Here is a 144,179-nt window from a genome sequence, read left to right as displayed (position 1 = left end):
TTTGTTCATCTGAGCTGCTGAGACACCGGGGCAGTCACACTGATCAGAGACATTTTAGATGCTCTGACTGTGGTGTTAATTGTATCTGTTGGGTTTCAGTATCCACAGTATTGATTGGATGGTTACTTGAACAAATATAAAGAGCCATTCTTCATGCCCAGTGGGCACTGCGGGGGTTGGGCTGCATCATTGACTCACAAGATAACATTTTAGTTTCAAGTTTTATAACTTTACTTTGGTAATTTGTTTTTTGTTTCACTGCCCAGTCAATGTTCTTGTTTGTTTTAAAGGAGCAGAAAGAGACGCTGACTGACATCAGGTGGTGACAGGTGGTGTATAAATGGAACATTTCACTCTGTGAACAAATCCACACCAAATAGAGATTTAGTCCACCCTAAGACTGGATTATTAATGGAGGTTCGAGCCCACACCAAACTGAAAGGTGAAGAAAAATACGCCACCATTTATAAAGGGGGAGATCAGGAATCAAAACCTCCATTCTGTTTACAGACCAGTCGTGAGAGGAGAAATCAGGGCTGTTTAAATTAATTCCCCTCCTTTCTGTAACAAGAAACACTTACAGACATGGAGTGGAGTGGGGTCAGGAGGTATCTACCTGTAATGTTTCACTCTGTGAATAAATCTATACCAAGTACAGATTGGCTCCAATTTCTTCCTTCACCATAAAGCTCTCAGGATTATAACATGGGAACACAGAATGCCTGCCGGATGGTGAAGGTTGGAAAATAACATTTCAGACAGAATCTTACAATCCCAGTAGTTTTTGTGAGAAATAACTGAAGCAAGTGGAAATTGTCAGGGTCTGATTACCCGCTGCTGTTCTCGGAGTCTGAGCCATATGACCAGTGGAAGAATGAAGTGGAGATGTGGACACGGGTTACGTCCCCACCAAGGAGGAAACAAGGTCTGGCCTCGGCATTCTCACTTCCTAACAAAAGGAAAATCAGAAGCAAAGTATTCTGGGAGCTGGGCTCCCATTGGTTGGATCCTGATTGAAGTTTGGATTTTCCATGAGGGTTTTGTTGATGAGGTTTACAAGAAAGATGATCTATTGGATGTCTATGATGCACAGTTGGACTTGGACAGATTGTGAAGGAGGGTGAAAGCATCTTTTGCAGATCCAGATATCACAACAAAAGACAGAATTGGAACACCATTAATAGGTGAATGAACCCCAGGAATGACTGGGGAACAATTAACAGGAGTTTCCGGTCCGACTGAAAATATCATTATGAGATGAACTGCCCAAAGTGGAAAACCAGGGTCATCAACGTGACACATGGCAGAGTGAATTCTGAGGCTGGTGATGATGATCAATCTGAAGGAATTGTCTTCATCACAAGGAGCTTTGGTCCAGTATTTTATTTGGCGAATGGAAAGTCCCCAAGCCAAGCAGTTTCTTCCGGTCCTGCTGTGTTGAGTGCGGATAGGCCTCCACTGAGTATGCGGATTGGACCATCTTGTATGATGTGTGCATAGGGGGCTGGTACTAATGCCCCGTCTGTGGAGGTTGGTCAAGCAGGGGCCCTGGCCGGTTCTGAACCTGTTAAGTGTGGACACTCTTTCCTGGGAAGGTTGAAAGCAGGCAGCTGTTGGGTTGGGTTTGAGACCAGGTACTTGTTTGCAAATCCAATGATTCCCATTCATTTGCCCAGGTGGAATTTGCGTTGACATCCTGTGTGGGAGGATTTTTCCAGATTGGCCTTCTTGATGGGAGACATACTTTGGGTGGGCTGAATACACAGTAACATACATAGAAAATAGAAGCAGGAGTTGGCCATTCAGCCCTTCGAGCCTGCTCAACCATTCATTACGATCATGGCTGATTATCAAGTTCAATAAGGGTAAGACGTCTGGTGGTGGCGAACGCACATCAGGTGGCTCTCCACCCAAACAAATCCAACAGAGGCAATTTATCGGGAATTCCGGTTTAAAAAGCCGGAGAACTGAACACCCTACCCCCCTCCCCACACACACGCGGGGGGGACGAATGGAGAATGGTGCTGAAAAGGGAGCTAAAAGCCATGATGGAGGCGTTCAGGACGGAGTTCCACACAATGATGAAGGAGGTGATGTCGGAGGCGACAAACACAATGCAGCGAACCATCGAAGGCCTGGGAAGGAAGGTGGAGGCCCAGGGGAAAACAATCCTGGAGTTGGAGAAAGCTCCCTCGGACCAGAGCGACAGGATTGGAGCTCTGGAAACTGAGGTGAGAAGGTTGGTGACAGCCCAAGGGAGCGTAAGAGGGAAAGTGGAGGACCAGGAAAACAGGTCCAGACGGCAAAAGGTCAGAATAGTGGGTCTGCCAGAGAGGATAGAGGGTGGGTTAGGTGAGGTTACGGGGATAGGTTGGAGGTGTGGGCTTAAGTGGGGTGCTCTTTCCAAGGGCCGGTGCAGACTCGATGGGCCAAATGGCCTCCTTCTGCACTATAAATTCTATGATTTTATGAATAACCTGAGCCTTCCCTCCATATCCATTGATCCCTTTACCCCAAGAGCTGTCTAATTCCTTTTGAAATTACACAACGTTTTGGCCTCAACTATTTTCTGTGATAGTGAATTGCAAAGATTCCCCACTCTCTGGGTGAGGAAATTTCCCCTCACCTCAGCCCTAAAAGGTTTACTCCTTATCCTCCAATTATGACCCCCAGTTCTGGACTCCCTCACCATCGAGAACATTCTTTCTGAATCTATCCTGTCTAATTCTGTTAGAATTTTGTAGGTCAGGCTGGTTTCTATTGATGTGGTCCGATCAGTATGGTCGGAGAGGCTGTTACGATCCGATCAGTATGGTCGGAGAGGCTGTTACGATCCGGTCAGTATGGTCGGAGAGGCTGTTACGATCCGATCAGTATGGTCGGAGAGGCTGTTACGATCCGATCAGTATGGTCGGAGAGGCTGTTACGATCCGATCAGTATGGTCGGAGAGGCTGTTACGATCCGATCAGTATGGTCGGAGAGGCTGTTATGATCCGATCAGTATGGTCGGAGAGGCTGTTACAATCCAGTCAGTATGGTCGGAGAGGCTGTTCCCAGCTTTTCTCGGTGGCACCACGTGTTTCCAGGATTTTACACAGATTTTTCCATTTTGCAGAGCTATGAACCGGGGCCTCCTCGACCGATTTCTTTAATTCCACCGCCAAGCTTTGGTGATGTTTCTCCAATCCGGCCACCACAATGCGGTCGCCGTTGCCGATGGCTGACGATATAGTCGGCAGGGGAGAGGGAGAGCCCGCCCTTGCCACCTTGTTACTTGCCTAGCCCTGCAACACCTCAGAATCTGAAGAGTAATCGCACCTTTCTTGTTTTTTCCCCTCCCTGGGCATTTTCAGTGGGTTTGTATCTTCACCAATCAGGTTGTTGGGTTTGGAAGTTCCCGTAAGTGTCTGTTGTACCTGAAAATCTATATTTAGAACTTGAGTGTCCCCCTCTCCTAAATACGTCACTGAAGTCCCCCAGACTCACATTTCTGTCCTCGGCCTGCTGCAATGTTCCGGAGAAGCCCAACACAAGCTGGACCAACAGCCCCTCATCTTCCCATGAGGCACTTTACAGCCTTCTGGACTCAACATTGAGTTCAACAACTTCACACCCTGAACTCTCTCCTCCATTTTGATTTGTTTTTTTGCCGAGTGCCAGTCTGCATCTTGTTTTCATGTTTTTTGCTTCCAGGCAGAGTTGTCCTTTATTCTGCCATTAACACTTACTCTGGACCAATGCTTTGTTTCTTTACTACAACCATTACCTCTCCCTTTGCCTTTTGTTCCAGGATATTTTTGACATTTAATCTCACCCACACTCTAACCAATCCCTGACTGATGGATCTGTGTGACTATTCGGAATCCTGGATATCCGTTATCCCTTCTCAGTTCCCAAATAACAGAGGTCAAGTCTGTGCTTTTTGGCAAAGTCCACTTGGACTTTATTTGTCAGCTTGTGCCACTGGTAAACATGTTTTCAATACAAAATTTAGAAAGTTTTCAACTAGCCCTGTAGCAAGCTAGTCAGATTGATTGTCTTTAGCAAATACAGTAGTGAGTTTTCATTCAATTACAGATCGTAGTAATTCTTCAAATCATAATACACAGGATGAAATAACTAAGTAATTTAAGCAAAATAAAGACGGTGATTGGTAAAAGCAAGCAGCAAAGGAAATAGGTTTCAGAAATATAGATGGGGTGATCCCAGGATGCGTTTTTCCATCCCGGCAAGTGATTTTTAAGGATATTGTTATCTTAATGTCTCACCTTCTTTTTACTTCTGATTGGCTTTAACTAATTTATAATTACTCAATTCGGCCAAAATGTCTGTCCCTCAATTTAAGAGATATTGTATTTAAATGTACTGGTGCAAATTTTCCATTCCATCGCTTGCCAAGTTTCCAAATTATCCACACCTGCATCTAACATTAATTGAAAAACACAGTTTTCATTAAGACATTATCACCCTAGACTGGCTGTTACCACAGAAACTGGACTACTCGTTCTTAGGATAGCAGCACCAGTTCTTACGATACAATGGGGCCTTTTAGCTAGTTGACATCACTGACCTTGCAGATGTGAAACCTAAGAAATTAAAGTGTATGATCTGGATTAACCCTTAGTGGATTCCCAGCTATTGTTGCACTCAAGTAATGCTGAAATGATATGAAATGAAAATCGCTTATTGTCACTGGTAGGCTTCAAATGAAGTTACTGTGAAAAGCCCCTAGTCGCCACATTCCGGCGCCTGTTCGGGGAGGCTGTTATGGGAATTGAACCGTGCTGCTGGCCTGCCTTGGTCTGCTTTAAAAGCCAGCTATTTAGCCCTGTGCTAAACCAGCCCCTAATATGCTTAATATGATTATAGTTAATTATTCCTAATGAGTTCTCATTTAACCTTTTTACCTCTATCATCTTCCCTTACTCTCATGGTTATAGCTGACTAGAAAAGTCACTGACTTTCCCTTTTGTTCTACCTGACCCTCCCCCTTTCTCACCAGCATCAAATCCATCACATTTCTCCCTCTCTTTAGTTCTGAGGTAGAGTTACATTGGACGTGAAACATTAACTCTGTTTCTCTCTCACAGATGCTGCCAGACCTGCTGCGTTTTTCCAGTTCTTTCTGTATTTATTTTAGACCTGTCTGTAGGGGGGACAAAGACTATTTCCAATCCAGTAATAAATTAAATGTCTTTCTTCAGCTTTTGTGGATCATTTCAGTGGATATGTTCTCTCCCAGGCTCAAAGAGTATCAGCCCAGTGGAAGCAAACCCAGTGAAATGGGCCAGTCCAGCAGAAAGAAACCCTCCAACTTCACTCACTGTCAGAATGAACATGGTTCAGTCCTGGATGTGATAAACAGCAGCAATAACAGCAGAATCCAAACCCTGTCATCACTTGTGAATTCCCTGGTGTTTCAACAGATAGGATGACCGAGTGAATCCCTTCCCACACACAGAGCAGGTGAATGGCCTCTCCCCAGTGTGAACTCGTTGGTGTCTCAGCAGCTGTGATGAAACACAAAATCCCTTCCCACACTCTGAGCAGGTGAACGGCTTCTCCCCGAAGTGAACTCGCTGGTGTGCCCGCAGGTTGGACGAATTTCCAAATTCCTTCCCACACTGAGAGCAGGTGAACGGCTTCTCCCCAGTGTGAATTCGTTGGTGTTTCCGCAGGCTGGAAAACTGAGTGAATCCCTTCCCACACTGAGGGCATGTGGATGGCTTCTCCCCAGTGTGAATTTGCTGATGTGACTTCAGGTTGGATAACTGAACAAATCCCTTTCCACACATAGAGCAGGTGAACGGCCTCTCCCCAGTGTGAATGCGTCGATGAGCTTCGAGCCTTGATGGGAAACTATATCCCTTCCCACAATCCCCACATTTCCACGGTTTCTCCATATTTTGGGTCTCCTCGTGTCTCTCGGGTTGGACTGTTGAAGCCTCGTCCACACACAGAACACGTGTAGGGTCTCCCCGCTGTGAGTGGTGTGATGTTTTTTCAGACTGTTTAACTGGTTAAAGTTCTTTCCACAGTCCGTTCTCTGGAACACTCTCACTCGGGTGTGTGTGTCTCGGTATTTTCCAGTCACACTGATGTTTAAAATCTTTGAAGCTGACAGATCGGGCAAACATTTCTCCTTCTAGATTCAAAGGCCGATGATATTCAGGTCCCAAGGAATCGAGTGACAGTGACAGATCCCAGATGTGACATTTGCGACTTCTGTCTATAATTCCTCCACTTCTAATCTCCTGAAAAGGAATCGTCACTGTCAGTACAGGATAGAAATTCATAAACAGACAATTCTAGTTTCTCTGGAACATTCTTTCCCCTCTCATTCTCCAAAAGCTGTAATTCTCCATCCCACACACTCTCCCTCCATTCTCACTCTGCTGTATCTAATATTCACCCTCCCAATTCTCCTGAAGGTGCTGATTCAGGCAGATTGACAGATCCCTGCTCACTGCTTCCTGTCCTGGACACAGAGATCATAACAAACAGGAGCTGCAGTCGGCCATTCGGCCCATCGAGCCTGCTCAACCATTCAATGAGCTCATTGACCGATCTACCTCAGCACCATTTTCCACACTATCCCCCATATCCCTCGATATCTTCAATACCGAGAAACCTATCAATCTCTGTCCTGAAAATACTTGATGACTGAGGCTCCACAGCCCTCTGGGTAGAGAATTGGGGCAGCACGGTAGCACAGTGGTTAGTACTGCTGCCTCACAATGCCAGGGTCCCGGGTTCAATTCCAGCCTTGGGTCAATGACTGTGTGGAGTTTGTACGTTCTCCCCGTGTCTGCGTGGGTTTCCTCCGGGTGCTCTGGGTTCTCCTAGATGTACGGGGTGAGTGAATTGGCTGTGCTAAATTGCCCCTTCGTGTCCAGATTAGATTATGGGGTTGCAGGGATAGGGTGGAATATGGATCCGTGCAGGCTCGATGGGCCGAATGGCCTCCTACTGCACTGTAGGGATTCTAAGAATTCCAAAGCAGCACCACATCATCGAGTGAAAAAATCCCTCCTCATCTCAGCTTTCTCTCCATTTTCCTGCCGGTTCCCCACAATCCTCTATCATCTCGTCAATCGGAAATCGGTCGTGAAGCGGGCGCGGGAATAGCTGCTTTTCCGCAGGTTCTGGTGCCACTCGCCGAGAATCCGTCATTTATCCCGATTGCCCAGCACTCATCTACCTCATCTTGATTTAATATTTGTTGCCATGTCGGGCAGCACGGTAGCATTGTGGATAGCACAATTGCTTCACAGCTCCAGGGTCCCAGGTTTGATTCCGGGTTGGGTCACTGTCTGTGCGGAGTCTGCACATCATCCCTGTGTGTGCGTGGGTTTCCTCCGGGTGCTCCGGTTTCCTCCCACAGTCCAAAGATGTGCAGGTTAGGTGGATTGGCCATGATAAATTGCCCTTATTGTCCAAAATTGCCCTTAGTGTTGGGTGGGGTTACTGGGTTATGGGGATAGGGTGGAGGTGTTGACCTTGGGTAGGGTGCTCTTTCCAAGAGCCGGTGCAGACCCGATGGGCCGAATGGCCTCCTTCTGCACTGTAAATTCTATGATGTCCCTCGAGCGCTTCGGATTAGGTTTGGTAAGATTATGCTGAAAAACATCAAGAAATCCGTTGATAAAAGAGTGCAGGCGGATTCAGCGGGGCTGGAGACGCCTTTTCAACATGGCGGCCTGACCCTCAGGAGGTCTCTCGACCCCGCGCTCTCCGGGACTCTCTCGGAGGCGGTGAAGATTATGACTGACGACATTCTCCGTGTTCTTGACCAGAGGCTGGGTGTGCTGACTCAATATCTGTGAGCTCGTGAGGCCGAGCTGTAAAACACCATGAAGAGGCTCGATGATCCTGAGGAGAGAATCCTGAATGTTGAGCAAGATGCCTCCTCAGCGGAGGCAAGAATTCAATCCTTGGAAAACCGGCCGAGTGACGTGGGGGACTCCTGGAGAACAGAGGGTCAGAGAAAGGACATCCGAGTCGTTGGCCTGTCAGAAGGTGTGGAGGGTGAGGCTCCCATTGGGTTCTTCGAGGACCAGCTGCCATGTTTCCTCAAGCTGGATGTGAAGCCTGGGCGTTTCAAATTAGAAAGGGCACATCATGGACTTCCAGTAGCAGCCATGGAGTGAGTGGGCGCACACAGGGCGGCTCAGCCACGGAGTGAGTGGGCGCACACAGGGCGGCTCAGCCACGGAGTGAGTGGGCGCACACAGGGCGGCTCAGCCACGGAGTGAGTGGGCGCACACAGGGCGGCTCAGCCACGGAGTGAGTGGGCGCACACAGGGCGGCTCAGCCATGGAGTGAGTGGGCGCACACAGGGTGGCTCAGCCACGGAGTGAGTGGGCGCACACAGGGCGGCTCAGCCACGGAGTGAGTGGGCGCACACAGGGCGGCTCAGCCACGGAGCGAGTGGGCGCACACAGGGCGGCTCAGCCACGGAGTGAGTGGGCGCACACAGGGCGGCTCAGCCACGGAATGAGTGGGCGCACACAGGGCGGCTCAGCCACGGAGCGAGTGGGCGCACACAGGGCGGCTCAGCCACGGAATGAGTGGGCGCACACAGGGCGGCTCAGCCACGGAGCGAGTGGGCGCACACAGGGCGGCTCAGCCATGGAGTGAGCGGGCGCACACAGGGCGGCTCAGCCAGGGAGTGAGTGGGCACACACAGGGCGGCTCAGCCATGGAGTGAGCGGGCGCACACAGGGCGGCTCAGCCACGGAGTGAGTGGGCGCACACAGGGCGGCTCAGCCATGGAGTGAGCGGGCGCACACAGGGCGGCTCAGCCACGGAGTGAGTGGGCGCACACAGGGCGGCTCAGCCATGGAGTGAGCGGGCGCACACAGGGCGGCTCAGCCATGGAGTGAGCGGGCGCACACAGGGCGGCTCAGCCAGGGAGTGAGTGGGCGCACACAGGGCGGCTCAGCCACGGAGTGAGTGGGCGCACACAGGGCGGCTCAGCCACGGAGTGAGTGGGCGCACACAGGGCGGCTCAGCCACGGAGTGAGTGGGCGCACACAGGGCGGCTCAGCCAGGGAGTGAGTGGGCGCACACAGGGCGGCTCAGCCACGGAGTGAGTGGGCGCTCACAGGGCGGCTCAGCCACGGAGTGAGCGGGCGCACACAGGGCGGCTCAGCCACGGAGTGAGTGGGCGCACACAGGGCGGCTCAGCCACGGAGTGAGTGGGCGCACACAGGGCGGCTCAGCCACGGAGTGAGTGGGCGCACACAGGGCGGCTCAGCCACGGAGTGAGTGGGCGCACACAGGGCGGCTCAGCCACGGAGTGAGTGGGCGCACACAGGGCAGCTCAGCCACGGAGCGAGTGGGCGCACACAGGGCGGCTCAGCCACGGAGCGAGTGGGCGCACACAGGGCGGCTCAGCCACGGAGCGAGTGGGCGCACACAGGGCGGCTCAGCCACGGAGCGAGTGGGCGCACACAGGGCGGCTCAGCCACGGAGCGAGTGGGCGCACACAGGGCGGCTCAGCCACGGAGCGAGTGGGCGCACACAGGGCGGCTCAGCCACGGAGAGAGTGGGCGCACACAGGGCGGCTCAGCCACGGAGCGAGTGGGCGCACACAGGGCGGCTCAGCCACGGAGAGAGTGGGCGCACACAGGGCGGCTCAGCCATGGAGTGAGTGGGCGCACACAGGGCGGCTCAGCCACGGAGTGAGTGGGCGCACACAGGGCGGCTCAGCCACGGAGCGAGTGGGCGCACACAGGGCGGCTCAGCCAAGGAGTGAGTGGGCGCACACAGGGCGGCTCAGCCACGGAGCGAGTGGGCGCACACAGGGCGGCTCAGCCACGGAGTGAGTGGGCGCACACAGGGCGGCTCAGCCACGGAGTGAGTGGGCGCACACAGGGCGGCTCAGCCACGGAGTGAGTGGGCGCACACAGGGCGGCTCAGCCATGGAGCGAGTGGGCGCACACAGGGCGGCTCAGCCATGGAGTGAGTGGGCGCACACAGGGCGGCTCAGCCACGGAGTGAGTGGGCGCACACAGGGCGGCTCAGCCAGGGAGTGAGTGGGCGCACACAGGGCAGCTCAGCCACGGAGCGAGTGGGCGCACACAGGGCGGCTCAGCCATGGAGTGAGTGGGCGCACACAGGGCGGCTCAGCCATGGAGTGAGTGGGCGCACACAGGGCGGCTCAGCCACGGAGTGAGTGGGCGCACACAGGGCGGCTCAGCCACGGAGTGAGTGGGCGCACACAGGGCGGCTCAGCCATGGAGTGAGTGGGCGCACACAGGGCGGCTCAGCCATGGAGTGAGTGGGCGCACACAGGGCGGCTCAGCCACGGAGTGAGTGGGCGCACACAGGGCGGCTCAGCCACGGAGCGAGTGGGCGCACACAGGGCGGCTCAGCCATGGAGTGAGTGGGCGCACACAGGGCGGCTCAGCCATGGAGTGAGTGGGCGCACACAGGGTGGCTCAGCCACGGAGCGAGTGGGCGCACACAGGGCGGCTCAGCCACGGAGTGAGTGGGCGCACACAGGGCGGCTCAGCCACGGAGTGAGTGGGCGCACACAGGGCGGCTCAGCCACGGAGTGAGTGGGCGCACACAGGGCGGCTCAGCCACGGAGCGAGTGGGCGCACACAGGGCGGCTCAGCCACGGAGTGAGTGGGCGCACACAGGGCGGCTCAGCCACGGAGCGAGTGGGCGCACACAGGGCGGCTCAGCCATGGAGTGAGTGGGCGCACACAGGGCGGCTCAGCCATGGAGTGAGTGGGCGCACACAGGGTGGCTCAGCCACGGAGCGAGTGGGCGCACACAGGGCGGCTCAGCCACGGAGTGAGTGGGCGCACACAGGGCGGCTCAGCCACGGAGTGAGTGGGCGCACACAGGGCGGCTCAGCCACGGAGTGAGTGGGCGCACACAGGGCGGCTCAGCCACGGAGCGAGTGGGCGCACACAGGGCGGCTCAGCCACGGAGTGAGTGGGCGCACACAGGGCGGCTCAGCCACGGAGTGAGTGGGCGCACACAGGGCGGCTCAGCCAGGGAGTGAGTGGGCGCACACAGGGCGGCTCAGCCACGGAGTGAGTGGGCGCACACAGGGCGGCTCAGCCAGGGAGTGAGTGGGCGCACACAGGGCGGCTCAGCCACGGAGTGAGTGGGCGCACACAGGGCGGCTCAGCCACGGAGTGAGTGGGCGCACACAGGGCGGCTCAGCCAGGGAGTGAGTGGGCGCACACAGGGCGGCTCAGCCAGGGAGTGAGTGGGCGCACACAGGGCGGCTCAGCCACGGAGTGAGTGGGCGCACACAGGGCGGCTCAGCCACGGAGTGAGTGGGCGCACACAGGGCGGCTCAGCCACGGAGTGAGTGGGCGCACACAGGGCGGCTCAGCCACGGAGCGAGTGGGCGCACACAGGGCGGCTCAGCCACCGAGCGAGTGGGCGCACACAGGGCGGCTCAGCCACGGAGTGAGTGGGCGCACACAGGGCGGCTCAGCCACGGAGTGAGTGGGCGCACACAGCGTGGCTCAGCCACGGAGTGAGTGGGCGCACACAGGGTGGCTCAGCCACGGAGCCAGTGGGCGCACACAGGGCGGCTCAGCCACGGAGTGAGTAGGTGCACACAGGGCGGCTCAGCCACGGAGCGAGTGGGCGCACACAGGGCGGCTCAGCCACGGAGTGAGTGGGCGCACACAGGGCGGCTCAGCCACGGAGTGAGTGGGCGCACACAGGGCGGCTCAGCCACGGAGCGAGTGGGCGCACACAGGGCGGCTCAGCCACGGAGCGAGTGGGCGCACACAGGGCGGCTCAGCCACGGAGCGAGTGGGCGCACACAGGGCGGCTCAGCCACCGAGTGAGTGGGCGCACACAGGGCGGCTCAGCCACGGAGCGAGTGGGCGCACACAGGGCGGCTCAGCCACGGAGTGAGTGGGCGCACACAGGGCGGCTCAGCCAGGGAGTGAGTGGGCGCACACAGGGCGGCTCAGCCACGGAGTGAGTGGGCGCACACAGGGCGGCTCAGCCACGGAGTGAGTGGGCGCACACAGGGCGGCTCAGCCACGGAGCGAGTGGGCGCACACAGGGCGGCTCAGCCACGGAGCGAGTGGGCGCACACAGGGCGGCTCAGCCACGGAGTGAGTGGGCGCACACAGGGCGGCTCAGCCACGGAGTGAGTGGGCGCACACAGGGCGGCTCAGCCAGCGAGTGAGTGGGCGCACACAGGGCGGCTGAGCCACGGAGTGAGTGGGCGCACACAGGGCGGCTCAGCCACGGAGTTCTGTCTGCGAAAGTTGGGTTTTGTCAATGTTTGCCGATGGGGGGGGTTGAAAAGTTGTAAGAGGAGCAATTGCTCCCCCCCCCTACTTTTGTTGTGTTTTGTGTATTTTTTCTGGTTGTGTTGGTATTTTCGGTCTTTACTGTAGTCCGGTGCTTGTTATACGTGGCCACGTTTCTAAGAAAGGTCAATGCAGGTTGTATAGAGGCTGAGCTTGGGGCCTTCGGGTGGCAGTCGCCACATTAGCAGCTAATGCCAGTGAACGGAAGTGTAGTAAGGTGGGGGGGGGGGTAGACGGCGACGTGGGTGGTATGGAGGATGGGTTTGGTCATGGGCAGGGTGGGGGTCCATCTTGGGTGGGCCCGTTTCAGAGTGGGGATGGTGGGGTGGAGCCTAATGGTGATGTTGGCGGACACTAGAGTGGGGTGCAGGCGTAAGCCTCTGGTGAGAACCGTGACATGGAATGTCCGTGGACTATATGGGCGGGTCAAGAGGTCCTGTATGTTTGCACACCTGAAGAGTTTGGGAGCGGAGGTGATTTTCTTGCAGAAGATGCATCTCAGGGTGAAAGGTCAGATGAGACTGAGGAGGGGACGGATGGGTCAAGTGTTTCACTTGATTGGAAGTCAAGGGGGTGGCCATTTTGTTGAGCAAGAGAACAGGGTTTACGGGGGCCAGAGAGGTGTTGGACCTGGGAGGAGGTTTGTGATAGTGAGTGGGGCGTGAGGGGACGGCAGTGGTGTTGGTAAATGTATATGCGCCCAATTGGGATGATATTGGTTTTGTAAAGAGGTTACTGGGAGCGATTCCAGACCTGGACTCTCACCAGCTGATCATGGGAGTCGATTTTAATTGTGTAATGGAGGCGAGATTGTGGAGGTCAAGCCCTAAGTCGATGGAAAGGTCGAGAATAATGAAAGAGTTGGGGGGGGTTCATGGAAAGGATCGGGATGGTGCATCCATGAATTTGTGAACCCGGGAGAGAATACTCTTTCTTCTTGCATGTGTATAGGGTGTATTCCAGGATTGATTTTTTTGTCGTGAGCCGGGTGGTGCCGGAATCTACAGTGCAGAAGTAGGCCATTCGGCCCATTGAATCTGCACCGGCCCTTGGAAAGAGCACCATACCTAAGCCCACACTTCCAACGTTCACAACTTCCCCGTAACCCCACCTAACCTTTATTGGACACTGAGGACAATTTAGCATGGCCAATCCACCTAACCTGCACATCTTTGGACTGTGGGGGGAAACCGGAGCACCCGGAGGAAACCCACGCAGACACGGGGAGAATGTCCAGACTCCGCACAGACAGTGACCCAAGCCGGGAATCAAACCTGGGATCCTGGTGCTGTGAAGCAACAGTGCTAACCACTGTTCTACCGTGCCGCCCATGTCACATATCCCCAGCCTCCTCTGCTCCCAGGAAACTCCTAACGAGGCTCTCTTCAACGCTGAAACGCCCAGGCAACATGCGTATGAATTTCCTCTGCATCCTCTCCTGTACCATATAATCTACCATATAACTACACGAGACTGTCTCTGTGCTATATTAATTCACTGTCTCCTTAAATGTCAGCCATCTCCTGGAGAAACCTGCCCTTTAATTGCGAACATCAGGAAATGGACCATCCTTTTAGCCAGACAAGTTAATGTGTCAAGCTGAGGGAGCAAAGGATGTCAATGTCTTTAAGAGAGAGAGAGAGACCTGGGCCAAGCTTTCCAGAGTCTGCACCCACCCTGGATTCACTTCCTTCCCCTTCAGTTGCTGCAAGTGACCAATTGAAGGTCAGAATGAGAAAATAAATGGAAAGGAGGAGAAAAGAAAGTATTTTACTTCCTCACCTGAGGAAGGAGCAGCGCTCCGAAAGCTAGTGATATCGAAACAAACCTGTTGGACTTTAACCTGGTGTTGTAAGACTTCTTACTGTGCTTACTCACAGATGTTGGAGACAGGAGGAACTTTCCGTCTGTGTGAGGCCCCAGGTTTCCTCATCCTACAGCTTCCGTGTTCAGACAACGGGGGAGCTGATTGGTTGGTGGAAGAGAGTCCTTCCGGTTCACCAACTCTTCCTATTGGTCAACAGCCTTCCTGCCCACGCATTGAAATCCGCGGTGACGTCTCAGGGTTCGTTCCAGTGCGCAGGTCCGGCGCGCGGACACAGCAGTTCCGTCACACTCATTGTTCCCCCTCCTCCAGACAAGGTTTCCAGGCAACCGGCTGACAGCTCCTGCCAGAGCGAGAAGCATCTCGTTGATTTCCCCACCCTCCGTGCCGGGACCGCGCATGTCCGATGGAGAGGAGTGGCTGCGCATGTGCGAGTGAAAGCCCACCCCATGACCTTCCTGTAAGGTGTTGACCAATGGAAAGAGGAGGAGGACCGGAAGGACTCTGGTCCTCCATCCAATCAGCGCGGGCTTTGTGTGAATGAAGGTTGAGCTTCACACAGACTGAAACGTCCTCCTATCCCCAACACCTGTGAGTAAAACACTTTCTTTTCTCCCCCTTTCCATTTATTTTCTCATTCTCACCTTCAATTGGTCACTTGCAGCAACTGAAGGGAAGGAAGTGAATCCAGGGAGGGTGCAGACTCTGCAAAGGTTGGTCCAGGTCTCTCTCTTAAAGACATTGAGAAGTCTCACAACACCAGGTGAAAGTCCAACAGGTTTGCTTCGAATCACTAACTTTCGGAGCACTGCTCCTTCCATTCACCTGAGGAATGAGCTGTGCTCCAAAAGTTAGTGATTCAAAACAAACCTGTTGGACTTTAACCTGGTGTTGCAAGGCATCTTACTGTGCTCATCCCAGTCCAACGCCGGCATCTCCACATCATGGCTTAAAGACATTGACACAATTTGCTCCCTCAGCTTGACACATTTATTTGTCTGGCTAAAAGGATGGTCTCTTTCCTAATGTTCACAATTAAAGGGCTGCTTTCCCCAGGAGATGGCTGACATTTAAGGGGACAGTAAATTAATATTAGGCAGTGGGTGGCATGGTTAATCTCTGCTGCTTCACGGCACCGAGGACCTGACTTCGATCCAGGCCCCGGGTCACTGTCAGTGTTGAGTTTGCACATTATCCCTGTGTCTGCGTGGATCTCACCCCCACAACCCAAAGATGTGCAGGGTAGGTGGATTGGCCACACCAAATTGCCTTTTAATTGGGAAAAAATAATTGGGTATTCTAAATTTACTTTTAAAAAGAAAAAAATTAAAATCAGGCAGAGATATGTCTGTTTTTATATGGTACATATTTAATATAATATTTATGGTTCTGTAATTCAGTACATTTATTATTGTTTCTAGATGTGTAATAATGTATGTTGTTACGTTATATATTTCTAGTGTTCTCTTCCCTCAGAGGGTTATTAGTCTCTGGATTTCTCTTCCACAGGGACCAGTGGGGTCTGAGGGTCATTGAATATATTCAAGGATGAGTTAGCTAGATTTCTAATTGACAAGGGAGTCGAGGGTGATGGGCAACAAGTCGGAAAATGGAGAGAAAGCTGAGATGAGGAGGAATTTCTTCACTCGAGGATGTGGCGAAGATCTGGAATTCTCTACCCCAGAGGACTGTGGAACCTCAGTCATCAAGTATTTTCAGACTGAGATTGACAGGTTTCTCGATATTGAACACATCGATGGGGGATAGTGTGGGAAAATGGTGCTGAGGTAGATCAGCCAATTAGCTCATTTAATGGTTGAGCAGGTTCTATGGACTGAATGGCTGAATGCAGCTTCTATTTGTTATGATCTGTGTTCTGACAGGAAGTGATGATCATGGATCTGTCAATCAGCCTGAATCAGCACCTTCAGGAGATTTGGGAGGGTGAATATTAGATACAGAAGAGTGAGAATGGAGGGAGAGTGTGTGGAATGGAGGGAGAGTGTGTGGGATGGAGATTTACAGCATTTGGGGAAAGAAAGAACGTTCCAGAGAAACTAGAATTGTCTGTTCTGAATTTCTATCCTGTACTGACAGCGATATTTTTTGTAAATTGTTTTTACAGGATATTAGGAGAGGAGGAGTCACAGACAAAAATTGCAAGCGTCAAGTCTCGATCTGACAGTCACTCGATTCCTTTGGACCTGAATACCATCGGTCTTTGAATCTAGAAGGAGAAATGTTTGCCCGTTCTGGGATACGGAGCCCCATCTGCACTAGAGGCTCATCGGCACATTCACACTGGGGAGAGGCCATTCTCGTGCTCTCAGTGCGGGAAGACATTGACTCAGTTATGCCACCTGCGGGCACACCAGCGATTTCACACTGGGGAGAGGCCATTCACGTGCTCCCAGTGTGGGAAGGGATTCAGTGAAACCTCCACCATGCACAGACATCAGGCAGTTCACACTGGGGAGAAGACGTTCACCTGCTCTCAGTGTGGGAAGGGATTCACTCAGCTATTCCCGCTGAAGACACACCAGCGAGTTCACACTGGGGAGAAGCCATTCACCTGCTCTCGGTGTGGGAAGGGATTCAGTGTTTTATCCAGCCTTCAGAGACATCAGCGGTTTCACACTGGGGAGAGGCCATTCACGTGCTCCCAGTGTGGGAAGGGATTCATTCAATTATCCAACCTGCAGACACACCAGCAAGTTCACACTGGGGAGAGGCTGTTCACCTGTTCTCAATGTGGGAAGGGATTTTGTGTTTCATCACATCTGCTGAGACACCAACAAGCTCACAATTGATTGCTGGGGTTGGATTCTGCTGTTCTTGTTTCTGCTTCAATTACCTCGAGGACTGCATTTTGTTCATTCTGACAGTTGGTCAGTGTGGATTGTTGGAGGGTTTCTTTCTTCTGGACACTCCAGTTTCACAACTTTGCCTCCAGTGGGTTGATGATATTCAAGACTTGTTGTGAATACCTGGCTTTAAATTGCACAATAAAAGAATCACAGAGTGAAAGGGCTTTTGGAAGTTAAAAGATATATAGTTCCCATTTCTGTTTGGAATCTCCTAAATTATGCCATGTTGCCATGAAGGTGGGCTGTGATGGTTTTGTGGCTCTTTTGTTTAATGTATCTGGGTGCTTCTCACAGAAGAAAACTAGCAGGGTATGAGGGGCAAGTTGTCTGAGGTGGACAGGGAAACTGATGGGAGATAGGGAATAGATAATAGTTAAGGAATTATTACATATTACAAGGGCCAGTTAGCTCAGTTGGATGGATGGCTGGTTTGTGATGCGGAGCAACTCCAACAACATGGATTCAACTCCCATATCGGCAGAGGTTATCCATGAACCTTGCCCCTCATCTGAGGTGTGGTGACCCTCAGGGTAAATCACCACCAGTCAGCTCTCTCTCTCAAAGGGGAGAGCAGCCTATAGCCTTCTGGGCCATTGGTGACATTTATTTTTTTAAATAAATTTAGAGCACCCAATTTGTTTTTTCAAATTAAGGGGCAATTTGGCGTGGCCAATTGACCTCTGCATATCTTTTTGGGTTGTGGGAGTGAGACCCAGGCAGACACTGGGAGAATGTTCAAAGGTGACTTTCATTTCACATGAATGCAACAAATATAGATTCTGTTTTTTTAATAATATTTTATTGAGGTCTTTGAAAATTTTTATAACAGTAACATAAACAATGACATCTACATGGTAAAATAAACATTCCCCCCCCCCCCCAGCCCAATCTTCACACGCCCCAACCATACAACAACAATCCCCCCCCTTGGAATACTGCATCTGCTGACATTTTAATTTTCCCCGAGCAAGTCGACGAACGGCTGCCACCTTGGGATGAACCCTAACATTGACCCTCTTAAGGCAAACTTTATTTTCTCGAGACTGAGGAACCCAGCCATGTCACTAACCCAGGTCTCTACACTCAGGGGCTTCGAGTCCCTCCACATTAACAAGATCCGTCTCCGGGCTACCAGGGAGGCAAAGGCCAGGACGTCGTCCTCTTTCGCCCCTGAACTCCCGGAACTTCCGACACTCCAAAGATCGCTACCTGTGGACTCGGCACCATCCGTGTTTTTAGTACCGTGGACATTGCCTTAGCAAAATCCTGCCAAAACCCTCTAAGCTTCGGGCATGCCCAAAACATGTGGACATGATTTGCTGAGCTTCCCGCGCACCTCGCACACCTATCCTCTACCCCAAAGAACTACTCATCCTAGCCGCTGTCATGTGTGCCGGGTGGACTACCTTAAATTGTATCAGGCTAAGCCTGGCGCATGGTGAGGAGGTATTAACCCTGCTTAGGGCCTCTATCTCTCCTCCTAGCTCGCCCTCACACTTGCCCTTAAGCTCCTCCACCTGAGTTTCCTCCGCCTTCGAAAGCTCTTGGTAAATATCCTATAACTTTCCCTCTCCCACCCAGGTACTGGAGACTACTCTAACCTGTATCCCCTGTGGCGGCAGCAGCGGAAAGACCGGCACCTGTTTTCTCAGGAAGTCTCGCACCTGCAAATACCTAAAACCATTCCCTGCTGGCAATTTAAATTTATCCCCCAAAGCTTTCAAGCTGGGGAAGCTCCCATCTATAAATAGATCCCCCATCCTTCTAATTCCTGCTCTCTGCCAACTCCGGAACCCACCATCCAGCCTACCCGGTACAAGCCTGTGGTTATTATAAATTGGGGTCCAAATCGATGCTTCCTCCCCTTTCTTATATCTCCACCATTGCCCCCAGATCCTCAGAGCCACCACTACCACCGGACCTGTGGAGTATCGGGCCAGCGAGAACGACAGAGGTGCCGTTGTCAGTGCTCCCAAACTGTTGTCTTTGCATGACGCCGCCTCCATCCACTCCCATGCCGACCACTCCCCACTTCCTAATCATGGCTATATTAGTCACCCAGTAGTAATTGCAGAAGTTCGGCAGCACAAACCCACCCTCCCCCCGACTGCGCTCCAGCAACACTTTCTTCACTCACGGGTTTTACTCGCCCACACAAAGCCCAAAATAATCTTATTCACCCGCTTGAAAAAGGCCTTAGGGATGTAGATGGGGAGGTTGTGGGAATTCCACAAGAATTACTGTCAAAGAAGGAGCCAGAGAGGGTTACGCTTCTACAGACTGATCACCCACATGAAGTTGTAAAAGTCAATGTCTTAAAGTTGTTCAGTAAACTTTTCTTATTTAATAAACTTTAAAAATTTACTATCCAGAGGATTCTCAATTTGTCTTAATTGGTTAAAGTCTTGTCTGAACCAAAGTGAATTTATTAAATGGTAAATTGGGGGTGTCTGAAGTCAATTAAGTTCCAGAATACAAGATCAGATAACCTGGGCGGGATTCTCCCCTACCCGGCGGGGCGGGGGGTTCCGGCGTAATGGAGTGGCGGGAACCACTCCGGTGTCGGGCCGCCCCAAAGGTGTGGAATTCACCGCACCTTTGGGGCCAAGCCCTCACCTTGAGGGGCTAGGCCCGCGCCGGAGTGGTTTCCGCTCCGCTGGCTGGCGGGAAAGGCCTTTGGCGCCACGCCAGCCGGCGCAAAAAGTCTTCACCGGGCAACGCATGCGCGGGAGTGTCAGCGGCCGCTCACGGCATCCCCACGCATGCGCAGGGGAGGGGGCCTCTTCCGCCTCCATCATAGTAAATACCATGGCGAAGGTGGAAGAAAAAGGGTGCCCCCACGGCACAGGCCCGCCTGCGGATCGGTGGGCCCCGATCGCGGGCCAGGCCACCGTGGGAGCATCCCCCGGGGCCAGATCGCCCCGCGCCCCCCCCTCCAGGATCTCGGAGCCTGCCTGCGCCGCCTTGTCCCGCCGTTCAAAAGGAGGTTGAATCCACGCTGGCAGGCGAGGGTTGACAGCGGCGGGACTTGGGCCCATCGCGGGCCGGAGAATCGCCGGGGGTGGGCCTGCCGACCAGCGCGATTCCCGCTGACCGGCGCGGCGCGATTCCCGCCCCCGCCAAATCTCTGGTGGCGGAGAATTCGGGACATGGCGGAGGCGGGATTCACGCCAGCCCCTGGCGATTCTCCGACCCGGTGGGGGGTCGGAGAATCGCGCCCCAGAAATCTTCAATTTAAAAACTTGCATTTCTATAGCACCTTTCACAACCACAAGGTGTCCCAAAGTGTTTTACAGCCAATGAAGTACTTTTGAAGTGTAGTCACTGTTGTAATGTTGGAAAAGCAGCAGCCAATTTACACACAGCAAGATCCCACACACAGCAATGTGATAATGAGCAGATGATCTGTTTTTAGTGATGTTGACTGGGATAATTATTGACCGGGACACCGGGGATAACTCCCCTGCTCTTCTTCAAAATAGTGGCTGTGGCAACTTTTACATCCACCTGAGAGGGGCAGACAGGGCCTCAGTTTAACATCTTATTTGAAAGAAAGCTGTTCTGACAGTGCAGACTCCCTCAGTGCTGGGATGAGAAATGTTGGATGTAACAATACAAAGTTAGAAAGGGAAAGTTACCCTTTAAAACCCCCACCCTTTCTCTCCAGTGCCTAAATCTAATAATAAAAACCCCAGTATAAATAACCTGGATTTGACTGACAAATGTTGAAGTCTGGGTTTAGAGCCACAAGTTTTGACTTCCCTTTTGAGCCTCGGGCACCTTTCTGTCTCTATTGCTCGTGTCAATGACAGCCAGACGACGGAGCTGAGGGCTAAATATGGCTGAGAATAACGGGGCCTGTGTCCCCAGTTCGGAAACTGCCATTGGCGTCACACTAATAGAGGGACAGGAAGGTGCTGGAGGACTGACTGGGAAATGGGCCTCCAACCAATTGTTATATCGGTCACTCAGAGCTGAAGAGAAACCCGTCTCTTTAAATACATATACAGGGAAGAGGCTGCAATGAAACCTGTCCCTTTTAACCTGCACAAAAGCAGGAGGCTCAGATTCACAGGCTGCAGGAGTCCATTCAGCCCATCGTGCCCCTGCTAGCTCATTCAAAGGATTCTCTGATTCATCCAACTGCTCTGCTCTTTCCCCACAGCCCTGCAAATTCTTCCCTTTCAAGTATTTACTCTTTGGAAAGATAGTATTGAATCTGCTTTCAGGCAGATCAGAACAACTCACTGTGTCAAAAAGTAAAATAAAATCTCATCTCCCCCTCTGGCTCCTTTGCCAATTACCTCAGAGGGACTCACTTTCTGTTAAAGAGCCTGTCAACCCCTCTCACCCACTTTCCCTAAAGTACATCAATCTAATCATGAAAAGTTCAGAAAAATCAAATATTTTTACTGATAAAAGTTTATTAATGAAGCAGAACATGGTGAAAAAACAGAAAATGATTTGAGGATCAAAGACACCCAGTGTAAAGGGATGTTCACAATGTTCTGGATACAAATAGTTTCTCTTTAACTCATCTGTAGCCTGTTCCCTGCCCTCTTTTAAAAATAAATCTTTTTATTGGCATTTTCAGTATTGTATACATTGCCTTTCGTTGTCATTTATTGTACAGTCACAAAGGTTTCTTCTTAGGTTTCTCTATTTGCAGTCTGTCGCCGTCTGGCTCAGCATCCTAAACCCCCCCCCCCCCCACCCACCCACCACCCCTCTCCCAGACCCCGCTTCCCCTCAGCTCCCCTCTCCCTGACCCCGCCTCCCCCCAGCTCCCCTCTCCCTGACCCCCCCCCAGCTCCCCTCTCCCTGACTCCCCCCAGCTCCCCTCTCTCTGACCACCCCCTCCCTCCCCCCTCCAGCTCCCCTCTCCCTGACCACCCCCTCCCTCCCAGGTCCCCTCCCCCTCCCCCAGCTCCCCTCTCCCTGACCCCACTCCCTCCAGCTCCCTCTCCCTGACCACCCCCTCCCTCCCAGCTCCCCTCCCCAGCTCCCCTCTCCCTGACCCCCTCTTCCCCTCTCCCTGACCCCCCTCCCTCCCAGCTCCTCTCTACTGACCCCCCTCCCTCCCAGCTCCTCTCTACTGACCCCCCTCCCCCCAGCTCCCCTCTCCCTGACCCCCCTCCCCCCAGCTCCCCTCTCCCCCCCACGTCTTCACTGCTGCCCCCCATTCTTTCTTGCTGGGTTTTGCTCCCTCACCTTGCACCCCAGCCCACCATGGCCCTCCCTCGCTTTCCTCTTTTTGTCTTGTCCTGGCTATTTCTTCCTGGCTACTGGCTATTTATCCATTTATGTGTTGGCCACAAACAGGTCTCGGAACAGTCGGGTGAATGGCTCCCATGTTTTGTGGAATTCCTCTTCCGACCCACGGATGGTGAATTTGGTTTTCTCCATTGGGAGAGATTCTGAGAGGTCGGACAGCCAGTCTGCAGCTTTGGGTGATGCTGCTGACCGCCAGCCGAACAGGATTCTCTGGCGGGTGATCAGGGAGGCAAATGCAAGGGCGTCCGCCCTCCTCCCCAGGAATAGACCTGGCTGGTCTGATACCCCAAAAACCGCCACTTTCGGGCATGGCTCCACCCTCATCCCCACCACTTTGGACATTGCCTCGAAGAAGGCTGTCCAGTACCCAACAGGTCTGGGGCAAGACCAGAACATGTGGGTGTGGTTGGCCGGGCCTCCTTGGCACTGTTCACATCTATCCTCCACCTCTGGGAAGAACCTGCTCATTCAGGTTCTGGTCAAGTGGGCTCTATGTACCACTTTTAGCTGCGTTAGGTTGAGCTTCGCGCATGTGGAGGTAGAGTTGACCCTGGGCAGTGCTTCGCTCCAGAATCCCCACCCTATTTCGAACCCCACCACTTTCTCCCAAATTACCCCTTGTCGTGTCCAGTTCAGTGTCGGTCCTCTCTGGCAGTGGTTCGTACATGGAACTACAGTTCCCTCTGCCGAGGATATCTGCATCCAGTAACTCTTCTAATCATGGTTCCCTGCCCTCTTTGTGGAACACCTCCACTCAGTCCACAAGCGTGACCCTGACCTTACGCTTGCTGCCATTAGAATTCACCACTTTGTTCTCAGGCTCACATTTCTGTCCTCGGCCTGCTACAATGTGCCGGAGAAGCCCAACACAAGCAGGACGAACAGCCCCTCATCTTCCCATGAGGCACTTTACAGCCTTCTGGACTCAACATTGAGTTCAACAACTTCACACCCTGAACTCTCTCCTCCATTTTAATTTGATTTTTTACCGAGTGACAGTCTGCACCTTGTTTTCATGTTTTTTTGCTTCCAGACAGAGCTGTCCTTTATTCTGCCATTCCTCTGGACCAATGCTTTGATTCTTTACCGCAACCATTCCCTCTCCGTTTGCCTTTTGTTCCAGGACATTTTTGTCATTTAATCTCACCCACCCTCTAACCAATCCCTGACTTTCCCTTTTGTTCTACCTGACCCTCCCCCTTTCTCACCAGCATTAAACCCATCACATTTCTCCCTCTCTTTAGTTCTGAAGTCGAGTTACACTGGACATGAAACGTTAACTCTGGGTGTGATCTACCAGCTGTACTTTGGGTTCTGGTCAAGTGGGCTCTATGTACCACTTTTAGCTGCGTTAGGTTGAGCCTCGCGCATGTGGAGGTAGAGTTGACCCTGTGCAGTGCTTCGCTCCAGAATCCCCACCCTATTTAAAACCCAGAACAGGAACGCCGTGCGGCCAGTAGATGCTGGGAGAGGCTTCTCCCAGGCTTCCCGACAGGCGATATGCCTCATGAGATCTAACCGGATCTCGCAAGCCGTCACGATCAGGATCTCGCCCACAATGGGCGGGATCGAGCCTCGCACACTTATCTGGGTTTAAAACCCAGGATCTATCGGCTCCCAGCATTGACCGGCGTCACCAGGGAAACCCCAGCCAGGCGCTGTTCAGTACTGGTCCACACAGACATGGGAAGCCCTGAAAATGGAGGTCCTCGGAAACCCCACAGTGGGGGTCCTCACTTGGGAGGGTGTAGGATAACACCAAGTGTGTGGGGAGTGACGTTGCTCGTGGGTCGGGGTATGGGAACCTTCAAGCACAGATCGGGGCATCTTTTCTTTTTTTCTTAAATAAATTTAAAGTATCCAAATCAATTTTGTTTTCCAATTAAGGGGCAATTTAGCGTGGCCAATCCACCTGCCCTGCACATCCTTGGGTTGTGGGGTGAGACTCATGTAGACACGTGGAGAATGTGCAAACTCCACACGGACAGTGACCCAGGACCGGGATCGAACCTGGGACCTCAGCACCGTGAGGCGGCAGTGCTAACCATTGCACCACTTACTCAGGGCCACCCTTTCCAAACGGTGGGCGGATCTGTGCGAAGCCGGTCTGACCGGCGAGTTCAGCTCCCCAGTGATGAAGATAATTCTCAGTGTGGGCCTGACCAGGGAGAAATTCCCCAGGGCCCAAAAAAGCGACTAAATGTGGTTAAATAGCGGCGGAGAACTCGCCGACAGAGTCGGGGAGAAACTCACAACAAACCGGCCAGAAATAACACTTTGAAACTTTTCCATGAGATCGCACCCTCTCCTCTTTCCACAGATGCTGCCAGACCTGCTGCATTTTCCAGTTCTTTCTGTATTTATGTTATATCTGTCTGTAGTGGGGGGGAAATGCTATTTACTGTCGAGGATAAAATAAATGTCCTTCCTCAGCTTTTGTGGATCATTTCAGTGGAAATGTGCTCTCCCAGGCTCAAAGACCATCAGCCCACTGGGAGCAAAGTTGTGAGACCGGCCAGTCCAGCAGAAAGAAACCCTCCGACCCTCCAACTTCACCAAGTGTCAGAATGAACATGGTTCAGTCCTGGATGTGATTAACAGCAGCAATAACAGCAGAATCTAACTCCTCCAATGAATCATAGAATCAGACAGTGACCCAAGCCAGGAATCGAACCGGAGACTCTGGAGCTGTGAAGCAACTGTGCTAACCACTCTGCTACTGTGCTGCCCAGTTCACAATGACTTGTGAACTTGCTGGTGTCTCAGCAGACTGGATAACTGGGTGAATCCCTTCCCACACTGAGGGCAGGTGAATGGCTTCTCCCCAGTGTGAACTCGCTGGTGTGTCTGCAGGCTGGATAACTGAGTGAATCTCTTCCCACACTGGGAGCAGCTGAATGGCCTCTCCCCAGTGTGAACTCGCTGGTGTTGCCGCAGTGTGCAGCTGAGAGAGCAGCTGAATGAGCAGCTGAACGGTCTCTCCTTAGTGTGAATGCGCTGGTGGGACATCAGTTCCAGAGAGCTTTTGAAGCCACTCCCGCAGTCAGAGCATTTAAAGGTTTTGCCACTCTCATTGGTGTGAGTGACATGGTGTGCCTGCAGGTGGGATAACTGAGTGAATCCTTTCCCACACTGAGAGCACGGCCTCTCCCCAGTGTGAAATCTCCTCAGTGTGAATGCGCTGGTGAATCATCAGATCTGCAGCACTTTTGAACCCACTCCCGCAGTCAGAACATTTAAAGTGTCTCTCATTGGTGTGAGTGACATTGTGTCTCAGCAGGCTGGATGACTGAGTTAGTCTCTTCCCACACACGGTGCAGGTGAATGGCTTCTCACCGGTATGAACTCGCTGATGTCTCAGCAGGCTAGATGACTGAGTGAATCCCCTCCCACACACAGAGCAGGTGAACGGCCTCTTCCCGGAGTGAACTCTGTGGTGTGTCAGCAGGTTGGTTAATTGGGAGAATTCCTTCCCACACACACTGCAGGTGAACGGCCTCTCCCCAGAGTGAACACGTCAATGTGTTTCCAGCACCGATGGGTAGCAGAATCCCTTCTCACAGTCCCAACATTTCCACGGTTTCTTCATGATCGATGATAGCAGCACGGTAGCATTGTGGATAGCACAAGTGCACAAGTGCTTCACAGCGCCAGGGTCCCAGGTTCGATTCCGGCTTGGGTCACTGTCTGTGCGGAGTCTGCACATCCTCCCCGTGTGTGTGTGGGTTTCCTCCGGGTGCTCCGGTTTCCTCCCACAGTCCAAAGATGTGCAGGTTAGGTGGATTGGCCATGATAAATTGCCCTTAGTGTCCAAAATTGCCCTTCGTGTTGGGTGGGGTTACTGGGTTATGGGGATAGGGTGGCGGTGTTGACCTTGGGTAGGGTGCTCTTTCTAGGAGCCGGTGCAGACTCGATGGGCCGAATGGCCTCCTTCTGCACTGTAAATTCTATGATGATATCTTCAGGTTCGATGATCAGCTGAGTTATCCACACTGAACGTGAGTACCGTTTCTCCCCACTGTGAATGGTGCGATGGTTTTTCAGGCTGTGTAACTGGTTAAAGCTCTTTCCACAGTCTTGGTAGTTTTGGGTCTTGGTAGATTTGTCTGGTCAGACTGATGTTTAAAGCCTTTTGAAGAAGCCAGAACAGTAAAAACATTTTTCCTTCTAGGTTGAAAGTCCAATGATAATCATGTCCTGATCATAGAGAATTTACAGTGCAGAAGGAGGCCATTTGGCTCATCGAGTCTGCATCGGCCCTTACGAAGAGCACCCTACTGAAGCTCACATATCTACCCTATCCCCGTAACCCCCACAACATTTGTTGGACACTAAGGGCAATTTAGCATGGTCAATCCACCTAACCCGCACATCTTTTGACTGTGGGAGGAAACCGGAGCATCCGGAGGAAACCCACGCAGACAGGGGAGAACGTGCAGACTCCGCACAGATAGTGACCCAGCCGGGAATCAAACCTGGGATCCTGGAGCTGTGGAACAACTGTGCTAACCACTATGCTACGGTGCTGCCCCAAATGAATCAAGTGACTGTCAGATCTTGATCTAAGATTTAATTTGAGATTTCTGTCTGCAAATCCTCAGTTTCTGATGTCCTGTAAAATGAGTTTCCAAACGTCATCACTACAGGATAGAAATAAAGAACAGATCATTCTAGTTTCGGTGGAATATTTTTTTCCTCTGTTGTTCCCCAAAAGCTGTAAATTCCTGCCTCTGAGGTTGGTGGTAGCAGTGATTTTTAAAAAAACATTTGGAGTATCCAATTCATTTTTTTCCAATTAAGGGGCAAATTAGCGTGGCCAATTCACCTACCTGCACATCTTTTTGGGTGTGGGGGTGAGATCTACACACACACGGGGAGAATGTGCAAACTCCAGACGGATAATGATCCTGGTCCTCGGCACCGTGAAGCAGCAGTGCTAACCACTATGCCACCGTGCCGCCCTGATGGTAGCAGAGATGATTAACAATTTCAAAAGGAAATTGAATGGGTACATGAAGGAAATAAACTTCTGGGGAACAGAGATATTGAGGGGAAATGGGATTGATTGTATCGGTCTACAGAATCGGAATGGACAAGTTACTGAATGGACCTGTTCTATGCCGTAATGACTTTGGCAGGATCCTCCATGTCGCCGGCAGTGCACTCACGCCCGTGGATTACCCAATGGCGTGGGGGTGCTCACAATGGCAAACCCCATCGACCGTCGGCCGGGACAGAGCATCCCGCTGCTAGCACCCAGAAAATGGGTGTAGCGGGACAGAGAATGCAGCCTCTATGTCTGGAAATATATAACATAGATACAGTACTATATTACAAGACTAGAAATTGTAATAAATATACTTTATTACAGAATCAAACAAATACATCTAATCTGTACCATAACAACACTAGACATATCTCTGTCTGATATTAATTTACTGTTGCCCTAAATGTCAGCCATCTTCTGGGGAAAGCAGCCCTTTAATTGTGAACATTAGGAAAGAGACCGTCCTTTTAGCCAGACAAATAAATGTGTCAAGCTGAGGGAGCAAAGGGTGTCAATGTCTTTAAGAGAGAGAGAGACCTGGGCCAAGCTTAGCAGAGTCTGCACCCTCCCTGGATTCACTTCCATTCCCTTCAATTGCTGCAAGTGACCAGTTGAAGGTCAGAATGAGAAAAGAAATTGTTTTACTCACAGATGTTGGAGACATGAGGGCATTCCAGTCTGTGTGAAGCTCAATGTTCGTCCACAGAAAGCCCGCGCTCTGATTGGTTGGAGGACCAAAGTCCTTCCGGTTCGTTGACTCTCTCCACTGGTCAACACTTCAGTCGGAAGTCAGAGGGCGGGTTCTTTCTGCACACGCGCAGCTCACCTCTCCTTCGGACATGCGCAGTCCCGGGCCACACGTCCGCTCGGCCGATAGAGCGGTTTCCCGGGCGCGGTGGAATGTGGGAGTTCCGACCGCCATTACTCATCCTGAGCCCAGTCTCCAAACTCCAGGGACTGGGATGGAAAAAGGGGGGGTCGCAGTGACATGTAGGTAGTCGCTGGATTTGATTGAACAAAGAACAAAACAGCACAGGAACAGGCCCTTCGGCCCTCCAAGCCTGTACCGGTCATGATACCAAACTTTGCCAAAACCCACAGCACTTCCTTATGCCATATCCCTCTGAACGTCTTCAGGTGTAAAGATTTAAACATCTAGAACATAGAACATAGAACATTACAGCGCAGTACAGGCCCTTCGGCCCTCGATGTTGCGTCGACCTGTGAAACCACTCTAAAGCCCATCTACACTATTCCCTTATCGTCCATATGTCTATCCAATGACCATTTGAATGCCCTTAGTGTTGGCGAGTCCACTACTGTTGCAGGCAGGGCATTGCACGCCCTTACTACTCTCTGAGTAAAGAACCTACCTCTGACATCTGTCCTATATCTATCTCCCTCAATTTAAAGCTATGTCCCCTCGTGCTAGACATCACCATCCGAGGAAAAAGGCTCTCACGGTACACCCTATCCAATCCTCTGATCATCTTGTATGCCTCAATTAAGTCACCTCTTAACCTTCTTCTCTCTAATGAAAACAGCCTCAAGTCCCTCAGCCTTTCCTCATAAGATCTTCCCTCCATACCAGGCAACATTCTGGTAAATCTCCTCTGCACCCTTTCCAATGCTTCTACATCCTTCCTATAATGCGGCGACCAGAATTGCACACAATACTCCAAATGCGGCCGCACCAGAGTTTTGTACAGCTGCAACATGACCTCATGGCTCCAAAACTCAATCCCTCTACCAATAAAAGCTAACACACCGTACGCCTTCTTAACAACCCTCTCAACCTTGGTGGCAACTTTCAGGGATCTATGTACATGGACACCGAGATCTCTCTGCTCATCCACACTGCCAAGAATCTTACCATTAGCCCAGTACTCTGTCTTCCTGTTATTCCTTCCAAAATGAATCACCTCACACTCTTCTGCATGAAACTCCATTTGCCACCTCTCAGCCCAGCGCTGCAGCTTATCTATGTCCCTCTGTAACTTGTAACATCCTTCCGCACTGTCCATAACTCCACCAATTTAGTGTCATCTGCAAATTTACTCACCCATCCTTCTACGCCCTCCTCCTGGATGACATGTTGGCGAGGACAATAGATGAGGGTGAGACTGAACCTGAGTGTCAGCACCTTCAGGGGAGCAGAATTGGGGAGAAACAGGATGTGGATATTGGAATGAATTAGTGTTACAATGAGAATGTGTGGGGTCAGAGATTTATAGTTTGAGAGGGAGATGAATATTTTATGCCAACTAGAATTGACAGTTTTCTACCCTTTACTTCGAATGATTTAATAGGGTGCATATGCAGACAGGAACCACAAACCAAACTTCAAGTCACAATTTGATGGAGTCATTCAATTCAAGAGGACCTGGATATTATTGGCCTTTGTGGAAGGTGAAATGTTTGTCTGTTGTATCTGTGGTAAAGGCTTCAGCTGTGAGTCTGTGGCTTCAACTAATCATCCAGTTTAGTGATGGACAACTGTAATCCGACTGGAACTGAACAATATCGTTTTTTAAAGTATTTTATTCCACAAACTTTCAAAATTTTTACAGTTTACTACAACCCCACAAACACCCTAACCCACCAAGGCCCAGGTTGTCCCCCTCTCCCCAATCCCCCCTCAGCAATCATCTGTAACCAACTCCGCAAATTACTAATTCAACAAACCCCAACAAGTGTAGAACACCCCCTTTAGAGCAAATTTCACTTTTTCCAGGGTCAAAAACTCCAACAGGTCTCCCCACCATTCCAAGGCACAGGTTGGAGAAGCTAACATCCACCCCAACAAGCCCCACCTGTGAGTGAAGGCCAAAACTCCTGCCCCAGCACCCGCCTTCAGCTCCGACCAGTCCGACACCCTGAATATGGTTTCTAGGGGACCGGGCTCCATGTCCACACGTAGAACCCCCTAAATGGTGCTGAACACCATCCTCCAAAACCTCTCCAGCTTCGTGCAGGACCAAACCATATGCACATGGTCCGCAGGACACCTCCCACATCGCTCACAGACATCCTCCACCTCTTCAAACAGTCAGCTCATCCTAGATTTTGTAAGGTGCGCCATATACACTATCTTCAGCTATAAAGGCCCCAGCATTGCGCATGAAGCCAAGGCATTTACCCTCAGCAACAAGTCATCTGCATATAAGGACACCCTATGCACCATCCCCCCCTCCTCATTATCCCCTTCCACAACCCTGAACTCCTCAGCGCAATGGCCAAGGACACTCTAGTCAATACAAACAGAAGGGGGGACATGAGGTATCCTGCCTCGTACCATAGTGCAATGCACAGTACCCTGAATTCATACTATTCATGCACACACTCGCCATCGGCTCCCTATATAACAGCTGTACCCAAGCCACAAACTTCAGTCCAATCCCAAACTTCTCCAATACCACCATCAAATAACTGCACTCCACCCGATGAAACACCTTCTCCGCATCTAACGCCACCACCACCTTCGTCTCTCTTCCCTCTGCCAGAGAAAGCACCACATTCAACAGCCTCGTCACATTCGAGGACAACTGTCTGTCCTTTAGAAACCCCATCTGATCCTCCCCAACCACCTTCAGAAGACACCCCTCCAATATTAATGCCAATCGCTTAGCCTAAATGTTGACGTCTACATTAAGCAGAGGTATGGACCTGCACAACCCACACTTCACTGGATCCTTGCCCTTCTTAAACAACAATGAGATATAGGCCTACACCATCGTTTGCGGCAAGGCACCACTGTCCATTGCGTCCTTGAATATTTCCACCACCAGCTGCTCCAGCCTATCCTTAAATATTTTCTAAAATTCAACTGGGAACCCAACTGGTCCTGCTGCCTTCCCTGCCTGTATCCTCCCAATCGCCACCTTCACCTCCTCTGCCTTCGTCGGCTCCTCAAACCCTGGGGACTCTAACCCACCCAGAAACTCCCTCATCTGCTCCTCCTCTGGTGCCTCTGACTTATAGAAGTCCCTATAGAACTCCTCAAACACCTTATTAATCTGTTCTGGAGCCACCACCAGCTTCCCCATCCGGTCCCGCACCGGAACCATCTCCCTTGCCGTGGCCTCCCCACGGAGCTGAACTACCAACAAACGCCCTGCCTTCTCCCCATACTAATAGACAGCCCCCTCTCGCTCTTTTCAGATGATGCATCTCTTTCCCTGTGAACAATAGGTCAAACCTCGCCTGCAACTCCGTCCTCTTTGCCAGGAGCCCTGGGTTCCCCGCTTACCTCCCATCCACCTCCAAAAATCTCTTCTATCAGTTGTTGGTGTTCCTCCCTCTCCTTCCTATCCACCTTGGCCTTAAACAGGATCACCTCCCCCCTCACCACCACATTCAGAGCCTCCCAAAGCACTGATGTGAAACCTCCATTGTGCAATTGAACCCCACATACTCCTCAATCACCTTCCCTATCTTGTCACAGAAGCTCCGATCCACCAACAACCTCACATCCATCCTCCACCCCAGCTTCTGGGCTGCCCCCTTCTCCAATACCACATCCATCCAATGTGGAGGGTGATCCAAGATCACAATTGGTGAGTATTCTGCCCTCTTAACTCCGGCCAAAAGTATCTTTCCCACCACAAAAAAGTCAGTCCTTGAAAACACCTTGTGCACCGGGGAGAAAATGAATAATACCTATCCCTCAGGTGTAAAAATCCCAACAGGTCCACACCACCCCCCCGACCCCCATCTCCCTCATGAGTCCTGCCAATGCCTCCGCCCCCCCGCCCCCCACCCCGACTGGGTCAGCGAGCACGGTTGGGACCTGTCCACCTCGGCTCCAGCGCTGTGTTCCAATCCCCCCTATTAACTCATCGGTATCCTGATCCGGGATGGAACCCAGCGCTCTCTTCACAAACCCCGCATCATCCCAATTGGGATAATATACACTTACCAGCTCCCCTCCAATGCACCCATCACTATTAAGAACCTATCCCCTTGGTCCGCCACCACCTTCTCCATTAGAAACCTTACCCTCATGCCCACCAAGACCATCACCCACCGAGCCCTAGTATCAAACCCTGAATGAAACACCCGACTCACCCACCCCTCCCTAAGCCTCATTTGACCCTTCACCTTTAAATGTGTCTCCTCAGCATCACCACATCAGCTTTTAAACTCTTCAAATGCTCAAAATCTCTCGCTCACTGTCTGTGCGGAGTCTGCATGTTCTCCCTGTGTCTGCGTGGGTTTCCTCCGGGAGCTCCGGTTTCCTCCCACAGTCCAAAGATATGCAGGTTAGGTGGATTGGCCATGTTAAATTGCCCTTAGTGACCAAATAAAGCTTAGGAGGGGTTATTGGGTTACAAGGATAGGGTGGAAGTGAGAGCTTAAGTGGGTTGGTGCAGACTCGATTGGCCAAATGGCCTCCTTCTGCACTGTATATTCTATGTACTACCCCCTCAAGTTTCACATCATCATTCGGACCAGGGATCTCTCACCCCCGCCCATTCTATCCACCATCACCAATACCCCAGGCCCTGCCCATCTGGCAGGACCCTGCCCCGCCCCCTCCTTTTGTTATTGTCGATCTACTCCCCACTCCCAGAATCCCCCCATCCACTTCCTGTTGCAAACACCTCACCCAGTATCGATCCCCTCCACCCACCATTCACACCTTCCAGGTCCATTGAAACCTGTTTGCCCAGGCTCCAATGACCGCGGCCCCTCCCCTACCACACTCCTGTTCACTAGCCAACCTACGTTTCCTCGTGTGGTGACCCCTGCCAGAGTCCCCTCATCCCCCCCTCAGTAACCCAGCCCCACGTGCTCAAAACCCACCTCCCTGAAACCAAGAAACAATACAGAACCGCACCTTATGGAAAAAAACACAACACACATAGATAAACTCCCCCACCCCCCATTTAAGAGACATAAACAAAACCCCAATCAAATAGAAAACCCTCAATAAGAGAACACAATCCCCGTCCGCACCAACCAAGACCAAATCCCAACTCTCATCTCAGTCTCAGTCCTTCAGCCTGAACGAATGCTTCCGCCACCTCCACCGCCTCAAAATAAAAGTCTTTGAGTTATGAGTCACTCTCAGCTTTGCTGGGTAGACCACTCCAAATCTTACTCTGCTGCCGTACAATGCCACCTTCACCCGTCCAAAGGCCGCCCGCCTTCTCATCAACTCCTCCATCAGATCTTGGTATCTACCAACACCTTCCCACTTCACATCCGCTAACTAATGGCATTCTGCTCTTTTTTACAGCTCTGATGGGGAATGCCACCCGAGGCTGCACTTAGCATTATTCCTGCACTGAGGATCTCCTCAATGCAGGATGAGATCGGGATGCCATTTTTAAATGGTTCCCGAGCTCTCGACCCCCTGACATGACCCCCGGACCCCCCAATGTCCCAGCTCACCTATAACGGGGTCCTCGGGCCTCTCCACACCACCTCACATGGGCAGTGCACCCCTGGGCTTGATCCCCAGTGCGAGCAAAATGCCAGCCTGACACCTTGGCACTGCCCCTGTGGTACCTTGTCAGTGCCCCTACCAGCCTGACAGTGATATCTGAGCACCCCAGAAGTGCCAGGCTGGCACCTGGGTGGCACTGCCAGGGTGCCTACATGGCATTGCTAGGTTGCCCAGCTCAAACCCTTCTCCTTCACGTGGTAGCTGTGGAAGCAGACTATAACCGTCCCTTGGTGGCTCATTCACTCCAGACTTCGGCCTTAGTGACCGATGTGGCCTGTCCAACTCAGAGCGGAGGGTTCTTCCGTCTCCCCGATCAGCTCTGCAAAAATCTTTGCAAAGTACTCAGTCGGCCTCAGGCATTCCACTCCTCAGGCAGCCCACAATGCTCAAATTCTGCGTCCTTGACCAGTTCTGCAGGTCCCCTACCTTAGCTCTGAGTCTTTTATTGACCTCCGTCACCCTCCACAGCTCCTGGGGAGAGGACATTGAAAAATGTTCCAGGAATGGGATGGAATTCAGCCAGTCCTCCAGCCTGTTGACACACCAGCGAGTTCAAACTGGGGAGCTGCTGTTTACATGTTCTCTGTGTGGATAGTCACTCACTCATCCCACTTCCTGACACACCAGCGACTTCATGTTTGACTGCAGGGGTTGGGCTCTGCTGAGGGGAATATTCCCTCTATCTGAGCCCCTCAGAATTACACACAACTCAATTCAATCTCCTCTCAGCCTCCTCTGTTCCAATGAGAACAACCCCAGCCTCTCCAATCTTTCCTCACAGTTAAAATTCTCCAACCTGGGTAACATCATCATAAATCCCCTCTGCAGCCGCTCTCGTGTGATCACATCCTTCCTGTCATGTGGTGACCAGAACGGTCCGCAGTGCTCCGGCTGTGGTCTAACTGGTGTTTGATGCAGTTGCAGCATAATCTCCCTGTTCTTATATTCTCGGCCCACGGCTACCAAAGGAAACTTTCCCACCTGCCTTACTTTTTTTAAATATAAATGTAGAGTAACCAATTAATTTTTTCCAATTAAGGGGCAATTTATTGTGGCCAATCTATCTACCTTGCGCATCCTTGGGTTGTGGGAGAAAAACCCACGCAAACAAGAGTGAATTTCATTTCATTTTCATTTCATTTCATGTGCAAACTCCACATGGGCAGTGACCCAGAGCCGGGATCAAGCCTGGAACATCGGCGCTGTGAGGCAGCAATGCTAACCACTGTGCCATTGTGCTGCCCCCACCTGCCTTCCTCAGCATTGAAGAGAGAGAGAGAGGCAGCAGAGGGGGAGAGAGAGGCACCAAAGAGAAGAGAGGAGCACTAGAGACTGAGACAGGAGAGAGAGAGAACAGAGAGACAGAGGGCAAGAGAGGCAGCAGAGGGAGAGAGAGGCATCAGCGAGAGGAGCGCCAGAGACTGAGAGAGGCAGGAGAGAGAACGGAGAGGGGAGAGGAGAGAGAGAGAATGGGAGAGACCCTAGTCAGTAACAAAAATAAGAAATGAAATTGAGTTCAGACACCGATATGCATGAACTGACACCACTTTATTCACAGATTAACAGAGTAATCACTGTACTTGAATCAATGTTATTCACTTTTGGAATTGAATGCCTTTAGGGTCAGATTAACTATATCACAATAACCCAGTATCAGATAGGTCTGATTAATACAGAACAGGGTTAAACCCAGTGTCCAATATTACAGGTCTCTGTGGCTGATGGACGCCTGGTTTCACTGTACAGCTGACAAACCCACAGCTTCAGTTAACTTGTCGACCCAGAGTCTGTTTATAAACCCTCATCACAGCATATTACCTGGTTAGCTATTGTATATATCATCATGGTCAGACAGCTCACACAAAGCTCAATCAGAAACTATGGTTCTTCTTTCTCCTGATTCCAGCTCCGACAAGGGGTCACAGCATCTCCAGCCCTCAGCTCTGTTACTGGGCTGTCATTGACATGAGCAACAGAGAGACAGCAAGTTGCCAGAGGCTTAAATGGGAAGTTGAAACTTGTGACTCAAGACCAACTGTGTAAGATCTCTGAAAAGATCAGTAACTTCAAAAGATAAATTCTAAACCCAGTGAACAAACTAAAGAATCATAAGACAAAAACTTTGACTTTTACTGCAACATACAAACTAGAAGCAACAAAAGCTAAACACTATTTTTATAGGGAACGTATCCCTTAAACTATAAATAGAACGTTGCCCTTTCACTTTTATCACAATCAAAAATCACACTCCATGGTGACGTTGCTGAAGTTGTCACTCAATTCTCCTGGAACCAGCCCAATGTGACTCTTCGTTCCTGTGTTTACTTCCATTCTGTTCCTTTGCCTGACTGGCAATCCTTAACCCCAGAAGTGTATTTTGCAGTGATGGTTCTCCTGATGATATTCAGGTCCTCATAAATAATAATAATTTTTATTGTCATAAATAGGCTTACATTAACACTGCAATGAAATTACCATGAAAAGCCCCTAGTCGCTACATTCCGGCCCCTGTTTGGGTACACTGAGGGAGAATTCAGAATGTCCAAATTACCTAACAGCCTTTCGGTTCTTGTGGGAGGAAACCGGAGCACCCGGAGGAAATCCACGCAGACACGAGGAAAACGTGCAGACTCCACACAGTGACCCAAGCCGGGAATCGGCACCCTGGAGCTGTGAAGCAACAGTGCTAAGCACCATACCACCATGCTGCCCATAACCAAGTGACTCTTCCAAATCCTGAAGTCTTTTTTTTCGGTAAATCATCATCTAATATCCTGTAAAACAAATGGAAATTAAGAACAGACAATTCTAGTTCCTATGAAACAGTCTTTCTCTCTCATTCCTCAAAAGCTGTAATTCGCCATCCAACACACTCTCCCTCCATTCTCACTCTGCTGTCTGTAATATTCAACCTCCCAATTCTCTAAAGGTGCTGATTCAGTCTGACTGACAGATCCATGCTCACTGCTTCCCGTCCTGGACAGAGGTCTGAAAATCTTCATGCAGGCTGCAAGACAGAAATATGTCTAGAATACTGAACTCAAAATGTGTGCAACATACAGACTAGATTCACTTCCTTTCTCTTCAGTTGCTGCAAGTCACCAATGTCCTCTCAGAATGAGAAAATGAATGGAAAGATAAAGTAGACTTGGAGCGGCTGCTGCCTCTTGTGGGGCATTCGAGAACGAGAGGTAATAGTCTTCGGATAAGAGGGAGCAAATTCAAAACAGAGTTGAGGAGAAACTGATTCTTCAAAGGGCTGAGAATCTGTGGAATTCACTACCCCAGCGCATGGTGGAGCTGGGACAGTGAGCACATTTAGGGAGGAGTTCGACAGATTTTTAATCGGGTTGAAGGGTTATGGAGAACTCTCAGGACGGTACAGATAAGGCCAGGATGAGATAAGCGATGATCAAATGGCAGAGCAGAGTCGATGGGCCAAATGGCCTAATCTGCTCCTATATCTTATGAAAGGGGGAGACATTGATTTGCTCCCAGATGTTGCCCAGAGGAGGAAGTTTTAGTCTGGAACTCATTGTCCAACCGCCACATTGTGACATCACAAAGATGCTCGTCCTCTAAATCAGCCAATAGGAATAAATCCGTTCCGCATTTGAGTGCACTCGCCCCGCGCGCGGATACGGGAGCCCCGCCCCGGTCCATTTTTCCCCTCCCCTGCGCATCCTCGAGACAAGGGTTCCATGCAACCGGCTGACAGTTCCAGCGAACGATGATTCCCTCTCCCCCAACCCGGGACTGCGCATGTCTCAGGGAGAGGGGACTCTGCGCATGTGCAGAGGGAGCTCACCTCCGCTGAACTTACTGCTGAGTCGTGACCAATGGGAAGATTGGAAGACCGGAAGGACCCTGCTCCTCCGCCAATCAGAGCTCCCCCATTGTCAATGCGGAAGCTGGACATGGAGGTTTCTGCCGAGCAAAGCTGTTGTTCCTCCAACCCTGAGTGAGTTTGAGCTGCACACAGACTAAAACTTCTCCCTGTCTCCAACATATGTGAGGAAAACACTTCATTTTCTCCCCCTTTCCATTTCTTTTCTCATTCTGACCTTCAATTGGTCACTTGCAGCAACTGAAGGGAAAGGAAGTGAATCCATGGAGGGTGCAGACTCTGCAAAGCGTGGCCCAGGTCTCTCTCTCTCTCTCTCTTAAAGACATTGACATCCTTTGCTCCCTCAGCTTGACACATTTATTTGTCTGGCTAAAAGGATGGTCTCTTTCCTAATGTTCATAATTAAAGGGCTGGTTTCTCCAGGAGATGGCTGACATTTAAGGGGACAGTAAACAGGCCAAATCCAACCCAGCCAATTACTTCCCTATTGGAATACTCTCCATCATCAGCAAAGTGATGGAAGGAGTCATCAAAGGTCCTATTAAGTGGCACTTATTCTGCAATAACCTGCTCCTGGACGCTCAGTTTGGGTTCCACCAGGGTCACTCAGCTCCTGACCTCATTACAGCCTTGGTTCAAACTTGGACGAAAGAGCTAAATGCCAGAAGTGAGGTGAGGGTGACTCCCTTTGACATCAATGCAGCATTTGACCGAGTATGGCATCAAGGAGCCCCAGCTAAACTGGAGTCAATGGGAATCAGGGGCTAATTCTCCACTGGTTTGAGTCATACCTGGCACAAAGGAAGATGGTTGTGGTGATTGGGGGTCAATGATCTCCACTCCAGGACATCACTGCAGGAGTTCCTCAGGGCAGTATCCTAGGCCCAACCATCTTCAGCTGCTTCATCAATAATCTCCCTTCCATCATAAGGTGAGAAGTGATGATGTTTGCGGATGACTGCACAATGTTCGGCACCATTCTCAACTCCTCAGATAATGAAGCAGTCCATGTCCAAATTCAGTAAGACCTGGATAATATCCAGACTTGGGCTGATAAGTGGCAAGTTACATTCGCACCACACAAGTGCCAGGCAATGACCATCTCCGACAAGAGAGGATCTAACCAGCACCTCTTGACATTCAGTAGCATTCCCATCACTGAAACCCGCACAACCAACGTCCTGGGGGTTACCATTGATCAGAAACTGAACTGGACTAGCCATATTAATACTGTATCTACCAGGGCAGATCAAGGGCTGGGAATCCTACGGCGAGTAACATGCCTCCTGATGCCCCAAAGCCTGCCCACCAGACATCTACAAGCACAAGTCAGGAGTGTAATGGAATACGCTCCACTTTGCTGGATGAGTGCAGCTCCAACAACACGCAAGAAGCTCGACACTATCCAGGACAAAGCAGCCTGATTGATGCGTCGCCTTCCAAAAACATTCAAACCTTCCGCCGCCGACAAACAATAGCAGCTGTGTATACCATCTACAAGATACACTGCAGTAACTCATAAAGGTTCCTCAGACAGCACCTTCCAAACCCACAACCACTACCATCTAGAAGGACAAGAGCAGCAGATACCTGGGAACCCCACCACCTGGAGGTTCTCCTCCAAGTTACTCACCACCTTGTCTTGGAAATATGTTGTCATTCCTTCACTGTCCCTGAGGCAACATCCTGGAATTCCTTCTGTAACAGCACAGGGGATGTAGGGCAGCATGGTGGAGCAGTGGTTAGCGCTGCTGCCTCACGGCACCGAGGTCCCAGACTCAATCCCGGCTCTGGGTCACTGTCTTGTGGAGTTTGCACATTCTCCCACAACCCAAAGATGTGCAGAGTAGGTGGTTTGGCCACACTAAATTGCCCCTTAATTGTAAAAAATGAATTGGATACTCAAAATTTATAAAAGACAAATGAAAAAAAAAACAGCACAGGGGATGTACCTACACCTCAAGGACTGCAGCAGTTCAAGAAGGCAACTCGACACTACTTCGCAAGGCCAACGAGGGATGGGGAATAAATGAGATGAAATGAAAATTGCTTATTGTCACAAGTAGGCTTCAAATGAAGTTACTGTGAAAAGCCCCAAGTCACCACATTCCGGCGCCTGTTCGGGGAGGCTGTTACGGGATGCTGGCCTAACCAGCATTGTGCACATCCCGCAAATTAATTTTAAAAAATTTAATATCGGACAGAGATATGTCTAGTGTTGTTATATGGTATGTATTATATATATTATTGATGGTTCTGTAATAAAATACATTTATTATTATTTCTAGTTTTGTAATATAGTACTGTACCCACATAATATATTTCCAATCATACAGTCATTGCAGCACTGACGGAATCCATTTGGCAACTCAAGTCAATGCTGACTCTCTGGACAGCAATCCACTCAATCCCATTCCTGCTCGATATCCCTGTTCCCCTGCAAGCTTATTTTCTTCAAGTGACCATCCTATTTTATTTTAGATTATACATCTGGACTTCCACAACCCTTGTGGGCAGTGAGTTCCCTGTCATGACCACTCCAATACTAAATAAAATTATTCCTCAGAATTCCCTATCTCTAATCAGTAAATGTACTTCTATGGAGATTCTCTACTCTTGTACAGGTTTTAGTGAGTTTAGATTTGTTGATCAGCACCTTCAGGAACATTGTGAGGGAAAGTAAGTGAATACAGTCTGTATATTACACACATTTTTCATCCAGTAATATAGACATATACCTGTCTGGCAGCCTGCATGAAGATTTTCAGGTCTCTGTGTCCAGGACAGGAAGCAGTGAGCTTGGAATTGTCAATCAGCCTGAATCAGCACCTTCAGGAGAATTGGGAGGGTGAATATTAGATACAGCAGAGTGAGAATGGGGGGAGAGTGTGTAGGATTGAGATTTAGAGCATTTCAGGGAAAGAGAGAGGAAAAAATGTTCGATAGAAACTGGAATTGTCTGTTCTGAGTTTCTATCCTGTACTGACAATGATTACTATTGTAAAATCTGTTTACAGGAAGTTCGAACGAGAGGAGTTTGAGGCCGATATCTCAAACTAAATATCTCGTCAAGAACTGACTGAGTCACTCAATTCTTGGGAACCGGAGATCATTGGCCTTTGAATCTAGAAGGAAAAATGTTTGTATCATCTGTCTGCTTCAAGAGATTTTAAACATCAGTGTGTCTGGAAAAGCACTGAGAAAGACACACACACCCGTGTGAGACTGTTACAGAGCACTGACTGTGGAAAGAGCTTTAACCAGTGACACAGCCTGAAAAAATACTCCATCATTCACAGCAGGGAGAGACTGTATAGGTGTTCTGTGTGTGGACGAGGCTTCAACTGATCGTCCAACGCGATGAGACGCAAAATAACCCGGACCATGGAGAAACCATGGAAATGTGAGGATTGTGGGATGGGATTCACAGCCCTGTGTGAGCTGGCAAGGCATCAACGCAGTCACACTGGAGAGAGGCCTTGCACCTGCTCTCAGTGTGAAAAGGGATTCAGTGACATTGGCAACCTGCGGAGACACGAACGGGTTCACACTGGAGAGAGGCCATTCACCGGCTCTGACTGTGGGAAGGGATTCACTCAGTTATCCAGCCTGCAGAGACACCAGAGAGTTCACACTGGAGAGAGGCCTTTCACCTGCTCTCAGTGTGAAAAGGGATTCACTGACATTGGCAACCTGCGGAAACATGAACGAATTCACGCTGGGGAGAGGTCTTTCACCTGCTTTCAGTGTGAAAAGGGATTCACTGACATTGTCAACCTGCGGAGACACGAACGAGTTCACACTGGAGAGAGGCCATTCACCTGCTCTGACTGTGGGAAGGGATTCATTCAATTAGCCCACCTGCAGAGACACCGGAGAGTTCACACCGGGGAGAGGCCATTGATCTGCACTGTGCGTGATAAGGGATTCACTCGGTTACCCCACCTGCAGAACCACCAGCGAGTTCACACCGGTGTTATGGGCGAGGTGTTTTCAGAACCCCAAAATGTATCATGGAGTTCAACCAACCTCTTCCTTTAAAGGATTTGTTGCTTTTCCTAGCACACGGCTTTTTCCCTCGGTGTGGGATTACAATTATGGACATGTGGGTTTTTAAACACAAAACACTGTTTATGAGACGCAAAATAACCCGGACCATGGAGAAACCATAGAAATGTGAGGATTGTGGGATGGGATTCACAGCCCTGTGTGAGCTGGCAAGGCATCAACGCAGTCACACTGGAGAGAGGCCTTGCACCTGCTCTCAGTGTGAAAAGGGATTCAGTGACATTGGCAACCTGCGGAGACACGAACGGGTTCACACTGGGGAGAGGCCATTCACCGGCTCTGACTGTGGGAAGGGATTCACTCAGTTATCCAGCCTGCAGAGACACCAGAGAGTTCACACTGGAGAGAGGCCTTTCACCTGCTCTCAGTGTGAAAAGGGATTCACTGACATTGGCAACCTGCGGAGACACAAACGAGTTCACACTGGGGAGAGGTCTTTCACCTGCTTTCAGTGTGAAAAGGGATTCACTGACATTGGCAACCTGCGGAAACATGAACGAATTCACGCTGGGGAGAGGTCTTTCACCTGCTTTCAGTGTGAAAAGGGATTCACTGACATTGTCAACCTGCGGAGACACGAACGAGTTCACACTGGAGAGAGGCCGTTCACCTGCTCTGACTGTGGGAAGGGATTCATTCAGTTAGCCCACCTGCAGAGACACCGGAGAGTTCACACCGGAGAGAGGCCATTGATCTGCACTGTGCGTGATAAGGGATTCACTCGGTTACCCCACCTGCAGAACCACCAGCGAGTTCACACCGGTGTTATGGGCGAGGTGTTTTCAGAACCCCAAAATGTATCATGGAGTTCAACCAACCTCTTCCTTTAAAGGATTTGTTGCTTTTCCTAGCACACGGCTTTTTCCCTCGGTGTGGGATTACAATTATGGACATGTGGGTTTTTAAACACAAAACACTGTTTATTCCATGAACTCAACTTAACATCTTAAATAAACATTGGACCTCTTAACACCCCTTACTTCTAAGATAACTCAGAAAATATTGCAACAGTAAATAATTCCTTAAAATGTTCCTTCAAACTTCCAAGAGACTTAACACCTTTAAACAAAATCACATCAGGTTAAAGGCTTCACTATCATAAGTTTAAATCACCCAAATGATCCAGAGATAGTCTTTCATTGCAGAGATCCAGCTCACTGCAAAACACAGACACACACCCAACTCTTTTCAAAACTGAAACTAAAAACCTGCAAAACTAAACTGCAAAATGGCTGACCTGACCTCAGCCCCACCCACTCTCTGACATCACTGTTTTCTTAAAGGTACATTGCTTAAACATCCATGTCTTAAAAGTACTCTCACATGACACCTCTCCCCAAGAAAAAAAAACCCCATCAACTTCAAGATGGTTTCATTTTTCACTTTTGCACCATCCCACTAAGAAATGTACACAGTAAATATACATTTTCATTTAAAGAAAACAACACACTCAGACAGGTGTAATAATATCGTCCATTTTTCTTTGTTCTTCTTCCTCCAACCGAAAACCTTCTCGATTGACAGTCTCTTTGAACTAAGTCTCTGCACGATCCATCCATTCCTCTACTCCTTGGCATTTCCCTTCAGAATCAGATACTTTAGTTCAATCTGACCACAGAGTCTCTTGCAATTCTCCAATACAGGAACATTGGCGATCACAGCTTTCAGGCAGTCAAATGCCTGTTGAAAGTCCGCTGTCCATTGAAATTTTTTACGTTTCTTCAGCAATTACATCAGTGGAGTATTCGCGCCACAAAACTTTTGCACAGCTGTTCGATCAAATCCACTCATGCTAGGAAATCGCATTATTTCCCTTCGTCTTGAGGGTATCGGAAACTCCGCAAGGAAAATGATTCGGGCTTCTCCAAATTCACTTTCGGCTAGGTTCATCACCAAACCCGCCTCCTGAAGTCGAACGAAGAACTCCATACGATGTTTTAAATGTTCTTTCAATGTCTGGAAGTTGGAAATAAAAGCAGATTGTCCCACTTTCTCAATGCAATCCTTCAAACGTGGGATAGGATAAGAGTCCGTTCTTGTAACTGCATTCATCTTTCGATAGTCCACACACAACTATTGGGTACCTTCTGGTTTGGTACCATCACTATGGCTGCAACCCACTTCAATTATGCCATTCTTCAGCATACTCTCAATCTCTCTGTTAACCTGTGCCAATTTTAAAGGATTAAGTCTATATGGATGCTGTTTGATAGGAACAGCATTTCCCACATCTACATTATGTATAGCCATTTTAGTACTTCCCAATTTATCTCTACAAACTTGCCCATGTGATATCAATAACTCTTTCAGGTCAGTTTGTTTTTCCTCTGGAAGGTAACTTAACAATTCATCCCAATTTTTAAGAACATCCTCATTTTCCAATATAATTTCAGGTATGTCAAATTCACAGTCATCTGGATTTGGTTTGTCACTTTGAGTTAGAATCATTAAAACCTCCTTTTTCTCTCCTTCCCTTTCAAAGTACCTTTTAAGCATATTCACATGACACACTCGGTGAGTCTTCCTTCTATCTGGTGTTTTTACCACATAATTCACCTCACTTAATTTCCTTTCAATCTGATACAGTCCACAAAACCTAGCTTTTAAAGGCTCCCCTACCACTGGTAACAACACTAAAACTTTATCCCCATTGGCAAAACTACGAACTTTGGATTTCTTGTCCGCTACCCGTTTCATCACATTTTGTGCAACTTTCAAATGTTGTCTAGCCAATTCACCTGCTCTATTTAATCGTTCCCTAAAATTTGACACATAACCCAATAGTGTAATTTCCGATTTCTCACCCACCAATTTTTCCTTAATCAATTTAAGTGGTCCTCTTACCTCATGACCAAAAATTAGTTCAAAAGGACTACATTTGGTAGATTCATTAGGTGCATCCCTAATTGCAAACAATACGAATGGGATTCCTTTATCCAAATCCTCAGGATAATCTTGACAATATGCCCTCAACATTGTCTTTAATGTCTGATGCCACCTTTCTAATGCTCCCTGCGATTCTGGATGGTACGCAGTTGATTTAAATTGTTTTATTCCTAAGCTATCCATAACTTCTTTGAATAACTTTGAAGTAAAATTCGTTCCTTGATCCGATTGAATTTCTGTGGGTAGTCCATATCTGGTAAAGAATTGAAGTAACTCCTCCACAATCCTTTTCACTGTAATATTACGTACTGGAATGGCCTCTGGAAACCTATTAGACACATCCATTACAGTCAAAAGATATTGATTCCCACTTTTTGTTTCAGGAAGCGGTCCTACACAATCGATTAGGACCCTTGTAAAAGGTTCCTCAAATGCTGGAATGGGTATTAAGGGCACAGGTTTTATCACTGTTTGAGGTTTCCCTATCACTTGACATGTGTGACATGATTGACAAAATTTAACTACACCTTTATGTAGTCCAGGCCAATAAAAATGTTTCTGGATTTTAGCTTGAGTTTTCCTTATTCCCAAATGACCGCCCACTGGTACCTCATGTGCAACTCGCAACACCTCCTTTCTATACCCTACTGGCAATACCACTTGATGAACTTCTGCCCACTTTGCATCCGCCTGCATATGTACAGGTCTCCATTTTCTCATCAAGACATCATTTTTACGGTAATAACACTCTGATATACCCTCAGATTCCCCTTCCGTATATGCCTCCTGATATATCCGTTTTATTTCTATGTCTTTCTGTTGTAACTCGGCCAATTTTCCTGAACTAAAAATATCCGCCTCATCCTCCACCTGTTCTTGTTTTTTTTCAACCATCTGATCAAAAATCGTTTTGATAATTGCATTTCAACTTCATCTTCACTCCTCTTGTCTTAACCTGTGACTTTGCGACCTTGTTACTACACAATCAGGAAAAATCCCAGGATATTCGTGCTTAAACAGTTCAGTTGTCTGATTTTTCACTGGCTTATCAACCACAGTAGGCATCACCCCCACCTGCGATCCAGCTATATCATTATCCAAGATAAACTATTCCTGGACAAGATAGTTTATCTATTACTCCTACTACCACTTCACCACTCTTCACTGGACTTTCCAACCTTACCTTATATAATGGAACGCTACTCCTCTCACCCTGAATTCCACATATCACCACCTTTTCTGGCAACATTCTTCCCAAACTACATAATTCCTCATCTCTTACCATTAAAGATTGACTAGCCCCTGTATTTCTTAAAATTGTGACTTCTTTACCTGCTCCTCCTGATACACATGAGTAAACTTTACCCACACAAGTAAATTCTTTAAATACATCTGGCACCTTCTTAAAATTACTTCTTGAACAGGCTGTACAATCGTTTGCACCTCTTTCGCTTCCCTTTACCACTCTAACAAACCCCACTGTCTTATCCTGTTTTACCACATCAGCCTTCCCAGTGCTTTTCTTCAACCACCAACACTGTGACTTTACATGGCCTTGTTTAACACAGTGAAAACATTTGAAACTTTTCATTTCTTTTCCACCCTCCTGGATTTCTTTTTTAATCTGAGGTACACTCTCTTTATTGTCTCCCATCAGATCACCTTTACCTTTACCACTTGAGTATTTCTCATGTCCCCAGTTTCTATCCCTCACCGTCTGAAACTGATGTTGGAAACCAGTCTTTGATTTATAAACTAATTCATAATCATCTGCCATTTCCGCTGCTAATCTCGCAGTTTTAACCCTCTGTTCTCCCACATGAGTTCTCACTACATCAGGAATTGAATTTTTAAACTCCTCCAAAAGTATAATTTCTCTGAGAGCTTCATACGTTTGGTCTATTTTCAAAGCCCTTATCCACCTATCAAAATTACTCTGTTTGATCCTTTCAAACTCCATGTATGTTTGACCAAATTCTTTCCTTAAATTTCTAAACCTTTGTCTGTAGGCTTCAGGCACTAGCTCATATGCACTTAAGATGGATTTCTTCACCTCCTCATATGTTCTAGATACCTCCTCTGGTAATGATGCAAACACTTCACTAGCTCTACCCACCACCTTTGTTTGAATCAGTAACACCCACAGGTCCTGTGGCCATTTCATTTGTTTAGCTACCTTCTCTTTTTTTCCCCAATATATTTATTAAAGTTCTTTAACACAATTTTTCTCCCTTACAAACAATAAACCCCCCCCTTCCCCCCGCCCCCCCCGTAACAAAAAAAAACAAGAAATCGCGCAGAGCAAGATATATACATGGCAAAATGATATATTTACACAGCTTTGTACACTGGCCCTCACCCGTACGTGCCAGTTTCCCCAACCCTTCATGTTATCTCTTGCTCATCCACCCTCTCAGGCAGTCCCCCCTTCCCCCCCCCTCCCCGCCTCCCAGGACGTCCCCTCCACGCCCCCCCCCCCCTCCCAAGGTTGCTGCTGCTGCTGACCGACCTTCCTCTAACGTTCCGCGAGATAGTCTAGGAACGGTTGCCACCGCCTGTAGAACCGCTGCGCAGACCCTCTCAAGGCGAACTTAATCCTCTCCAACTTTATGAACGCAGCCATATCATTTATCCAGGCCTCCAGGCTGGGGGCTTCACCTCCTTCCACATTAACAAGATCCTTCGCCGGGCTACTAGGGAGGCAAAGGCCAGAATGCCGGCCTCTTTCGCCTCCTGCACTCCCGGTTCGTCCACTACTCCAAATATTGCTAGCCCCCAGCTTGGCTTGACCCGGACTTTCACCACCTGAGATATTGCTCCCGCCACTCCTCTCCAGAACCCCTCCAGTGCCGGGCATGACCAAAACACATGGACATGGTTCACCGGGCTCCCTGAGCACCTTCCACCTCTGTCCTCTACCCCAAAGAAGCTACTCAACCTCGCCCCCGTCAAGTGCGCTCTGTGGACCACCTTAAATTGTATCAGGCTGAGCCTGGCACACAAGGAGGAGGAATTAACCCTACCTAGGGCATCAGCCCACAGACCTTCCTCGATCTCCTCCCCAGGCTCCTCTTCCCATTTACCCTTCAACTCTTCTACCAGCGCTTCCCCCTCTTCTTTCAACTCCTGGTGTATTTCCGACACCTTGCCCTCCCCGACCCATACACCCGAGATCACCCTATCTTGAACTTCTTGTGCCGTGAGCAATGGGAATTCCCTCCCCTGTCGCCTCACAAAAGCCCTCACCTGCATATATCTAAAGGCATTTCCCGGGGGTAACTCGAACTTCTCCTCAGTGCCCCTAGGCTCGCAAACGTCCTGTCGATGAACAGGTCCCACATTCTTCCAATCCCCGCCCGATGCCAGCTCTGGAACCCCCCGTCCATCTTCCCCGGGACAAACCGGTGGTTACCCCTGATCGGGGACCACACCGATGCTCCCATTGCACCCCGGTACCGTCTCCACTGGCCCCAGATCCTTAGCGTTGCCGCCACCACCGGGCTCGTGGTATACTTTGTCGGTGACAGCGGCAGCGGTGCCGTCACCAACGCCCCCAGGCTCGTTTCTTTACAGGACGCCATCTCCATCCTCTTCCATGCCGCCCCCTCTCCCTCCATAACCCACTTGCGGATCATCACCACATTTGTTGCCCAGTAGTAGCTCCCCAGGTTTGGCAGCGTCAACCCTCCTCGGTCCCTACTGCGTTCCAGGAACCCTCTCCTTACTCTCGGGGTCTTATTCGCCCGCACAAACCCCATAATACTCCTGCCTACTCTCTTAAAAAAGGCCTTAGTGATCACAATGGGAAGGCACTGAAACACAAACAGAAACCTCGGAAGGACCACCATTTTGACCGACTGCACTCTACCCGCCAGCGAGAGCGGTAACATGTCCCATCTTTTGAAATCCTCCTCCATTTGCTCCACCAACCTCATCAGATTCAGTTTATGTAGAGTCCCCCAACTCCTGGCTATCTGGACCCCCAGATACCGAAAGCTCCCCTCCGCCCTCCTCAGCGGTAGGTCCCCTATCCCTCTTTGTTTAGCTACCTTCTCAAATGAAATAAAAAAGGCTTCCACTTCCTTCTTGTCAAACCTTGGCAATGCTTGGACATATTTAAATAGATTCCCACCAAGCCTTCGACTATGATGCTCTTTCTCACTATCTTCATCACTATCATCCAACTGTACGTTTCCCTTTATGTCTGCCAATTTTAACTGATTGTCATGTTTCATGGCCATTTTCTGAAGTTCAAACTCCCTCTCTTTATCTTTTTCCCTGATCTGTATCTCCCTTTCTCTTTGTTCTGCTAGGGCTATTCTTTCTTTTCTCCTTTCTTCTCTCTCCTTTTCATTTTCCTCTCTCTCTCTTTCTCTTTCTTTTTCCTCTCTCTCACTCTCGTATTCCAGCCGCTTTAATTCTTTCTGATGTTCCATTTGTTTAATTTGCAACTGAATTTTTGCCATTTCCAATGAGTCAAACTCTATCTCAGGCAACTTTGAATGCTTAACCACCGCCATAATTACCTCATCTTTTCGCATTTTGTCAGGTAATGTTAACTGCAATGTTCTTGCCAAATCTAACAGCCTGCTTTTCGTTTCTGTCCGTAAAGTACTACGTGTGACATTCTCCACCCCCAAAAACCTCTGAGCCTCTGAAAGAGCCATTGTGCACAACACACTCCCCACTTAAACTAAAATACCACACCGGAAATAGAACAATCCTTCACTGTCTTTAAGTTCACAAAAGCCAATCCAATAGTTAGACTTTTATCCCCCTCGAGCCCCCAATTGTTAAGGGCGAGGCGTTTTCAGAACCCCAAAATGTATGATGGAGTTCAACCAACCTCTCCCTTTAATGGATTTGTTGCTTTTCCTAGCACACGGCTTTTTCCCTGGGTGTGGGATTACAATTATGGACACGTGGGTTTTTAAACACAAAACACTGTTTATTCCATGAACTCAACTTAACATCTTCAATAAACATTGGATCTCTTAACACCCCTTACTTCAAAGATAACTCAGAAAATATTGCAACAGTAAATAATTCCTTAAAATGTTCCTTCAAATTCCAAGAGACTTAACTTCCAAGTGACTTAACACCTTTAAACAAAATCACATCAGGTTAAAGGCTTCACTATCATAAGTTTAAATCACCCAAATGATCCAGAGATAGTCTTTCATTGCAGAGATCCAGCTCACTGCAAAGCACAGACACACACACAGCTCTTTTCAAAACTGAAATTAAAATCCTGCAAAACTAAACTGCAAAATGGCTGACCTGACCTCAGCCCCACCCACTCTCTGACATCACTGTTTTCTTAAAGGTACATTGCTTAAACATCCATGTCTTAAAAGTACTCTCACATGACACCGGGGAGAAGCCGTTCATCTGCACAGTGTGTGATATGGGATTCACTGAATTATCCAGCCTGCTGAAACACAATGTCACTCACACCAAGAGCAGGCTCTTTAAATGCTCTGACTGAAGGAGGGGTTTCAAAAGCTCCCAGCTACTGATGTCCCACCAGCGTGTTCACTCTGAGTAGAGACCTTTCAGCTGCTCTCACTGCACAAACAGGTTTAGAACCTTATCCAACCTGATGAAACACGAGCAAGGCCACACTGGGGAGCGCCCGTTCACCTCTCCGACTGGGAAAAGATTCACTCGGTCATCACTTGCTTCGCCACAATGTCACTCAAACCAATTTTTTTTTTAACAAACAATTTTATTGAGGTATTTTAGGCATATATAAAAATTGACATTGTACAGTACAAACAAAAAAAGAAGTCAAGACACAAATTACACATTAAACCAATTGCAAACCACAGCTCTGTTCATGCACAGACCTGCCTCAATATCCCCCTACTCTACTCTACCCCCCCCCCCCTGCTGACGCTTATTCCTCTGCAAAGAAGTCAATAAATGGCTGCAACATTTGGGCGAACCCTAGTAGCGAACCTCTCAAGGCGAACTTGACTTTCTCTAGGTCAAGAAAGCTCACCATGTCTGATAGCCACACCTCAGCCCTCAGGGGCTTTGAATCCCTCCATGCTAACAGTATTCGTCGCCGGGCTACCAGGAAGCAAAGGCCAGAATATCGGCCTCTCTCTCTTCCTGGACTCCCGGGTCCTCTGAAACCCCAAAGATTACCGCCTCCAGGCTCATTACCACCCCAGTTTTCAATACCCGGGACATAACATCTGCGAATCCCTGCCAATACCCACTGAGTTTAGGGCACGACCAGAACATGTGTACATGGTTAGCTGGCCCTCTGGCGCATCTAGCACACTTGTCCTCCAGCCCGAAGAATCTGCTCATCCGTGCCACCGTCATGTGGGCCTAGTGCACGACCTTAAACTGGATCAGGCTGAGCCTGGCGCATGTTGCGGTCGTGTTTACTGTGCTCAGGGCTTCTGCCCAAATACCGTCCTCCAGCTGCCCCCCAAGCTCCTCCTCCCACTTTCACTTCAGGTCCTCGGTCTGCGTATCCTCAGCTCCCATTAGCTCCTTGTAGATGTCTGAAACTCTACCCTCTTCCACCTCTCCCCTAGAAATTACCCTGTCCTGCCTCCCCTTCGGTGGGAGACGTGGGAAAGACGGCACCAGTCTGCGTACAAAATCCCTCACCTTCAAATATCTAAAGTCGTTCCCTCGCGTCCGCCTAAACTTCTCCTCCAGCGCCCTCATGGTCGGAAAGCTCCCTTCCAGGAACAGATCCCCCATCCTCACAATCCCCGCCCTCCTCCACAGTCGGTACCCCCCCTGTCCATGGTCCCCGGGGCAAATCGGTGGTTACCGCAGATTGGGGTCCACACCGATGCTCTTACCTCCCCTACATGCCTCCTCCACTGGCCCCAGATCCGAAGAGCCGCCACCACTATCGGGCTGGTGGAGTACTGTGCTGGCGAAAGCGGCAGAGGCGCCATGACCAGGGCTGCTAAGCTAGTGCCCCTGCACGAAGCAGCCTCCATCCGCTCCCAAACAAACTCCGCACCCACCATCCATTTCCTTATCATCGCTATGTTGGCTGCCCAGTAATAGTTGCTGAAGTTCGGCAACGCCAGCCCCCCTTCTCTGTTCCTTTCAAGCATCACCCTCTTCACCCGCGGGGACGTCCCTGCCCATACAAATCCCAGAATAATTTTATTCAGCCTCTTAAAGAAGGACCGCGGGATAAAGATCGGGAGACACTGAAAAACAAATGAACCACGGGAGAATCATCCTCACCATCCCCGCCAATGACAGTGGGAGCGCATCCCACCTCCTCCCTCACTCTTTCCACCAATCGGGACAGGTTGAGCCTATGCAACTGCCCCAGTCCCATGCCACCTGAATCCCCAAATATCGGAAACTCTCCCCCAACAGCCTGAACGGCAACCCCTTCAGCCTACTCTCCTGCCCGCTCGCCTGAATTACAAACAATTTGCTCTTTGCCATGTTCAGTTTGTATCCGGAGAACCGGCCAAATTCCCTCAGGGTTGACATAATACCATCGATCCCCACCATTGGGTCCGATGCATATAACAGCAGATCATCCGCGTATAATGAGACGAAGATCCACTCCCCCCCCCCCCCCACCCCTCCCCCCCCGGGACCAGCCCTTTCCAATTGCTAGAAGCTGTCAGTGCAATTGCCAGTGGCTCTATGGCCAGCGCAAACAGCAGTGGGGAGAGAGGGCAGCCCTGTCTTGTCCCATGGTGCAGTCTACAGTAGAACATAGAACATTACAGCGCAGTACAGGCCCTTCGGCCCTCGATGTTGCGCCGACCTGTGAAACCACTCTAAAGCCCATCTACACTATTCCCTTATCGTCCATATGTCTATCCAATGACCATTTGAATGCCCTTAGTGTTGGCGAGTCCACTACTGTTGCAGGCAGGGCATTCCATGCCCTTACTACTCTCTGAGTAAAGAACCTACCTCTGACATCTGTCCTATATCTATCTCCCCTCAATTTAAAGCTATGTCCCCTCGTGCTAGACATCACCATCCGAGGAAAAAGGCTCTCACTGTCCACCCTATCCAATCCTCTGATCATCTTGTATGCCTCAATTAAGTCATCTCTTAACCTTCTTCTCTCTAACGAAAACAGCCTCAAGTCCCTCAGCCTTTCCTCATAAGATCTTTCCTCCATACCAGGCAACATTCTGGTAAATCTCCTCTGCACCCTTTCCAATGCTTCCACATCCTTCCTATAATGCGGCGACCAGAATTGCACGCAATACTCCAAATGTGGCCGCACCAGAATTTTGTACAGCTGCAACATGACCTCATGGCTCCAAAATTCAATCCCTCAACCAATAAAAGCTAACATACCGTACACCTTCTTAACAACCCTCTCAACCTGGGTGGCAACTTTCAGGGATCTGTGTACATGGACACCGAGATCTCTCTGCTCATCCACACTGCCAAGAATCTTACCATTAGCCCAGTACTCTGTCTTCCTGTTATTCCTTCCAAAATGAATCACCTCACACTTTTCTGCATGAAACTCCATTTACCACCTCTCAGCCCAGCGCTGCAGCTTATCTATGTCCCTCTGTAACTTGTAACATCCTTCCGCACTGTCCACAACTCCACCGACTTTAGTGTCATCTGCAAATTTACTCAGCCATCCTTCTACTCCCTCCTCCAGGTCATTTATAAAAATGACAAACAGCAGTGGCCCCAAAACAGATCCTTGTGGTACTCCACTAGTAACTGGACTCCAGTCTGAACATTTCCATCAACTATCACCCTTTGTCTTCTTCCAGCTAGCCAATTTCTGATCCAAACTGCTAAATCACCCTGAATCCCATGCCTCCGTATTTTCTTCAGTAGCCTACCGTGGGGAACCTTATCAAATGCTTTACTGAAATCCAGATACACCACATCAACTGCTTTACCCTCATCCACCTGTTTGGTCACCTTCTCAAAGAACTCAATAAGGTTTGTGAGGCATGACCTACCCTTCACAAAACCGTGTTGACTATCTCTAATCAAATTATTCCTTTCCAGATGATTATACATCCTATCTCTTATAAACCTTTCCAAGATTTATCCCACAACAGAAGTAAGGCTCACTGGTCTATAGTTACCGGGGTTGTCTCTACTCCCCTTCTTGAACAAGAGGACAACATTTGCTATCCTCCAGTCTTCTGGCACTATTCCTGTAGACAAAGTTGACTTAAAGATCAAAGCCAAAGGCTCAGCAATCTCCTCCCTAGCTTCCCAGAGAATCCTAGAATAAATCCCATCTGGCCCAGGGGACTTATCTATTTTCAACTTTCCAGAATTGCGAACACCTCCTCCTTATGAACCTCAAGCCCTTCTAGTCTAGTAGCCTGAATCTCAGTATTCTCCTCGACAACATTGTCTTTTTCCTGTGTGAATACTGATGAAAAATATTCATTTAGCACCTCTCCTATCTCCTCGGACTCCAAGCACAACTTCCCACTACTGTCCTTGACTGGCCCTACTCTTACCCTAGTCATTCGTTTTTTCCTGACATATCTATAGAAAGCTTTCGGGTTATCCTTGATCCTACCTGCCAAAGACTTCTCATGTCCCCTCCTGGCTCTTCTTAGCTCTCTCTTTTGGTCCTTCCTAGCTAACTTGTAACTCTCGAGCGCCCTAACTGAACCTTCATGTCTCATCTTTACATAAGCCTCCTTCTTCCTCTTGACAAGTGCTCCACATTTCCATTGTGCCCATCCCCTGCAGTTTTCCTCTCCATCCGATGCATCCTCAGTCATGCCTCATCGCATCATAATTGCCTTTCCCCCAGATATAACTCTTGCTCTGCGGTATATACCTATCCCTTTCCATCACTAAAGTAAACGTAATCGAATTGTGGCCACTATCACCAAAGTGCTCACCTACCTCCAAATCTAGCGCCTGTCCTGGTTCATTACCCAGTACCAAATCCAATATGGCCTCGCCTCTTGTTGGGCTGTCTACATACTGTGTCAGGGAACCCTGGTGCACACATTGGACAAAAACGAACCCATCTAAAGTACTCGAACTATAGCGTTTCCAGTCAATATTTGGAAAGTTAAAGTCCCCCATAACAACTACCCTGTTGCTTTTGCTCCTATCCAGAATCATCTTTGCAATCCTTTCCTCTACATCTCTGGAACTTTTCAGAGGCCTATAGAAAACCCCTAACAGGGTGACCTCTCCTTTCCTGTTTCTAACCTCAGCCCATACTACCTCAGTAGACGAGTCCTCATCAAACATCCTTTCTGCCACCGTAATACTGTCCTTGACTAACAATGTCCGATGTCTTCCTGTTCATCCTTACACTTGCCTCCGGGGCCTGATACAATAGCCTAACCCAGTCGATGAATCCCGCCCCGAACCCGAACCGTTCTAGTACCTCCCACAGATAATCCCACTCGACCCGGTCAAAAGCCTTTTCAGCATCCATGACGACCACTATCTCTCCCTCCCTTCTCTCTGGGGGCATCATAATCACGTTGAGCAGCCTTCTTATGTTGGCCACCAGCTGCCTCTCCTTTACAAACCCGGTTGGTCCTCCACAATTACATCCGGTACACAGTCCTCAATTCTGGTCGCCAAAATCTTGGCCAGTAACTTGGCATCTACGTTGATCAAAGAGATCAGCCTGTATGACCCACAGGCCTCCGGGTCCTTATCCCGTTTCAGAATGAGCGAGATGGTGGCCTGCGACATCGTCAGGGGTAAACTCCCTCTGTCTCTTGCCTCATTAAAGACCCTGACCAGCACCGGCCCCACTATCCTGGTAAATTATTTGTAAAACTCCACCGGATACCCGTCCGGCCCCAGGGCTTTACCCAACTGCATGACCTTCAGGCCCCCAATACCTCTTCGATCCTGACCAAGGCCCCCAGTCCGTCCACCAACCCCCTCCCCACTCTTGGGAAGGCTAGTCCATCCAGGAATCGCCTCATTCCCCCCCCCCCACCCCCCGGGTGGTTCCGAAGTGTACAGCTTCCTATAAAAGTCCCTAAAGACCTTGTTCAGCCTTGCTGGATTACCCACTCGATTAACAAATTGTTTTCTAAGGGAGACGTCACAATCAAATCCAGTGACGAACGACATGTGCTTTGTGTCAGGGTCGGGGTCACTGCCCCCCTTTTCATCCCAGTCCCAGGAGTTTGGAGACTGGGCTCTGGATGAAAATGGCAGCTATAATTCCCACAATCCCCCGCGCTGGAGAAACCGCTCTACCGGCGCGCGGGCGGCCTGGAACTGCGCATGTCCAAGGGAGATGTGAAATGGCGCATGTGCAGGGAATGGACCTTTTACATTGGCCAAATGATCGGCGCATCTGGAGGTCAAAGTGCTTCCAGGGCCACATGACTTCCGTAGCCCGTTGTTCTTTGGTGGCGGGGAGCCAATAGCAAGCTTTGACCGATCGAAAGGACATTGGCTCTCCAGCCTATCAGAGCGCGGGCTTTGTGTGAATGAAGATTAAGCTTCACACAGTCTGAAACCTCCTCCTATCTCCAACATCTGTGAGTAAAACACTTTATTTTCACCCCCTTTCCATTTCTTTTCTCATTCTGGCCTTCAACTGTGGCCTTGCAGGAACATTCTGCTGTATCTTAAACAACTGAAACAATCCTATCCATTAAACATATTTTTATTTTGAGGGCTAGAACTGACTGGTGGTGATTTAACCTAAGGATCACCACACCTCAGACGAGGGACAAAGTTGAAACGGTGCGGCCTTCATGAATAATCTCAGCCAGCACAGGAATTTAACCACCTCTGTATCACAAACCAACTGTCCAGCCAACTGATCTAAACCAAATATATAGACATATATCAGTCTGGCAGCCTACATGAAGATTTTCAGTCTGTGTCCAGGACTGGAAGCAGTGAGCATGGATCTGTTAGCACCTTCAGGAGAATTGTCTGTTCTGAATTTTTATCCTGCACTGACAGTGATGAATTTTGAAACTCTTTTTACAGGATACTTCAAGGGGAGGATTTACAGGCAGGAAACTAAGACGAAATATCACATCAAAATCTGACTGTCACTCAATTTTTCAGGTCCTGAAAATCATCAGTTTTTCAATATAGAAGGAGAAATATTTGACTGTTCTGACAAAGGGTCATCTGGACTCGAAACATTAGCACTTTTCTCTCCCTACAGATGCTGCCAGACCTGCTGAGATTTTCCAGCATTTTCTCTTTGGTTTTTGACTGTTCTGTGTTCTTCAAAAGATTTTAAACATCAGTGTGACTGGAAAAGCAACAAGACACACACACACCCACCCGAGTGAGAGTGTTCCAGCTTTAACCATTTACACAGCTTGAAAAAAAAATTATCATTTGGAGCCACATTTGTTCGGTGTGAACCTCATTTGATGGTCTAACATGGGGAGACACAAGGACACCTGCACCATGAAGAAACCATGGAAATGTGGAGAATGTGGGAAGAGATTCATATCCCCATCGAAGCTGGAAATTCATCGACGCAGTCACACCGGGGAGAGCCATTCATCTGCTCTGACTGTGGGAAGGCATTCACTCAGTTATCCAGCGTGCTGGCGCACCAGCGAGTTCACACCGTCGAGAGACCATTCAGCTGCTCAGAGTGTGGGAAGGGTTTTGCTCAGTTATCCAAACTGCAGAGGCACCAACAAATTCACACTAGGGAGAGGCCGTTCACCTGCACTGAGTGTGGGAAGGGTTTCAGAGATTCATCCACCTTGTTGGCCCACCAGTGGATTCACACCGGGGAGAGGCCCTTTACCTGTTCTGACTGTGGGAAGGGATTTGCTTATTTATGCAACCTGCTGACACACCAGCAAGTTCACACTGAGGAGAGACCATTCAGCTGCTCTCACTGCACAAAAAGGTTTAGAACGTCATCTAACCTGCTGAAATATCAACAAGCTCACACTGGGGAGAGGCCATTCATCTGCTCTGACTGTGGGCAGGGATTCAGAGATTCGTCTGCACTGCTGACACACCAGCGAGTTCACACTGGAGAGAGACCGTTCACCTGCTCTGAGTGTGCGAAACGATTCCGAGATTCATCCAACCTGATGAGACACCAGCGAGCTCATTCTGGGGAGAGACCGTTCACCTGCTCAGAGTGTGAAAAGGGATTCACTCAATTTTCACACCTGCTGAGACACCAGCGAGTTCACAAGTGACGACAGGGGTTGGATTCTGTTGTTATTGCTGCTGTTAATCACACCCAGGACTGAACCATGTTCATTCTGACACTTGGTGCAGTGGGAGGGTCGGACGGTTTCTTTCTGCTGGACTGGCCAATCTCATGACTTTGCTTCCAGTGGGCTGATGCTCTTCAAACCTGGGAGAGCACATTTCCACTGAAATGATCGGCAAAAGCTGATGATGGGCACTTATTTTATCCTGGTTAGTAAATCGTGTTTTTCCCCCCATTTAGGTAGATGTAAAATGAATACATTTGTCTCTGTTTCATTGAGTCTACAGCACAGGGCCAGGCCAGTCGGCTCAATTGGTGTCTGTCAGTATTTATGTTCCACATGAGCCTCCGCCCATCCCTCTTCATCTCCCCCATCAGCATATCCTTCTATTCCTTTCTCCCTCATGTATGTATCTAGCTTCCCCTTCAATGTACTCATGCTGTTCACCTCAGTCACTCACTGTGGTGGCGGGTTCCACATTCTCACCACTCGCTGGGTAAAGAGGTTTGTCATCAAATCCCTATTGGATTATTGAACCCCTTCATAATCTTAAAGACTTTCCTCAGGTCACCCTTCAGTCTTCTCTTTTCTAGAGAAAAGCAGCCCTGAGGGTGAAATGCTCTCGGTTCTCGTATTATTCTTGTGAATCTTCGTTGTACCTTCTCCAGTGCCTCGATTTCCTTTTACTATATATGGGCTCCACACTTTAGGAAAGATGTGAAGTTCTCAGAGAGGGTGCAGGGGAGATTTACGAGAATGGCACCAGGGAGGAGGGACTTCAGTGAGTTGGAGAGACTGGAGCAGCTGAAATTGTTCTCTTTAGATTTGAGTCATGAGGACAGAGAAGGAGGCCATTCAGTCCATCGATTCCCTGTTGGCTCTGGAGCCAACCAGAGAGTCTCATTGCCCCATTCTATCCCTGTAGCCCTGCGAGTTAATTTCTCTCAAATGTCAATCCAATTTCTGTTTTAAATCCTCCCTTGTCTTCATTTCCAACCCCCTCACAGGCAGCGTCATTACCATTCGTTGCATCAAAATATTCCCCCTCACATCCCCCCCACCTCCCACCTCCCACCATTAATCTCTTCCCTTAAACCTGAAATCTGGCCCTTCTATTCCTTTCTCCCTCATGTATGTATCTAGCTTCCCCTTCAATGTATTCATGCTGTTCACCTCAACCACTCGCTGTGGTATCGAGTTCCACATTCTTACCACTCGCTGGGTAAAGAGGTTTGTCATCAAATCCCTATTGGATTATTGAACCCCTTCATAATTTTAGAGATTTCCATCAGGCCACCCTTCAGTCTTCTCTTTTCTAGAGAAAAGCAGCTCCAGCCTTTCCTGAGGGTGAAATGCTCTCAGTTCTGGTATTAACCTTGTGAATCTTTGTTGCACCTTCTCCAATGCCTCGATTTCCTTTTACTAAATGGAGATCACAAATGTTGACAGTGCTCCCAGTGTAGTCTAACCCTGGGTCTAAACAAGTTGAACATAACCTCCCTGTTTTCAATTCTATCTCTCTAGATTGGAACCCTATATATAACCCGATACCCCCTCGTCCTTGTCCCATCAGCTAACGGGAACAGCTGTTCGTTATCCATCTTACCTAAACCTGTCTTAATCTTGTCAAATTTCCCCTCAACCTCCTTTGCTCCAAGGTGAACAATCCCAGCCTGACATTGACAATGAAGAACAAACAGAATATGTTAATACCTGGGATCGGACGGGGATGTTTAATTTATGTTTGAGAGTTATTGGGATTATATTGTCCTGGATAATAAATGAATTGGAATATTTACCTTAGGTGTGGGTGAATGGAATATATCAATCTGGTATCCATCTATGTTCCAATGAAATTCTGGAATGTGTAGACGGGAGTGAAGAAATTGATCGCTTTCTCCTGGAAATATTTACATCTTGGCCCATGAACATAAGAAATCCACATTTGAAAGCCCGGCCACGACATGAAATATCAGCACCATAACAGGGCAGATAAGAAAGACAGATACTCACTTTGATCTTTTCATCAGAGCATCTGAGAGTTAAGAATATGTGACATGATTTTGGGATACCGGTGTGGGTGTGCAGATGTGATTTGTTACATGTGAAAAATAACAAGCCTAAATTCACGGTGAAATGGACTGAAGACCGGGCCCCAAACACACACAGCTACTGGAGACACAGCAGGAGATGAAATGGTCAATGTGGCCAGGGGATTGAGACACCATTGTGACATCATCAAGACATTGACACACTCCAGAGAGAAACTGACTTTAAAACAATCCGGATAGAATTAAACACACTGGACATGGGCAAAGTGGGAGTGAAATTAAAGCGATAATGGGACAATGAAGGGCTTGGGAGAAATAATACTGAGTAAGAACTGTCCACAAGTTGGCCGGGGGTAAAGAAAAGAGCTAGAGAATCTTTTACATCCATGTTTGATCTGTTGCTTGAAGCATCTGTCCTTATGCACCAGTAACCTAGAACTCACCGCACAAGAAGAATATACGGAGTAGATGTTACCCCAGGCGGAGCCAGAACAGAACTGGAAAATATGGGAGTTAAATTGAGTGAGGGTTTGTGGAGAGAGTTTTGTAAATCCGTAATGGGATGTGGGAGTCGCTGGACCAGAATTTATTGCCCTTGAACTGAGTGGCTGCTCGGACATTTCAGATTTTAACCGGGTCTCCCCGATTTCTAGTCTCTGCCACAAGGGGAACATCCTCTCAGCATTCTCTCTGTCAATTCCACTCAGGATCTCACGTGTTTCAATAAGATCATCTCTCATTCTTCTCAACTGCAATGGATACAGTCCCAACCTGTCAAACCTTTCCTCAGAGGATAACTCCCTCATTCCAGAATCTGGGAGTCAACCTCCTCTGAACTGCTTCTAATGCAATTATCTCATTTCTGAAATAAGGAGACCCAAACTGTACACAGTGCTCTAAATATGGGGTGAGATTCTCCGTCCTGCGGCGCCCCCGCCAGCAGCGGCCAATGGGGTTTCACATTATTGCCAGCTCCACGTCGTCTGGAAATCCCCGGGTGTGAGTGCGCTGCCGGTGCAATGGAGAATTGCCAGTGGAGAATCCAGCCCATGGTCTCACCAAGGCCCTGTACAATTGCAGCAAAAAACCCCAACTTTTATATTCCAGTCCCTTTGCAATAAATAACAATATTCTATTCAGCTTCCTAATCACTTGCTGTACCGGCTGGAAGGGCCCTTTCTTTTCATAACCTTATTTCCCCTTTCTTTTATTTCTGCTGTTACATTTTGTCCATGGATGATTAATGGACATGTCACTTTAAGGCAAGAAGCCTGTGTCTTTAATTCAAGCAGAAGAATCCAGGCGTCTGTGCCGGTTTAAACTGGAGCTGCAGATCTTTAGGCACCAGTGTGAGAATTGGGGTTGGGACTCGGTTTGATTGATTCGCTGGTGGCCAATGAATTGGCCCAAAAGGCTGTGCTCCTAGGTAACAGGCGGTGATTGGATCCCATCCCACTGGGATGTTTTTCAGAGTCCCAAGCTTTCAGCTTGATTCTAGCAGCACAAGAGGCAGAACTGACTAACTCTCTCTCCAGAAGGCAGCTGTGAGTGCTATCTCTCTTCCCAGGTAGCCTGTGGGTGCTGTATTCCTGAAACCATGGAGACCTGAATACAAACCAAAAACTAAAAGGAAAGTTTGAACAGAGGTGAGGTGCCTCTCCAGAAAAATGTGAGTACTGCATTTCTAAACTGCAGAGAACCTGAACAAATTAATCTACAGAGAAGATCACTTCAGGCTGTAAACTGAAGACTTTAATCTGCAAGCTTGCTGTGAAGAAACGTGTGCTAAAAAACATCATCTGAAAAAAAGAATTTCTTTCACTTATGATTTTATCCCTTTCCACCCCTCTGTGTTTGTCTGTCTGTGTGTGTGTATAGAGGCTGGGGGCAGATTAAAGTGGGAATTAGGAATTGGCTTATTGTAAATCAGTTGTGTTTGCTGCATATTTTATTTTAGCTCTTGTTATAAATAAACAGTAATCGTATTTACATTTGCAACCATGGTGACTGATTATTGGGCAGCCAAGGGCCAAAGACATAGGGTATTTTTATAAGAATTATTGGTCAATTCGCTTGTGCTGTGACTCCGGGGCACGTGGGGCTGGAATTGACCGCGCACTAGCCCAGGGTGTCGTAACACGGCAAACTTGTGATTCCTGTACCAGGACACCCAGATCCCTCTGTACCTCAGAGTTCTGCAATCTCTCTCCCATTTAAATAATGTGGACACATTCACATTTGCCCAGGTTATGCTCCATCTATCAATTTGTTCCCACTCACTTAACCTATTTGTTGTCCTTTGCATTCTCCAAGTCCACTTGAAAAATTAATTTCCAATCCCTCTTTGTGTCATCAGCAAATTTAACCGCATCCAACTCATTAATATAGATTGTAAATAGTTGAGGGCCCAGCACTGATCTTGCGATGCTCCACTTGTCACATCTTACCAACCCAAACATGACCCATTTATACCCACTCTCTGCTTCCTGTGAGCTAACCAATCCTCTATCCCTGCTGGTATGTTGCCCTCTAGTCTACACCATGACCTCTTATGTTGTGCAGTGACCTTTGATGTGGCACCTTGGGAAATACCTTCTGGAAATGTAAACAAACCACATCTGCAGGTTCCCCTTTATTGACATCCCATGTTACTCCCTCAAGGAGCCTCAATAAATGAGTCAATCAAAAGTGACTTCCTGAACCCCATTTTGCATGTCAAAAGAAAAATCACATCTCCTCTACCCCTCTGGTTCCTTTGCCAATCACCTTAGAGGGACTCACTTTCTGTTAAAGAGCCTGTCAACACTTCCCGGTGCGGCTATGCAGAGCTAGGTCGCATATTCTGTAGTTCCCGCTTGGAACGGACTTTTGGGCTCTTTTACAGGGCCCCCACGGCATTTGTTTGACATTTCCCGGTGTGGCAAGAAGACTGCAGCATTTCCCTGACAGCGTCCCCCAGGAATGTTGTGTCTTTTGGCTACCAGACCCGGCAGAGACAGTAAAAGATTTGGCTTTGGCTGCAGGTTTAGACAAAAGCCTCTTCCAGCATGCAGACGGGGGAAGGGCAAGCTTAAAGCTGCAATCTGACTTGACTCTATCAAAGGTGAATTCTAGCAGCAGAGGGAACAACTGTGAAAAGATCTACCAAGGCCATTGAAGAAGCAGGGACGAGGCTTCCGGTGGCGGCCATGGAGGAGTAGGTCGCGCATTCGGAAGCTCCCGTCTGGAACTGACTATCAGACCTTTTTCAGGAGTTTCCATAGACTTTTTAAACAGACCAGAAGTGTAACGGCCAAAGGAGCGGCACTGGAGCAACGGGAGAAGCGAGGGAAAGAAAACAAAATGGCGGCGGCCAGGGACAAAGGGGAGCTGCAGGAGTTCATCAAGCGCTGCTTCGAGGAGATCACCCAGAAGGTCCACGAAGCTAAGATCCAGGAGGTACAGAAAAGAGTCAGTCAGAACGAGGACGAGCTCGTGGGCCTGGCGGTGAGAGTGGAGCAGAACGAGGCGCTACACAAGAGGTGGGCGGGAAGACTCGAAGACCTGGAGAACAGGTCGAGGAGAAAGAATCTGCGAATCCTGGGTCTCCCTGAGGGAGTGGAGGGGGCTGATGCCGGGGCATACGTGAGCACGATGCTTGAGGCGATGATGGGCACAAAGGCCCCTTCGAGGCCGCTGGAGTTGGACGGGGCACACCGGGTGCTGGTGAAGAAGCCCCAGGCAAATGAGCCGCCAAGGGCGATGGTGGTGAGGTTCCACCGGTTCACGGACAGAGAGTGGGTCCTGAGATGGGCCAAGAAGGAGCGGAGCAGTAAGTGGGACAATGCAGAGATCCGAATATACCCGGACTGGAGCACAGAGGTTGCAAAGCGGAGAGCGGGTTTCAACCGGGCCAAAGCGGCGTTGTACCGGAAAGAAGTGAAATTCGGAATGCTGCAGCCAGCGCGACTGTGGGTCACATACGAGGGCCAACACTATTACTTCGAAACGCCTGAAGAGGCGTGGACCTTTGTACATGCCGAAAAGTTGGACTCTAATTGAGGGTTTGTGAGGGTAGGGGGGATGTTTGAGGTTTGATGTGTGATGGTTGTTGTATATAGGGGGTCAATCACGCGCAGAAAATGTTACATGGGACTGAAGGCAGACGTGGCCATGCTCCAAGAGACACACCTAAAGGTGGCGGACCAGGTCAGGCTAAGAAAGGGATGGGTAGGACAGGTATTCCACTCGGGACTGGACGCGAAGAATAGAGGGGTGGCAATATTGGTGGGAAAGCGGGTGTCATTTGAGGCCAAGACTATTGTAGCGGACAATGGAGGGCGATATGTAATGGTGAGCGGTAGGCTGCAAGGGATGTGGGTGGTGTTGGTAAACGTATACGCCCCGAACCGGGATGATGCAGGATTCATGAAGCGCATGTTGGGGCGCATTCCGGACCTGGAGATAGGAGGCCTGATAATGGGAGGGGACTTCAATACAGTGTTGGATCCAGCACTAGACCGCTCCAAATCAAGGACTGGAAAGAGGCCGGCGGCGGCCAAGGTACTAAGGGGGTTTATGGATCAGATGGGGGGAGTGGACCCATGGCGGTTTGCAAGGCCGCAGGCCAGGGAATTTTCTTTCTTCTCCCATGTACACAAAGCCTACTCCCGGATAGATTTCTTTGTTCTGGGTAGGGCGCTCATCCCTAGGGTGGAGGGGACGGAATATTCGGCTATAGCCGTTTCGGACCATGCCCCACACTGGGTGGAACTGGAGCTGGGAGAGGAGAGGGACCAACACCCGTTGTGGCGGCTGGATGTGGGACTGCTGGCGGTGGTGTGTGGGAAGGTGAGGGGGTGTATCGAAAGGTACTTGGAGGCCAACGACAACGGGGAGGTGCGGGTGGGGGTGGTATGGGAGGCGTTGAAGGCAGTCATCAGGGGAGAGCTAATTTCCATTAGGGCTCATAGGGAGAAGACAGAGGGTATGGAAAGGGAGAGGTTAGTGGGGGAGATTTTGAGAGTGGACAGGAGATACGCAGAGGCCCCAGAGGAAAGATTACTTGGGGAAAGACGACGGCTCCAGACGGAGTTTGACCTGTTGACCACAGGGAAGGCGGGGGCACAGTGGAGGAAAGCGCAGGGGGCGACCTACGAGTATGGGGAAAAGGCTAGTCGGATGCTGGCACACCAGCTCCGTAAGAGGATGGCAGCGAGGGAAATAGGGGGAGTCAAAGATGGAAGGGGAGCCACGGTTCAGAGTGCGACGAAAATAAACGAGGTATTCAAGGCCTTTTATGAAGAGCTGTACAGATCCCAGCCCCCAGCGGGGGAAGAGGGGATGAGACGATTCCTAGATCAGCTGAGATTCCCGAGGGTGGAGGAGCAAGAGGTGGCTGGTTTGGGGGCACCAATTGGGTTGGAGGAGCTGAGCAAGGGGTTGGGGAGCATGCAGGCGGGGAAGGCCCCGGGACCGGACGGATTCCCGGTGGAGTTCTACAGGAAGTACGCAGACCTGTTGGCCCCGCTACTGGTGAGGACCTTTAATGAGGCAAGAGAGGAGAGGACCCTGCCCCCGACAATGTCGGAAGCGACAATTTCTTTGATCCTAAAGCGGGACAAGGACCCACTGCAATGTGGATCGTACAGGCCGATCTCGCTCCTCAATGTGGATGCAAAGTTGCTGGCAAAAGTGCTGGCCACGAGGATCGAGGACTGTGTCCCGGGGGTAATCCACGAGGACCAGACGGGATTTGTAAAGGGCAGGCAACTAAACACCAATGTGAGGCGGCTCTTAAACGTGACAATGATGCCATCGGAGGAGGGAGAGGCGGAGATAGTGGCAGCTATGGACGCGGAGAAGGCCTTTGACCGAGTAGAGTGGGAGTACCTCTGGGAGGTGCTGCGCAGGTTTGGGTTCGGGGTAGGGTTTATCAATTGGGTTAAGCTCCTTTACAGAGCCCCGATGGCGAGTGTAGTGACGAACCGGCGGAGGTCGGAGTACTTTCGACTGTACCAAGGGACGAGGCAGGGGTGCCCCTTGTCCCCCCTGTTGTTTGCATTGGCGATCGAACCATTGGCCATGTCATTGAGGGAGTCTAATAAATGGAAGGGTGTGGTCCGAGGGGGAGAAGAGCATCGGGTGTCGCTATATGCGGATGACCTGTTGCTGTACGTGGCGGATCCAATGGAGGGGATGGTGGAGGTCATGCAGACTCTAAGGGAGTTTGGGGAGTTTTCGGGCTATAAGCTCAATGTCGGGAAGAGTGAGCTCTTTGTATTACAGGCGGGGGACCAAGAAAGAGGGATAGGGACCTACCGCTGAGGAGGGCGGAGGGGAGCTTTCGGTATCTGGGGCTCCAGATAGCCAGGAGTTGGGGGACCCTACATAAACTGAATCTGACGAGGTTGGTGGAGCAAATGGAGGAGGATTTCAAAAGATGGGACATGTTACCGCTCTCGCTTGCTAGTAGAGTGCAGTCGGTCAAAATGGTGGTCCTTCCGAGGTTTCTGTTTGTGTTTCAGTGCCTTCCCATCGTGATCACTAAGGCCTTTTTTAAGAGAGTAGGCAGGAGTATTATGGGGTTGTGTGGGCGAATAAGACCCCGAGAGTAAGGAGAGGGTTCCTGGAACGCAGTAGGGACCGAGGAGTGTTGGCACTGCCAAACCTGGGAGCTACTACTGGGCAGCAAATGGGGCGTTGGTGACGGCACCGCTGCCGCTCTCGCCGACAAAGTATACCACGAGCCCGGTGGTGGCCACAACGCTAAGGATCTGGGGCCAGTGGAGACGGCACCGGGGTGCAATGGGAGCATCGGTGTGGTCCCCAATCAGGGGTAACCACCGGTTTGTCCCAGGGAAGATGGACGGGGGGTTCCAGAGCTGGCATCGGGCGGGGATTGGAAGAATGGGGGACCTGTTCATCGACGGGACGTTTGCGAGCCTAGGGGCACTGGAGGAGAAGTTTGAGTTACCCCCGGGAAATGCCTTTAGATATATGCAGGTGAGGGCTTTTGTGAGGCGACAGGTGAGGGAATTCCCGTTGCTCCCGGCACAAGAAGTTCAAGATAGGGTGATCTCGGGTGTATGGGTCGGGGAGGGCAAGGTGTCGGAAATACACCAGGAGTTGAAAGAAGAGGGGGAAGCGCTGGTAGAAGAGTTGAAGGGTAAATGGGAGGAGGAGCTGGGGGAGGAGATCGAGGAAGGTCTGTGGGCTGATGCCCTAGGTAGGGTTAATTCCTCCTCCTCGTGTGCCAGGCTCAGCCTGATACAATTTAAGGTGGTCCACAGAGCGCACTTGACGGGGGCGAGGTTGAGTAGGTTCTTTGGGGTAGAGGACAGATGTGGAAGGTGCTCAGGGAGCCCGGCAAACCATGTCCATATGTTTTGGTCGTGCCCGGCACTGGAGGGGTTCTGGAGAGGAGTGGCGGGAGCAATATCTCAGGTGGTGAAAGTCTGGGTCTAGCCAAGCTGGGGGCTAGCAATATTTGGAGTAGTGGACGAACCGGGAGTGCAGGAGGCGAAAGAGGCTGGCATTCTGGCCTTTGCGTCCCTAGTAGCCCGGCGAAGGATCTTGCTAATGTGGAAGGAGGCGAAGCCCCCCAGCCTGGAGAAATGATATGACTGGGTTCATAAAGTTGGAGAGGATTAAGTTCGCCTTGAGAGGGTCTGCGCAGGGGTTTTACAGGCGGTGGCAACCGTTCCTAGACTATCTCGCGGAGCGTGAGAGGAATGTCGGTCAGCAGCAGCAGCAACCTTGGGGTGGACGGGGGGACGTCCTGGGGGGGGGGGGGGGGGGGGGGGGGGGTGGAGAGGGGGTACTGCCTGGGAGGGTGGATGAGCAAGAGATAACATGAAGGGTTGGGGAAACCGGCACGTACTGGTGAGGGCCAGTGTACAAAGCTGCGTAAATATATCATTTTGCCATGTATATATCTTGCTCTGCGCGATTTCTCGTTTTTTTTTGTTACGGGGGTGGGGGGGGTTATTGTTTGTAAGGGAGAAAAATTGTGTTAAAAAACTTTAATAAATATATTTTTTAAGAAGAGCCTGTCAACCTCTCACCCACTTTCCGTGAACTACATCAATCTAATCATGAAAAATCCAACAAAATCAAATATTTTTATTGTTAATTGTTTATTAATGAAACAACATGGTTAAAAAAACCAGAAAATTACTTGAGGATAAATAGCAAGCAGAGTAAAAGGATGTTCACAATGTTCAGAACCCAAGTGGTTTCTCTTTACTCTGTTCCCGTGACTCCCCACGCTGGACACAGGGGCACTGAATACCGGGGGGTCACGTCACTACCAGCCCTGGTCACCTCCTTCTGTGTCCTAATTGGTTGGACGTCCATTTCCCAGTCAGTTCTCCAGCACCTTCCTGTCTCTCTATTAGTGCGACGCCCATGGCAGTTTCCCAACTGGGGTGCAGGCCCCGTTATACTCAACTAAATTCAGCCCTCAGCTCCATCTCCTGGCTGTCACTGACACAAGAACAGTGAGCCAGAAAACTGCCTGAGGCTCAAATGGGAAGTCAAAACTTGTGGATTAGGATCTCTGTACAGATCAATAACTTTAAAAAAATATCAATTCCAAGTCAACAATGTAAAGGATCACACAACAGGAGTTAAGGTTTTATGGCTTTTACTGCAGCAAACAAACTAGAAGCAACATTTTGTTTTTAATTTTTTCAATTAAGGGGCAATTTAGCGTGGCCAATCCACCTATCCTGCACATCTTTGGGTTGTGGTGGTGTGACCTACGCAGACACGGGGAGAATGTGCAAACTCCACACGGACAGTGACCCGGGGCAGGATTGAACTCGGGTCCTCGGCGCCGTGAGGCAGCAGTGCTAACCACTGCACCACTGTGATGCCTTAGAAGCAACGTTAACTAAACACTATTTTTGCCAGAAACCTCCATCTTTATTTATAAAATAGAACTTTGTCCTTTTACACAATCTAAAATTCCACTCCACGGTTATACTTTACTCTGCACCAGAAATCCAAACTTAAGTGTTTCAGAACCAGTCAAAAGTGATGATATAAAGGTAGTGGATACATTGATGATCATCTTCCACAATTCTATAGATTCTGGAATGGTTCCTGCAGATTGAAGGCAGCAAATGTCACCCCACTATTCAGGAAGGGAGGGAGAGAGAAAATGGTGAACTACAGATCTGTTAGCCTGACATCAGTATTGGGAAAATACAAGAATCTATTATAAAGGATGTGATAAATGGACACCTGGATAATAATAATTAACCTGGATTTATGATATGGAGATGCCGGCGTTGGACTGGGGTGGGCACAGTAAGAAGTCTTACAACACCAAGCTAAAGTCTAACAGGTTTGTTTCGAATCACTAGCTTTCGAAGCGCAGCTCCTTCATCAGGTGAAGGAGCTTCTTCCTCCCCTGAGAAATTGTCCTAAAAATACTCCAAGGTCTAGTGAGCAGGAGGAACTGAAAGAAATTAGTATTAGTGAAAATGTAGTATTGGTTGAAAGTTAATAAATCCCCAAAAGCTGATGCTCTACATCCCAGAGTGTTGAAAGAGGCGGCTGGAGAGAGAGTGGATACATTGGTCATCATCTTTCAAAGTTCTATAGATTCTGGAATGGTTCCTGGATTGGAAGGTGGTAAATGTAACCCCACGATTTAAGGAGGGTGAGAGAAAACGGGTAACCACAGACCCATTGGCTAATCTTTTCCTTTCCACATTCCGATAGGAGCTTTTCCAGTCGGTTTTTATGTTTCTCGCCAGTTTGCTCTCATATTCTATTTTCTCTTCATCAGTTCCTTGGTCCTCCTTTGCTGAATTCAAAAACAAGTTCCCAGTCCTCAGGCTTACTACTATTTGGGCCACTTTATGAGCCTCTTCCTTTGATCTAATGGAATCTTTAACTTTTCTTGTTTGCCACGGTTGCATCATTTTTCCTGTCTCAGAATCCGAGAGAAAGAGAAGAGAACGAAATGCAGTCCTGGATGTAATTGAAGCAGAAACAATAACAGCAGAATCCATCACTGTAATCAATTGTGAACTTTTTGGTGTCTCAGCAGGGACGAGGAAACACAGAATCCCTTCCCACACTGAGAGCAGGTGAAAGGCCTCTCCCCTGTGTGAATTCGCTGATGTCTCTGCAGGTTGGATGAATCACTGAATCTCTTCCCACACTGAGAGCAGGTGAATGGTCTCCTCCCAGTGTGAACTCGCTGATGTGTCTGTAGGCTGCTTGACTGAGTGAATCCCTTCCCACACGGACAGCAGGTGAATGGTCTCTCCCCAGTGTGAATTCGCTGGTGTGTCTGAAGGCTGCTTGACTGAGTGAATCCCTTCCCACACTGGGAGCAGGTGAATGGTCCCTCCCCAGTGTGAACTCGCTGGTGTTTCCTCAGATTGGTTAACTGAGTGAATCCCTTCCCACACTGAGAGCAGGTGAACGGCTTCTCCCCAGTGTGAACTCGCTGGTGTTTCCGCAGGCTGGATAAATAAGTGAATCCCTTCCCACACTGAGAGCAGGTGAACGGCCTCTCCCCAGTGTGAATTCGCTGGTGTGACTTCAGGCTGGATAACGCAGTGAATCCCTTCCCACACGGCGAGCAGGTGAACGGCTTCTCCCCGGTGTGAACTCGCTGGTGTTTCCTCAGATTGGATACCTCAGTAAATCCCTTCTCACACTGAGAGCAGGTGAATGGTCTCCTCCCAGTGTGGATCCGCTGGTGTTTCTGCAGGTGGGATAATTGAATGAATCCCTTCCCACACTGAGAGCAGGTGAACGGTCTCTCTCCACTGTGACTGCGTCGGTGAACTTCCAGCATAGATGGGGCTCTGTATCCCTTCCCACAATCCCCACATTTCCACAGTTTCTCCATGTTTTGGGTCTCCTCGTGTCTCTCCAGTCGGACAATCAGTTGAAGCCTCGTCCACACACAGAACACGTGTACGGTCTCTCCCCGCTGTTAATGGTGTGATGTTTTTTCAGGCTGTGTAACTGGTTAAAGCTCTTTCCACAGTCAGTGCTCTGGAACACTCTCACTCAGGTGTGTGTGTCTCGATGCTTTTCCAGTCACACTGATGGTTAAACTTTGTTGAAGCAAACAGGTCTGGCAAACATTTCTCATAGATTTAATGGTCGATGAACCGAGTGACTCTATCAGATCTAGACATGATGTTTGAGATTTCTGTCTGTAAATCCTATCCTTTTAACATCCTGTAAAAAGAGTTTACAAAAGACATCACTGTCAGTACAGGATAGAAATTCAGAACAGGTTATTTTAATTTCTATGGACCATTCTTTCCTCTCTCATTCCCCAAAAGCTGTAAATCTCCATCCCACTCACTCTCCCTCCATTCTCACTCTGCTGTATCTAATATTCAGCATCCCAATTCTCCTGAAGGTGCTGATTCAGTCTGATTGACAGATCCCTGCTCACTGCATCCTGTCCTGGACACAGATCATAACAAATAGGAGCTGCAGTCAGCCATTCAGCCCATTGAGCCTACTCGACCATTCAATGGGATCATTGGCCGATCTACCTCAGCACCATTTTTCCACACTATCCCCCATATCCCTCGATATCTTCAATATCGAGAAACCAATCACTCTCGGTCTAAAAATACTTGATGACTGAGGCTCCACAGTCCTCTGGGGTAGAGAATCCCAAAGCTTCACCACATTGTCTTTGAATTCATTGCCGGGGGCAGCACGGTGGCGGTGATTAGCACTGCTGCCCCTCAGTGCCGAGGACCTGGGTTTGATGCCAGCCCCGGGTCACTGTCCGTGTGGAGTCTGCACATTCTCCCTGTGCCAGCATGGGTCTCATCCCCACAATGTAAAACAATGTGCAGGGTCGGTGAATTGGCCACACTAAATTGCCCCTTAATTGGAAAAAAAAGAATTGGGTACTCTAAATTTATTTATTTTGAAGGACAACTAAGTTTTGTAGTTAGAGGTGTAATTAAAGCATCGTAAAAAACGTAGGCTAATGGAATGTTGTTTGGATGAAGGGGATTCCCTGTGGAGTTAATTAGATTTCAGCTTGGTAAGATGGTATCAGTACTGGGAGGAGCCACAGTTTCAGGCTTTTTGCAGCAAAGCAGTCTTTTAGTTGAGAATTAGTTCAAGATGTGAGCAGAGGTCAAGCATCTCAGTTCAATTGAAAATATATGTCTGGCGCTAGATTAGCAGTTCCTTTCCAAGCAGTTCAGAAGAGTGTCGTTAGAAGGCGAGCTGAAACAAGCTGAAACAGCTTCCCAAGTTTCTTCATGGTTCTAACAGGTTTGAGATCTTGTCTTTAAAGCGGTGACACAAGATCTCTCTTTCTCAAAGAACATCTGTATAAAGCAGGTATTGCTGAGGGCTAACTGTGTTTAACGGTGGATTGAGAGCTGAGATGTGTTTTTGCTGTTTGAGTGGGAATAAAGGTAGCAGTTAAGGGTTACTGTATTCACTGTATTGATTAGCATTGTTTAAGGGCTAATTGTCAGCTGTTTTCTGGTGTGATGTTATATATTTGAATATTGTGTCAATAATAAAGTTTGTTTTCACATAGCATGGCCCTATTTTGTGTGAAATCACTCCTGGAGTGAGGTATCCTTTACTCACAGTCTGACAAAACACAAATAAAATATTGGGGTTTGTGCCCAGTATCCGAGCCACTGTTGGGGTCTAGTCCGGGATCATAACCGTGAGAAGGTGGGTTATGTGGATGTTTAGAGCACTTTGCACCTGAGGAGCAGAGATTTTACCTTCTTTCTAGCCTCACAGCAATGTCAGACTAGAATCGACAACTTTTTTTGTGCCGAGGACGATCCTACACCTGGTGTCCACTTGCACCACAGGGAGCATCGTAATCGCAGACCTTCCCCCGTTTGTCTGGAGTTTTTGCTCGAGGGCTCACCCCCAGGTCGAGAATGTGGAGGTTTGGAGCCTCCCTGAGTTCATTTATTATGCACTTTCGGGAAGAGTTTGAGTTCTTCCTTTTGGTTAACTCGACTCCTTGTATTTCCTTCTCCATTTTGTTGGAGACATTTACGGTTTATGCTCGGGGGCTGATAATTTCTTAAACTGCTAATAAAAGGTGCAGGATGCTGGAGAACCAGCGGCTTCTGGAGGTTTGTTTGGCGATGGTGGAAGAGAATTATATGGAGGGCCCGAGTAAGCTATTGCTGAAGGAGGTTCACGCAGCAAGAGTGGCTTTGAACTCCCTATTTACTCAGCAGGTCAAGAAAAGTTGAAAGTTAGTGAGATCGAAGTTGTACGAGTTTGGGAATAAGCCGAGCAAATACTTGGCCTGTTTGACAAAGGACCTTTGTTCTGCAGCCTAGGGGCAGCACGGTGGCACAAGTGGATAGCACTGTGGCTTCACAGCGCCAGGGTCCCAGGTTTGATTCCCCGCTGGGTCATTGTCTGTGCGGAGTCTGCACGTGTCTGCTTGGGTTTCCTCGGGTGCTCCGATTTACTCCCACAGTCCAAAGATGTGCCGGTTAGGTGGATTAGCCATGAAACATTGCCCTTCGTGACCAAAAAGGTCAGGAGGGGTTATTGAGTTACGGGGATAAGATGGAAGTGAGGGCTTAAGTGGGTCGGTGCAGACTCAATGGGCTGAATGGCCTCCTTCTGCACTGTTTGTTCTATGTCTATGTCAAACCAGCTGTCTAGCCCACTGAGCTAAACCAGCCCAAACCGATCAATGACGGCTTTATGGGGCCAACTTTCCACAGCTGATGGTGACTATTAGGTGGGACCTTGCCCGGTGGTCGGCTCTTCCGATTTCATGGTGAGGGAGGATCCCCTTCATTAAAATGTGTTGCCCAGACTGTTGTACCCTCTGCAGATGCTGCCTATACTACTGTCAACCAGAGTTGTTAGGGAAATTAATCAAATCAGGGCAGGACCTACTCAGTTAATGGTAGGGAGTTGGGGAGACTTACAGAACAAAGAGATCTAGGAGTACAGGTTCATAGCTCCTTGAAGGTGGAGTCGCAGGTGGACAGGGTGGTGAAGAAGGTATTCAGTATGCTCAGTTTTATTGGTTAGAATATTGAATACCGGAGTCGGGATGTCTTATTGAAATTGGACAAGACATTGGTAAGACCGGACATGGAATACTGTGTTCAGTTCTGGTCACCTTATTATAGAAAGAATAATGTTAAACACGAAAGAGTGCAAAGAGATTTACCAGGATGCTGCGAGGACTTGATGTTCTGAGTTATAAGGAGAGGCTGGGACTTTTTCCCTGGAGTGTAGGAGGCTTAGGTGTGATCTTATAGAGGTCTATAAAATAATGAGGAGCATAGATAAAGGAGATAGCCCACATTTTTTCCCCGAGGTAGAGGAGTCTAGAACTAGAGGGCATAGGTTTACGGTGAGAGGAAAGAGATACAAAAGAGACCAAAGGGGAAAATTCTTCACACAGAGGGTGGTGAACTTCTGGAATGCGCTGCCAGAGGCAGTGTAGAGGCGGGTACAAATTTGTCCTTTAAAAAGCAGTTAGATAGTTACATGGGCAGGGTGGGTACAGAGGGATATGGGCCAAATGCTGGCAAGTGGGACTAGCTTAGTGATAGAAACTGGGCGGCATGGACAAGCTGGGCAGAAGGGCCTGGTTCCATGCTGTAAACATCTATAACTCTACCTGGAACAAAATGTTTGTTCAGCTCCAATCACCAAGATAAGGGAGGGTATGGTCTTCCGAAAATCAGGCTTCATCAATTGGCCTCTCGTCTTAGGTTCATAAGGGATTGAGTTAGGATGGAGCCAACATTCATCAGGCTCAATACAGAAGCAGACCAGTCAGTTCTCCCTCGATCCAAAACTGGCATAGGCTGATTATGGAATGCATCTCCATGCAATTTTTAATGTCCGTGATTCATTCTGAGTCTTATGCATTGGGTAAAGGATGGGACTCCTACATTTGACTGACTTGCTCCTCCTGGGCTTTCCATGAGTGAATTCAATTCAACTTAGGCCGGGAGTAGGGCACAGTGATTAGTGCTGCTACCTCAGAGCCAGGGACCCAGGTTCAATTCCAGCCTTGGGTGGCTGTCTGTGTGGAGTTTGCATATTCTCCTCGTGTCTTTGTGTGTTTCCTCCGGGTGCTCCAGTTTCCTCCCACTGTCAAAAGATGTGCAGTGAAAGTGGATTGATCACGCTAATTTGCCCCTTAGTATCAAAGATGTGTAGGTTAGGTGGGTTGACCATGATCAATGCAACGGGTTACGAGGATAGGATGGGGAATGGGTCTCAGTGAAATGCTTTTTCTGAGGCTCAGTGCAGACTTGAAGGGGCGAATGGCCTTCTGCACGGTAGTTCTATGTTATCCGTGTTGTGTTATTCATTTTAATTTGATTATGCTGTTAGTCTGCTTGTAATATTTTGGGGTTTACAAACTGAATTGTTATATATCTTACCCTCTTTCCCCACTCACGACTTTAACCTGTAAACTGGTTCTTCAATTAATCTGGCATTTCATCTCGAGGCTCTGCTCCCTCAAATATCCTGTTCCAAATTAATTCTGCAATGTGTTGCTTGGATGTATGTTGGCAATATCTCTTGTTCCGCTCTGTACCCATTTGCCACGATTTTTTCTGTTACTCTGTTGCATTCATTGTTTAAAAATTATTTAAAACATAAGTTATTAAAAATCTGTCCACTCATCCGTGAATATATTCAATGACCCCACACCCCACTGGTCCCTGTGGAAGAGAAATCCAGAGACGAATAACCCTCCAAGGGAAGAGATGACTGGATTGCACTTTATCGCAGAACCATAAATAATATATCTGATGTGTACCATATAAGACATGCCTCTGTCTGGTATTAATTTACTGTCCCCTTAAATGTCAGCAATCACCTGGAGAAACCAGCCCTTTATTGTGAACATTAGGAAAGAGACCATCCTTTTAGCCAGACAAATAAATGTGTCAAGCTGAGGGAGCAAAGGATGTCAATGTCTTTAAGAGAGAGAGAGACCTGGGCCAAGCTTTGCAGAGTCTGCACCCTCCCTGGAGTCACTTTCTTTCCCTTCACTTGCTGCAAGTGACCAATTGAAGGTGAGAATGAGAAAATAAATGGAAAGGGGGAGAAAAGAAACTGTTTTACTTACAGATGTTGGCGACAAAAACAAGTTTTCAGTCTGTGTGAGGCCCCAGTTTTGCTCATTGTCCAGCTTCCGCATTCAGAAAACGGGAAACTAATTGGATGGTGGAAGAGAGTCCTTCCGGTTCACCAACTCTTCCCATTGGTCAACAACCTTCCTCCGCCTCACTCATTGTTCCCCCTCCTCGAGACAAGGTTTCCAGGCAACCGGCTGCGGCCAGAACAAGAAGTCTCTCGGTGATTCCCCTCTCCCCACCCCGGGACTGAGCTTGTCCGAGGGAGAGCAGAGATTGCGCATGTGCGAGGGAAAGCTCACCCTTGACCTTCCTGCTGAGGCGTTGACCAATGGGAAGGGTTGGATGACCGGAAGGACTCTGGTCCTCCAAGGCAATCCGCGCGGGCTTTGTGTGAATGGAGCTTGGACGTCGCAGACTGAACCTTCCTCCTGTCTCCAACATCTGTGAGTAAAACACTTTCTTTTCTCCCCCTTTCCATTTATTTTCTCATTCTCACCTTCAATTGGTCACTTGCAGCAACTGAAGGGAAAGGAAGTGAATCCAGGGAGAGTGCAGACTCTGCAAAGCTTGGCCCAGGTCTCTCTCTCTTCAAGACATTGACATCCTTTGCTCCCTCAGCTTGACACATTTATTTGTTTTGACCCTCTCCGAATCTCAAATACGACAACTATAAACTACCCATGAGCCCTGCCCCTGACCAGACTGTAATATAACAGGGACTGGTTTAGCTCAGTTGTGTGGACAGCTGGTTTGTGATGCAGAGGGAGGCTTCAATTCTCAACCTTGTATCGTGCCTGAGTTGTGTTGATCCTCAGGTTAAATCACCACCAGTCAGATATACCTCTCAATGGGGAAAGCAGCCTATGGTCACCTGGGACCTTGGCGACTTTACCTTTAATCTAACAATTGAATCTACTCGATACAGAGGGCGGTGGAGGCCGGGACGTTGGGTGTCTTTATGACAGAAGTTGATAAATTCTTGATTTCTCGAGGAATTAAGGGCTATGGAGAAAGAGCGGGTAAATGGAGTTGAAATCAGCCATGATTGAATGGTGGAGTGGACTCGATGGGCCGAATGGCCTTACTTCCACTCCTATGTCTTATGGTCTTATGGATATAATCCTCACCCAATCCAAAGCCTCGAACCATATGCACCAGATAATCGACTCGAGCAAAAGCTTTCTCTGCATCGAAGGAGATCATCATCCCATCCACTGTGTATTTCTGAAAAGTCTGAATCACATTCAGCAACCTTCCAACATTGTTACTGCTAGAAAATCTTCCCCCTTATAAACCCAGTCTGCGCCCCCCCCCCCCCCCCCCACCCCCCGCGCGATTGTTGGAAGGATGTTCTCCAGCCTTCGCGCCAAAACTTTAGATCGTAATTTGAAGTCAAGCTTCAAAAGAGATATTGGCCAATAAGAGGCACACTCCTCTGGGTCCTTCAGAATCAAAGAGATAGTAGTCTCCCGAAGAGTCGGTGGCAGCATCATCCCAGAGTCAAAAGAGTGACAATACATACCCATCAATGGGTCCAACAACAAATCCTCAAGCACCCGATAAAACTCACATCCACACCCATTTAGGTCCCGGTGCTTTACCCGGCTGCAGCTCCTTCATGGCCTTTGACACCTCTTCCCTAGAGAGGGGAGCATTAAGAGGCTCACACTGGCTTTCTGAGGCCCCCGGAAGCTTCAGGGAAGAGAATAAATGCTCCATATCCAGCAACACTTCACCAGACTTCACAGACTTTATAATCCTGTATAGAATTCCCCAAATCCCTGTTTATCTCCTCTGTCCTCACAACCCTTTTCCCTCCTAAGCCGCCCCTCTCCTAAGCCGCACAGAGGAAATTGTTCCAATGTCGGCCTTTTTCTTTGTCAAACAGGTCATGTATTTGCTCGGTTTATTCCCAAATTCGTATAACGTCTGCCTCACAAACATTTCTCGACCTGCTGCATCAATAGCCACTCTTGCCGTGTTAACCTCCTTCAGCGACAGCTTATTCAAGATCTCCTTATAATTCTGCTTGGCCTTCGTGAAACAAACCGCCAGACCCTGCTGGTTCTTCAGCATCCTGTGCTTTTTATTAGCAGTGGAAGAAATGATCAGCCTCTGAGGATAAACTTTACATGTCTCCCATAAAATGGAGGGGGGAGTACCAGGGGTCGAGTTAACCGGGAGGAAGAACTCAAACGCTTACTTAAAATGCGTAGTAAATGAAGTATCTCTTCTCAGGGAGGCATCTGACCTCCATGTTCTCGACCTGGGGGTGAGCCCTCGAGTAGAATTCCAGAGAAACGGGGGATGGTCCACAATCGATGTTCACGACGATGCAAGAGGACACCAGATGTCGGATGGTCCTTGACATAAAAATGTTGTCAATTCTGGGATGGCATTGATGTGGGGCTGGAAAGAAGGTAAGATCTCCTCCCCACGGATGCAAAGTTCTCCAAACATCCACATACCCCACCTCCTCATAAGCCGAGGCCAATGCCCTAGTTTGCAGCGTGGGGGGTTCCTGGTAACCGGGAGCTTATTTACCAGAGGATTTAAGTGGCCATTGAAGTCACCAACCACAAAAGAGTTAGTTGAAGCTAACTCTGCAAAATCCACAAAAGCTTTTGTAATGAACTCCAGGGAGTAATTCGGGGATCCATAAACATTCATTATTGAAACAACATCTCCATGCACCAAACCTCTAATGATCACATATCGACCTCCTTTGTCCTTGGTGCAGGTTTCAACCTTAAAAGGGATATTTTTATTAATAAGGATTGCCACACCCCTGCTACTTGATGAAACGGAGGCAAAAAGCCTGCCCCACCCAATCCCGCCTCAATTTAAAGTGTTTCTCATCATCCAGATGAGTTTCCTGTAATAAAGCTATGTCGACTTTCTCCTTAAGGACCATGGTTTTCGCACAATGGCATTAACACCGACATCCCCGTTATCCTAACGTGCCTCCTCAGCTGGTTCCAGATCTTCACCATGGACTACACGACAGGGCTCTCCCAGTGTTTCCTTGGCGACATTGGCAGTGCCGCCGTCACTATAGTCCTCAAGCTGGACCCCCTACAGGTTTCTTCCTCCATCCTAACCTATTCTACCCCTTCTCCTTCCAACCGTCGCCTCACATTCTCTGCCCAGTAATAATGTAGCAAGTTTGGCACGCCAACCCTCCCTTCTGCCTCGGTCTCTTAACCCTGGGCACCTTCCCTGCTCATACAAAGTCTGAAATAATCATATCCAGTTTTCAAAAGAAGGCCTTGGGTACAAAGATCGGGAGTGTCTGGAATATGAACAGGAACCTCGGCAGAATGTTCATGTTCACCAGTTGGACCCTCCCTGCCAAAGTCAAGTGCAGCATGTCCCACCTCTTCAGATCCTTCCTAATCTCCTCCACCAGCTTAAGTTCCATTTGTGTAGCTTCGCCCTTTTCCTCGCTACCTGAATCCCCAGGTATCTAAACCTGTCTCCGACTACCTTAAATGGCATCCCCTCTAGATTGACTCACCGACCCAACTCATTCACCGGGAAGACTTCACTTTTCCCTAAATTTAACTTGTATCCCGAGAACGCCCCAAACTTCCCCAACAGGCCCATGATCCTCTACAAGCTCTCCAGTGAGTCAGAAACATACAATAGTAGGTCGTCTGCGTATAGCGACACCCGATGCTCCCTACGTCCCCTCGTAATCTCTCGCCACTCTGCCGACCCCCTAAGAGCCATTGCCAGAGGCTCTATAGTCAGCGCAAACAGCAACGGCGGAAGCGGGCACCCCTGCCTTGCTCCCCTGTGCAGTTCAAAGTTCTGTGAACCCATGTCATTGGTCTGCACACTCGCCATCAGTGCCACATATAACAGGCACCCATACCACAAACTTTGGCCCAAACCCAAACCTTCCCAGGACCTCCAACAGGAACCACCATTCCACCCAGCCGAATGCCTTCTCCACATACATGGACACCACTACCTCTGGCACTTGGGCTCTCAACGGGGTCATGATCACATTTAACAGCCTCCTTATATTATTAGAAAGCTGCCCTTTACGAAGCCTGTTTGTTCCTCCGCAACCACCCCCAGGACACAACCTTCCATCCTTCCCACCCCAACGTAGCCAGTACTTTCACATCCGTATTTAACAGAGACAGGGGCCTATACGACCCACATTCCAACGTGTCCTTCCCCTTTATTGGTATTAACGTGATTGTTGCCGATGTCATCGTCTCCGGCAGCTCCCCTTCTCCAGCACCTCATTAAACTCCCCCAGGAGATGTGGTGCCAGGTCCGTCACAAACGCCTTATAAAATTCCGCCGGGTCGCCATCGGGCCCCGGGGCCTTCCCCGACTTTCATTCCCCTTATACTGTCCAATATCTCCCTCAGCCCCACGGGCTTCCCTAGTGCCTGCCTCTTCTCTTCCTCCAACTGTGGAAACTCCAGTTCATCTAAAAACCGCCCCATGTCCCCTCTTCACCCCCGGGTCCGCCCTGTACAGCTCCTTATAATAATCCCTGAACGCCTCGTTTATCTACCCCGGCTCCGACACCACATCCCCTGCCCCAGTCCATGTCTTCAATATTTCCCTGGACGCAGCCTGCCTCCGTAACTGATGCTCTAACATTCGACTCGCCTTATCCCCTTATTCATACTCCATCCCCCTGGCCCTACGCACCTGTCCTACCGCCCTCCCTGTCGTCACCCTATCAAATTGCCTCTGTAATATTTTCCTCCTCACCAATCCCTCCGTGTTGGGCACCCTCGGGTACTCCCTATCTACCTCCACTACCTCGTTCATTAGCCGTTCATATTCCTCCCTCCTTTCCCTATCCGCATGTGCCTTGAATGAGATCATCTCCCCGCGGGCCACCGCTTTCAGCGCTTCCCAAAAAGTGGCCGCCGACACCTCCCTGTTTTGGTTCAATTCTACAGAATCTTCAATCACAGCCCGCACTTTGTCACAAAACCCTCTCTCTGCCAACAGCCCCGAATCGAGCCTCCACCCTGGCCTCTGCTCCCGTCCCAATCTAAGCTGAATCTCCAGCCAGTGGGGCGCATGGTCCGAGATTACTATCCCCGTTAACTCTGCCCCCTCCACCTCAACCAAAACCTCCCGGCTCACCATAAAAAAGTTGATTCATGAATACACCCTATAAACCTGTGAGAATAGGAAGACTCCCTTCCCCCTGGGTTCTTGAAGCTCCATGGGCCCACCCTTCCCCTCTTTTCCATAGACCTGCCCAGCTCCTTTGCCATTCGTGTTTTGCCCATTGACCTGGGGCTCAATCTATCTACCCCTCGGTTCTAGGACACAATTAAAATCTCCTTCCATAATCAACTGGTGCATCGCCAAGTCCAGGATCGCTGCCCGCAACCCCCTCATAAAACCGACTTCACCCCAATTCAGTGCATACACATTCATCAACACCACCGATGTCCCTTCTAATAGCCCACTCACATCATCCCAGTTCAGTGCATACACATTCACCAATACCACCGGTGTCCCTTCTAATACCCCACTCACATCATCCCAGACCAGTGCATACACATTCACATTCACCAATACCAGTAGCATCCCTTCTAACACCCCGCTCACCATCACATATCTCCCACCCGGGTCCCTCACTTCCTTCACACTCACAAACCTGGTTTCTTGCTCATTAAAATTGCCCCCCCCCCCCCCCCCCCGACTTTGAATCGGACCCGGAGTGAAAAACCTGACCCACCCATCCCTTCCTCAGCACGGTAGCACAGGTGGTTAGCACTGTGGCTTCACAGCACAAGGGTCCCAGGTTCGATTCCTCCCTGGGTCACTGGCTGTGCGGAGTCTGCATGTTCTCCCCGTGTCTGCGTGGGTTTCCTCCGGGTGCTCCGGTTTCCTCCCACAGTCCAAAGACGTGCAGGTTAGGTGGATTGGCGATGATAAACTGCCCTTAGTGAGCAAAAAAGTTAGGAGGGGTTATTGGGTTACGGGGATAGGGTGGAAGTGAGGGCTTAAGTGGGCCGGTGCAGAATCGATGGGCCGAATGGCCTCCTTCTGCACTGTATGTTCTATGTTCTAACCTGGTCTTTCACGCGGAGGTGTGTTTGCTGCAGAAAGACCACCTCCGCTTTTAAACTCCTCGGGTGTGCAAAGAGCCGAGATCTCTTCACCGGTCCATTGAGTCCTCGCATGTTCCATGTGGAGCCTTACAGGGGGCTTCCACCTCCATTCCCCTCTCCCACCCGCCATCCTCTCCTTTAAGTTCCACCCCATAAGACCATAAGACATAGGAGCGGAAGTAAGGCCGTTCAGCCCATCGAGTCCACTCCATCATTCAATCATGGCTGATTTCAACTCCATTTACCCGCTCTCTCTCCATAGCCCTTAATTCCTCGAGAAATCAAGAATTTATCTGTCTTAAAGACACTCAACATCCCGGCCTCCACCGCCCTCTGTGGCAATGAATTCCACAGACCCACCACTCTCTGGCTGAAGAAATGTCTCCTCATCTCTGTTCTAAAGTGATTCCCTTTTATTCTCAGGCTGTGCCCCCGGGTCCTAGTCTCCCCTGCTAATGGAAACAACTTCCCTACATCCACCCTATCTAAGCCATTCATTATCTTGTAAGTTTCTATTAGATCTCCCCTCAACCTCCTAAACTCCAATGAATATAATCCCAGGATTCTCAGACGTTCATCGTATGTTAGGCCTACCATTCCTGGGATCATCCGTGTGAATCTCCGCTGGACCTGCTCCAGTGCCAGTATGTCCTTCCTGAGGTGTGGGGCCCAAAATTGCTCACAGTATTCTAAATGGGGCCTAACTAATGCTTTATAAAGCTTCAGAAGTACATCCCTGCTTTTATATTCCAAGCCTCTTGAGATGAATGACAACATTGCATTTGCTTTCTTAATTACGGACTCAACCTGCAAGTTTACCTTCAGAGAATCCTGGACTAGGACTCCCAAGTCCCTTTGCACTTCAGCAATTAATTTCCCCCATTAATTTCACCCTGTACCTGGCCCATCCAAGATGGCCACTTTCCCCGCCCCTGACCATGTTTCCTCTCTAACCTCGCCTCGTCGCGTCCCCCCCCCTCCTGTGGCCATCTCTCTCGTCCTTCTCCCCACACTTCACTTCCATTAACCAACATTACCTGCCAGCGTGGCAACTCCTGCCCAAAGTCTCCTCCTGCTGACCCCCCCCCCCCCTCACCTCTCTGTTCTGTGAAGAAGGCTCCCCGCTGACCTCCCCCACCCAAACAAAGACTCATCTCGAACCACAGGTCACCTCCCCAGAGACAAACAGAAAGAAAACACACAGCCCCGGGCAGCAGGAGGGGGAACTTTTCACCCCTGATATCCTTTGTTAACCCGACAGTAAAAAGAAAAGATCTCCCCTCCCTCCAACCCCCACTCCACCTGTATTCCCAATTACTTCAAAGTGCCAGCACCCCGTCTCCCACAATTGTTCAGGTCAGTTCTCCCCCAGTTTATGCTCCTTGATAAAGACATTGGCTGCTTCCGGGGTCTCAAAATAGTATTCCCGTCCTTCATTAGTCACCCGTAGTTTCTCCGGGTGAAGCACCCTAAACCTGATCCGCTGTCGATACAGCACCTCCTTGGCCCTGTTGAACCCCACACGCCGTTTTGCCAGCTCAGCTCCAATGTCCTGGTATATTCGGACCTTGTTACCCTCCCATTCACAGTTATGCTTCTCCCTGGCCCACTGCAGAATCTTCTCCTTCTCCATGAACTTGTGGAGCCTCACGGTGACCGCCCGCGGCGGCTCTCCTACTCTCGGTTTCTGCCTCAGAGACCTGTGCACTCTGTCCACATCAGGGGCCTTGTCCAGCACCCCCTCTGCCACCAGCCCCGCTGGCATCCTCGAAGCCTACCTCGTGGCACCTTCCACTCCTTCAGGCAGGCCCACTGTCTGCAGATTCTGCCTTCTCTACCTATTTTCCTGCTCCTCCACCTTTGTTCTCAATGTTCTTGCAAAGGTCTCCTAAGAGCCCCACCTCCGCCTCCAATGCCATCACCTGATCGCTGTGGTCCGACATCACCCTCTCAATCTCTCAGATCTGCAACCCCTTTGCCTCCAAGCATTTCTCCACCCTCTCCATCGTGCCCTTCAGGGGTGCCACAGCCCCTTCGATGGCCTTCGAGCGATCCTCCTGCATCTCCTTCCTCCTCTGCTGGCGGAACTCTTCCCTGATGACGGCCATCAACTGTTCCACCTGGGGCTTTGCTACTTGCATTGACCCTTCCCCCTCCGCCATCCTTCTGCTGCGCCACAGGTCTCTCCCAATGCCTTGGCCAGGTCCTTCACCTTCTGCTGGGTTTGGTAACCAGCAGACATACCACTCCAGGAGGGAACTTTTCCTCCGACGTTCAACTACACCTTTTTGTTGAAGTTGCACCCAATTTCAGGTTAAAAGAGCTCTTTTCAACTCCTTCAAGCAGGAGCTGCCCTGTGTGCGACCACTCACGCCATGGCCGTCACCGGGAGTCCGGTTTATAACGTTTAAGAACATAGGAACAGGAGTAGGCCATTCAGCCCCTCGATCCTGTCCCGCCATTCAGTGAGATCATGGCTCATCTGTGACCTAACTCCATCCACCTGCCTTTGACCCATATCCCTTAATATCCTGCGTAACAAAAATCTATTTGTCTCATTTAACATTAACAACTAATCTAGCTTCAACTGCCGATTGTGAGAGTTCCTAACCTCGACCACCCTTTGAGTGAAGAAGTTCTTTCCAACATCTACCCTGCACGGTCTAGCCCGAATTTTTAGACTTTGCCCCTCGATTTAGAATCTTCCAACGAGTGGAAGTACTTTACCTTTATCTACCCTGTCTTTCCCATTAATATTTTCATTAGATTACCCCTTAATCTTCTAAATTTGAGTGAAAACAGGTCTGATTTGATTAATCTGTCCTCGTAACTCAACCTCTGTAATTCAGGTATCCTGTTTGTAAACCTACGCTGCCCTCTCTCCAAGGCCAGAATATCCTTCCTAAGGTGTGGTGCCCAGAACTGCTCACAGTCTCCAAGTGGAGTCTAACCAGGGTTTTGTATAGCTGCAGCATAACCCCTGTGTCTTTATATTCCAATCCTCGAGATATAAATGCTAGCATTCCATTAGCCTTTTTGATTATTTTCTGCATTTATTCCTGCCATTTTAAGGATCTATGCACCTGAACTCCCCAAGTCGTTTTGGACATCCACTGCACCGAACCTCTTTCCATTTAAAAAGTACTTTAGAAAGTCCAAAATGGATAACCTCACATTTGCTTACATTCAATTCCATCTGCTACAATTCTGGCCATTCACCTAGTCTGTCAATATCGCCTTGGACCGACGAGAGAGAACCCAGTAGAGTACTACTGGAGCTGTGTAGATAGTTAATGATAAATAAAATACGTTTTGTTGTCTCTACAACTCGGTGTTGGATTCTTCATTGCCCCTCACTAAATACCCATTATCCCCATTCTCTCCTGCCACTCAACTAATTTCCAAACCAGGTCAATAATCTGCCCTCAAACTCCATGGGCTTCCATCTTAGCTAACAATCTCTTGTGTGGAACTTTATCAAATGCCTTCTGGAAGTCCATATGAATGACATCCATAGACATTCCCCTGTCCACTACCTTTGTCATCACTTCAAAGAATTCAGTAAGATTAGTTAGACATGAGCTTCCCTTCACAAATCCCTGCTGGCTCTCCCTGATATACTGAAAATGTTCAAAGTGTTCAGTTACCCCCATCCCCGATTATAAACTCCAGCAATTTCCTCACCACAGATGTTCGGCTAACTGGTCTGTAATTCCCGGGTTTCCCCTTTTCCCCCTCATTAAAAAGTGACAAGTGCAGTTTTCCAATCCAGAGGGACTACTCCTGAATCTAGGAATATGGGAGATTCTAGTTAGGGCATCTACAATGTGCTCCCCGACTTCCTTTAACACCCTCGGATGGAAACGTCAGGTCCTGGGGATTTGGCGCTCTTTAGTCCCATTAGTTTCCTCGTTAGTGATGGTATATAGAACATAGAACATAGAAAAATACAGCACAGAACAGGCCCTTCGGCCCATGATGTTGTGCCGAACCTTTGTCCTAGATTAATCATAGATTATCATTGAATTTACAGTGCAGAAGGAGGCCATTCGGCCCATTGAGTCTGCACCGGCTCTTGGTATAGTTATGTTAATTGTATTAAGTCCCTGTCCTCTATCGACTATTCATTTTTTCGGGACTTCTGGCAAGTTATGATGCTCACCCTGGCACCGGGCAGGCAACATCCCATGTGGGACTCTCGGTCCTGCTTCCAAAGGATGTTATCAGTTCCCCTAATTGTAGAATCCCTGGTGTTGTGGAAATTCTAATAGGTATGGGGAATAGGTATTGGAGGCGAGGTATTGGGGAATGAGAGGAAGGAATATTCCATAGAAACTAGAATTCTCTGTTCTGAATTTCTATTCTGTACTGAGTGTTGACTTTTGTAAACTCCTTTTACAGATATTACAAGAGGAGGAATTACAGACAGAAATCTCAATTGTCACGTCTCGGTCTTACAGAGTCACTCGATACCTTGGGATCTGAGTATCATTGGCCTTTGAATCTAGAAGGAGAAATGTTTGCCCAATTTGTCGGCATCAAAAGATTTTAAACATCAGTGTGACTGGAAAAGCACCGAGTCTCACACACCCGAGCGAGAGTGTTCCAGAGCACTGACTGTGGAAAGAGCTTCAAACAATTACACAGCGTGAAAAACATCACACCAGACACAGCGGGGAGAGACCGTACACATGTTCTGTGTGTGGACGAGGCTTCAACTGATTGTCAAACCTGGAGAGACACGAGGAGATCCAAAACATGGAGAAACCGTGGAAATGTGGGGACTGTGGGAAGGGATACAGAATCCCATCTCAGCTGGAGATTCATCGACGCATTCACACAGGGGAGAGGCCATTCACCTGCTCGCAGTGTGAGAAGGGATTCACACTGTGTTCCAGCCTGAAAAAACACCAGCGAGTTCACACTGGGGAGAAGCCGTTCACCTGCTCTCAATGTGGGAAGGGATTCACTCAAATCTCCAGCCTGAAGTCACACCAGCGAATTCACTCTGAGGAGAAGCCATTCACCTGCTCTCACTGTGGGAAGGCATTTACTCAGTTATCTAACCTGCATTCACATCAGCGAGTTCACACTGGGGAGAGGCCATTCACCTGCTCTCAGTGTGGGAAGGGATTCACTCAATTATCCAGCATGGAGAAACACCAGCGAGTTCACACTGGGGAGAAGCCGTTCACCTGCCCTCAGTGCGGGAACGGGTTCACTCAGTTATCCACTCTGCGGATACACCAGCGAGTTCACACCGGGGAGAGGCCATTCACCTGCTGTCAGTGTGGGAAGGGCTTCAGAGATTCATCCCACCTATTGAGACACCAGCGAGTTCACACTGGGGAGAGGCCGTTCACCTGCTCTCAGTGTGGGAAGAGATTCACTCGGTTACCCAGACTGAAGTCACACCAACGAGTTCACACTGGGGAGAGGCCATTTATCTGCTCTCAGTGTGGGAAGGAATTCACTGACTTATCGAACCTGAAAAGACACCAGCGAGTTCACAATGGGGAGAAGGCAAACACGTGCTCTGAGTAGGGGAAGGCAATTAGTGATCCATCCCACCTGCAGACACATTAGCAGGTTCACACTGGGTAGAGCCCATTCATCTGCTCTCAATGTGGGGAGGGAATCCATGATTCATCACACCTGCTGAAACACCAACATGTTGCCAAGGGGCTGTTTAGCACAGGGCTGAATCGCTGGCTTTGAAAGCAGACTAAGGCAGGCCACCAGCACGGTTCAATTCCCGTACCAGCTTCCCCGAACAGGTGCCGCAATGTGGCGACTAGGGGCTTTTCACAGTAACTTCATTTGAAGCCTACTTGTGACAATAAGCGATTTTCATTTTCAAGTGATTACAGCGGTTGGATTCTGCTGTTATTGTTTCTGTTCTCAATAACACACAGGACGGCATTTTGTTCATTCTGTCAATTGGTCAATGGGGAGGGTCAGTGGGTTTCTTTCTGCTGGACTCACGGCTTTGCCTCCAATGGGCTGAAGCTCTTTGAACCTTGTTGCAAATTTCACATGGATCATAGAGCGAAGGGGTGTTTGGAAGTGAGAAGATAGTCAGTTTGCATTTCTGTTTGGATCCTCCAAAATCATGCCACATTGCCATGAAGATGGGCCCTGGTAGTTACTTCGAGCGAGATGCTCCCATTGTTGACGCGGAAAACGCGATCAGCGATCGGCCGGTGAATCCATTTGTACCCCAAAATCGGGGGCGGTTCCATTTTTCTGATGCTCTGCCCCCTCACAAATGGCGGATTCAAGCACCGCCACAGTCAGGGGAGGGGGAGCCATTTTGCTGGCAGGGGGGATTGGTGGGGGGTGGTCCGGCGGTTGTGAGGGGGGGTTACAGAGGGACAGTTTTTGGCAGGCCAGGTCCGTGCGTGGCCGGCACCACGTTATACGGCGCAGCCGCCGCATGCGGGCAACAGACCCGACCATTCTGCGTCCGTATTGGCAGGTAATGCCCGGGGCTTTACGTGGTGCAGCTGCTAGTCCCCCACTGGACGGAGCATCGGTGCCGGGGGGGCGCCGACTTTTTGGTTGTCGGAGAATCCAGACCATGGTTTTTTTGTTTAATTTATCTGTGTGTTTCTCACAGAACAAAACTATCAGGGCACGAGGGACAAGTTGTCTGGGGTGGACTGGGAAACCACATTAATTGGTATAATGGGAGACAAGCAATAGCTAATATTTAATGAATTTTTATATGTCTACCAGGGGGGGGTCAGTTAGCTCAGTTGGCTGGATGGCTGATTCATGATGCGGAGTGACTCCAATAGCCGGGGTGCAACTGTCGTACTGGCTGAGGTTATCCATGAAGGGTCCACCTTCGCAACATTGCCCCTCGCCTGAGGTGTGGTTACCCTCAGGTTAAATCACCAGTTATCTCGCTCTCGCTCCCTCTCTCTCAAAAGGGAGATCAGGTTATGGTCCTCTGGGACTTTGGCAACTTTCATTGCAGATATATGCACCAAATATAGATTCCTTTAGGGAACAAAAATCCAACATGAAAAGTGATGCCACCGTGGCTAACAAGAAATGTTAATGATTCCATTAGATCAAAGGAAGAGGCTCATAAAGTGGCCAAAATAGCAGTCAGCCTGAGGACTGGGAACTTGTTTTAGAATTCTGCAAAGGGGGACCAAGAAACAGATAAAGAGAAAATAGAATATGAGAGCAAACTGGTGAGAAACATAATAAACTACTGGAAAAACTCCTACAGGAATGTGAAAAGGTAAAGATTAGCAAAGACCAATGTGGGTCCATTCCAGGCAGAGACAGGAGAGTTTATAATGGGGAATAAAGAAATGGCAGAGAAACTAAACAATGTGTGTCTGTCTTCACGGAGGAAGATACAGAAATTGTCCAAAAAATACTCCCAAGGGACGAGTGAGCAGGAGGAACTGAAAGAGATTAGTATTAGAGAAAATGTAGTATTGGTTGAAAGTTAATGAATTCCCAAAAGCTGATGCTCTACATCCCAGAGTGTTGAAAGAGGCGGCTGTAGAGATAGTGGATACATTGGTGATCATCTTTCAAAATTCTATAGATTCTGGAATGGTTCCTGCAGGTTGGAAGGTGGTAAATGTAACCCCACTATTTAAGGAGAGAGAGAGAAAACGGGGAACCACAAACCCATTAGCCTGACATCAGTAGGAGGGAAAATGCTACAATCGATTATAAAGGATGTGATAACATACGAATTAGGAGCAGGAGTAGGCCACTCGGCCCCTCGAGCCTGCTCCACCATTCAATAAATTCACGGTTGATCTGACTTTAACCTCAGCTCCACATTCCTGCTGAACCCCCGATAACCTTTCACCTTCTTACTTGGCAAGAATTTATCCAGCTCTGCCTTCAAAAATATTCAAAGACTCTGCTTCCACTGCCCTTTGAGGAAGAGAGTTCACAACCATCGGAGAAAAAAAGTTCTCCTCTGCCTTAAATGGGCAAGTTTTAACTTTAAAATGACTCCAATTTCTAGATCCTGCCACAAGAGGAAAAATCCTTTCCACATCCACCCTGTCAAGACCCCTCAGGAGCTTGTACGGTTCAATCAAGTCACCTAAACTCGATCGGTCACAAGCCCAACCTGTCCAATCATTCCTCATAAGACCAGCCTCCAATTCCAGGTATGAGTCCAGTAAACCGTCTCTGAACTGCTTCCAACACATTTATATCATTCCTTAAATGAGAGCAATACTGTACACAGTGCCCAGATGTGGTCTCACCAATGTCCTGTATAACTGAAGCATAATCTCCCTATTTTTGTATTCAATTCCCCTCGCAATAAACAATAACATTCTATTAGCTTTTCTAATTACTTGCTGTACCTGTATACTCGCCTTTTGTGATTCCTGCTCTTGGACACCAAGATCCCTCTGAGTCTCAGAGCTCTGCAATCTCTCACCATTTAGATAATAAGCTTTTTTATTCTTTTTGCCAAAATGGATAATGTCACTTTTTCCCACATAATACTCGATTGGGCAGATCTTTTCCCACTCATGTAACCTATCTATATCCCTTTGTAACCTCCTTATGTCCCCATCACAATTTACTTTCCTACCTATCTTTGTATCATTGGAACATAGGAGCAGCAGTTGACCATTCAGCCCATCGAGCCTGCTCCACCATTCAATACGCTCATGGCTGATCAACCACTTCAGTGCCTTTTTCCCCACACTATCCCCATATCCGTCAGTCTCTGCTTTCAACACACTCAATGACTGAGCTTCCACAGCCCTTTGGGGTAGAGAATTCCAAAGATTCACAATCCTCTGAATAAAGAAATATCTCCTCCGAGACCAATCCTAAGTGGCTTTCCCCTTATTTTGAAATTGTGTCCCCTGGTTCTAGACTCCCCAACCAGGGGAAACACCTCACCTGCACCCACCCTGTCTATTCCATTCAGTATCTTAAGTTTTGGTGAGATCACCTCTCATTCTTCAAAGCTCTAGTGAATACGGGCCCAGTTTCCCCAATCTCTATTCATAGGACAGTTCTGCCATCCCCTGTGGTCTGTGGTTTCCTGTTTTCTCTCTCCCTCCTTAAATAGTGGGCTTACACTTACCAGCTTCCAATCTAGAGAATTTTGAAAGATGATCACCAATGTATCCACTGTCTCTCCACCCACCTCTTTCAACACTCGGGTAGAGCATCAGCTTTTGGAGATTTCTGATTTATTTTTTTATTGCCACGTGTACCGAGGTACAGTGAAAAGTATTGTCCAACGTACAGTCCAGACAGATCATTCCATACAGGGGAAAAAAAACATTTATTAACTTTAAACCACATTAATTTCTCCAGTACTAGTTTTTCATGATTACTAATCTCTTTCAGTTCCTCATTCTCACTAGTCCCTTGGTGTTCTCATGTTTGGGGGAAATTTCTGTATCCTCCATGAAGTCTCTTGGTTTGGTTTTCAGCAAAGGAGGACCAAGTTCCCAATCCTCAGGTTTACTATGATTTTGGCCACTTTATGAACCTCTTCCTTTGATCTAATGCAATCTTTCACTTTGCTTGTCTGCCACGGTTGCAAAACCTCTGTTGGATTTTTGTTTATTAAGGAGTCTATATTTTATGTAAATATGTAACAATTCCTCAAATACTTGTGATTGCCTGTCTATCGTCATACCATTTATTGTAATTTCCCAATCTAGCACAGACAACTGTGAATACAGGCCCAGTTTCCCCAATGTCTCTTCATAGGACAGTCCTCGGTGGTAAAATGTGCCGTGGCCTGTATTTTAGACTCGATAAAATCAGACACTTTAAATTAAAAATTGGCCATTTTAAATCGAGCCACAGCCAGCTCCAGCAACCAGCCTGAATACACTGAACTCCGACAAGCTGTCAGCACATGTCTGGAGCTGCTCTGCTCCATCAATCACCAATCAAGAGATAATTGGCTCTATTCATCGATTGATTGTTTTGAATAGACAAAGTTACATAACAAACAATGCACCGGGAAATGGACTCCTGTGGACAGCTTTCCGGTGTCCTGCTGAGTGGCCATTGGTAACTCCATTGGGTGGTGCCACTCCCACCCTGTGACCTCATCGGCTGGGTCAGAGAACATTCTGGAAGGACACAGAAAGGGCATAACGATCGAACCCTCGGACCGCCCAGCAGTGAAGACTCTGAGGTAATCGAGACGACTGACCAGAGACGGAAAGAAGCAGCGGCGAGACCCATCTTCTCGGAAGAAGACCCCGAGGAGATTGAGATACAGAATCAAACCCGCAGCTCGAATGAGTCCATCGGCTCGGGTACTATTGAGAATCTTGGGACTGTAATTAGTGGGATAATTTAAGAGTAACTGTTTTACTGCTTGTGGAATAAAGTTATGTGATTTATACACTCCGTTGCCCTTTGTTTACCTGGTCAATAAAGATACTTGGGTAGAACATTTGATTAATAAAGTGTCTGAGGTTTTATAGACACAACACCTCCCATCCCCGGAACAAGTCTGGTGAACCTTCCTTACTCCCTCTGTGGCAACATTATCTTTCCTGAGGCAAGGGGAGTAAAACTGCACACATACTCCAGCTGTGGTCTAACCAAGGTCCTATACTATTGAAGCAAGTCTTCACTACTCCTGTGCTCAAATCCTTTTGTGATAAAGACCAACATCCCATTGGCCTTCCTAATAACTTGCTGCAACTGTATGTTAGCCTTCAGTGACTTATTGACCAGGACACCCAGGTCCCTTTGTACATTTACACTTTCTAATCTCTAACCATTTCAGAAATACTCTGCTCATCGGTTCCTCCTACCAAAGTGATAATCTTACATTTTTCCACATTATATTCCAACTGCCACGTCCTTGCCCACTCACTACGTCTGTCCAAATCCTCCTGTAGCCGTTTTACATCTTCCTCAAGATGAATGTTGACAGGCTCTTTAACGGAATGTGAGTCTCTCTTAAGCTAATTGGTAAAGGAGCTAGAGGGGGAGAGCAGATTTTAGTTTTATTTTGACACAATGTTTAAAAATATGGTTCAGAGAGTCAATCGTGATTGACTCGTTTATCGAGTCTTTTTCAGGAAGTAACAAGGGATGTCAAGAAAGGGGAACCTGTAGATGTGGTTTATCTAGATTTCCAGAAGGTATTCGCCAGGGTGCCACATCAAAGGTTTTAATATTAATCTATATTATCACAAGTAGGCTTACATTAACACCACAATGAAGTTACTGTGAAAAGCCCCTAGTCACCACATTCCGGCGCCTATTCGGGTACACGGAGTATTCAGAATGTCCAAATTATCTAATAGCACATGTTTCAAGACTTGTGGGAGGAAACCGGAGCACTCTGAGGAAACCCACGCGGAGACTGTGCAGACTCCGCACAGACAGTGACCCAAGCTGGAAATTGAACCTGGGGCCCTGGTGCTGTGAAGCCATAGTGCTAACCATTATGCTACCATGCTGCTGATTACACATAGCAAGAGCTCTTGGTGGCACGTGGGGGTGGGGGAGGAGAGAAAAACATCAGCATGGATAGAGGATTGGTTAGCTCACATTAAGCAGAGAGTAGGTATAAATGGGTTACGTTTGGGTTGGTAAGATGCGATGAATGTCACAAGGATCAGTCCTGGGCCCTCAACTATTTTACAATCTATATGAACGAGTTGGATGATGGGGTTGAATGTATGGCGACTAAATTTGCTGATGACACAAAGACAGGTAGGAATGTAATTTGCGAAGTGAACTTGAGGAGTCTGCAAAAGACAACAAATAGGTTAAGTGAGTGGGAACAAATTGACAGACGGACCATAACTTGGGAAAATGTGAACTTTGCAGAAAGGGTTAAATAAAACAGAACATTATTTAATTGGAGAGAGATTGCAGAACTCTGAGGTACAGAGGGATCTGGGTGTCCTGGTACAGGAATCACAAGTTAGTTTGCAGGTACAGCAAGTGATTAGGAAGGTCAATGGAATATTGTCATTTGTTGCATAGGGACTGGAATATAAACGGAGAGATGTTTTGCTGCAGTTGAACAGGGCCTTGGTAAGACCATGTTTGGAGCACTGTGTACAGCTGGGTCTTTTTATATCAGAAATTAGATAATTGCATTAGAAGCAGTTCAGAGAAGGTTGACTCCGGATTCCTGGAATGAGGGGGTTATCCTCTGAGGAAAGATTTGATAGGTTGGGCCTGTATCCATTGCAGTTTAGAAGAATGAGAGATGATCTTATTGAAACACGTGAAATCCTGAGTGGAACTGACAGAATGCGGAGAGGATGTTCCCCCTTGTGGCAGAGACTAGAACTACATTTAAAAAGGATTTCCCATTTAAGGCACAGATGAGGATATTTCTTTGTGGGGTCTATGAGTCTGTGAATCTCTCTTCCCCAGGGAGTGGTGTAGTCGGGGTCATTGATGGACCACCAGACGGACGACCAGCCTCACTGAATGTCTCAACATGAGAGTTTTAAATGGATTTTCAATGGCCCCTCTCTTTATCGTGAACCCTCAGGAGGAGTTCAACAGGTGAGAGAAAACTCAGAGCTCTGGCCTCACAGTTGCAAAATCAGAACAGAAATGACAATTTGGCAACAGCTCCCAGGTTGTGCAGAAAGAGGAAGGTATTTGGTCACAAGCCCTCGGTTGAGAGAGATCTGCTTTAGCTTCTAGTGGCATTTAATGGGCTGGCTGGAAGCATTTAGAAATTGCCAGGCTGAGAGGTAATAGAGAGAGTCCAGACTTGCTGTGTGCTGCCTTCCAGGTGTAAATACAAGTGAATTAAAATGGAGATTGTGTCTTCTTCTCGCCTTCCCTTCAGAGGTTTCTGAAGGGTTCCACCAATCACAATGAAGAATGGGGTAAGTCTCCGAATTTTAGAAGATCTGATTGACTGCTAGTCAAGTCCATCAAAATTACATCACGGGACCCTACCACACAGCACAGAGGGGAATCCCTTTGGCCAGTTCAACTAACAGCTTGCAGCCGGGGGGTTTCCAAAGTCTGTTGTTCAAACCCAGAATCTGCAATGGTGCAGCAACCAGCAAGACAGTAATAGAAAGGGAGTCATGGATCAGAGAAGGATTTTAAAAAGATTCCTTACACATGGACCAATTACAAAACCTGTCATTGAACCATCTGTACCCGCCCAAGCCACGTCAAACTCTCAAACAATTGTCTTCCCCACGCTCCGTCCCCGGTACAGGGAGTCAGCATTCCCATGCGAAGCAGTGAAAACATGGTGGCCTTGATACCGAGGTGTTGACTAGGATTCCAGGCCCTCTTGTTTTCGCTGTCCTCTGGGAGCTGTTTATCTCCCTGTTCCCACACAGCAAGTCGTCTGTTCTCAGCTCTGCTCAATTTCTGCTGGAGTTTGGTCCCTTTTACACCATCAATAAAACATTTGGTCAGTGAAGACCCAAACCACAATTTCCCATCCTGTCACCTGTCAACCATCCTTACCCAGAGCGTAATCACAACAGGAATAAAAATAGGAGAAGTGGAACAATCAAATTCAAAATAAATCCACAGCCAGTCATAGAATTAAATTTAATGTTCACTAATTAGCAAGAAAACCTGAAGTAGGGGGTTCTCCAGGATTCTTACAGTCCACACCTTGAGGGGGAGGAAAACTCTCTCTGACGCCTCACTCAATTTCATTCAGTTATTTTCCCGTTCTGTTCTGGCTCCGCCTGGGGTAACATCTACTCGATCTTTTCTCCTGAAGGAGCACCGTGAGTTCCAGGTTCCTGGCACATTAGGACAGATGCTTCAAGCAACAGATCAATCATGGATGTAAAAGATTCTCCAGCTCTCTCTTTGTGGACAGTTCTTACTCAGTATTATTTCTCCCAAGCCCTTCATTGTCCCATTATCGCTTTAATTTCACTCCCACTTTGCCCATGTCCAGTGTGTTTAATTCTATCCTGATTGTTTTAAAGTCAGTTTCTCTCTGGAGTGTGTCAATGTCTTGATGATGTCACAATGGTGTCTCAATATCCTGGCCACATTAACCATTTCATCTCCTGCTGTGTCTCCAGTAGCTGTGTGCGTTTGGGACCCGGTCTTCAGTCCATTTCACCGTGAATTTAGGCTTGTGTTTTTCACATGTAACAAATCACAACTGCACACCCACACCGGTATCCCAAAATCATGTCACATATTCTTAACTCTCAGATGCTCTGATGAAAAGATCAAAGTGAGTGTCTGTCTTTCTTATCTGCCCTGTTATGCTGATATTTTATGTTTCAAAAAAATATATATTTTATTAAAGTTTTTCAATCAAAAATTTTCCATTTTTACAACGTAGTGATAAAATATACATTGATCGTTATTTAAATAATATATTAAACTAACAACAAATGAGGAAAAAATAATACAGAAGAAGTAAATATAAACAACTAGCATAAAAAGAAAGAGAAGAACAAAAAACAAAACACAGAATAAACACTGTGTAAATAACCCCCCCACCTTCCCCCCTGGGTTGCTGCTGCTGTCATTCCTGTTTTCCATTATCGCTCCGCGAGATAGTCAAGGAACGGTTGCCACCGCCTGGTGAACCCCTGAGCCGATCCTCTTAGTGCATATTTTATTCGTTCCAGTCTTATGAACCCTGCCATGTCGTTTATCCAGGCCTCCACGCCCGGGGGTTTCGCTTCTTTCCACATAAGTAGAATCCTTCGCCGGGCTACTAGGGACGCAAAGGCCAAAACGTCGGCCTCTTTCGCCTCCTGCACTCCCGGTTCTTCTGCAACCCCAAATATAGCTAACCTGGTTTGACCCGGACCCCCACCACCTTTGAGATCACTCTTGCCACACCCACCCAGAACTCATGCAGTGCCGGACATGACCAGAACATGTGGGTGTGGTTCGTCGAGCTTCCCGAGCACCTCCCACACCTATCCTCCACCCCAAAAAACCTGCTCAGTCTTGCTCCCGTCATATGCGCCCTGTGTAGCACCTTGAATTGGATCAGGCTAAGCCTGGCACAAGAGGACGAGGAATTTACCCTGCTTAGGGCATCTGCCCACAGCCCTTCCTCAATCTCTTCCCCCAGCTCCTCTTCCTATTTTCCCTTCAGCTCCTCCGTCATCGTCTCCCCCTCGTCTCTCATCTCCCTGTATATTTCGGACACTTTACCTTCACCAACCCATGCCCCCAAAATCACTCTATCCTGGATCCCTTGCGTCGGGAGCTGCGGAGATTCCCTCACCTGTTGCCTCGTAAATGCCCTCACTTGCATATATCGGAAAGCATTCCCTGGTGGCAACTTGTATTTTTCTACCAATGCTCCCAAACTCGCAAATGTCCCGTCCACGAACAAGTCCTTCAACTTCCTAATTCCTGCTCGCTGCCAAGATTGAAATCCCCCATCTATCCTCCCCGGGACGAACCTGTGGTTGTTCCTTATCGGGGACCACACCGAGGCACCCGTCACTCCCCTGTGTCGTCTCCACTGCCCCAGATCTTCAAAGTCGCCACCACCACTGGGTTTGTGGTGTATCTTTTCGGGGAGAATGGTAACGGCGCCGTCGCCAGCGCTTTTAGACTTGTTCCCTTACAGGACGCCATCTCCAGCCTTTTCCACGCCGCCCCTTCTTCTTCCCTCATCCACTTACAAACCATAGACACATTGGCGGCCCAATAGTAGTCACTCAGACTCGGCAGTGCCAGTCTCCCTCTGTCCCTACTGCGCTGCAGGAACCCCCTCTTTACCCTCGGGGTCTTTCCAGCCGACACAAAGCACATAATGCTCCTGTCTACTTTTTTGAAAAAGGCCTTTGTAATCAGGATGGGGAGGCACTGAAACACGAAAAGAAACCTCGGGAGGACCACCATTTTAACCGCCTGTACCCTGCCCGCCAATGACAGGGGCACCATATCCCACCTCTTAAAGTCCTCCTCCATCTGCTCTACCAGTCGCGTCAAGTTAAGTTTATGCAAGGTTCCCCAGTTCCTGGCCACCTGAATCCCTAGGTATCGAAAATTCCTTGCTACTCTCCTCAGCGGCAGATCATCTATCCCCCTGCCCTGTTCCCCGGGGTGCATTACAAAAAGTTTGCTCTTTCCCATATTTAATTTATATCCCGAGAACTCTCCAAACTCCCTGAGTGTCTGCATTACCTCTGGCATCCCCTCTACTGGGTCCGCCACATATAGCAGCAAATTGTCTGCATATAATGACACACAATGTTCCTCTCCCCCTCTGAGCACCCCCCCCTCCCCACTTCTTAGAGTCCCTCAGCGCTATGGCCAATGGATCGATTGCCAGCGCGAACAGTAACGGGGACAGGGGGCACCCCTGTCTTGTACCCCTATGTAATCGGAAGTAATCCGATCGTTGCCTATTTGTAACAACGCTTGCCACCGAGGCCCCGTACAGGAGACAACCCCATCTAATGAACCCCTCTCTAAACCCAAATCTCTTTAGCACCTCCCATAAATCGTCCCACTCCACTCTATCGAATGCCTTCTCTGCATCCATCGCCACCACTATCTCCGTCTCCCCCTCCGGTGGGGGCATCATCATCACCCCCAGCAACCTTCGTATATTGGCATTCAATTGTCTCCCTTTAACAAACCCTGTCTGGTCGTCATGTACTGATATTTTATGTTGTGGCCGGGCTTTCAAATGTGGATTTCTTTAAAATAAAGTTCATGGGCCAGGGTGTAAATATATCTGGGTGGCACGGTGGTCACCACTGCTACCTTAAGACGCCGAGGACCCGGGCTCGATCCCGGCCCCAGGTCACTGTCTGTGAGGAGTTTGCACATTCTCCCCGTGTCTGCGTCGGTCTCACCCCCACAACCCAAAGGATGGGCAGCTGGATTGGCCACGCTAAATTGCCCCTTTATTGGAAAAAAATAATTGGGTCCTCTATTTTGTTTTTTAAAAAGCATGTCAATATTTCCAAGAGAAAGTGATCAACTTTTTCATCCCGTCTGCACATTCCAGACTTCCACTAGAACGTAGGAGGATACCAGATTGATATATTCCATTCACCCACACCCAAGTAAACATTCCAATCATTTATTGTCCAGGACAATATTCCCAGTATCTTTCAAACAGAAATTAAACATTCCCGTTCGATCTCAGGTATTAACATATTCTGTTTGTTTGTTCATGTCAGGCTGGGATTGTTCACCTCGGAGCAAAGGAGGTCGAGGGGAGATTTGAGAGAAGTGGACAAGATTATGCTAGGTTTATTTGATTTGATTTATTGTCACATGTATTGGTGTACAGTGAAAAGTATTGCTTCTTGCATGCAGTACAAACAATGCATACCATATATAGAGAAGGATGGAGAGACTGCAGAATATAATGTTACAGTCAGAGCTAGGGTGTAGAGAAAGTATCAACTTAATACGAGCTAGGTCCATTCAAAAGTCTGATGGCAGTATGGAAGAAGCTGTTCTTGAGTCGGTTGGTACGTGACCTCAAACTTTTGTATCTTTTTCCTGACGGAAGAAGGTGGAAGAAAGTATGTCCGAGGTGTGTGGGGTCCTTAATTATCTTGGCTGCCTTTCCGAGACAGCAGGAATTCTAGACAGAGTCAATGGATGGGAGGCTGATTTGCGTGATGGATTGGGCTACATTCACGACCTTTTGTAATTTCCTGTGGTCTTGGGCAGAGCAGGATCCATACCAAGCTGTGATACAAACAGAAAGAATGCTTTCTATGGTGCATCTGTAAAAGTTGTTGAGAGTCGTAGCTGACATGCCAAATTCCCTTAATCTTCTGAGAAAGTAGAGTCGTTGGTGGGCTTTCTTAACTATAGTGTCAGCATGGGGGGGACCAGGACAGGTTGTTGGTGATCTGCAAACCTAAAAACTTGAAGCTCTCGACCCTTTCTACTTCGTTCCCATTGATGTAGAGGGGCATGTTCTCCACTACGTTTCCTGATGTCGATGACAATCTCCTTCATTTTGTTTACATTGAGGGAGAGATTATTGTCGTCGCACCAGTTCACCAGATTCTCTGTACCATTCCTGTACTCTATCTCGTCATTGTTTGAGATCCGACCCACTATGGGGGTCTCATCAGCAAATTTGAAAATCGAGTTGGAGGGGCGGGGAATATTTTGATGCGGCGAATGGTAATGACCTGGAACTCACTGCCTGTGAGGGGCAGGTGTTGTGTGGAAATGAAGACAATGCAGGATTTCAAATGGAAATTGGATCGGCATTTGAGGGAACTAAACTGCGGGGCTGCAGGGATAGAACGGGGCACTGGGAACATATCAGCCATGACAGAGTCAATGGATGGGAAGCAGGTTCGTGTGATGGACTGGGCTGTGTTCACGACTCTCTGCAGTTTCTTACGGTCTTGGGCCGAGCAGTTGCCATGCCAGGCTGTGTTGCAGCCAGATAGGATGCTTTCTATGGTGTATCTGTAATAATTGGTAAGATTCAATGTGGACATGCTGAATTTCCTTAGTTTCCTGAGAAAGTATAGGTGCTGTTGTGCTTTCTTGGTGGTAGTATCGACGTGGGTGGACCAGGACAGATTGTTGGTGATGTGCACACCTAGGAATTTGAAGCTGTCAACCATCTCCCCCTCGGCCCCATTGATGCAGACAAGGGTATGTACGATGTTTTGCTTTTTGAAGTAAATGACCAGCTCCTTAGTTTTGCTGACACTGTTGTCGTTACACCATTAGGTTCTCTATCTCCCTCCTGTACTCTGACTCGTTGTTGATTGAGATCCGATCCAATACGGTTGTGTCATCAGCAAACACGTAGGTGGAGGTTGAGCCACATTTTGCCACACAGGGTGTATAGTAGGGAGCTAAGTACGCAGCCTAGTGGAGCACCGGTATTGAGGACTATCGCGAAGGAGGCATTGTTGCTTATCCTTACTGATTGTCATCTGTGGGTCAGGAAGTCGATGATCCCGTTGCAGGGGGAGGAGCCAAGTCCTAAGTTTTGGAGTTTTGATACGAGCTTGGCTGGGATTATGCTGTTGAAGGCGAAGCTGTAGTTAATGAATAGGAGTCTGACATAGGAGTCCTTGTTGTCGAGATGCTCCAGGAATGAGTGTAGGGCCAGGGAGATGGCGGTGGCATCTGCGGTGGACAGGTAGGGCCATGGCGTCTGCGGTGGACCAGTTGCGGTGGTATGCAAATTGCAGTGGATTAAGGCACTCTGGGAGTCTGGTGTTGATGTGTCTCATGGCCAAACTCTCGACGCACATCATAATGATCGATGTCAAGGCCACCGGATGGTAGTCGTTGAGGCATGTTGCCTGGTTCTCCTTTGGCACCGGTATGGATGGTGGTCTTTTTGAAGCAGGTGGGAACCTTGAAACGGAGTAGGGAGAGATTGAGGATGTCCGGAAACACATCCGCCAATTGGTCCGTGCAGGACCTGGCTGCTCGACCAGGGATCCTGTCAGGACCCACCGCTTACCGAGGGTTCACTTTCAAGAAGGCCAATCTGACTTTGGAGGCTGTGACGGTGGGTATGGGTGTGCCCAAGGCTGCTGGGGCAGTTGACAAAGGTTTGTTGGTTTCCTGAAGTGAACATAGAATGCAATGAATTAGTCTGGTATTGTCTTTTGATGACCCTGTTCGCTTTGCAGAGGTCGCACCTAGATTTCTTGGAAAGGTCAGGGTCACCTGTCTTGAACTCCTCAGATGTGGCCTTCAGCAGGGAGTGAATCTCCCGATTAAACCATGGTTTCTGGTTGGGTAACGTACGTACTACCTTCTTCACGCAATCTTCTACCCACTTGCTGATGAAGTCTGTGATGGTGCTGGCATACCCGTTTAGGTTGGCTGCTGAGTTCTTGAATATGGACCAGTCCACTGACTCCAAGCAGACACGCAGGAGCTCTTCCGTTGCCGCAGACCAGCATTGCACGACCTTCTTAATCGGATTCTCCCGTTATGTTTCTGCTTGTATGCCGGGAGAAGGAGCACCGTCTTGTGGTCCGATTTTCTGAAGTGTGGTTGGGGGATGGATGGATGGCGCCCTTGATGTTTGTGTGGCAGTGGTCAAGGATGTTGGGGGCCCTGTCGGGACAGGAGATGTGTTGGTGGAATTTTGGCAGTACACTCTTGAGGTTGGCCTGGTTAAAGTCCACGGCCACAATGAACAAGGCCTCCGGGTATTCTGCTTCATTGTTAGGTGTGACCTCGCTTGTGTTTCATCAGATTTGATGAGGTTCTAAAACTCTTTGTACAGTGAGAGCAGCTGAACGGTCTCTCCTCAGTGTGAATGCGCTGGTGGATCATCAGTACCTGAGAGCTTTTAAACCCACTCCCACAGTCGGAGCATTTAAAGGGTCTCTCACTGGTGTGAGTGACATTGTGGCTCAGCAGGCTGGATAATTGACTGAATCCCTTCCCACACACAGTGCAGGTGAATGGCCTCTCCCCAGTATGAACTCGCTGGTGTGTCTGCAGGTGGGCTAACCGAGTGAATCCCTTATCACACACAGTGCAGGTGAATGGCCTCTCCCCGGTGTGAACCCGATGGTGGACCAGCAGGTTGGGTAACTGAGTGAATCCCTTCCCACACACCGAGCAGGTGAATGGACTCTCCCCAGTGTGAACTCGATGGTGTCTCTGTAGGTGGGATAACCGAGTGAATTCCTTCCCACAGTCCAAGCAGGTGAATGGCCTCTCTCCAGTGTGAACTCGTTCGTGTCTCCGCAGGTTGCCAATGTCAGTGAATCCTTTTCCACACTGGGAGCAGGTGAATGGCTTCTCTCCAGTGTGACTCCGTTCATGCCTTTCCAGCTCATGTGGGGCTGTGAATCCCTTCCCACATACAGAACAGGTGAACGGCTTCTCTCCAATGTGACTGCGTTGATGCCTTTCCAGCCCGAACGGGCCTTTGAATCGCTGCCCACAGTCTTCACAGTTCCATGGTTTCTCCATGGTCCGGGTGATCTTGCGTCTCACCACGTTGGACGATCAGTTGAAGCTTCGTCCACACACAGAACACGTGTACAGTCACTCCCTGATGTGAATTGTGTGATGTTTTTTCAGGCTGTGTCACTGGTTAAAGCTCTTTCCACAGTCAGTGCTCTGTAACAGTCTCACACGTGTGTGTGTGTGTCTCAGTGCTTTTCCAGTCACACTGATGTTTAAAATCTTTTGAAGCAGACAGAATAGACAAACATTTCTCCTTCTAGATTCAAGACCGATGATATTCGGTTCCCAAGAATTGTGTGACTTAGTCAGTTCTTGACGTGATATTTAGTTTGAGATATCGGCCTCAAGCCCCTCTTATTCTAACTTCCTGCAAGAAGATTTGACAAAAGTCATCACTGTCAGTACAGGCTAGAAATTCAGAACAGACAATTCTAGTTTCTATCGAACATTGTTTGCTCTCTCTCTTTCCCTCAAATTCCCTCAATCTCCATTCCACACACTCTCCCTCCATTCTCACTCTGCTGTATCTAATATTCCCCCTCCCAATTCTCCTGAAGACACTGAATCGGGCTGATTGACACATCCATGCTCACTGCTTCCTGTCCTGGACACAGAGGCTGCCAGACAGATATATGTCTATGTTACTGGACGATAAATGTGTGTAATGTACAGACTGGATTCACTTCCTTCCCCTCCCAATTCTTATGAAGGTGCTGATTGATGCTGATCAACAAATCTAAACTCATTACAACCCGTACAAGAGTAGAGACTCTCTATCTAAATACATTTACTGATTAGAGATAGGGAGATCCTGAGGAAGAATTTTATTTAGTCATGGAGTGGTCATGAACAGGAACCCACTACCCACAAGGGTTGTGGAAGTCGAGATGATCAATAATTCAAAATAAAATATGAAGAAAATAAACTATCAGGTGAACAGGGATATCGAGGGGGAATGGGACTGACTGGATTGCTGTACAGAGAGTCAGCATTGACTTGAGTTACCAAATGGATTCTGTCAGTGCTGCAATGACTGTATGATTGGAAATATATAATGTAGGTACAGCACTATATTACACAAATAGAAATAATAATACATGTATTTTATGACAGAACCATCAATAATATATCTAATACATTCCATATAACACTAGATATATCTCTGTCCAATATAAAAAAATTAAAAATTCATTTACGGGATGTGGGAGTCGCTGGTTCAGCCAGCATTTATTGGCTATCCCTAGTTACCCTTCAGAAGGTGGTGATGAGTTGCCTTCTTGAACCGCTGCAGTCCTTGAGTTGTAGGTACATCTCCTGTGCTGTCAGGGAAGGAGTTCCAGGATGTCGCCCCAGCAACAATGAAGGAAGGGCGATATATTTCCAAGTCCGTCTGGTGAATGACTTGGAGGCGAACCTCCAGGTCGTGGGGTTCCCAGGTATCTGTTGCTCCTGTCCTTCTAGATAGTAGTGGTTGTGGGTTTGGAAGGTGCTGTCAGAGGAACCTTGGTGAGTTACTGCAGTGCACATTATAGATGGTATACACGGCTGCCACAGTTTTCCAGTGGCGAATATTTGTGGAATGGGGAGCAGTCAAGCAGGCTGCTTTGTTCTGGATGGTGTAGAGCAGCATCTTGAGTGTTGTTGGAGCTGCACTCAACCAGGCAAGTGGTGATTATTCTATTACACGCCTGACTTGTGCCTTGTTATGGTTTGGGGACTGGCTTTGGGGGTCAGGAGGTGCGTTACTCGCTGTAGTCTTTGACCTGCCCTGGTGGCCACCGTATTAATATGACTGGTCCAGTTCCGTTTCTGATCAATGGTAACCCTCAGGATCTTGGTTGTGGGGATTCAGTGATGGTAATGCTACTGAATGTCAAGGGGCGGTGGTTAAATTCTCCTTTGTAGAAGATGGTCATTGCCTGACACTTGTATAGCACAAATGTAACTTGCCACTTATCAGCCCACATCTGGATACTGTCCCGGTCTTGCTGCATTTGGACTTGGACTGCTTCATTATCTGAGTTAGAACATAGAACAATACAGCGCAGTACAGGCCCTTCGGCCCACGATGTTGCACCGAAACAAAAGCCATCTAACCTACACTATGCCATTATCATCCATATGTTTATCCAATAAACTTTTAAATGCCCTCAATGTTGGCGAGTTCACTACTGTAGCAGGTAGGGCATTCCACGGCCTCACTACTCTTTGCGTAAAGAACCTACCTCTGACCTCTGTCCTATATCTATTATCCCTCAGTTTAAAGTTATGTCCCCTCATGCCAGCCATATCCATCCGCGGGAGAAGGCTCTCACTGTCCACCCTATCCAACCCCCTGATCATTTTGTATGCCTCTATTAAGTCTCCCCTTAACCTTCTTCTCTCCAACGAAAACAACCTCAAGTCCATCAGCCTTTCCTCATAAGATTTTCCCTCCATACCAGGCAACATCCTGGTAAATCTCCTCTGCACCCGCTCCAAAGCCTCCACGTCCTTCCTATAATGCGGTGACCAGAACTGTACGCAATACTCCAAATGCGGCCGTACCAGAGTTCTGTACAGCTGCAACATGACCTCCCGACACCGGAACTCAATCCCTCTACCAATAAAGGCCAACACTCCATAGGCCTTCTTCACAACCCTATCAACCTGGGTGGCAACTTTCAGGGATCTATGTACATGGACACCTAGATCCCTCTGCTCATCCACACTTTCAAGAACTTTACCATTAGCCAAATATTCCGCATTCCTGTTATTCCTTCCAAAGTGAATCACCTCACACTTTTCTACATTAAACTCCATTTGTCACCTCTCAGCCGAGCTCTGCAGCTTATCTATATCCCTCTGTAACCTGCTACATCCTTCCACACTATCGACAACACCACCGACTTTAGTATCGTCTGCAAATTTACTCACCCACCCTTCTGCGCCTTCCTCCAGGTCATTGATAAAAATGACAAACAGCAACGGCCCCAGAACAGATCCTTGTGGTACTCCACTTGTGACTGTACTCCATTCTGAACATTTCCCATCAACCACCACCCTCTGTCTTCTTTCAGCTAGCCAATGTCTGATCCACATCTCTAAATCACCCTCAATCCCCAGCCTCCGTATTTTTTGCAATAGCCTACCGTGGGGAACCTTATCAAACGCTTTGCTGAAATCCATATACACCACATCAACTGCTCTACCCTCGTCTACCTGTTCAGTCACCTTGTCGCGAACTGTGCTGAACATTGTGCAGTCATTCGCAAAAATCCCCACTTCTCACCTTATGATGGAAGGAAGGTCATTGATGAAGCAGCTAAAGATGGTTGGGTCTGGGAATGTGCCCTGAGGAACTCCTGGAACTGAGATGATTGACCTCCAACCACCGCAACCATCTTCCTTTGTGCCAGGTATGACTCCAACCAACAGAGAGTTTTCCCCAATTCCCATTGACTCCAGTTTAGCTGGGGCTCCTTGATGTCATACTCGGTCAAATGCTGCCTTGATACCAAGGGCAGTCACTCTCACCTCACCTCTGGCATTCAGCTCTTTCATCCATGTTTGAAAGCTGTAATGAGGTCAGGAGCTGAGTGACCCTGGCGGAACCCAAACTGAGCGTCTGCGAACAGGTTATTGCTCAGTAAAGTGCTATTTGATTGCACTGTTGATGACTCCTTCCGTCAGTTTGCTGATGATGGAAATAAACTGATAGGGAAGTAATTGGCTGGGTTGAATATGTCCTGTTTACTGTCCGCTTAAATGTCAGCCATCTCCTGGGGAAAGCAGCCCTTTAATTGTGAACATTGGGAAAGAGACCATCCTTTTAGCCAGACAAATAAATGTGTCAAGCTGAGGGAGCAAAGGATGTCAATGTCTTTGAGAGAGAGCGAGAGAGACCTGGGCCAAGCTTTCCAGAGTCTGCACCCTCCCTGAATTCACTTCCTTTCTCTACAGTTATTGCAAGTCACCAATTGAAGGTCAGAATGAGAAGAGAAAGGAAAGTATTTTACTCACAGATGTTGCAGACAGGAGTCTGTGTGAAGCTCAAGCTCATTCAGGGTTGGAGGAACAACAGCTTTGCTCGGCAGAAACCTCCATGTCCAGCTTCCGCATTGAGACAATGTGGGAGCTCTGATTGGCGGAGGAGCAGGGTCCTTCCGGTCCTCCAACCTTCCTATTGGTCACAACTCAGCAGTGTCACCGGAGGTGAGCTCCCTCTGCACATGCGTAGAGTCCCCTCTCCCTGAGACCATGCGCAGTCCCGGGTCGGGAGAGAGGGAGTCATCGATAACCGGAACTGTCAGCCGGTTGCCTGGAAACCTTGTCTTGAGGGTGGGTCGGGGAGGGGAGAAAAATGTACGGGGGCGGGGCTCCTGTATCCGCGCGCCGGGCGGGTGCACTCAAATGCAGTGACGTCACTGCGGAACGGATTTATTCCTTTTGGTTGAATTAGAGGACGAGCTCCTTTGTGATGTCACAATGTGGAGGTTGGACAATGAGTTTCAGACTAAAACTTCCTCCTCTGGGCAACATCTGGGAGCAAATCAATGTCTGCCGCTTTCATAAGGTCATAAGATATAGGAGCAGAATTAGGCCATTTGGCCCATCGAGTCTGCTCCGCCATTTGATCATTGCTGATTTCATCCTGGCCTTATCTCCACTGTCCTGAGAGTTCTTCAGAACCCTTCAACCCAATTAAAAATCTGTCTAACTTCTCCCTAAATTTACTTACTGTCCCAGCTCCACCGCACTCTGGGGTAGTGAATTCCACAGATTCACAGCCCTTTGAAGAAGCAGCTTCTCCTCAACTCTGTTTTGAATTTGCTACCTCTTATCGTAAGACTATTACCACTCCTTCTGGAATGCCCCACAAGAGGCAGCAGCCGCTCCAAGTCTACTTTATCTTTCCATTTATTTTCTCATTCTGAGGGGACATTGGTGACTTGCAGCAACTGAAGAGAAAGGAAGTGAATCCCGTCTGTATGTTGCACACATTTTGAGTTCAGTAACATAGACATATTTCTGTCTGGCAGTCTGCATGGAGATTTTCAGGCCTCTCCAAGACGGGGAGCAGGGATCTGTCAGTCAGACTGAATCAGCACCTTTAGAGAATTGGGAGGATGAATATTACAGCAGAGTGAGAATGGAGAAAGTGTGTTGGATGGCGATTTACAGCTTTTGAGGAATGAGAGAGGAAAGAATGTTTCATAGGAACTAGAATTGTCTGTTCTTAATTTCCATTTGTTTTACAGGATATTAGATGATTTACCGAAAAAAAAAGACTTCAGGATTTGGAAGAGTCACTTGGTTGTGGGCAGCATGGTGGCACGGTGGTTAGCACTGTTGATTCACAGCTCCAGGGTGTCAGGTTTGATTCCCGGCTTGGGTCACAGTGCGGAGTCTGCACGTTTTCCTCGTGTCTGCATGGGTTTCCTCCGGGTGATTATTATTATTATTTATCAGGACCTGAATATCATCAGGAGAACCAACACTGCAAAAGACACTTCTGGAGTTAAGGATTGCCAGTCAGGCAAAGGAATAGAATGGAAGTAAACACAGGAACGAAGAATCACATTGGGCAGGTTCCAGGAGAATTGAGTGACAACTTCAGCGACGTAACCATGGAGTGTGATTTTTGATTGTCTTAAAAGTAAAAGGGCAACGTTCTGTTTATAGTTGAAGCGATAAATTCCCTATAAAAATAGTGTTTAGGCATTGTTGCTTCTAGTTTGTATGTTGCAGTAAAAGTCATAAACTTGAAGTTTTTGTCTTATGATTCTTTAGTTTGTTCACTGGGTTTAGAATTTACCTTTTGAAGTTACTGATCTTTTCAGAGATCTTACACAGTTGATCTTGAGTTACAAGTTTCAACTTCCCATTTAAGCCTCAGGAAACTTGCTGTCTCTCTGTTGCTCATGTCAGTGACAGCCCAGTAACAGAGCTGAGGGCTGGAGATGCTGTGACCCCTTGTAGGAGCTGGAATCAGTAGAAAGAACCATAGTTTCTGATTGAGCTTTGTGTGAGCTGTCTGACCATGATGATATAAACAATAGCTAACCAAGTAATATGTTGTGATGAGGGTTTAGAAACAGACCCTGGGGAGACAAGTTAACTGAAGCTGTGGGTTTGTCAGCTGTACTGTGAAACCAGGCATCCAACAGCCACAGAGACCTGTAATATTGGACACTGGGTTTAACCCTGTTCTGTATCAAACAGACCTATCTGATACTGGGGGTGATATAATTAATCTGACCCTTAATTCATTCAATTCCAAAAGTGAATAACATTGATTCAAGTACAATGTTTGCTCTGTTAATCTGTGAATAAAGTGGTGTCAGTTCATGCATATCTGTGTCTGAACTCAATTTCATTACTTATTTTTGTTACTGACTAGGGTCTCTCCCACTCTCTGGCGCTCCTCTCTCTGGTGCCTCTCTCGCCCTCTGTCTCTCTGTTCTCTCTCTCCTCTCGAAGTCTCTGGTGCTCTTATCTTCAATGCCTCTCTCTCCCTCTGCTGCCTCTCTCTCTCTTCAATGCTTAGGAAGGCAGGTAGGGGCAGCAGGATGGCACAGTGATTAGCATTGCTGCCTCACGGCGCCGATGTTCCAGGTTTGATCCCAGCTCTGGGTCACTGTCCGTGTGGTGTTTGCACATGAAATGAAATGCAAATGAAAAATGAAATGAAAATGAAATGAAATTCACCCTTGTTTGCGTGGGTTTTGCCCCCACAACCCAAAGATGCGCAGGGTAGATGGATTGGCCACAATAAATTGCCCCTTAATTGGAGAAAAATGATTGGTTACTCTACATTTATATTTAAAAAAAGGAAGGCAGGTGGGATAGTTTCCTTTGGTAGCCGAGGGCCAAGAATATAAGAACAGGGAGATTGTGCTGGAACTGGATCAAACACCAGTTAGACCACAGCCGGAGCACTGTGGACATTTCTGATCACCACATTACAGGAAGGATGTGATCACACGAGAGAGGCTGCAGAGGGGATTTATGATGATGTTACCCAGGAGGGAGAATTTTAACTATGAGGAAAGATTGGAGAGGCTGGGGTTGTTCTCGTTGGAACAGAGGAGGCTGAGGGGAGATTGAATTGAGTTGTGTGTAATTCTGAGGGGCTCAGATGGAGTGAATATTCCCCTCAGCAGAGCCCAACCCCTGCAGTCAAATATGAAGTCGCTGGTGTGTCAGGAAGTGGGATGAGTGAGTGACTCTCTATCCGCACAGAGAACATGGAAACAGCAGCTCCCCAGTTTGAACTCGCTGGTGTGTCAACAGGCTGGAGGATTGGCTGAATTCCATCCCACTCCTGGAGCATTTTTCAATGTCCTGTCCCCAGTGCCAGCAGGCTGCCTGACTGAGAGAAGCTCTGTCCACAGACAGAGCAGATGAATGGCCTGTTGTTAATATGTTGATGCTGGTATTCCGGGGACTTCCGGTGACAACATGTCGTTGGATGTCACATGTTAGATGGCTCCTGCCAGAGTCTCTGACTTTTGGATGTTTATGCCCAGTTTTGGGTCAGTTTTTAGATGAGTTGTTGAGGGACGTCATAAGGAGGCTGACGAATGTCGAAGTCCCAGAGGAAAGGTGCTGGAAAGAAGGGGGCGAGCGAAGGTCCGCCAGCGAGTGCTGCTGTGAGTCCTGCAGGAAGGAAGGTGGCGGGGGCTGGGTCATCGGGTGGGGCCGCTCCCCTCACCGGGGAAACTCTGACCGAGGTGATGTCAGAGCTTCAAACATAAGTAGATATTACCCCTTTGAACTGAATTGGCCACATTCCTCTTGGCGGTCTGTTCTATTCTCTGAGCCATCACCCATTTGTCCCGGCTGATCCTCGGTCGTCGCTGAAACGGAATCTTCGATGCTTGGTTCTTATTCTCCTTCTGACCCGTGTACCACACAGGTCAAATTTACTCTACTTCGAACTGTCGAATGACATCTTTCTTCTAACCACAGATCCATTCTTCAGACATTGTGGTTAAATGTGTCAACTCAGGTTCTGCTCAGCATTTCATTGGTGGTTTGGGAGGCTCCGAACGCGGTCATAAGGGGGGAGGTGATCCTGTTTCAGGCCAAGGTGGATAGGAAGGAGAGGGAGAAACGCCAACAACTGATGGAAGAGATTTTGGAGGTGGATGGGAGGTACGTGGGGGGCCTGGACCCGGGGCTCCTGGCAAAGAGTAAGGAGTTGCAGGCAAGGTTTGACCTATTGTCCACAGGGAAAGAGGTGCATCAGCTGAGAAGGGTAGTGGGGCTGTCTGAGTCTCGGGGGAAGGCAGAGTGTAGGTCAGCTACGTAGGGAGGCCGCAGCAAGGGAGATAGTTTGGGACAGGATGGAGGAGCTGGTGGTGGCTCTGGAACAGATTAATAACAGATCGGGACTTGTATAAGGAGTGGGAGATGATGGAGTTTTGGGGTGGGTTAGAGTGCCTGAGGTTGAGGGGGGTGGAGAGGGCAGGGTTGGAGGAGCTGATAAGGGTGGAGAAGGTGAAGATGGCGATTGGGAGGATACAGGCAGGGAAGGCTGCGGGGCCAGATGGGTTCCCAGTTGAATTTTATAAAAGATTTAAGGATAAGCTGGCGCCTTTGATGGTTAATGTTCAAGGACGCAATAGACAGTGGTGCCTTGCCGCAAACGATGGGGCAGGCGTCCATCTTCTTGTTGCTTCAGAAAGGCAAAGATGACTTCAGGTGGCAGCCATGGAGTGAGAGGTCACTTATTTGGTAGCTCCCGCTCGTGGTGGACCTTTGGGACCTTTTCCCGACTTATTGGGGATTTGATCGGTAAAATTGGAGACTGGTGAGGTAGAGGAGAAGAATCCCCTGCCAGTTTATGGAGACGTGGATCAGAAGTGGTCTGGAAAGGGGAGACTATTGGGCAAAGAAGGGAGTGAAGACTGCACAGGAAAACATGGCGGAGGCTCAGGGACTGGGATTGCCGGCCCAGTGGTCAATGGAGCAGCTGGTGAAATTCCTTCAGCAGAGCTTCGCCAAGCAAAGACAAGAGTACCTGGACCCGATTAAGACGGGGATTGACCGGGTGGGGCAAAGATTGGAAGCCCAGGGACAGGCGATCCAGAAGGTGGAAGAGGCGGTGGCTGAGCAAGAGGACCAGCTAACCGCGATGGCAGTGGAGCTGATGAGGGACCATCAGAATAGGCTGCAAGAGAAGGTGGAGGATCTGGAGACAGGTCACACAGGCAGAACCTGAGGATCGTTGGCCTCTCGGAGGGCATTGAGGGTTCGGACGCAGGGGCATATGTAGCGCGTATGTTCGAGGATCTGCTGGGGGAAGGCTTACTCGACCCTTGGAGGTGGACAGGGCGCACAGTGCACTTGAGTCGGTTGATCCGTGACCTCAAATTTTGGAATCTTTTTCCTGACGGAAGAAGGTGGAAGGGAGTATGTCCGGGGTGCGTGGGGTCCTTAATTATGCTGGCTGCCTTTCCGAGGCAGCGGAAATTGTAGAGTCAATGGATGGGAAGCTGGTTTGTGTGATGGACTGGGCTACATTCACGACCTCGTGTCGTTTCCTGCGGTCTTGGGCAGAGCAGGCTCCATACCAAGCTGTGATACAACCAGAAAGAATGCATTCTATGGTGCATCTGTAGAGGTTGGTGAGAGTCGTAGCTGACGTGCCAAATTTCCTTAGTCTTCTGAGAAAGTAGAGTGTTGGTGGGCTGGCCTAAGAAGGGTGATGGTTGATCGGCGGTGGGGGGTGGGTGCTCCCCGACCAGGCTGATCACATGGAATGCGAGAGGGCTGAATGGGCCGGTCAAGAGGGCTCGTGTGTTCGCGCATTTGAAGAGGTTGAAGGCGGACATGGCAATGTTACAAGAGACACACCTGAGGGTAGTGGATCAGACTAGGCTGAGGAACGGGTGGGTCGGGCAGATATTTCATTCGGGGCTAGACTCGAAAACTAGGGGGGTTGCGATCTTTTTTTAAATATAAATTTAGAGTAACCAATTTCATTTTTCTCCAATTAAGGGGCAGTTTAGCGTGGCCAATCCACCAAACCTGCACATCTTTGGGTTGTGGGGGTGAAACCCACGCAGACATGGGGAGAAAGTGCAAACCCCACATGGATAGCGACCCAGGGCCGGGATTCAAACCCGGGTCCTCAGTGCCACAATCCCAGTGCTAACCACTGCACCACATGCTGCCCCTCAGGGGGTTGCGATCTTGATTAATAAGCGGGTGTCATTTGAGGTCGGGAATATAGTGGCGGATCAGGGGGTAGGTATATCATGGTGAGTGGGAAGCTGGAGGGGATGCCGGTGGTATTAGTGAATATTCACGCACCAAATTGGGACGGCGCAAAGTTTATGAGGTGGGTGTTGGACGGCCAAGAACGAAGGAATTCTCTTTTTTCCCCACGTGCACAAAGTGTACTCCAGGATGATTTTTTTCATTTTGAACAAGGCTTTGCTGGCGGGAGTGGTGGATACCGAGTATTTGCCGATTGTTGTGTCGGATCATGCCCCACACTGGGTGGATCTACGGGTGAGCAAGAAGTAGGGTCAGCGACCGCGCTGGAGATTGGATGTAGGATTGTTGGCGGATGAGGGGGTGTGCGGGTGGGTGAGGGAGGCCATCCAGAATTATTTGGAGATAAATGACACGGGAGGTTTCGGCAGCAGCTGTTTGGGAAGCGCTGAAGGCAGTGGTTAGGGAGAAGCTAATTTTGATACGGGCTCATGGGAAGAAGGTGTAGTGGGTGGAGATAGATAGGCTGGTTAGGGAAGTACGCCAGGTGGACAGAAGGTATTCTGAAGCCCCGGAGGCAGGGTTCCTGAAGGAGCGGCAGAAGCTGCAGATGGAGTTTGGTCTGTTATCCACAGGGAAGGCGGTAGGGCAGCTGAGGAAGGCGAGGGGGGCGGTTTATGAGTATGGGGAGAAGGCCAGTAGGATGCTAGCACACCAGCTAAAGAAGAGGGAGGTGGCCAGGGAGATAGGAAGAGTGAAGGACAGACGGGGGAACACGATCTTGGACCCAGCGGGGGTGAATGGGGTGTTTAAGGAGTTTTATAGTCGGCTGTATGAGTCGGAACCCCCAGCTGGGGTGGAGGGGATGAGGCAGTTTTTGGAAGGGTTGGAGTTTCCGAAGGTGGAGGAAGGGTTAGTTGAGGGGTTGGGAGCCCCGATCGGGATTGTAGAAGCAATGGAGGGAATGGAGGCCATGCAGTGGAACACAGGGTCATTATATGCAGGCGACCTCCTCCTATACATTTCTGACCAGTTAGGGGTGTTGGGGGAGATTTTGCGGATCTTAGGGGAATTTGGCCGGTTCTCGGGGTACAAATTGAAGATGGGTAAGAGCGAGGTTTTTGTGATCCAGGCGAGCGGGCAGGAGAGGAGACTTGGGAAGCTGCCGTTTAAAATGGTGGGAGTTTCCGTTACTTGGGAATTCAGGTGGCACGGGGATGGGAGCAGTTACATAAATTAAATTTGACCCGGTTAGATGAACAAAGGAGGAGGACTTTCGGAGGTGGGACATGCTCCCGTTGTCACTGGCGGGGAGGGTACAGACCGTAAAAATGACGGTCCTCCCGAGATTTCTGTTTGTTTTCCAGTGCCTCCCTATTTTTATACCAAAGGCCTTTTTTAAGCGGGTGAACAGGGTGATTTCTGGTTGTGTGTGGGCGGGTAAAACCCCGCGAGTAAAGAAGGTGCTGTTAGAATGGAGCCGGGGGGGGGGGCACTGCCGAACTTTAGTAACTACTACTGGGCGGCAAATATAGCCATGATCAGGAGGTGGGTAGCGGGGGAAGGGTCAGTGTGGGAGTGGGTAGGGGCAGAATCATGTAAGGGCACAAGTTTGGGGCATTGGTAACGGCCCCTCTGCCGTTCTCCCCAGCCCGATACTTCACAAACCCAGTGGTAGTGGCGGCTCTGAGAGTTTGGGGGCAGTGGCGGAAACATACGGGAGTGGGGGGAGCATCGGTGTGGGCTCCAATTTGTGGCAACCACTGGTTTGTCCCGGGGAGGCTGGATGGGGGGCTTCAGAGGCGGCAGAGAGCAGGGATTGAGAGGCTAGGGGATCTATTTATTGATGGAAGCTTTCCACATTTAGAGGATTTGGAGAAGGAGTTTGAATTGCCGCGAGGGAATGGGTTTCGATATCTGCAGATAAGGGATTTTGCGCGAAGGCAGGTTTCGACCTTTCCCCTTCTACCGCCACAGGGGATACAGGACAAGGTGGTTTCTGGAACGGGGGTGGGGGAGAAGGAGGTTTCAGAAATTTACAAAGAACTTATGGAGTGGGAGGAAACCCAGTTAGGTGAGCTAAAGCGTAAATGGGAAGATGAGTTGGGAGGAGAGGTAGAGGCGGGTCTGTGGGAGGATGCTCTGAACAGAGTCAACACGTCCTCATCATGTGCCAGGCTCAGCCTGATACAATTCAAGGTGGTTCATCGGACACACATGACGGTGTCCCGGATGAGCAAGGTTTTTGGGATAGAGGACAGGTGGGTGAAGTGCGCGAGAGGGCCTGCAAACCATGTCCACATGTTTTGGGCATGCCTGAAGCTTAGGGGACACTGGCAGGGATTTGCGGATGTCATGTCCATTGTGCTAAAAACAAGGGTGGCGCCGAGTCCAGAGGTGGCGATTTTTGGAGTTTTGGAAGATCCGGGAGTTCAGGGGGCGAGAGAGGCTGACGTCTTGGTCTTTGTCTCCTTGGTAGCCCGGAGACGGATATTGTTAGCATGGAGGGACTCGAAGCCCCCAAAATCAGGGGTTTGGGTCAGAGACATGGCTGGGTTTCGTAGACTTGAGAAAATTAAGTTCACCCTGAGAGGATCAACGTTAGGGTTCGTTCGGAGGTGGCAGCCGTTTATCGACTTCTTTAGAGAAAACTAAACTGCCAGCAGAGGCAATAAAGGGGTGGGGGGTGATGGGATAGGGGGGTGTTAGGCTATTTTGTGTCTAGAGTAGGCGTGAGCTGTGGGAGATGGAGGGATGTTTACGCACTGAACTATGTTTACATTTGTATCGCTTATTGTAAGAAAAGCATAAATGCCTCAATAAAATGTTTTTAAAAATCTTTGCCCCTCGCACCTTAAACCTCTGTCACCCGGTAATTGACTTTTCCAACCTGGGAAAAGCTTCTGACCATCAACTCTGTCTGTGCCACTCAGAATTTTGTAAACTTTTATCAGGTCGTCCCTCAACCTCCGTCGCTCGAGTTTCGAATCCGAATTTATCCAACCTCTCCTGACAGCTAATCCCCTCCAGGCCAGGCAACATCCTGGTAAACCTCCTCTGTACTCTGTCCAAAGCCTCCACATCCTTTTGGTAATGTGGTGACCAGAATTGACGGCAATATTCCACGTGTGGCCTAACTAAAGTTCTGTACAGCTGCAGCATGACTTGCCAATTTTTATACTCAATGCCCCGACCAATGAAGACAAGCATAGAATCATAGAATTTACAGTGCAGAAGGCGGCCATTTGGCCCATCGATTCTGCACCGGCTCTTGCACCTACTTAAGCCCACACCTCAACCCTATCCCCATAACCCAGTAGCCCCACCCAACACTAAGGGCAATTTTGGTCACTAAGGGCAATTTAGCATGGCCAATCCACCTAATCTGCACATCTTTCAACTGCGGGAGGAAACCGGAGCACCCGGGGGAAACCCACGCACACACGGGGAGAATGTACAGACTCTGCACAGACAGCGACCCAAGCTGGGAATCGAACCTGGGACCCTGGAGCTGTGAAACAATTGTGCTAACCACTATGCCACCATGCTGAACAAGCATGTTGTATGCCTTCTTAGCTAACCTATCCAATTGCATTGCCACTTTCCGTGTTTTTTGTTGTTGTAAGTTCCCAATCTACCAGACCATGACAGTTTCGTTCTGCGGGAAACACCCAGATAAATTAGGCAAAAGAACCCTGTAACCACCATAGCCCATCTTCATGGCAACATGGCTGCTTTCCAACTAAATATCTTCCAACGTGCAAACACCTTTTCATTCTGTGCTCCTCGTCAAACTTGGAACCAGATAATCGCAACGAGGCTCAAAAATGGTCAGCCCACCGGAGGCAGAGGTGTTAGACCGGCCAGTCCAGCAGAAAGAAACCCTCCAATCATCACCATTCACCAGATGTCAGAATGAACAAAATGCAGTCCTGGATGTCAGTGAGAGCAGAAACAATAACAACGGAGCCAACATCTGTAATTTATTGTGAACTTGTTGGAGTCACAACAGGTACGATGAATCACAAAACCCCTTCCCACATTGAGAGCAGATGAATGGTCTCTCCCCAGAATTAACTCGCTAGTCTCTCCGGATAATTGAATGTCTCCCCTGCTCAGAGCAGGTGAATGGCCTCTTCCAGGTGTGAACTCGCCAATGTTCCTGCTGGGTGTCTGGATATCTGAATCCCTTCTCTCACTAAAAGCAGGTGAACGGCGTCTCCCCTGTGTGAACTCGCTGATGCGTCCGCAGGTTGGATAACTGAGTGAATCTCTTCTCACACTGAGAGCAGGTGAACGGCCTTTCCCCAGTGTGAACTCGCTGGTGTGTCTGCAGGTGGGATGCCCGAGTGAATCTCTTCCCACACTGAGAGCAGGTGAACGCCTTCTCCTCAGTGTGAACTCGCTGATGCGTCCGCAGGCTGGATAACTGAGCAAATCCCTTCTCACACTGAGAGCAGGTGAACGGCCTCTCCCCAGTGTGAGTTCGCTGGTGTTTCTGCAGGTTCGATGATTGAGTGAATCTCTTCTCACACTGAGAGCAGGTGAACGGCCTCTCCCCAGTGTGAACTCGCTGGTGTTTCTGCAAGTCGGATGATTGAGTGAATCTCTTCTCACACTGAGAGCAGGTGAATGGCCTCTCCCCAGTGTGAACTCGCTGGTGTGTCTGCAGGTGGGATGACCGAGTGAATCTCTTCTCACACTGAGAGCAGGTAAACGGCTTCTCCCCAGTGTGAACTTGCTGATGTGACAGCAGGCTCGATGAAGTAATGAATCCCTTCTCACACTGAGAGCAGGTGAACGGCCTCTCCCCAGTGTGAATTCGCTGATGTTTCTGCAGGGCAGATGATTGAGTGAATCCCTTCTCACACTGAGAGCAAGTGAACGGCCTGTTCCCAGTGTGAATGCGCCAATGAGCTTCCAGTGCAGATGGAAACCTGAACCCCTTCCCACAGTTCCCACATTTCCACCGTTTCTCCAGGGTCCGGGTGTCCTCGTGTCTCTCCAGGTTTGTGGATCAGTTGAAACCTCGTCCACACACAGAACACGTGTACGATCTCTCCCTGCTGTGAATGGTGCGATGTTTTTTCAGGCTGTGTAACTGGTTAAAGCTCGTTCCACAGTCAGTGCTCCAGAACACTCTCACTCGGGTGTGTGTGTCTCGGTGCTTTTCCAGTCACAATGATGTTTAAAATCTTTTGAAGCCGACAGAAAAGACAAACATTTCTCCTTCTAGATTCAATGTCCGGTGATATTCAGTTCCAAGGAATTGAGAGACTCTGTTAGTTCGAGAGGTGGGATTTCTGTCTGTAATTCCTCCTCTTCAAATATCCTGTCAAAACAATTTACAAAAGACATCACTGTCAATACAGGATAGAAATTCAGAACAGACAATTCTAGTTCCTAGAGAACATTCTTTCCTCTCTCATTCCCCAAAGCTGTAAATCTCCGTCCCACACACTCTCCCTCCATTCTCACTCTGCTGTATCTAATATCCACCCTCCCAATTCTCCTGAAGGTGCGGATTCAGGCTGATTGACAGATCCATGCTCACTGCTTCCTATCCTAGGCGCAGAGTTCATAAGAAATACGAGTGCAGTTGGCCATTCGGCCCATCGAGCCTGCTCGTCTATTCTGTGGGATCATTGGCCGATCTATGTCAGCGACATTCTCCGTGTTATTGACCAGAGGCTGAGTGTGCTGACTCAATATCTGTGAGCTCATGAGGCCACGCTGCGAAACGCCATGAAGAGATTCGATGATCCCGAGGAGAGAATCCAGAATGTTGAGCAAGATGCCTCCTCGGCAGAGGCAAGAATTTAATCCTTGGAATACTGGCTGAGTGGTGTGGTGGACTCCTGGAGAACCGAGGGTCAGAGAAAGAACATCCAAGTCGTCGGCCTGCCAGAAGGTGTGGAGGGTGAGGCTCCCGTTAGGTTCTTCAAGGACCGGCTGCCACGTTTTCTCAAGCTGGATGTGAAGCCTGAGCGATTCAAATTAGAAAGGGCATCGGATCCTGTCTTTGAGGCCGGGGTATGTTTTCATCCCAGGCCTGTAGTCTTTCACTTCCACAACTTGAAAGGTCACCAGAGGGTCCTGGAGACGGGTCAGGTGAGGTAGGACCTGGCTCCCACCTCACCGTACAGTGAATTATGTTGCTTTATTCTGTGACCCTGTAAATTGTATCTGACAACTCCGTCAAGTCTTTCAATAATCCGACTACTGCCTTGGCCTTCGCTAAATCCTCGAAGGGCAAGGATTGGAGCAATGATTTGCAGCTCAGACTAACTCAGGCTCTAATCCGGACTCTTTCCCTATCATGGTGTTGGTGTCTGAATTTGTTATCTTTTATCCTGTTGAAGGGAGTTGTTATTCTGTGAGCACCGATTGAATGTCTTCTTCTTCTCCTCGAGTGTTCCAGGGACTCGTATTATCTTATCTCAGTTATGGTAGATGTGCCGTGTGCTTATTATCCATCATCTTTCTTCTATTATCCGAGCGTTAATCATGGCAGAACCGAGTGGTGCCATTGCCGAAAGGGTGGTTCCACTGTGCTAAAGTGGATTGGTCACACTAAATTGCCGCTTAGTGTCCAAGATGTGTAGGTTTGGTGGGTTGACCATGATCAATGCACCGGGTTACGAGGATAGAATGGGGAGTGGGCTTCAGTGAAGTGTTCTTTCTGAGGCTCAGTGCAGACTTGAGGGGTGAATTGCCTTCTGCACTATAGGAGTTCTATGTCATCTATGTTGTGTTATTCATTTTAATTTGTATATGCTGTTAGTCTGTTTGTAATATTTTACAAACTGAATTGTTATCCTCTGTTTTTATATAATCTTACCCTCTTTCCCCACTCACTATTTTAACCTGTTAACTGGTTGTTCAATTGATCTGGCATTTCATCTCGAGACTCTGGTCCCTCAAATATCCTGTTCCAAATTAATTCTGCAATGTGTTTTCCTAAGCTGGCACCGAGCGGGAATTAAAAGGATGGGGGATTTATTAATCGATGTGACTTTTGCCAGTCTGAGGGCGCTGGAGGAGAAATTTGGGTTACCTCCGGGAAATACCTTTCGGTATATGCAGGTTCGGGCATTCGTGAGAAAGCAGGTAGGGGAATTCCCGCTGCTGCCGGCCCAAAGGATACAGGACAGGGTGGTTTCGGGCATGTGGGTCTGGGAGGGCAAGATATCGGAGATATACTAGAGCTGCAGGAGGCGGAGGCAGCCTCGGTGGAGGAGCTGAAGGGCAAGTGGGAGGAGGAGCTGGGTGAGGAGCTGGATGAGGGCCTGTGGGCTGATGCCCTGGGCAGGGTCAATTCCTCCTCATCTTGCGCCAGGCTCAACTTGATCCAGCTTAAAGTGGTGCATATGACAGGGGGCGAGGATGAGTACGTTTTTTTGGGTAGAGGACAGGTATATGAGGTGTTTAGGGAGCCCAGCAAACCACGCCCATATGTTTTGGACATGCCCAGCGCTTACGGAATTTTGGAAGGGCTTCGCAAATGCTATGTCCAAGGTCTTGGATACTTGGGTCAAACCGAGCTGGGGGATAGCAATATTTTGGGTATCGGATGCTCCGGGAGTGCAGGGGTCGAAAGAGGCCGGAGTTCTGGCCTTTGCTTCCTTGGTAGCCCGGAGAAGACTCTTGTTAATGTGGAGGGACGCGAAGCCCCGAAGCGTAGAGGCTTGGGTCAATGACATGGCGGGGTTTCTTAGGTTGGAGAAGATAAAGTTTGCCTTGTGAGGGTCCTGGCAGTGGTTCTCCGGGCGGTGGCAACGTTCCTTGACTTTCTGGCGGAACGTTAGGGGGAGGTCAGCAGTATCAGCAACCTGGGGGGAGGGGGGGTGGAGGAGGAGGAGGGGGGCGGGCTGATTTCTTTTGCTTTTTGTAAGGGCCGCATGTCCCATTTTGCTTTGAGATGGGTGTTAAATTGTTAATCGTTTAGAGGGTTAAGTTATTTTGTTTTGTTGGCATATTGCCCTGTTTTCTTCGTATTATTTTCCTTTTTGGAGTGTTTTGTAAAATTATTGAAAAACCTGGAATGAAAACATTTATTAAAATTTTTTTTTTTTAAATTTGCAGTGTATTGCTTGGATTTATGTTGGCAATATCTCTTGTTCCTCTCTGTGCCCATTTTCCACCATTTTTTCTGTCACTCTGTTGCACTCATTGTTTAAAAAATGAATTTTTAAAAAGCAACTCATTACAAATCTGTCCACCTCATCCGTGAATATATTCAATGACCCCCACACCCCACTGGTCCCTGTGGAAGAGAAATCCTGACACTAATAACCCTCTGAGGGAAGAGATGACTGGAAATATATAACATAGCGTCAGTACAATATTACACAACTGGAAATAATAATAAATGTACTGTATTACAGAACCATAAATAATATATCTAATCTGTCCCATATAACAACACAAAACACACTTGGCTTTACCAAGATGGCGCCGGAGCGAGGCGACTCTCTGCGAGCTCTCACAAACTGATCAACTTTTGACTTAACTTATACTCATTCTAATCTTTTAAAATTTAATTCTGAACCTAACATTATTACTAACCTCTCTCTTTTACATTGTATATGTTGTGTTGCCCTATTATGTATTTTCTTTTATTCCCTTTTCTTCTCATGTACTTAATGATCTGTTGAGCTGCTCGCAGAAAAATACTTTTCACTGTACCTCGGTACACGTGACAATAAACCAATCCAATCCAATCCAAAACATGTCTGTCTGATATTAATTTACTGCCCCTTAAATGTCAGCCACCTTCTGGGGAAACCAGCCCTTGAATTGTGAACATTGGGAAAGAGACCTTCCTTTTAGCCAGACAAATGTGTCAAGCTGAGGGAGCAAAGGATGTCAATGTCTTTAAGAGAGAGACCTGGGCCAAGCTTTGCAGAGTCTGCACCCTCCCTGGATTCACTTCCTTTCCCTTCAGAATGAGAAAATAAATGGAAAGGGGGAGAAAAGAAATTGTTTTACTCACAAATGTTGGAGACAGGAGGAAGTTTTCAGTCTGTGTGAGGCCCCAGTTTTGCTCAGTGTCCAGCTTCCGTATTCAGACAACGGGGAAGCTGATTGGATGGGGAAGAGAGTCCTTCCGGTTCACTAACTCGCCCCATTGGTCAACAACTTTCCGGCGCACGCAGAGGAATCCGCGGTGACGTCTCAAAGTCCAGTGCGCAGGTCCGGCGCGCAGACACACCAGCTCCGCCCCACTCATTGTTCCCGCTCCTCCCCAGACAAGGTTTCCAGGCAACCGGCTGACATCTCCGGCCAGAGAGAAGCCTCTCGGTTATTTCCCCTCCCCCCGGCCCGGGACTGCGCATGTCCAAGAGAGAGAGAGAGGCGAGGGAAAGCCCATCCCCTGACCTTCCTGCTGAGGCGTTGACCAATGGGAAGAGTTAGGACCGGAAGGACTCTCCTCCTCCAGCCAATCACCGCGAGCTTTGTGTGACTGGAGATTGAGCTTCACACTGTCTGATACCTCCTGTCTCCAACATCTGTGAATAAAACAATTATTTTCTCATTCTGGCCTTCAATTGGTCAGTTGCAGCAACTGAAGGGAAAGGAAGTGAATCCAGGGAAGGTGCAGACTCTGGAAATCATGGCCCAGGTCTCTCACTCTCTCTTAAAGTATCTCTCTTTAAGACAGTGATGTGGAGATGCCGGCGTTGGACTGCGGTGAGCGCAGTAAGAAGTCTTACAACACCAGGTTAAAGTCCAACAGGTTTGTTTCAAATCACTTTCGGAGCGCTGCTCCTTCCTCCGGTGAATGAAGAGGTAGGTTCCAGAAACATATATATTATATATATATATAGACAAAGTCAAAGATGCAAGACAATGCTTTGAATGCGAGCATTTGCAGGTAATTAAGTCTACAGATCTGGAGAGAGGGGTAATCCCAGGTTAAAGAGATATGAATTATCTCAAGCCAGGACAGTTGGTAGGATTTCGCAAACGCAGGCCAGGTGGTGGGGGGTGAATGTAATGTGAAATGAATCCAAGGTCCCGGTTGAGGACATACTCTTATGTGCGGAACTTGGCAATAAGTTTCTGTTCGGCGATTCTGCATCGTCGTGCGTCCTGAAGGCCGCTTTCATAGAATTTACAGTGCAGGAGGCCATTCGGCCCATCGAGTCTGCACCGGCTCTTGGAAAGAGCATCCTACCCAAGGTCAACACCTCCACCCTATCCCCATAACCCAGTAATCCCACCCAACACTAAGGGCAATTTTGGACACTAAGGGCAATTTATCACGGCCAATCCACCTAACCTGCACATCTTTGGACTGTGGGAGGAAACTGGAGCACCCGGAGGAAACCCACGCACACACGGGGAGGATGTGCAGACTCCGCACAGACAGTGACCCAAGCCGGAATCGAACCTGGGACCCTGGAGCTGTGAAGCAATTGTGCTATCCACAATGCTACCGTGCCGCCTTGGAGAATGCTTACCCAGAGATCAGAGGCTGAATGCCCTTGACTGCTGAAGTGTTCCCCGACTGGAAGGGAACATTCCTGCCTGGCGATTGTTGCGTGATGCCCCTTCGTCCGTTGTCGCAGCGTCTGCATGGTCTCGCCACTGTACCATGCTTCGGGACATCCTTTCCTGCAGCGTATAAGGTAGACAACATTGGCAGAGTTGCAGGAGTATGTACCGTGTACCTGGTGGGTGGTGTTCTCACGTGTAATGGTGGTACCCATGTCGATGATCTGGCACATCTTGCAGAGATTGCCATGGCAGGGTTGTGTGGTGTCGTGGTCACTGTTCTGAAGGCTGGGTAGTTTGCTGCAAACAATGGTTTGCTTGAGGTTGCGCGGTTGTTTGAAGGTAAGCAGTGGGGGTGTGGGGATGACCTTGGCAAGATGTTCGTCTTCATTGATGGTATGTTGAAGGCTGTGAAGAAGATGTTGTAGTTTCTCCGCTCCGAGGAAATACTGGACGACGAAGGGTACTCTGTCTGTTGTGTCCCGTGTTTGTCTTCTGAGGAGGTTGGTGCGTTTTTTTTGCTATGTCGCATTGGAACTGTCGATCGATGAGTCGAGCACCATATCCCGTTCGTACGAGCATATCTTTCTGCATCTGTAGATGTCTGTTACGCTCCTCCTTATCTGAGCAGATCCTGTGTATACGGAGGGCTTGTCCATAGGGAATAGCTTCTTTAATATGTTTAGGCTGGAAGCTGGAGAAGTGGAGCACCGTGAGGTTATCCGTGGGGTTGCGGTAAAGCGAAGGGCTGAGGTGACCGTCCTTGATGGAGATGAGTGTGTCCAAGAATGCAACCGATTTTGGAGAGTAGTCCATAGTGAGTCTGATGGTGGGATGGAACTTATTGATGTCATCATGTAGTCGTTTCAATAATTCTTCGCTGTGGGTCCAAAGGAAAAAAATGTCATCAATGTATCTGGTGTATAACGTTGGTTGATGGTCCTGTGCGGTGAGGAGGTCTTGTTCAAACTTGTGCATGAAGATGTTGGCATATTGAGGTGCGAATTTGGTCTACATGGCTGTTCCGTGTGTCTTGATGAAGAACTTGTTGTCTAAGGTGAAGACATTGTGATCCAGAATGAAGCTGATGAGTTGCAGAATTGCGTCTGGAGATTGGCAGTTAACGGTGTTTGAGTACTGAGGCTGTTGCAGCAATGCCGTCATCATGGGGGATGCTGGTGTAGAGTGCCAAGACGTCCATTGTGACGAGGAATCCTGGTTCAATTGGTCCATGGATGCTGAGTTTCTGTAAGAAGTCCGCCGTATCACGACAGAAGCTGGGCGTTCCTTGTACGATGGGTTTCAAAGATGCCCTCGATGTAGCCAGAGAGGTTCTCACACGGGGTCCCATTGCCTGATATGATAGGATGGCCTGGTGTGTCGGCCTTGTCTATTTTCGGGAGGCAGTAGAGATCTCCAACGCGGGAAGGTCTGGATCCAAGGTCTTGATCAGTCTATTGAGTTGGCGGGTGTGTTCCTTGGTTGCATCTGCAGGTAATGCCTGTCGTGTTCCTGGTTGTTGAGTTGTCGGTACATTTCTTTGCAGTAGTCCGTTCTGTTCAGTACGACAGTGGCCCCCCCTTTGTCTGCTGGTTTGATGACGATGCTGCGGTTGGTCTTGAGAGCGCGGATGGCATTGTGTTGTGCTTGGGTGACGTTCGGGGCTGTCTTGTGAATGCGACTGATGAATCTGGCATTGACGCGACTCCTGACGGCTTGAGCATACATGTCGAGTCGAGGGCAGCAGCATTCTGGAGGGGTCCAATTCGACTCTTTCCTCTTCGGTTGCCGCACCGCAGATCTCTCGGTCTGCTGTTCTGGTTCATTGGTAGTCTGCTTGTGTTCGCTGTTGGCCTCTTGGGGTCTATGGAAGAATTCCCAGAGCCTCATTTGCCTGATGAACTCCTCCGTGTCTGCCGCGAGACTGATGGCGCAGAATCGCCGAGCAGAAGCTTATAGCCAAGTTCCGCACACATGAGTGCGGCCTCAACCGGGATATGGGGTTCATGTCGCATTACATTCATCCCCCACCATCTGGCCTGCGAAATCCTACCAACTGTCCTGGCTTGACACAATTCACACCTCTTTAACCTGGGGTTACCCCATCTCTGGATCTGTAAAGATTTAATCACCTGCTAATGCTCGCATTCCAAGCATTAAGACCATAAGACATAGGAGCGGAAGTAAGGCCATTCGGCCCATCGAGTCCATTCCACCATTCAATCATGGCTGATTTCAACTCCATTTACCCGCTCTCTCTCTCCATAGCCCTTAATTCCTCGAGAAATCAAGAATTTATCAACCTCTGTCTTAAAGACACTCAACATCCCGGCCTCCACCGCCCTCTGTGGCAATGAATTCCACAGACCCACCACTCTTTGGCTGAAGAAATTTCTCCTCATCTCTGTTCTAAAGTGACTCCCTTTTATTCTAAGGCTGTGCCCGGGTCCTCGTCTCCCCTGCTAATGGAAACAACTTCCCTACGTCCACCATATCTAAACCATTCATTATCTTGTAAGTTTCTATTGGCTCTCCCCTCAACCTCCTCAACTCCAATGTATATAATCCCAGGATCCTCAGACGTTCATCGTATGTTAGGCCTACCATTCCTGGGATCATCCGTGTGAATCTCCGCTGGACCCGCTCCAGTGCCAGTATGTCCTTCCTGAGGTGTGGGGCCCAAAATTGTTCACAGTATTCTAAATGGGGCCTAACTAATGCTTTATAAAACTTCAGAAGTACATCCCTGCTTTTATATTCCAAGCCTCTTGAGATAAATGACAACATTGCATTTGCTTTCTGAATTACGGACTCAACCTGCAAGTTTGCCTTCAGAGAATCCTGGACTAGGACTCCCAAGTCCCTTTGTACTTCAGCATTATGAATTTTGTCACCGTTTAGAAAATAGTCCATGCCTCTATTCTTTTTTCCAAAGTGCAAGACCTCGCACTTGCCCACGTTGAATTTCATCAGCCATTTCTTGGACCACTCTCCTAAACTGTCTAAATCTTTCTGCAGCCTCCCCACCTCCTCCATACTACCTGCCCCTCCACCTATCTTTGTATCATCGGCAAACGTAGCCAGAATGCCCCCAGTCCCGTCATCTAGATCGTTAATATATAAAGATAACAGCTGTGGCCCCAACACTGAACCCTGCGGGACACCACTCGTCACCGGTTGCCATTCCGAAAAAGAACCTTTTATCCCAACTCTCTGCCTTCTGCCTGACAGCCAATCGTCAATCCATGTTAGTACCTTGCCTCGAATACCATGGGCCCTTATTTTACTCAGCAGTCTCCCGTGAGGCACCTTATCAAAGGCCTTTTGGAAGTCAAGATAGATAACATCCAATGGCTCTCCTTGGTCTAACCTATTTGTTATCTCTTCAAAGAACTCTTAACAGGTTTGTCAGGCACGACCTCCCCTTACTAAATCCATGCTGACTTGTCCTAATCCGACCCTGCACTTCCAAGAATTTAGAAATCTCATCCTTAACAATGGATTCTAGAATCTTGCCAACAACCGAGGTTAGGCTAATTGGCCTATAATTTTCCATCTTTTTCCTTGTTCTTTTCTTGAACAGGGGGGTTACAACAGCGATTTTCCAATCCTCTGGGACTTTCCCTGACTCCAGTGACTTTTGAAAGATCATAACTAACACCTCCACTATTTCTTCAGCTATCTCCTTTAGAACTCTAGGATGTAGTCCATCTGGGCCTCGAGATTTATCAATTTTTAGACCTCTTAGTTTCTCTAGCACTTTCTCCTTTATGATGGCTACCATATTCAACTCTGCCCCCTGACTCTCCTGAATTGTTGGGATATTACTCATGTCTTCTACTGTGAAGACTGACGCAAAGTACTTATTTAGTTCCTCAGCTATTTCCTTGTCTCCCATCACTAGATTACCAGCGTCATTTTGGAGCGGCCCAATGTCTACTTTTGCCTCCCGTTTGTTTTTAATGTATTTAAAGAAACTTTTACGATCATTCCTAATGTTACTGGCTAGCCTACCTTCATAATTGATCCTCTCTTTCCTTATTTCTCTCTTTGTTATCCTCTGTTTGTTTTTGTAGCCTTCCCAATCTTCTGACTTCCCACTACTCTTTGACAGATTATAGGCTTTCTCTTTTGCTTTGATGCATTCCCTAACTTCCTTTGTCAGCCATGGCTGCCTAATCCCCTGTCTGATAACCTTTCTTTTCTTTGGGATGAACCTCTGTACTGTGTCCTCAATTACTCCCAGAAACTCCTGCCATTGCTGTTCTACTGTCTTTCCCACTAGGGTCTGCTCCCAGTCGATTTTCGTCAGTTCCTCCCTCATGTCCCTGTAGTTACCTTTATTTAACTGTAACACCTTTACATCTGATTCAACCTTTCTTTCAAATTGTCTGGCATCTTTGAATCTGTCTATATATATATATATATATATATATGTATGTTTCTGGAACATACCTCTTCATTCACCTGAGGAAGGAGCAGCGCTCCAAAAGCTAGTGACATCGAAACAAAGCTGTTGGACTTTAACCTGGTGTTGTAAGACTTCTTACTGTGCTCACCCCAGTCCAACGCCGGCATCTCCACATCATGTCTTTAAGAGAGAGACCTGTGCCAAGCTTTCCAGGGTCTGCACCCTCCCTGGATTCACTTCATTTCGCTTCAGTTACTGCAAGTGACCAATTGAAGGTCAGAATGAGAAAAGAAATGGAAAGGGGGAGAAAAGAAAGTGTTTTACTCCCAGATGTTGGAGACAGGAGGAGGTTTCAGTCTGTGTGAAGTTCAATCATTTACACAAAGCCCGCGTGCTGATTGGCTGGAGGACTAGAGACCTTCCGGTCCTCCAGCTCTTCCCATTGGTCAAAATGTCACAGGGAGGTCAGGGGTGGGCGCTCCGTCGCGCACACGCAGCTTCCTTTCTTCCCTGCACATGCGCAGCCCCGGGCTCGGTTGGAGGGGAAGGTCACTGACTGGGTTGTCCCCCCGTCAGACCCTGCGCACCGACCAGGCTGCACGGAAAGAGCTGAAGCGGCTCCCTGACTCCCTGTCGGAAGGGAAGCCGCGCACCTCCCGCCAGACACCCGCAAATGTCAATATTTTTATTACTTTTCTTTTCACCATTTTTCAAACAATGAAAGCAGCAGAAAAACTGGCGGGAAATGGGCCCAGAGAACAAGAGATATTGCCGCAGAAATACAACCAGACATTGAGAATTCATTCAGAACAGGATATCTGAGGGAGCACAGCCTCCAGATGAAATGTCAGCAATTCAACAACCAGTCAACATGTTCACATAGTGAGTGGGGAAAGAGGGTTAGATTCTATAAAAACAGGAGGATAACAATGCAGCTCACACACCCCAAAGTATTGGGGAACTGACTAACAACATAGTCAAACTTGAAATGGATACATTGAATTCGCTCATGGGAAGCCCAGGAAGAGCAAGCCAATAAAATTGAAACATCTGAATTTGAGGTTGGGGTCTCATCCGTTGCAGAATGGGGAGGGCAAATTTTTAAAAATAAGACAGGATCTGTACAACGTTAACTGGGAGCAGCCACTTGTAGAAAAATCTACATCAGAGCAGTGGGGTTCAATCAAAAGGCACATGGCGGCACGGTAGCTAGCACCGCTGCTTTACAGCTCTCGGGTCCCAGGTTCGATTCCCGGCTTGGGTCACTGTCTGTGTGGAGTCTGCACGTTCTCCCCGTGTCTGCATGGGTTTCCTCCGGTTTCCTCCCACAGTTCAAAGATGTGCAGGTTAGGTGGTTTGGCCGTGTTACATTGCCCTTAGTGTCCAAAAAGATTAGGTGGGGTCACGGGGATAGGGTGGAGGTGTGGGCCTCAGTGGGGTGCTCTTTCCAAGGGCCGGTGCTGACTCGATGGGCCAAATGATCTCCTCCTGCACTGTAAATTCAATGATTCTGTGTTCCCATGATAGTGAAGGATGGGAGCAATAAGTCCAGGGAACCCTGGATGTCAAGGGATATCCAGGGTTGGGTAAGGAATTAAAGGTGAGTCTTATCACAGATACCGAGGGCTCAAAGTGGATGTCCTGGAGGAACATAGAAAGTGCAAAGGATTACTTAAGAAAGGAATTAGGAGAGCAAAGAGGGAGCTTGGAAATGAACTGTTGGACAAAATAAAGGAAAATCCAACAAAATTTTATAAGTATATTTGGGGCAGGAGGTTGACTAGGGTAGGAGTAGGGACCAATGTGGCAATGTGTGCATGGAACTGGAAGATACAGGTGAGGTTTTAAATGAGTACTTTGCATCTGTGTTCACTACAGAGAAGGATGATGTAGGTATAGAAATCACGGAGGCACATTGTGATTTGCTTGAACAACTTGACTTTGAGAGGGAGAAGGTATGAACAGTTTCACCAGGTTTGAAAGTGGATAAATACCCAAAGCCAGATGAGATGTAACCCAGGCTGTTGTGGAAGGCAAAGAAGAAGATTGCAGAGGCTCTGACAAACATTTTCAAATCTTCTCTGGCCACAGGAGAGGTGTCTGAGGACTGGTAGACAGCTAATGTGGTGCCATTATTCAAGAAGGCAAGTAGGGACAAACCAGGAAGTTACAAGCCAGTGAGTCTAACTTCACTGCCAGGGAAACTACTGCAATACATTCTGAGGGACAGAATTAATCTCCACTTGGAGAGGCAAGGATTAAACAAGGGAGAGCATGTCTTACAAATTTGATTGAATTTTTTGAGGAAGTGACTAGGTTGTAGATGAGGGTAGTGCGGTTCATGTAGTCGACATGGACTTTAGTAAGGCTTTAGACAAATTCTCACATGGGAGGCTGATGCAGAAGGTAAGAGCCCAGGGGATTCAGGGCAATTTGGCAAACTGGATCCAAAACTGGCTTAGTCGTAGGAGGCAGAGGGTGATGTTTGAAGGTTGTTTTTGTGCCTGGAAGCCTGGGTCCAATGGTGTTCTGCAGGGATCAGTGCTGGGTCACTTGTTGTTTGTAGTACACATCAGTGATCTGGATGTGAATGCAGGAGGTATAATTAGGAAGTTAACAGCTGACACAGGAATTAGTGGTGTGGTAAATAGTGAGGAACAAGACCTTAGGTTACAGGACAATATGGATTTGCTGGTTCATGGGCAGATGAGGGGGCAGCAGGGTGGTGCAGGGGTTAGCACTGCCACCTCCCAGCGCCGAGGACCCAGAAACTATCCCGGACACATTCCAGAAATTCACTCCCTTTCTGACAGGTGCTTGTCTGCCTCTCCCAATCTGTGTCAGTTATAATCCCCATTAATACTTCTCTGCCTTTACTACACACTTGCTAAATTTCTGCCTTTATACAATCCAGCACCTCAGAACTGCTACGAGGTTTTAGATTGTTTTTCTTCCTCAGTTCCACTCCTATGGTCACCACTGGATGCTTTCCCCTCATTGTTTCCTCGCTCACCATTGAGGTGGTAGTATTTCTAATCAGTAAGGCTGATCCACGTCCTCTACCATATTCTCTGTCCCCCCCTGTAAACTTTATAACCGGTATATTTAGTTCCCAGTCCTGACCATCCTGCAGCCAATTCTCTGCAATAGCGACAACATCATAATCTTCAACTTGCATTTGTGTCTGCAGCTCATCTAGTTTATTCCTTACACTCCGTGTATTTGTCTATAGAACTCTTAATCGGGCTGTTCCCCCGACCGCTCGCTCAGCACTGCTTCTTTGTTATTTGCTTGTTTGTTATTTGCTTGTTTGTTATTTGATTGTTAGTTACTTTTGCTTTAACCAGTATACTACTTGTAGTTTTGTCATTAGCTGCCGTTAGGTTCCTGACGACCTCCCTATTTATCCTTTCCACGAGGACACTGGTCCCAGATCGGTTCAGGTGGAGACCGTCCCAACGGTACAGATCCCTCCTGTCCCAATACTGATGCCAGTGCCCCATGAAATGGAACCCCTCTTTCCCACACCACTCCTTTAGCCACGTGTTTACTTCCCTAATTTTCTCATCCTGGGCCAATTTACACGTGGCTTGGAGATTATAACCTTGAGGAACTGTTCTTTAATTTTGTTCCTAGTTCGTGATTTTCCCCAAACAGGTCCTCTTTCCGAGTCTTGCTGATGTTGTTTGTCCCAACGTGGGCCACAACAACTGGATCCTCCCCCTCCCTCTCCAATATCCTTTCAAGTCGGTTAGAGATGCCCCTCACCCTGGCACCGGGCAGGCAACATACCATGTGGGACTCTCGGTCCTGCTTCCAAAGGATATTATAGAATCCCCGACAACGACTATTTCCTCCCCCCACTTGAATGGCCTCCTGTACCAGGGTGCAGTGGTCAGCAAGCTCATCCTTCCTACAGTCACTGCTCCGATACTCTGCCCCTCCGAGTCTGCTCCCTGGAGACTCAGCTGTGAATCCCCGAGATAAGGTTTCTGTATTCACAGCTCCGAAACTCGGTCCCTCTGTCCGCTCCCTGGAGACTAGGTATGGGGAATAAGTGCATCAGGCTCTGGTCAGACCCCATTTGGAGTATTGTGAGCAGTTTGGGGACCCGTATCTCAGGATGGATGCACTGGCCTTGGAAAGGGTCCAGAGGAGGTTCACAAGAATGATCCCTGGAATGAAGAGCTTGTCGTATGAGGAACAGTTGAGGACTCTGGATCTGTTTTCGTTGGAGTTTAGAAGGATGAGGGGGGATCTTATTGAAACTTACAGGATACTGCGAGGCCTGGATAGGGTGGACGTGGAGAGGGTGTTTTCACTTGTAGGAAAAACTAGAACCAGAGGACACAATCTCAGTCTAAAGGAACGATCCTTTAAAACACAGATGAGGAGGAATTTCTTCAGCCAGTGGGTGGTGAATCTGTGGAACTCTGCCGCAGAAGGCTGTGGAGACCAAATCATTGTATGTCTTTAAGAAAGAGATAGATAGGTTCTTGATTAATAAGGGGGTCAAGGGTTATGGGAAGGAGTCAGGAGAATGGGGTGAGAAAAGTATCAGCCATGATTGAATGACGGAGCAGAGTCGAATGGCCGAGTGCCCTAATTCTGCTTCTATGTCTTATGGTCTTGTGGTATTGGAACCGCGGTATTGGGGAAAGAGAGAACAAAGAATGGTCCAAAGAAATTAGAATTATCTGTTCTGAACTTCTATCCTGGACTGAGCGTTAACTTTTGTAAACTCCTTTTACAGATTTTAGAAGACGAGGAATTACAGACAGAAATCTCAATTGTCACGTCTCGGTCTTACAGACTCACTCGATACTTGGGATCTGAATATCATCGGCCTTTGAATCTCGAAGGAGAAATGTTTGCCCGATCTGTCGGCATCAAACATTTTAAACATCAGTGTGATTGGAAAAGCACCGAGACACACGCACCCGAGTGAGAGTGTTCCAGAGCACTGACTGTGGAAAGAGCTTTAAACAGTTACACAGCCTGAAAACACATCGCACCATTCACAGCGGGGAGAGACTGTACACGGGTTGTGTCTGTGGACGAGACTTCATGTCCAACATGGAGAGACACGAGGAGATGCAAAACATGAGGAAACCGTGGAAATGTGGGGACTGTGGGAAGGAATACAGAATCCCATCTCAGCTGGAGATTCATCGACGCAGTCACACTGGGGAGAGGCCGTTCACCTGCTCTGTGTGTGGGAAAGGATTTCCTCAGTTCTCCAGCCTGAAGTCACACCAGCGAGTTCACACTGGGGAGAGGCCGTTCACCTGCTCTCAGTGTGGGAAGGGATTCACCAAGTTATCCAGCCTGAAGTCACACCAGTGAGTTCACACTGGGGAGAGGCCATTCATCTGCTCTCTGTGTGGGAAGAAATTTCCTCGCTTATCCAGCCTGAAGAGACACCAGCGAGTTCACACTGGGGAGAAGCAGTTTACCTGCTCTCAGTGTGGGAAGGGATTCATTCAGTTGTCAGACCTGAAGACACACCAGCGAGTTCACACTGGAGAGAGACCATTCACCTGCCCTCAGTGTGGGAAGGGATTCACTCAGTTATCCAGCCTGAAGACACACCAGCGATTTCACACTGGGGAGAGGCCGTTCAACTGCCCTCAGTGTGGGAAGGGATTCCCTCGGTTACCGGACCTTAAGAGACACCAGCGCGTTCACACTGGAGAGTGGCCATTCACTTGCTCTCAGTGTGGGAAGGGATTCAGTGATTCATCCAACCTGCGGACACATCAGCGAGTTTACACAGGGGAGAGGCCATTCACCTGCGCTCAGTGTGGGAAGGAATTCACTGACTTATCGAACCTAAAGAGACACCGGCGAGTTCACGCTGGGTAGAGTCCGTTCACCCCTCAATGTGGGAAGGGAATACATGATTCATCGCACCTGCTGACACACCAACAAGTTCCCAGTTGATTACAGAGGTTGGATTCTGCTGTTATTGTTTCTGCTTCAATTACATCAAGGACGGCATTTTGTTCATTCTAACTGTTGGTCAATGGGGAGGGTCGCAGGATTTATTTCTGTTAGACATGCCGGTCTCATGGCTTTGTCTCCAGAGGGCTGATGCTCTTCGAACCTTGTTGCGACTACCTTGTTTTAAATTTCACAAGGATCACAGAGTGAAGGGGTATTTGGAAGTGAGAAGATATTTAGTTTGCATTTCTGTTTGGATGCCCCCCAAATCCTGCCACATTGCCATGAAGATGGGCCCTGGTGGTTACATGTTTTTTTTTGTTTAATTTCTCTGGGTGTTTCGCACAGAAGAAACTATCAGGGTGTGGGGGGCAAGTTGTCGGAGGTGGACTGGGAAACCACATTAAATGGGAGACAGGCAATAGCTAATATTTAAGGAATTATATATCTACCGGGGGGTCAGTTAGCTCAGTTGGCTGGATGGCTGGTTCATGATGCGGAGTGCCTCCAATAGCCGGGGTTCAACTGTTGTACTGGCTGAGGTTATCCATTAAGGGTCCACCTTCTCAACATTGCCCCTCGCCTGAGGTGTGGTTACCCTCAGGTTAAATCACCAGTTATCTCTCTCTCTCTCTCTCAAAAGGGAGATCAGCCTCTGGTCCTCTGGGACTTTGGCAACTTTCATTTCACACACATACACCAAATATAGATTCCTTCAGGGAACAAAAATCCAACCGGAAAAGTGATGCCACCGTGGCTAACAAGAGAAGTTAAAGATTCCATTAGATCAAAGGAAGAGGCTCATAAAGTGGCCAAAATAGTTGTAAAGCCTGAGGATTGGGAACTTGTTTTAGAATTCAGCAAAGGAGGACCAAAAGAAACTGATGAGGAGAAAATAGAATATGAGAGCAAACTGGGGAGAAACGTAAAAACTGACTGGAAAAGCTCCTATAGGAATGTGAAAAGGAAAAGATTAGCAAAGACTAAGGTGAGTCCATTCCAGGCAGAGAGAGGAGAGTTTACCATGGGGAATAAGGAAATGACAAAGAAACTAAACAATATGTCTATCTTCACAGAGGAAGATACAGAAATTATCCCCAAAACACTGGAGAAGCAAGGAATTAGTGAGCACGAGGGAATGAAAAGGATTAATATTTGTAAAAAGTGGAACTGGAGAAATTAATGTGGTTGAAAGTTAATAAATCCCCAAAAGCTGCTGCTCTACATCCCAGAGTGCTGAAAGAGGCGGCTGTAGAGATCGTGGATACATTGGTGATCATCTTTCAAAATTCTATAGATTCTGGAATGGTTCCTGCAGATTGGAAGGTGGTAAATGTAACCCCAATATTTAAGGAGGGAGAGAGAAAACGGAGAACCACAGACCCATTAGCCTGACATCAGTCTGAGGGAAAATGCTGCAATCTATTATAAAGGATGTGATAACATACGAATTAGGAGCAGGAGTAGGCCACTCGGCCCCTCGAGCCTGCTCCATCTTTCAATAAGTTCTAAGCTGATCTGATTGTAACCTCAACTCCACATTGCCGCTGACCCCCAATAACCTTTCACCCCCTTGATTTTCAAGAATCTATCCAGCTCCGCCTTCAAAATATTCAAAGACTCTGCTTCCACTGCCCTTTGAGGAAGAGAGTTCCAAAGACTCCCAACCCTCTGAGAGAAAAAAGTTCTCATCTGCCGTAAATGATTCTCCCACAAGAGGAAACATCCTTTCCACATCCACCCTTTCGAGGCCCCTCAGGATCTTATACGTCACCTAAAATCCATTGGACACAGGCCCAGCCTGTCCAATCATTCCTCATAAGACCAGCCTCCAATTCCAGGTACGAGTTCAGTAAACCTTCTCTGAACTGCTTCCAACACATTTACATCATTCCTTAAATGAGAGCAATACTGTACACAGTGCTCCAGATGTGGTCTCACCAATGTCCTGTATAAATAAAGCATAACCTCCCTACTTTTGTATTCAATTCCCCTCACAATAGACAATAACATTCTATTAGCTTTCCGAATTACTTGCTGTACCTGTATACTCGCCTTTTGTGAATCATGCTCTTGGACACCCAGAACCCTCTGAATCTCAGAGCTCTGCAATCTCTCACCATTTACATAATTTTTATTATTCTTCCTGCCAAAATGGACAATTTCACATTTTCTCACATTGTACTCTATTTGCCAGATCTTTTCCCGCTCACTTAACCTATCTATATCACTTTGTCGTCTCCTTCTGTCCCCTTCACAATTTACTTTCCTACCTATCTTTGATCATTGGAACATAGGAGCCGGAGTTGGCCATTCAGCCCATCGAGCCTGCTCACCATTCAATAAATAGGAGCAGGAGTTGGCCATTCAGCCCGTCGAGCCTGCTCCATCATTCAATACGATCATGGCTGACCATCCACTTCAATGCCTTTTTCCCCACACTATCCCCATATCCCTTTGTGTTATTGGTATTTAGAAATCTGTCAGTCTCTGCTTTAAACACACTCAATGACTGAGTTCCCACAGCCCTCTGGGGTAGAGAATTCCAAATAATTGACAACCCTCTGAGTAAAGAAATGTCTCCTCCGAGACCTGTCCTAAGTGACTTCCCCCTTATTTTGAAATTGTGTCCCCTGGTTAGAGTGGTTTCACAGGTCGGCGCAACATCGAGGGCCGAAGGGCCTGTACTGCGCTGTTAGGTTCTATGGTTCTGGACTCCCCAATCAGGGGAAACATCTCACCTGCACCTCCCCTGTTTATTCCATTCGGTATTTTATAGATTTCAATGAGGTTACCTCCCATTCTTTAAAACTCTAGAGAATACAGGCCCAGTTTCCTCGATCTCTCTTCATAGGACAGTCCTGCCATCCCCAGAACAAGTCTGGTGAACCTTCATTGCCCTCCCTCTGTGACAATAATACCTTTCCTAAGGTCAGGGGAGTAAAACTGCACACAGTACTCCAGCTGGGGTCTAACCAAGGTCCTATACTATTGAAGCAAGTCTTCACTACTCCTGGACTCTCATCCTCTTGTGATAAAGACCAACATCCCGTCAGCCTTCCCAATAACTTGCTGCGCCTGTATGTTAGCCTTCAGTGACTTATTGATGAGGACACCCAGGTCCCTTTGTACATCTACACTTTCTAATCTCTAACCATTTCAGAAATACTCTGCTCATCGGTTCCTCCTACAAAGTAATAATCTTACATTTTTCCACATTATATTCCACCTGCCATGTCCTTGCCCACTCACTAAGTCTGTCCAAATCCTCCTGGAGCCGTTTTACATCTTCCTCACAACACACATTCCCACCCAGCTTTGTGTCATCTGTGAACTTGGAAATATTATATTTGGTTCCCACATCCAGATCATTGTATAAACTATGAACAGCTGGGACCCAAGTACTGAACTTTGTGATACCCCACTAGTCACAACCTGCCAAGGGGAGAATGACCCATTTATTCCTCCTCTCTGTTTTCTGCCTGTTAGCCAATCCTCAATCCATGCCAGTATATTACCTCCTATCCCATGTGTTTTCATTTTGCAAACTGACCTCTGGCGACACAGTGGTTAGCACAATGCCTCACAACGCCAGACACCGGGGTTCGATTCCAACCTTGGGCAACTGTCTGTGTGGAGTTTGCATATTCTTCCTGTGTCTGCGTTGGTTTCCTCCGGGTGCTTCGGTTTCCTCCCACAGACCCAAGATGTGCAGGTTAGGTGGATTGGCCATTCTAAATTGTCACTAGGTGGGGTTACGGGGATAGGTTGGGGTATTGTGATTAGGTACGGTGCTCTTTCACAGGGTCGGTGCAGACTCGATGGGCCAAATGGCCTCCTGCACTGTAGGGATTGTTGATTCTATGAGCTCCTGTGGGGTGTTTATCAAAAGCTTTCTGAAAATCCAAGTGAACTACATCCACAGACGCCCCTTTATCAATTCTGATAGTAACATCCTCAAAAACCTAAATGATTCATCAAACATTATTTCCGATTCCGAAATCCATGTTTGATTTTTTTAATCCACCTACCTGCACATCTTTGGGTTGTGGGGGTGAAACCCACGCAAACACGGGGAGAGTGTGCAAACTCCACACGGACAGTAACCCAGAGCCGCGATCGAACCTGGGACCTCGGTGCCATGAGGCAGCAGTGCTAACCACTGCACCACCATGCTGCCCTCTAAATGCATGTTTATTCTTACCCAGGTGTCCATTTATCACATCCTTTATAATAGATTCTGGTATTTTCCCAATACTGATGTTAGGCTAACAGTTCTGTAGTTCACCATTTTATCTCTCCCTCCCTTCCTGAACAGTGGGGTGACATTTGCTACCTTACATCTGCAGGAACCATTCCAGAATCTATAGAATTGTGGAAGATGATCATCAATGTATCCACAATCTTTATATCATCACTTTTGACTGGTTCTGAGACATATAGAACATTACAGCGCAGTACAGGCCCTTCGGCCCTCGATGTTGCGCCGACCTGTGAAACCACTCTAAAGCCCATCTACGCTATTCCCTTATCGTCCATATGTCTATCCAATGACCATTTGAATGTCCTTAGTGTTGGCGAGTCCACTACTGTTGCAGGCAGGGCATTCCACGCCCTTACTACTCTCTGGGTAAAGAACCTACCTCTGACATCTGTCTTATATCTATCTCCCCTCAATTTAAAGCTATGTCCCCTTGTGCTAGACATCACCATCCGAGGAAAAAGGCTCTCACTGTCCACCCTATCCAATCCTCTGATCATCTTGTATGCCTCAATTAAGTCACCTCTTAACCTTCTTCTCTCTAACAAAAACAGCCTCAAGTCCCTCAGCCTTTCCTCATAAGATCTTCCCTCCATACCAGGCAACATTCTGGTAAATCTCCTCCACACCCTTTCCAATACTTCCACATCCTTCCTATAATGCGGCGACTTCAGTTTGGATTTCTGGTGCAGAGTAAAGTATAACCGTGGTGTGGAATTTTAGATTGTGTAAAAGGACAAAAGTTCTATTTTATAAATAAAGATGTAGGTTTCTGGCAAAAATAGTGTTTCGTTAAGGTTGCTTCTGAGGCATCGCAGTGGTGCAGTGGTTAGCACTGCTGCCTCACGGCACCGTGGACCCGAGTTCAATCCCGGCCCCGGGTCACTGTCCGTGTGGAGTTTTCACATTCTCCCCGTGTCTGTGTGGCTCACACCCCCACCAACCCAAAGATTTGGTGGATTGGCCACGCTAAATTGCCCCTTAATTGGAAAAATTAAAAACAAAATGTTGCTTCTGGTTTGTTTGCTGCAGTAAAACCCATTAAACCGTAAGGCCTGTTGTGTGATCCTTTCAACTGTTGACTTGGAATTGATTTTTTTTTAAAGTTACTGATCTGTACAGAGATCCTAATCCACAAGTTTTGACTTCCCATTTGAGCCTCAGGCAGCTTTCTGGCTCACTTCTCGTGTCAGTGACAACCAGGAGATGGAGCTGAGGGCTGAATTTAGTTGAGAACAATGGGGCCTGCACCCCAGTTGGGAAACTGCCATGGATGTCGCACTAAGAGAGACCGGAATATGCTGGAGGACTGACGGGGAAATGGACATCCAACCAATTAGGACACAGGACAGGGTGACCAGGGCTGGTAGTGACGTGACCCCCGGTATTCAGTGCCCCTGTGTCCAAAGTGGGGAATCACGGGAACAGAAAAACCATTTGGGTTCTAAACATTGCGAACATCCTTTTACTCTGCTTGCTATAAGTAATTTCCTGTTAGGTTTTTTAACCATGTTGTTTCATTAATAAACAATTAATCGTAGCAATATTTGATTTTGCTGGATTTTTCATGATTAGATTGATGTAGCTCAGGGAAAGTGAGTGAGAGGAGTTGACAGGCTCTTTCACAGAATACAAGTCCCTCTAAGGTGATTGGCAAAGGAACCAGAGGGGAAGAGTAGATTTGATTTTTCTTTTTTATAAAATAAATTTAGAGTACCCAATTATTTCTTTTCCCAATTAAGGGCAATTTAGCATGACCAATCCACCTAACCTGCACATCTTTGGGTTGTGGGGGTGAAACCCACACAGACATGGGGAGAATGTGCAAACTCCACACGAACAGTGACCTAGGGCCAGGATTCGAACCTGGGTCCTTCACTCTGCAGTCCCAGTCGGGCAGCACGGTAGCATTGTGGATAGCACAATTGCTTCACAGCTCCAGGGTCCCATGTTCGATTCCCGGCTTGGGTCACTGTCTGTGCAAAGTCTGCACATTCTCCCCGTGTGTGCGTGGATTTGCTCCGGTTTCCTCCCACAGTCCAAAGATGTGCGGGTTAGGTGGATTGGCCATGCTAAATTGCCCTTGGTGTTGGGTGGGGGATAAGGTGGAGGTGTTGACCTTGGGTAGGGTGCTCTTTCCAAGAGACGGTGCAGACTCGATGGGCTGAATGGCCACCTGTACTGTAAATTCTATGATTCTATGATAACCACTGCGCCACATGCCGGCCCTATGATTTTTCTTTTGACACATAAAATGGGGTTCGGGGAGTCAATTATGATTGACTCATTTATTGAGGCTCCTTGAGGGAGTAACATGGGATGTCAATAAAGGGAAACCTGCAGATGTGGTTTATTTAGGTTTTCAGAAAGTATTTCCCAAGGTGCCACATCGAAGGTCACTGCACAACATAAGAGCTCATGGTGTAGACTAGAGGGCAACATATAGAGGATTGGTTAGCTCACAGGAAGCAGAGAGTGGGTATAAATGGGTCATGTTTGGGTTGGTAAGATGTGACAAGTGGAGTATCACAAGGATCAGTGCTGGGCCCTCAACTACTTGCAACTATTTATATATATTTTTATATTAATGAGTTGAATGTGGTTAAATTTGCTGATGACACAAAGAGGGATTGGAAATTAATTTGTCAAGTGGACTTCAGGAGAATGCAAAGGCCAACAAATAGATTAAGTGAGTGGGCACAAATTGACAGATGAAGCATAATGTGAACGTGCCCACTTTGGCAGAAAGGATTAAATAAAACAACATTATTTAAATGGAGAGAGATTACAGAACTCTGAGGTACAGAGGGATCTGGGTGTCCTGGTACAGGAATCACAAGTTAGTTTGCCGTGTTACGACACCCTGGGCTAGTGCGCGGTCAATTCCAGCCCCACGTGCCCCGGAGTCACAGCACTAGTGAATTAACCAATAATTCTTATAAAAATACCCTATGTCTTTGGCCCTTGGCTGCTCAGTAATCAGTCACCATGGTTGCAAATGTAAATACGATTACTGTTTATTTATAACAAGAACAATAATAAAATATGCAGCAAACACAACTGATTAACTATAAGCCAATTCCTAATTCCCACTTTAACCTGCCCCCAGCCTCTAGACACACATAGACAGACAAACACAGAGGGGTGGAAAGGGATAAAATCATAAGTGAAAGAAATCCCTTTTTTCAAATGATGTTTTCTCGCACACTTTTCTTCACCGCAAGCTTGCAGATTAAAGTCTTTAGTTTACAGCCTGAAGTGATCTTCTCTGTAGATTAATTTGTTCAGGTTCTCTGTAGTTTAGAAATGCAGTACTCACACTTTTCGGGAGAGGCACCTCACCTCTTTTCAAACGTTTCTTTCAGTTTGTGATTTGTATTCGGATCTCCATGATTTCAGGAATACAGCACCCACAGGCTACCTGGGAAGAGAGATAGCACTCACAGCTGCTTTCTGGAGAGAGTTAATCAGTTCTGCCATGTGTTGCTAGAATCAAACTGAAAGCTTGGTCTCTGAAAAGCATCCCAGTGGGATAGGATCCAATCACCGCCTGTTACATAGGAGCACAGCCTTTTGGGCCAATTCATTGGCCACCAGCGAATCAATCAAACCGAGTCCCAACCCCAATTCTTACACTGGTGCCTAAGGATCTGCAGCTCCAGTTTAAACCGGCACAGACGCCTGGATTCTTCTGCTTGAATTAAAGATACAGGCTGCTTGCCTTAAAGTGACTTGTCCATTAATCATCCATGGACCAAAAATGTAATGGCAGAAATGAAAGAAAGGGGGAAATAAGGTTATGAAAAGAAAGGGCCCTTCCAGCTGGTACAGCAAGTGATTAGGAAGGTGAATGGAATATTGTTGTTTATTGCAAAGGGAATGGAATATAAAAGTTGGGCTGTTTTGTTGCAGTTGTACAGGGCCTGGGTGAGACCATGGGCTGGATTCTCCACTGGCTGGATTCTCCATTGCGCCGGCAGCGAACCCTAATGGGAAACCCCATTGGCCAGCTGGCAGGATGGAGAATAACACCGCTGGTGGGGGCACGCCACAGGATGGAGAATCCCACGGGTGGCGGGTGCACGCCGCAGGATGGAGAATCCTGCTGCTGGCGGGGCACACCACAGGATGGAGACTCCCGCGGCTGGCAAGGAGGCGCCTCAGGATGGAGACACCTGCTGCTGGCGGGGGCACGTCGCAGGACGGTGAATCCCGCTGCTGGCAAGGATGCACCACAGGACGGAGAATCCTGCGGCTGGTGAGGCCGCGCCGCAGGACGGAGAATCCTGCTGCTGGCAGGGACCCGCCGCAGGATGGAGAATCCTGCTGCTGGCAGGGACCCGCCGCAGGATGGAGAATCCCGCTGCTGGCAGGGATGCGCTGCAGGACGGAGAATCCCGCTGCTGGCAGGGACACGCCACAGGACGGGGAATCCTGCTGCTCGCAGGGACACGCCGCACGACGGAGAATCCCGCTGCTGGCAGGGACGCGCCGCAGGATGGAGAATCCCGCTGCTGGCAGGTGCACGCCGCAGGATGGAGAATCCCGCTGCTGGCAGGGATGCGCCGCAGGATGGAGAATCCCGCTGCTGGCAGGGACGTGCCGCAGGATGGAGAATCCCGCTGCTTACAGGGATGCGCTGCAGGACAGAGAATCCCGCGGCTGGCAGGGATGCGCCGCAGGACAGAGAATCCCGCTGCTGGCAGGGAAGCACTGCAGGACGGAGAATCCCGCGGCTGGCAGGGATGCGCCGCAGGATGGAGAATCCCGCTGCTTACAGGGATGCGCTGCAGGACGGAGAATCCCGCTGCTGGCAGGGATGCGATGCAGGACGGAGAATCCCGCGGCTGGCAGGGATGCGCCGCAGGACGGAGAATCCCGCTGCTGGCAGGGAAGCGCCGCAGGATGGAGAATCCCGCTGCTGGCAGGGATGCGCCGCAGGACGGAGAATCCCACTGCTGGCAGGCACCCGTCGCAGGACGGAGAATCCCGCTGCTGGCAGGGATGCGCCGCAGGACGGAGAATCCCGCTGCTGGCAGGGAAGCGCCGCAGGATGGAGAATCCCGCTGCTGGCAGGGACCCGTCGCAGGACGGAGAATCCCGCTGCTGGCAGGGATGCGCTGCAGGACGGAGAATCCCACCCCATACTTGGAGCACTGTGTACAGTTTGGGTCTCCCTATTTCAGAAATGAGGTAATTGCATTAGAAGCAGTTCAGAGGAGGTTGACTCTCAGATTCTGGAATGAGGGGGTTATCCTCTGAGGAAAGGTTTGACAGGTTGGGATTGTATCCATTGCAGTTAAGAAGAATGAGAGATGATCTTATTGAAGCACGTGAGATCCTGAGTGGAATTGACAGAGAGAATGCGGAGAGGATGTTTCCCTTGTGGCAGAGACTAGAAATCGGGGAGACCCGGTTAAAATCTGAAATGTCCGAGCAGCCACTCAGTTCAAGGGCAATAAATTCTGGTCCAGCGACTCCCACATCCCATTAAGAATTTACAAAACTTTCCACAAATCCTCACTCAATTTCACTCCATTATTGTCCAGTTCTGTTCATGGCTCCGCCTGGGGTAACATCTACTCCATATTTTCTTCTTGTGCGGTGAGTTCTAGGTTACTGGTTCATAAGGACAGATGCTTCAAGCAACAGATCAAACATGGATGTAAAAGATTCCCCAGCTCTCTCTTTGTGGACAGTTCTTACTCCGTATTATTTCTCCCAAGCCCTTCATTGTCCCATTATCGCTTTAATTTCACTCCCACTTTGCCCATGTCCAGTGTGTTTAATTCTATCCGGATTGTTTTAAAGTCAGTTTCTCTCTGGAGTGTGTCAATGTCTTGATGATGTCACAATGGTGTCTCAATCCCCTGGCCACATTAACCATTTCATCTCCTGCTGTGTCTCCAGTAGCTGTGTGTGTTTGGGACCCGGTCTTCAGTCCATTTCATCATGAATTTAGGCTTGTTATTTTTCACATGTAGCAAATCACATCTGCACACCCACACCGGTA

The 144,179-nt window shown here is 48.6% G+C and overlaps 2 protein-coding genes, 1 long non-coding RNA gene and 1 pseudogene across 4 annotated transcripts in view; 3 read left to right on the top strand and 1 right to left on the bottom strand.

Moving 5' to 3' along the window:
* Positions 1-657, top strand: part of LOC140420332 (uncharacterized) — a 2,520-nt gene extending 1,863 nt beyond the window's left edge. The window contains exon 2 of the long non-coding RNA XR_011946298.1: positions 291-657. This is a non-coding gene — a long non-coding RNA (uncharacterized lncRNA). The remainder of the gene's footprint in view (positions 1-290) is intronic.
* Positions 658-67,923: 67,266 nt separating this feature from the next.
* Positions 67,924-103,038, bottom strand: LOC140418008 (uncharacterized). The gene is made up of 2 exons (XM_072501439.1): positions 102,096-103,038; positions 67,924-70,709 (listed from the first exon to the last, which is right to left on the bottom strand). Exons 1-2 carry the CDS (start codon positions 102,846-102,848, stop codon positions 69,786-69,788), a joined length of 1,677 nt encoding a protein of 558 aa, XP_072357540.1. The 5' UTR covers positions 102,849-103,038; the 3' UTR covers positions 67,924-69,785.
* Positions 76,145-88,298, top strand: LOC140420324 (uncharacterized). 2 transcript variants are annotated; one of them, XM_072504348.1, is made up of 3 exons: positions 76,145-76,316; positions 78,112-78,293; positions 86,379-88,298. In XM_072504348.1, exon 3 carries the CDS (start codon positions 86,736-86,738, stop codon positions 87,519-87,521), a length of 786 nt encoding a protein of 261 aa, XP_072360449.1. In that variant the 5' UTR covers positions 76,145-76,316; positions 78,112-78,293; positions 86,379-86,735; the 3' UTR covers positions 87,522-88,298. The 2 variants fall into 2 exon arrangements, with proteins under 2 accessions (XP_072360449.1, XP_072360448.1); XM_072504347.1 differs by lacking the exon at positions 78,112-78,293.
* Positions 103,039-122,403: 19,365 nt separating the features above from the next.
* On the top strand, positions 122,404-139,712 carry LOC140420323 (uncharacterized; annotated as a pseudogene).
* The last annotated feature ends 4,467 nt before the right edge of the window (positions 139,713-144,179 follow it).

Source organism: Scyliorhinus torazame, chromosome 5 (genome assembly GCF_047496885.1).
Source record: "Scyliorhinus torazame isolate Kashiwa2021f chromosome 5, sScyTor2.1, whole genome shotgun sequence".
NCBI lineage: Eukaryota > Metazoa > Chordata > Chondrichthyes > Carcharhiniformes > Scyliorhinidae > Scyliorhinus > Scyliorhinus torazame.
This window is presented reverse-complemented; position numbering and strand designations above follow the sequence as displayed.

Coding starts and splice junctions, on each gene's coding strand:
- LOC140418008 (XM_072501439.1), bottom strand. CDS start 102,848: ATGGAGAAACCATGGAACTGTGAAGACTGTGGGCAGCGATTCAAAGGC. Junction 70,710..102,095: donor TGAAACACAAGCGAGGTCAC/ACCTAACAATGA, acceptor CATTAACAGCGG/GGAGAGACCGTACACGTGTT.
- LOC140420324 (XM_072504347.1), top strand. CDS start 86,736: ATGGAGAAACCGTGGAAATGTGGGGACTGTGGGAAGGGATACAGAATC.